The following is a 144,179-nucleotide window of genomic DNA, read 5'->3' as shown; positions in this document are numbered from 1 at the left end:
TCTGACTGTTACTAATGTAATGTTTTCAGATTGATGTACTCATAATAAGTTATATTATATAAATATGTGTGTCTTGAATAAATAAATGCTACCATATGCAGCACATTTTTAGGATGTCTGACAAAACATATTTAATTAATTTCTGTCTTTAGGTGATTACGATCATCAAAGCCAGCATAATTTAAGGCATTTTAGAGTTACTAAAATGTAATCTTTTGAGCTAAAACTGTTTTATGTGTCAATGACTTTGGAAAGACAATGTATTTTAAAGTCAGTTGACTTTATAACACTTTAATTCCTTCTGGAAAAGCACCAGCCAGAATCCACATATTGTTTTTAACATCGAATGAGTTTAAACATGCATGTATTATGGTATCAGATTCATGACGCATCTCTTTTCAGGGTGGCTTAGAAATTCCTCTAGTTCCTTCCTAAAGTTGTATTGTCATCTGTCCCAATATAGATCTGTAGTTTACAGTTTCCTGCAGGCACGACCGGCGCAGAGAGGCATTTCCGACCATTTTTCACTTGGGGAGATGGTGTAAAGACTGAGCAGGCCTGTCCAACTGTATGTTGACTAGCCCATGACTGGACAGTTAAGAGTATATGAACTAGCACATGGAGTTCATGTGAGCTCTGCTTCAAAACATACAAACACCTCAGAAAAAAACACTCCTCTAGGGGTGTGTTTTTCTCTATTATAATTCAAAGTATTCTTATATCTCTCATGAACACTGCATTTAGCTGTTTTGTATTCTCTTTAAAAGAGTGATTACACATTTTCTAAACCTTTATTTAGGCTATTCATCACAGCGGGTTTAGGATTTTTGTCTCATAGGCTGGCAAGTTCAGACTTCAGAGAAGTGAATGAGACATTGATGACTACAGAAAAGCGCAGCTAGTGTGTTTGGGGATCATATATGAACAATCAGTCCCCCTCAGTCTGTCTAAATCCGGTTAGCAATTTAATCTAAGCTGATCAAGTAAGAATGCCAGTTATTATTGGTTTACCCCCGCAGACTCAACGCCCACTGAGAGACGCCAATAACTGAAAGTCACGGCACATCTCAACAGAAGAACAAAAATGGAATAGAATGGAATGTTTCGTTTTAGAAGCAAATTTTCATTTACTTGGACAACTTTGTTGTATAGCCAATTTCTTTAGCAGATGACGTGGAATTATAAATACCTGGCTAACTTAATCTTTAAACAAAATAAGTAGCACAATTGAAATGTAATGTAGCTAATGAAATGTAGGCTAAAGCACTTTACAATACGGTTCATTATTACATTAGTTAACATGAACTGCACTTATAAATCATTTATTTATCTTTGTTATTGTTAATTTCAACATTTACTAATGCATTATTAAAATCTTGCTAACATTATAATGCACTGTGAACTAACATGAACAAACCATGAACAGCTGTATTTTTATTAACTAACGTTAACAAAGATAACTAATGCTGAACAGAGGTGTTGTTCATGGTTAGTTCATGTTAACTAATGCATTAACTAATATAACCTTATTGTAGTGTTACCAGGCCTATTAAAAAAATATTTTTCTGTAGAATATGCTATTTCCAGTCAATTTGAGGTAGTTACTGTTTTACGTACAATTATCTGCAACATAAAATTGCCTTATGAAAATAGACTGAGCAAACCTGTGATCCATGTCCTGATGTCCCCACATGATCCTTGAGCGATCCGATACAAACGTCCCATTTAACAAGCGACATCACATCACAGCAGCAAAAATAGTCGCGGGTGATCCAAATGCTCTGTCTGTAGTTTTCCAGATTTAATTGTCTGTGCCATCTATGATGAACGGCAGGCACACTAAACTCCTGAAACACTGAAGTGAGTGCAGCGGACTGAGTCAGAGAGAAAGAAAGAGGAGGTGGCTGAGAAAGGGAGGGAGAGAAGAGAGAGGTTCATCTGGAGTGTAAAAAGTGGTTATGGTAGGTGTACCCTATAACGAATTGATTATGTTACCAAAGGTATTTTAATGTTCGAAAATGACATTTTTCTTCATTATACACGCCAGTCGCCACGTTAGGTCGAATGCAAAATTAGTTGATACCACTGTAGGATAGTAATTGTTTGTCTAACTTCTCAGAACGTGTGTTATTTGACTGAACTGGGAGTCTCGTGGGACAGGGTGGAGTGTGGGATAGGGTGGATTCTGCACGGCATGGGACTCGTTATAACAACTAAAACATATCATAAGCTAATGGAAAGAAACACACTCGTGTTTATCACACCTGCTCCATTACGCAGTAGTGAGCGCGCATGCGTGTTAAGACTGAATGAGGGGTTCGGTGAGTCGATGACGTGATCTCGCTCCAAGCGTGCATATAATAATAACGCACATGATAGAAACTCGCGAGCCATAAGGGTGTTATTAAAACTTCAGGAGTTCTTGCTGCGTGAGTCTAGTCATAGCTAGCCTATTCCTTGGAAAGGAACTTAAGGCTTCAAATACTTGTTTCTTTAGTCAAATTGTATGTAGGACAATAGTACAGCCTATTCCATGATCCACCGTTGCTGTCCTGCAATAATCGCAAATGGTCTATTATGTGTCGTTTTTATGAAATATTTAAATATATTAATTATTATAGCAAATGTAACCGAATTTTTACGTGGCCAGCGTCAGTTGGGATTTCCAACAGCAGATGTCGCTGTCGGGCTCGGTCAAATTTATATTTTGTTGTCAGAAAAAAAGGTTGAAAACATAAAAGTTTTGTCAAATTTGGCGCAATATTTAAAGTGTAGCTCTTATTTATGTTTACATTAAATCTAATTTAGAATACAACTACAATAAGGACAAGTGGGTGAGTTGTACAGACTGTTTGAAAAATGTGTGTTTAAATTATGCAAATATTTGGGCAGGTTGGCATCATATGTTTAATGGTTAAGAAAGATATAAATAGTTTTATATAGGACTGTCAAGTTGTTTCCCCTGAATGACGACCAGTTCTGTGACTGTGAGTCTGAACCTGCGTAACCTCAGGGCAGATGCAATGCTTCCAGGCTCATGTTGCAAAGACCTGCTAAATTTTTCATCCACACGAGGCAACAGTAGATGGCTATCTGCTAGGGAAAGAGGAGATGTTGTACAACTAATATGCCCAATGACAATGGCATATGGGCAACGATGGGTGCATAAATTTAGCAAAACCTTGCGCTTCAATACAGACACCAAAGCTTTTTTGTGTGTTTGTGTGTGATGTGTGTGTGTGTGTGTGTGTGTGTGTGTGTTTAGTGAATCAGCCAAACTACAAAGCGTTCTAAATGATTCATTAGTAATCGGTCTGAACCTAAATGATTTTCAGAAAAACAATGTGTAAGATCATGGAAAAGTCATGACTATACACTGCATTCCTCACTGTTTTTGTTTTTCTGGGAAATGTGAAAAGATGTTTATAAAAATTATGAACTCAAAATTATGAGAAATAAAAAAAAAAATTGTATTGCGAAATGTTTAGGCTATTCAAAATTGAGGTATCTCAAAATTTTTGAGAAATAAAGTCAGAATTATGTTAACTCATAGAGAAAGAAAGTCAGAACTGCAAGATATTAAGCTCACAATTCTTTCCTCTCCGTTGACGAAATGTTCTGGCTTTCCGTGTTTTCACTGTTATACGGTAGCAGGCTCTTTTATACATCTTTTGAAAGAGTTCTGAATCTCCGGATCAAAATACTGGTAAAAAGAAGCAGAAACAAGCAAAAGGAAAAAAGCATTGCATATACATGTTGTAGTCTATTTTCTCAGCATTTTGTTCGAAATGTTGCTTTTTTTTATAAAACTTAACCACATTCAAGTGTTGATAAAAAATGAACACATGAAGCTAGAATGAAATATTTTGTCGTTTAAAAGCAGAGGGTCTGATCTTTTGCTTGATATATTGCATGTTCAGATATTCATACAACAACATATTCTGGGGGCCATGAAAGTTTTGTGAAAATTATCAAACATGCTGGCTGTGGCTCAGGCTGGCTTTTTTTTTTTTTACGCTGTCGGGGAGAGTTCAAGGTAGACTACATAAAATTGTTAAAAATTAATAACATTTAAAGGGGTGGTAAACCACGATTTCACTATTCTAACTTTAGCTAACGTGTAATGTTGCTGCTTGAGCATAAACAACATCTGCAAAGTTACAACGTTCAAAGTTTAAAGCAAAGGGAGATATTTGCTTTTAAAGAAATCAGTTTCTAAGGACTACAGCAAACGGCCGCTAGGGACTACTACACATTCACCCAGGTTTTGCTGACATCACCAGGCCCAATATTTACATAAACCCCTCCTCCGGGGAATATGAAATAAGGGGGGCGAGGCAATTTTGTATCGCCGCGGGGAAGCGTTAGTAGGCTGTGTTTTTGCCGCAATGCCGAAGAAACGCTGTTATTTTCATCCGGATTGCAGGTCTGGGGTACTTGCTCTGTTCAGCAGTCCTTGGGAAGGGGGTGCGTTGCAGAGCGTTTAACATACAGCATGTTATATGCACGTGTGTTTGAGTCAGCGGGGAATCAGGCGCGCGCAGGGCTCCCTGCATCCACCGTCTTCGCGAGTTCAATGCCGGATTTGCACAACGTCAGCTGCGTGAAAAAAACACTGCCGGTGCGTGGATGCACGACGCGCGCGCTGCACATTTCACGGAGGACAACACAAACTTCCACAAACTTCGCGAGTTCAATGCAGGATATGCACAACGGCTTGTCCTGAAAGCTGGATTTACAAACAGAAGCTGTTCACGGGCCACAACCTGTAAGTTGTGGCAAGGAAGTAAACAGATGACAACGCTGTTCTGCAAACCAGTCTGTTAAATGCTCATTCATACTTAACGTTATCCGACGAACACCTATCGTTAAAATCTCAACAGCGAACCTGGCATTAGTGTAAATGATTCTTTGATTAGAGCTTTTATGTATTGTTTATCTACAGGCATGCTAAACATGGTTCTGTGTGTGATTTGGCTAACTTACTAGTTAAAGCCAGTGCTTAGTGTTAGTTTTGGGTTAGTTCTTGCGACAGACATTTGGCTATAATCGTCTAAAAATACAAAAGTTAAAGTGCCATTCAGTAGCGATCATTATAGATCCGCAGTCTTTACTCTTGAGGACTGAACAGCTTCTGCTCGATCATCTTCACTCAAATGTTCTGGGTCTGATTCGAGCTCATATGGTTTTATTGACGCCGTTGTTTCTAATACTGAACAGCCTCCGGTAAGGTAAGGGGCGTGACGTTTCCGACGTGCACTGCGGTTAGCGAATCAGAACACACTGGGCCAGCTAACCAATCAGAGCCCACTGCGTATTTTTGAGGGACTGGCTTCATACAACCCGGAAAGCATCAGACCGTTTTACAAGGAGGGACAGAGCAGTGTAGAATAAAGGTCAAATATATGAAAAATAAGGCAATTTTTTTTAAAACGAAGCATGAACACATGTTACAGTGCAGCCCACAAACACAGTCAAGCCTTCAAAACAATGTGTTTTACCACCCCTTTAAATAATGAGTCAATACATCATCAATTCTTCTTCCAAGACGTTTTTTGTTTTTGATTCACTATGGTAAGCCTATTATAATTGTAATAACCTGCGGGGAATCATCCGCTCGAATTTATACTCAAGGAAGTAGCGTGTCTATTAATGGGTATAGATACAGTTCAGTAATGTTTTCAGCAAGTCAGTTTGAGATCTTCTCCATCTAAACCGGTTATATCTCTTAAGCCTAGTAGTGAATGTTTTATGTGCATTCCTTACTGTTGTTGTTTTTCTGGAGAAATGTGTAAAGCCATAAAATTACAAAGTGATCCACATTGACCTAATTGCAGTTTATGATCGATATCTCCACAGGGAAGGTTACATTTTATATTAGAGAATTATGATTCTTCTTGACTCGGCCAGAAGTCATTAAACAGCACTATCTTTATGGCCGAGCTTGATTTCAAGTTCTAACTTGTATAGACAGAAATCAGTGGTGACTGTACACCATGATGACAACACTCACCTTGGTAAGTCATAAAAGGTTCATATTGTAAAGGAAAGAACCACAGAATAATCCTTAGAACACAATTCCTCATTCCATCCACCCACTCCAGTCATGGCACAGTTATTACTCACCTCCTGTGGCAGGTAGTCCTGCCCAAAATGACAGGTTATTGATGCTCATATGCTGCTGTGTGAATGTGGGTCATATTCCAGACGTGTATAAAGACTGTTATTCCAGAACACGGTTCTGTCGTGTACTCGACAGCAGGACATTCCCTGTAGAGTGAGTGCAGGACATTGTGCGACGCTAAACTTTGTTCACAGCTCTCAACTTACAACCATTTAAATGTGAATGCTTCAATTTCATCCTGGCGTCTTTCACGTGTCTCAGGTTGCAAGTAATTGCAGATATACAGATACACACACACACACACTAAGTACAACTTCTAGCTCATCCCCAACAATTGACTTTACACAGATATGCCTCTATGTTTTTGGTTTTTAAATCAGCCACAAACATTTTCAGTTTCACAAGAATTGTCTTGACTTGGTATGAGGAACATTCTGGATTTTTTAATTATAGAGTTATGGTTTCATTCATATTTCCTTATAAAGATGCAATATCCCTCATGATGTGAAGACCTCAGACGCCCACACAGCTGTCTACTTGCACATTCCTGTGGTCAGGTAGCTGCACACATATATGGAGTGTTCAACTGTGTCGTGTATATATTACGAAGCTATTTTATTTTATTTTTTTACACCTTTGACCTTTAATCAAACCTTTGATTCCTGCCCTCAGAACTCTGACAGAGAATACTCAGATCAAATTAGTAAACAGTAAATCAAATTCCCCCCCCTCCTCTCCACCAATCAGCTGGTGTGTGTGGTGGGCGTTCTGTCGCAATATGGCTGCCGTCGCATCATCCAGGTGGATGCTGCACATTGGTGGTGGTTGAGGAGATTCCCCCCTTCCATATGTAAAGTGCTTTGACTACCCAGAAAAGCGCTATATAAATGTAACAAATTAATTAAATGAATTGATTACAATTGAGTTTCGTGCTTTAAAGTCCCCATGAAATAATTTTTGTTTGGCTTTTAGTATGAATATAGTCTTATCTATATCTTAATTATGAATGTAGTCTTATCTATATCTTATATCTTTAGTATTAATATAGTCTTATCTATATCTTTATTATGAATATAGTCTATATCTTATCTTATCTACTATTATCTATAAGCTAGTGTGCTCCAAAACAATGAAAACATTTGCATTTAGATGATTACAAGTGTTCAAAGCTTACAGTCTCTCACTTCTGCCAATATGGATCAATGATTTTGATGACATCACTCTGCACTTCAGCTTCTCATCTGATTTTCTGTCCAATCAAATGCTCTCTAGAATCTGAAGCACCCTGCCCCCAAATAGACGCTGAAGCTGCGGTCACTTTTTCACACATTTACTATTTTCTACATGGTGGATGGCACATAGTGCACTATATAGGGGATAGGGAACGATTTAGACACTGTAAATATGCTTTCCATTTGGGGCGAATGATTAAAGTCTGGTTTCACGTTAGTGTCACACGAACCACCACAGCGCACACACAGTCTGCTCTGGTCCAGAGATAGCACAGAGCGGATCATATGTGCGAGTCGGTGCAGACCACAAAACATATCGGACCCATTTGAAGTCTACACAAAATGCTATATTTTAAAGCGATATGGAGGAGATTAGATAGAGACACGGTTAGAGATTAGGAGGAAACTGCGGCTTTACCAAGCTGAATGGCTCTGGCCAATCTGTGATATAAACAAAACGCTATTGACTATTTTTTAAAAAAGAGGAGCTGTTTGATATGTCCCGTCCTGTCTTCCTGGTTCATTGGAAGTTATGTCAACACATTGAATAGTGCTGTGCGTTTCAAGGCACTTCAGTTGGCCTTAAAGGGATAGTTCAAACTAAATTGTCCAAGAAAAAAATTAAAAGAACCACAGGTGACCATTCACATCACACAGAATTTGTCTTTGCATTTAAAATGCAAGATGTGGGGCAGAATTTTTTATTTTAAAAGATTAAAGGAACTGTATGTAAGAAATGTATTTCAATTAATCATAAAATGGCCCTTATATGTCACTAGACATTAAGAAATCATGTTAATTTCAAATACTTATATCACTGACAACGGTTGTCCGGCCAAGATATTGTCATTTTAAAAGTGAAGTTGCAGCCCTCAACTGATGTTGACTTGTTGTGTTTTGGCCTGAAGCGCCACCCTCCACCTATCTACCACCTGTCTAACTTTACGAAACCTAAACGACCTCGTTATGAATCAGAAAAACGTTGTGACTGTGTCCGAAATAAAACAAGGATTTGTATAAGAGATGCCTTTGAAAGATGGAGACGGCTGAAAACGGAGAATAATTTGAAGACTAATGCCAACGTTGCTAATTTTCTCCTGGACAGGTAAGGTTCATCTATGTTTGGCTAACTTTTACTTAATGCAAATATTCATGACAGTCGAACAAAGTTATGCATGTTCGTGCAAAGTAACGTTAGGTTAGCGCCGATGGAGGTGGGTCATTGAATTGAAAAGGTAACATTAAGGAATTGTTTGGTAAATAAAAACGGCGAGTCATCATTGCTAACATTAGTAATGCATTATCAGAGCCGGTTTTTCTGTCATTATGCTGGGACACTGAGGAAAACAACATTAGCACGCCTATTATGGCAATGTGAAAATGTATTTGAGACAGTAGCCTAACGTTACCTCGGTAAAAATTATTCCTCATTCGTTTTTCGCATATATAGTGGACAAAACATGCTGCAAGTTGACCTGTATGACCATTGCTAATGTTATTTAGCTTTGCTGTAATTTTACTATAGTATTTTTTCATGTGGGAATGTACTGTCACATACGAGCGTTCATATTAACGATTATTTTTGGCTAATCGCCATTAGTAAATTTTTGCGATTCATAATTACTTCACAAAACATCGCTCTTGAAGCATAAACATAATTAACAGAAAGAAAAAAAACCTCGTCACTTGCCATTGAAAGCACCTTGTAGCAGCCTAACGTTCCTGCTGGATCCTGCAGCCTATCTGGCAACCTCGAGTCAGGGGGAGGGGAAGAGGGGATACACCGCTCTACAGTAATTTGAAAGTGATTGCAGTACCAGTTTTGGCCACAGTCCTACATACAGCTCCTTTAACTACAGAGAGATTAGGGGCAAATTAAAGGTGCAGTAAGGGATTTCTGAGAAACGCTGTTGAAAGTGGATCGGACTGAACACCACAACACACGTGTAGCCAATCAGCAGTAGGGGGCATGTCCACTCATGATGGGGGAGGAGTTAGGCCCTGTCCCAAATGACACCCTAAACCCTCGCGGTCTTCCTACGAGTCCGCACTTTCATGACGTAACACTGCTTTGACTGTCGGGAAGAAGTCCACTGCGGAACCCGCACCAGTGCTCGGCAGAAGTGCCCATCGAGGGCGCATATCGACCGCAAAGGGGGCGCTCACGACCACCCTTCTGAGACCTAAAATGACAAATAGGACACCCTACGGTCTCGTGGACTTAACGGACACGTGTACGCGGCAGCCATTGTAAGTCCACAAGACCGAAAGTGCATAGGAAGTGTGCCATTTGGGACAGGGCCAGAGAGTGAGCAAGAGGGAGATCTGAAGAAAGACAATAAATCAGGTCAGAGGAATATCATTGGAAAAAGAACGGTTACGATCAACAAAAAAGCCACGGGGCTTTGCCTCAACAGTTAATGCGATTGGATAATCGCATAGGGACAAAACAGTGGACCAATTTTACTGCACAGTATCTCAAATGTTGGTTTGGTCATTCTGAAATGCCTGATCCAAAGTCTTTCATCAAAGAGATTTGGTGTAATTCCCTCCCAGAAGCGACATGCATTCCCAAACACCATGCATCCAAACACAAGATAACATGACAGTATTGATTGCAATATTCCAGTTTTGTGCAAAAATATAGTTATGGAAACATAGCTATTGTTATTCTGGAGCTGCTGTCCTACTGGCGACTAACAACAAACTCTTGCTTATATACTTTTAAGTAAATTTTTGCTTTTCCTTGTCGTTAGTTCGTCATCTATACAGCATTATTTTGTTAACTTTAGTTATGATAAAGAGACATCCACTCTTAAAATGCGAGTTTGGGCATTTTGGGGGTGGAGCAATGAAGGAAGGGGTGTGTTTATTTGAGGTGATCGATTGGGGGGGGGGGTGTTCTCAATTGCAAAATATGAACTATAAAATATAGAAAGATATAGTCAGATTTACGAGATATAAACTGAGATTTATATTGTGAAAGATAAAGTCAGAATTATATTTTCTGAGATTTCTTAGGGGGAAAAATCTGAATTGAGAGATCTTAACTCAAAATTGTGAGATATAAACTTGGAATTGTGAGAAACACAGTCGGAACTGTAAAATAAAAAGTCAAAATCTTTTTTCAATGTTTCATTATAATGCAAACATACTATTTTTAGAAAAAAGCATGAAGGTCCATCTCTAAACAACCATTAATGCGGCATAACCAGATTATACAAAACCAAATGAATACAAAATCATATGTCTTATGGAAATTTAATGAAGTTTGGTTCTACGACAAGGGAAATTTGAAAAAAAACAAAAAAAACAACCACAAAACTCGTAAAACTTTTGGTGGGTCTCATGATCATACATTTTGAAATATATGAATACAAAAAGGTTTGGGAATCAAATCCCTATTTTAGCCAGTGAGTCAATAAAGATTTAATGTACAGTATAATTATGAGCAAATAGATCTTTTGTTCTCTAAACTTGTAGCAAGACATTTAGAGGCTGTTCTGAACTCCTGTGTGACTGTGAATATGAATCTTTGTTCAATCACGGAGGACAGATAAAGGATGTGAAAAGAACCATTTTCAAGTTTCCAAGTTTCAGCATTAAGCAAATGTGCAATCTATGGAGAAAGCGGCATCTAGGCATTCACAATACTATATATTGAGGTGCACTGAAGTGAAGAGAGACACTTTCAGTGTGCTGTCAGTAGGGTGCCATGGGGCTTTGAGTGTCTAAGAAGTGGTCAAACAAACCGCAGGACAAATAACAACACATCTGTCCCTCAAAACCCATCAAGGATCAGACAATCCTCACAGAGAGTGAAAGCAAGACAGAATAAAGTGGAAAAAAAGAGTGACATCAATTTGTTACCAGGTCTTTCTCCTTCAAAGAAAGAGTGTCCCTTATAGAGTAAAACTTTGAATTCGGAAGGTGAAAAGAAAGTCCCTCTGTATTCAGTACCAGTGATGAGATGGCTTTCATATGCAAATGCAGGAACTCAGTCCTGTATGTTCACTGGCCAAACGCTGAATCTCTCTCTGACCATCTGAACTGACAAGTGTCTGGCTAATGGATTCTGAGGGGAATCAATCTTGCCAACTAAAACACATTTAAATTTCAATGACACCTTGAATGCACCAAAGGTTTCTTTTTTCCCCCACAGAAGACAGGTTACAGAAGCGACAGGTAATCACACTGAATATGTTTGAAAAGTGCATGCTTCATTAGCATTTACAAATTGTATATATATATATAATATATATACATATATACACCAAATGCGTGTCATTTTTTATTTAGTACTGTCCTGAATAAGATATAGTATATTGCCAAAAGTTTTGGAACGTCTGCCTTTATATGCACATGAATTTTAATGTCATCCCATTCTTAATCCGTAGGGTTTAATATGGAGTTGGCCCACCCTTTGCAGCTATAACAGCTTCAACTCTTCTGGGAAGGCTTTCCACAAGGTTTAGGAGTGTGTTTATGGGAATTTTTGACCATTCTTCTAGAAGCGCATTTGTGAGGTCAGGCATGGATGTTGGACGAGAATGCCTGGCTCGCAGTCTCCGCTCTAATTCATCCCACAGGTGTTCTATCAGGCTGAGGTCAGGACTCTGTGCAGGCCAGTCAAGTTCCTCACAACCAAACTCGCTCGTCCATGTCTTTATGGACCTTGCTTTGCGCACTGGTGCGCAATCATGTTGGAACAGGAAGGGCAATCGCCAAACTGTTCCCACAAAGTTGGGAGCATGAAATTGTCCAAAATGTCTTGGTATGCTGAAACATTAAGAGTTCCTTTCACTGGGACTAAGGGGCCATGGCCAACCCCTGAAAAACAACCCCACACCATAATCCCCCCTCTACCAATCTTTACATTTTAGAGGCACAATAGAGACAGAGCGCATTTAGGCCACACCCACTCAATGGGGGGGGGGGGGGGGGGGTGACAGGCAATCTAACGTTCTCCATTGACTTTGCATTGCGTGAGGCTATCTCCTTGTCATTTCGGACTTATAACAAAAAACACAACAATGTCTAAAAGCTGCTATGTGACAGGGTGTACAGCAAACAAGCTAAAAAACACAGAAATAAGTTTTTATAAGCTGTTGACCCAAAAAACGAGCGTTTAAGGAGACAAAAGTGGATACAGGCAATAAGACGTGAAGCATCAGCAGGAAGAATGGGTACATTTTGGGATCCTGACACTCAGTATGCCTATGTGTGCAGTAAACATGTTGTCACTGTTAAGTCAAATATCCAAATGTCAGTTTTATATATTATATTTCCTGTCACTTATTACGTTCCCCTCTAGTGGGTGTAGTTCTCAGTGTTGCGCTGTCTCAGTTGCCTGTATCCACTTTTGTGTCCTTAAATGCTTGTTTTTTGGGTCAACAGCTTATAAAAACTTCTGGGTTTTGTTTAGCTTGTTTGCTGTATACTTTGTCACATATCAGCCTTTAGACACTGTTCTGTTTTTTGTTATAAGTCAGAAATGACAAGGAGGCGCTTCACGCAATACATAGTCAATGGAGAACGTTGTATTGTTTTCCCCACAGTTGGCGTGGTTGTCAGATTATGATGCGTGTCGCTCTGTCTATATGCAGTCAGGCAAGAGCCTGGCCTACCACTTCGTTGCTGTTGTTCCCAATTAATAATTATAATAATTTGTTACATTTATATAGCGCTTTTCTGGGTACTCAAAGCGCTTTAAATATAGGGAGGAATCTCCTCAACCATCACCAATATGCAGCATCCATCTGGGTGATGTGACGGCAGCCATATTGCGCTAGAATGCCCACAACACACCAGCTTATTGGTGGAGAGGAGACAGTGATGAAGCCAATCAGTATATGGGGATGATTCGGAGGCCATGATGGACAGAGGCCAATGGGCAAATTTGGCCAGGATGCCGGGGTTATACCCCCTACAGCTATATTATATAAATTGCTTCCGCTTTGTTATAATACCAATAACAGTTGACCGTGGAATATTTAGTAATGAGGAAATTTCATGAATGGACTTATTCACACTATTCATGCTTGAATTCACTGAGCTCCTGAGAGCAACCCATTCTTTCACAAATGTTTGTAGAAGCGTCTGCATGCTTTGATTGACCTGTGGCCATGGAAGTGATTGGAACACCTGAATTGAATTATTTAGAGGGGTGTCCCAATACTTTTGGCAATACAGTGTATTTTACATAAAAGATGTTTAAATATAGTCCACATGACAAAAAGTGTATGTTCCCTTGATTCTTGATACTGTGACGTTACGTGGATGATCGACGAATTTTGCTTTATGGTTGTTCGTTAGTCCCTTATTTGTCCTGAGCTTCTAATATTTACATATTTTGTGGTATATAACAGCTTGTGTATCATCTTGCAAAGGCACATCACAGAGATTTGTACTAAAAAGGACTATAGCAATATTTCTAAAGCTCTGGCTTTATTTCAGAAGAACATGTAATATTAAGTTGAAAAAAAAGTGACCAATACACAAATTAATAGTTTTAATATAATACTCTACATAAGAAGTGCAAATACATGTTTATAAACCATTAGAGGAGTGAATGTAATCCAAATCGACCTTCATCATCTTAAATAAAATACATTCTATCTTGTCAATGATATATATAAAATATCATAAAAGATTATTTAGTATAAAAGCCTTAGATAATAATTTTAAAACTTTAAAGTAAAATTTTAAAGAAGTATTTGCATAGTCAATATTGGTTAGCTCTAAGACACGTGAAGAAACTAAAGACAAGTGAGTGTAAAAACAGAAAGTGTTAAAGTTCGGTTTAAAAAGAAATACCAGAAACACTTCACAATTTTGTCCATTGGCTCTGTAACAAAATACATTTCATATTGATGCGAAAGAGGTCTACATGTAGAATTAACCTTCAAAACAAAGTGACTGGTGACCTTTGTCACCGTTTATCAAGATTTCAAACGTTGCCCCAGTTCCTGAATGCAACCGCGGGGTGTCAGCATATTCAATGCAAACACGAAAGCTTAAACATGTTTGTGAAGATGTGGAGCACTGTTTGACAGTGAGGTCTGTGGGACATTGTGATTTACAAAATTACAAGTCAGAAAACAGTCAAATATATCTAAACCTCTTACAAACCCAAAAAGCAAGCATTCTCAATAGCTGTTTTTTCTTAATTCACAGTAAATCTTTGTGCGTAATGTGACAAATGTGAGTTATCGCTAGACAAAGCAACCTATTGTCAAGCAAAAGATACGAGTGTACCTAAACTGCGTCCTCTTCGTATTACAAAAGTGCAAGAGCTAAACAGATTGATGACCAAGACAACTTAGTTAATATAACAATTTATAAAACGACTATCTGAACCACCAGTGTTTTTGATTTTGCCTTTGCGAGGCCTTTGTCAGAGAAACTATCAGCAGACGCTTTTCTCTCTGGATTTCACTTGCTCAATCACTTGGCAAAAAGATTTGGCTTCAGCTGAGAGGTTTTCAGGCCAGCTGGCTGTAAAGTTCAATGTTCTTGCTGATAACACCAAGCGATAGAGACGTGTGCGGGGTGAGCGAGGTTATCCCAGCAGAACTCTTTGAAGGCGATCGGCGGGCACGCTGTGGTCATCGTCCGAGTCAGCGTCGCTCTGAGGGTTGGAGCTGCAGGGAGAGGTGCATTCTGGGGAGCACAGGTAGTGCATCAAGGGCAGGCGATACTTCCCGCAGAAATCCACAAACTTGATGTGACGAACACACGAGTCGAAGTAAACGCCTGGTGAGATATGGTGTGGTTAGAAAACAATTTTACAATGACTAAAAAACTTAAAGGGATATTTCTGTCATCAATTACCCTTGTGTCATTCCAAACCCATCAGACATTCGTTCATCTTCTAAACAAATGAAAATACTTTTAGGCCCGCCTCGCTTAGTTACTGTTGCTAACTCGGAGAAACAAAAGGATTTGCTAACTGTCTTACAGCTGCCGTGTGAAAACCTTGTCCCAAGATGTTTTTGATAGATTTTGGACACCTCTAGTCGAGGAGCATTCAAGTCTCAAGTTAATAAGAGTATGACAACCAGGATACTTGGAATCAGTGTCTTAAGTACCCCAGGCACATTGTTTTACCATTTTTGTAGCATAAACACCATCAAACCTATGAGAGCTTCGGATCTTCCAATGTTTCTCTATGGCGCTGAAACCTAAAGATGTCAGCGTTCCAGTCCCCATGCAACTGATACTCAACTGCCATTGGCTCATCTGCAACCCCAGAAAAAGTTGGGATGTTTTGTAAAATGCAACAAATTTGTTAATCTGTGATTTGTTCATTCTCTTTCAGCTTTATTTACCTGACAAAAGTACAAAGAAAAGTTTTTCAATATTTTCACTGAACAACTTAATTGTATTTTGTAAATGTCAACACATTTTGATTTTGATGGCAACAACACACTGCCAAAAAGTTGGGACAGGGGCAAAATTAAAGAATATCCAAGTAAAACTCATTTGAGATGGTCAAGTAGATGAATTGGTAATAATAGGTCAGGATATTGTGATTGGGTCAAAGCAAAGGTGGGTCATGGCTCATCACACTTTGTGCCAAATATCATGAGTGAATTGTAAAACAGTTCAAAAATCATATTTCTCAATACAAGATTACAAAGAATTTAGGTCTTTCACCATCTATCACACATTACATTGTGAAAAGATTCAGGGAATCCAGAGAAATCACAGTCAGGGCAAGGAAGGAAACTTCTGTTGATTGTGCGTGACCTTCGTGCCCTCAGATGGCATTACATGAGAGACCGTCATGCTACTGTGTTAAATACAGCCACATGGGCTCGGGTGTAGTTTGGAAAACCATCGTCACTTAACACAGTCTGCTGCTGCATCAAGGAATGCTATTTGAACAAGGAGAAAGCTATACGTCTGTTTAATACAGAGACGCTGCAGAGTTCTCTGGGCCCAAGCTCATCTCAGATGATCCAAAACACAGTGGAAATGTGTGCAGCGGACAGATGAGTCCACGTTTCAGCTTGTTTTTGGCAAAAACAGACATCGAGTTCTCAGTCCCAAAGATGAAAGGAAACATCCAGACTTTCAGGCTGTGCAGAAGCAAACATTTGTCATGGTATGGGGGTGCATCAGTGCAAACGGCTAGCCTGGATGCCAGCCGAACTTAGCCCCGCCCACAACATTTGAGGCCGGGCAGTTCGGTCAGGAGCTGTTCGGACCAATGAAATTGTCAGGGCGGGCTTTAGACGATGATGGACAGATGAAACAGTAACGTAAGCATCCACGTCATCAAAGAGTGCTTGGGTTGAATTTGTTCTAATCCTAAATGGAAAACTTGTTCATATTTGCATTCACCTTCACTATTTCTCTCAGAAATGATGATCGTGTTGAATCTGATCTGTGTATCCTTAAATTCCTTTTTACAACACCGGGAAAGATTGTTTACACTCATCTTCTTCTTCTACTTCTTCCAGCGTGCAGACAGGTTTTTGTCTTGCCAAGTTTTCAAAACTAGTCCAAAACAAGCCCAATAGCTTTCCGGAGGGGTTCTCCAGAAAGAAAAAAAAGGCGTTTGGGGGGTAAAATGTGTGTTTTTTTGGCAGATGTGTGTTAAAATTTGCATCTAAATATCACATAATTGGGGTCCCTTCAACCTGCGGACATGGAAAAAACAGCCTGCGGGAAAACCGCGGACTTGGCAACACTGCAGTTGAGTTCTGTTGACATTTGATAACTAACGTTATGCGTCGCTCCGTTGCTCTGATTAGTTGTAGGTCTATCCAATTGAGGTCTTTCCTGGTTCAGTTGAAACACGCCCCATAATCACAGCCCAACAGAGCAGTTTCAGACTCATATTCTGACTAGAATCGAGTATGACAACGTCAGGCTAGCAAACGGCATGAGTGACTTGCAAATGTGTGAAGGTACCATTGACATTGAGATGTATATTGTACAGAGACATATACAGCCATACACATATACTATATACATCTTTCCTGGGAAGCAAGACAATGCCGGGCCTCAATTTGCAGTTTTGCACATGGTACAACAGAGAGGTTTCTAGACACTCTACACCGTAGAACAGATGTGTTTGACTGCCTGCTTGCAGTCAAGATCAGTCTCTTATTGCAAATGTGGCCCATCATGAAAAGGAGAATCAGTCAACGACGACCACGGACTGTTGAGCAGCTGTCTAGTATCAGTCAAAATTGGGCAAAAAATCCACATCCAAAACTGCAACAATTAGTATCCTCGTTTAAAAAGTGTAATTAAAAGGAAAGGTGATGTGACACAGTGGTAAACATGCCTCTGTCCCAACATTTTTTGAGTGTGTTGCAGCCATCAAAATTAAAATGTGTTTATATTAACAAAATACATATCAAGTTGTTCAGTGAGATCTTTTCTTTGTACTTTTGCCAGTTAAATAAAGTTGAAAGAAAATGAACAAAGCACAGATTCTTGATTTTATTGCATTTTAAATAAATGTCCCAACATTTCTGGATTTGGGGTTGTAATTAAATTGGCACCAATTTGCATACATTTCAAGAACAGAAATCTGAACATTGGATAAAGCTAGGTTGAACTTTTTTTTGTTGTTGACAAATTAAGAGTTCTTACAGATGTAAAAAAAAAAAAAAATAAGGTTTTTGATGTCCATTTTTATCACTCCAAAAATCTGAGAATATTGTCAACAGAAATGTTTTTTTAATTTGAATATTATTAGGAATAAAATGTAAATCAGTTGAATTATATATTAAAAGACCTTCAGAATATAGACAGGAATAAACTGTAAAATTTGGTGTAAAGTGTAGGTTTCTGGCTCAGTGCATGAGAAAAACTCATTTTGAAAAAACAGCTTTTAAAGATACATGATGTATTGTAATGGAAATCTACAGATTTAATAGATAAAGTATAATAAAAAGATATTTCTAGTATTCTGAAAGAAGGCAAGTCATGGAAGCAAAATAGCCCAAAATCTCAAAAAATTCCAGTAGTGTATTGTCTTAATGAAACCTGAGAGAGAAACAAAAGTCCATACCACCAAATTGAAGTTTGGAAAATTTGGATGCATGGATTCTGATGGAGGGACAAAAATGATGAGAGAATATATATATATATATATATAAAAAAAAAAAATCTTGATTTGTGTTCCAAAACAAAACAAATATACAAATAAGTTTTGGAATGACACGAGGGCGAGTAAATGATGACAGAATTTCCATTTTTTTGTGAACTAAACCTTTAAATGAGGGCACATTCTTCTATATAAATGACTTTCATTGATTCTGAACTATCTAGATAATTTTAGCTTATATGTACATCTATAAAAACTTGCCTTTATATCACCCACCTGCACACTTGGGGTTGGGGCACTTGCTGGCCATGTCTAGGTAGTTGACTAGATGGCTCGGGAGGTCTCTATATGAGTACAGAAGGTTCCTGCTTTTGACGGTGCGGCCAGCCAGCTCCAGCAGTGACGGGGGGTCGTATGTCATGTCCTTGACAAAGCGCACGACCAATGGATTGCCACGCAGACTGAGCTCCTGAAGTTGTACCAGGCTCAGGATCTCTCTCGGAAGATACGTCAGCAAGTTATTGTGCAGACTAAGAGAGCGCAGGGAATGGAGCCTGAAAGGAAAAGCGGGACAGGCAAGAACATTTTTAATATTCATTTTACTACTACTACTACTACTCATGGGACACTTTATAAGGCACACCTGTTTAACTGCTTGTTCACAAAAATATCTAATCAGCCAATCACATGACAGCAACTCAATGCATTTAGTCATGTAGACATGGGTAAGATGATCTGCTGAAGTTCAAACTGAGCATCAGCATAGGGAAGAAAGGTGATTTATAGGATTTGAACGTGGTATGGTTGTTGATAACAGACGGGCTGGTCTGAGTATTACAGAAACTGCTGATTTACTGAGATTTTCACACACAAACATCTCTACGGTTCCCTTTCGAAAGGGAACTCGCGCTGCGTCAGCTTCGACGCTACGGGGAACGCCTCCAGCGTGACTGGTGCCTGAAATCACATTGAATCACGTCAATCCTATTGACCGGCGACAGCCTATGATGTCATCAAGGTGCGACCAGGAAGTATATAAGGGCGCCTTGCCAACATGACAGTATCTTTTCGTCTTCAGGGACTGTTTTGCCTGTCTTCACGTGAAACGTCTACAAGAAGGATAACAATGAAGTGTGCTGAGAACGCCACTTCTGCAGGTGTGTTTTGAATGTGTATCTTGCGCTTTGGATACACACACACTTTGCGTTTACTGTCTGGGAGAAGAGCATACACGAGAGGTTTGCGAACCTCTTGTGAAAGTACTTGTGAAAGTATTTGTGAGCGTTGTCCTCTGGAAACGCTCCGCTCTCGGTGGGACCTCTTCTCGAGAGGAGAGGTTTCAGCATCTGGGAACGGCCACGCTCGAGCTGAGGCTGAGCGGCGTCCAAATACCAAAAGCGCTTCCCAGATGGATCGGGCTCGTCGCTTGGAGACAGTTATGGCTCTTGAGGACGATCCAGATCGCGAGAGGCGGACCTCGGAGGAAGGAGCTGGATTTATGTTCCTCCTCCTCGTCTGCTGCTCTTCCACTCGAGCAGAGGATGGGTGAGTCAGTTAAAAATGCTGAAGCTTTTCTTACCATCCTGTCCCATGTACGGGAGTTGCTGGAAGTCATGGAACGCGCTGCGGGTAGACTGCAGCTGCCTTTGCGGTGCGTGAGGAGAAAGGCTGAGCGTCCAAACAGTTCGGACGATCGGTTTCTCTCCGCCCATGACCTCCCAACTCCTGGGAGTCTTCCATTCCTTCCAGATCTCCATCAGCAGACCTCGAGGGAATGGAAGAAACCTTACTCAGCCCTGCATCTGTCGACATCGGCGAGCTAGATGTCGCTGATGTCTAGGGACTGCCTGGCTGGGTATGTGTCGATGCCGCCCGTGGACGAGATGTTATGTTAATCTCGCCTTTGGGCGGCCGGCGACACTGTGGCTCCCACCCTGCCGGTCTAAACGCTGAATGGCAGGGCGTACATGTCAGTGGGTCGCGCTGCAGCAGCTTTGCACACCACAGCTGTGTTGCAGGCAGACCTGCTGAGGGACCTCGATCAGGGGGGAGGGACCCCCTGAGGCGGTAGTCGAGTCGCGCCGGACCGCGGTTTTTGCTCTCCGGGCCACCGTTCAGATAGCGCCGATGGCGGCGAGGGTGGCCACGGAGAGACATCTGTGGTTAAACCGTTTGGACATCGGGGAGAAGGAAAAAATCCTTTCTCCCTGATGCCCCGGTTTCGCCATCTGAACTTTTCGGCACCTCCGTAGAGGCGGTGGTGGGGAGGTTCGGAGAGGCGAAGGCGCGCTCGGCGGCATTCAGATGCATTCCGCTGAGGTCCGGGACCGCGCCCAGGCAGTCGGGTGTCCCCGGCCCGTCCCAGTCTGAGGGCTGGAGACGGGAATAGCGAGCCAACGTCGCCTCTCGAGCGCCCCGCCGTGGAGGACTGGGGCGCAGGGGAGGCGGGACACCTGCGACAGGAAGAGGAAGGAAGCCGGGGCTGGTAACCGGAACCAGCGCAGGCAGCAGACTCCACCCCCCGAGGAGCGCGGAGATGAACGCTGCCTTTTTTCCCTTCCTCTGGTTTTTCCCCCGGGCGCTTTTACATCAGGCCGGTGGCCTATGATGAGCAGAAAATGTAAGATTCTGCCGGCTCGCCTGGCTTGTTTGGTGAAAGCGCCCCCCTCAGGATGGCGGGCGGATACTAGCCTTATGGCTGGCTGGAAGCACCGCTGGGAGCGATCGGTGAGTCCCCCTCTCTGAGGGTGAAACATTTTCAAAACTATGTTTTTCAGAACTCCTATACCTTCGCTCGCCTGAGAGGTTTTCTGGGGAAATTTGGATCGCCGCTGGATCTTCGCAGGGCCTGCAGCTCCCCGTGAGTAAGCTAAGAACGATCTTCTTTGCAACATTATGATGGTTGTGTGTGAATACTTCACTTTCTGCTAGAGAGTTTGCTGCCTCTCCGTGCTATATTTTTTCCCCATTGTTTGGGTAACTGAATCGCGCTCTCGCCTGAGGGCTTGTAGTGTAAGGGGTGAGCTGTGTTTTTTTCCTAGCGTAAAGTGAAAAGTAGCTGAAGACCGGGTACGCGCTAATGCACGAGCTGTAGTGAGATCTGCGCCCAGCTCTGCGGAGCTTTGAAAAAGGGGTTTTTTAGAGGTGATAATATTTCTTTCCCGGGCCCTGAGTAGATCTAGTGCGGACTTATGTCGCACCACTTGGCCTAGGCTTTGTCAAGGATGGGGGCGTTTCCCTTTTAATAAAGGTGTTCGCCCCTGGCCTGTCTTTTCATTTAAAAACATGGCGTTGTTTATGCATCCTTGTTTCAGCCTCCTCTGTTACAGAGTCGTCAGGCCAAGGCCCGCCCCCTTCTCTGCGTTCTGGGGTCACGTGCAATGCAGACGAGGATGTTGCAGGAGACAGCGACTTTGTCAGTAGTCGTGGGGTGGAATTAAGCGTCTTTCGCCGGTTTGCGGTTAGACTTTATCTGCTGTTTCCGCCTTTCGGAGCTTGGTGGCCGCCATCTGCTGGCGGCCCCCGGCCTCTTCCTGGAGGATGGTACGGCCGGTGGTTTTTCACATTTCTGTGATATTGTTCCTTTGCTTTATGTCTCTGCTTCACCTCCTTTAGGGCCCGGGTTGAGCAGAACATCGGATAATCCTTCTGTCGGTATGGTTCTGGTCGGATGCTCCCCTGAGGCCCGAGCATTGCCAATGACTGACGCCCTCGCAATCAAGGTTGGCCGCTGCATGGAAAGAAAGACAGCCGCCCCGATGCAGGTGACGTAAGTTGTACTCCCCTCGCTTTAGAGGGTCTTTGCTGAGCACTTCTGCTGAGTACACTGCTGTTGGCAATGTGATTAGGTCCATGTTTGTAGGCCCTGCCCAAGAGACTGCGCCGTCCTGGGGGCCCTAGGACACGACGAAGCAGGTTGTCCCTAGCTGCCTCTGGGATGGAGCCAGCCCCAGGTGCGGGTATAGGAGCCAGCTGGCTCTGAGGGGCCAGCTTGGACGGTCTGGGCAGTTGGACTTCAGGACAGGTAGTAGGCGCTAACCGGCCTCCTTGCAGGAAAGTCCCGACACTATGGCCCACGAGTGGGCCTCGGAGGCTCTTCTCCACTGGTGTCGACGTCAGCAGTGACCCGTCATTGGCCCTGGGGATGAGTCCCCAGGTGTTAACTGGTTTTCCAGGCCTTCGTCAGCAGTAGACAGCTGCCGTCAGCCCAGGTAGCAGCAGCCAGCATTCTTAGAGTAAGGCTCCCAGTCTGGGTTTCCTTCGCTCAGGAGTTAGGCCCTGTTTGGCCTCCCTGAGAGCCTGCTGTGGTCAGCAGGCACTGTTTGGTCTCCCCTGAGGGGGCACCATAGGCATTAAGTCCCTCGACGGCTGGTACGAGCTGCTGAATAGGTGGTAGGCGCTACTGGGCCTCCCTATGGGCCTGCTGTGGGGTAAGCAGGCCCACTTGACCTCCTCTGCGGATGGCGTTCCTGGGCCCCAGTCACTGGATGGCTAGCACGAGTGTTAGCAGGTAGTAGGCCTCATCCGGCCTCCCTGAGTGACCTCCCTGGAGGCAAACTCCCGGAAATGAAGTACTATGAGTAGCAGCTTCTGCTATCAGGTGGTAGGCATGGTGGCCTCCCTGACGATGAGCTCACGGTTCCGGTTCCCAGTCACTGTGGTAATGAGCGTGATGTGCGAAGCACGACGGACGGCATGCTCTGCTACCAGGTGGAGGCATTGCGCCTCCCTGGAATCGTTCCCCGGTCCCCAGTTTTGGTAACGGATCGTAGCATGGGTTGCTATCAGGCAAAGCTGCACGGGCTTCCCTGAGGGGATTCGCTTTGGAGTAGTAGGCCCACGTGGCCTCCTCTGAGGGCACGCTCTGGTCTCGTGGTTCCTGGATAATCCAGTCAATGAGCAGAGGCCGGCTCCCCGGCCGCTGTGGTGTGCATAAAGTGCTATAAGTGGCACTTTTTTGCTATCAGGTGGTAGGCATGGTACCTCCCTGAAAGCGAGCTCCCGGTCCCCAGCCGCTGTGGTGAGCTTGAGGCGCTATGAGTAGCACACTCAGTTTGGCTATGAGTGCCCGATGTCTTGCAGTTGGTAGGTCCGCTTGGCCTTCCTGATTAAGCGAGTCCCTGGTCTTCCCAGCTACCTCGAGGGCTAGCACGACTGCGATCAGGTATCAGGCCCGTTGGCCTTCCTGAGGACGAGCGCTGCTTTGGATGCGCGAGCGGTCTATCAGGTTACCAGGTGGAGGCCTCTCTCGGCCTCCCTGGGGGACGAGTTCCCTAGGCGGGAACACACAACTGGCTTTTTTGCTGACAGCTAGTGGCTACCCGCTATCAGGCACCGGCCTCTGGCCGTTTGCGAGACCTGAAGGCGGTGTTCTTACCCTAGCACGACGAAGTGTCACTGCGGCTATGTGGTCCCGACAGGACGGGACCTTCATAGTAGGCCTACGGCATGGTTGCCTACCGGGCAGGCTTATGAGCTCCTCTCAAACGAGGGTCTATTGTGAGCTTACAGCCTCCTGGGGCTGTTCTATTGGTGGTAGGTCCCGAGGGGCCCCTCCCGATATATTCAGCCTATAAGGCCTTTGGCCTCCTAAGCACGTTTTAAAATAAGTGCTTGGTAGATCCGAGGATCGAGCGGCCCCTCGCTAGCAAAGGTTTGAAAAGCACTTCGCTGAGCGCTGCTCTCCGGGATAACCCGTCCCTGAGGTTCGGCTAGTCGGTGATGCTGCCCTTTCTTGCAGCACCCTAGCGGGATGTCTCTTCGGAGGCGAGTACCAGAGGCTCTGTACTGTACAGACAGGGTTGACCGTATTACGTGTCCCATACTAGACTGGGTCACCTGGTCAGGTCTCCCTGGTGGCATTCGGTGATAATCTCCCGAATAGTGACTGGCATAGGGTTCCCTCGTAGTTCCCTTGCCACGTTCCCTTAAAGGAACCCCTTCTGAGTCGAATGGGTTGGTTCCAGGCCTTTGAGCAAGGCCTGGGAAGGAACTCATACGTGTGAAGTTTTCCTTCTCAGGCGATAAGCTTGGGCTTTGACCGTAGGGAGCGCTGTCACTGACAGCCTAACGTGACCAGAAGGGGAGTGGTTCAGGCTTTTCAGCAAGATTTGCTTGTCTTGACAGTTGTCACTGCCAGTGGGCATGCACTCCCGTCGGCATGGCGGCGTTGGTATATCGTTCCCCGTAGCGTCGAAGCTGACGCAGCGCGAGTTCCCTTTCGAAAGGGAACGTCTCAGGTTACGAATGTAACCATTGTTCCCTGAGAACAGGGAACGAGACGCTGCGTCGCTGTGCCATGCCGCAGGGCCTGCCTGCCGAAACAGTCCCTTCAGACGATAGATACTGTCATGTTGGCAAGGCGCCCTTATATACTTCCTGGTCGCACCTTGATGACATCATAGGCTGTCGCCGGTCAATAGGATTGACGTGATTCAATGTGATTTCAGGCACCAGTCACGCTGGAGGCGTTCCCCGTAGCGTCGAAGCTGACGCAGCGTCTCGTTCCCTGTTCTCAGGGAACAATGGTTACATTCGTAACCTGAGACGTTTTCAGAGAGTGGTCCGAAAAAGAGAAAATATCCAGTGTGCAGCAGTTCTGTGGGCGAAAATGCCTTGTTGATGCCAGAGGTCAGAGGAGAATGGCCAGACTGGTTCGAGCTGATAGAAAGCCAACAGTAACTCAAATAACCACTCGAGCATCAAAACACGTTGAACCTTGAAGCAGTTGGGCTACAGCAGCAGAAGACACACTGGTGCCACTCCTGTCAGCTAAGAACAGGAAACTGAGGCTACAAATTTGCACTGGCTCAACAAAACGGGACAATAGAAGATTGGAAAAACATTGCCTGGTCTGAGGAGTCTCGATTTCTGCTGCAACATTCAGATGGTAGGGTCAGAATTTGGTGTAAACAACATGAAAGCATGGATCCATCCTGCCTTGTGATCAACAGTTCAGGCTGTTAGTGGTGCAATGGTGTCGGAGATATTTTCTTGCCACACTTAGTACCAATTGATCATAGTTTAAACACCACAGCCGACCTGAGTAATTATTAATTATATTATAATTTGTTACATTTATATAGCGCTTTTCTGGGTACTCAAAGCGCTTTACATATGGAAAGGGGAATCTCCTCAACCACAAATAATGTGCAGCATCCACCTGGATGATGCAATGGCAGCCATATTGCGCCAGAACAGTATAAATCAGCATATATGGGGATGATTAGGAGGCCATGATGATGGACAGAAGCCAATTGGCAAATTTGGCCCGGATGCCAGGGTTAAACCCCTACTCTTTTTCCGAAAGACATATGCTGCGTCCCAATTCGCATGCTATCCGTACTAAATAGCATTTGAAAAAATAGTATTCGAAAAAATAATTAGTGTGTCCCAAATCGTAGTATGTTGAAAAGAGTATTCCAAAGATTCCCGGATGGTCTACTATTTCTGGTCAGAATTCGAAGTGCAGATCGATGCGCACTCTAATGGCTGATATTGCCCACAACCCATTGCGAGATGGACGAGGATTCGATTAGAACTACAAACACGGATAAAAAGTGTTAAAAAACTACAAACATGACAGTTATGCGAGCTCGACGGAGAGGGTTGGATAAGGGGTTTGAGTGAGCAATTAGTATTTAACCTGAGAAAATATATTTATTCAGTGTTATCCACATTATATTTCACCTGCAGCAGCATTGTGAACTTTTGTAATGATATGTTTGGCCATTAACTTTGCAAACACATGAGAGGAGTCTCTGCATTAAAGACCCACGAATGGCAGATCAACGTGCTACTACATTTCTCTCCGATACGGTAAGAAATAAAATTGAATGTGGAGGATTTGAACTGTGACGATGATTGACAGGGCAGTTTAAACAGTGACGGGATGCACATAACTAAGCAACAGAGTCCGTTAAAGATAACAAAGTAGTATGTCCCAAAGCTTGCATACTCTTCTGCTACACACTCAAAAGTATGTACTTTTTCTTCCCAAAAAGAGTACATACTTTTAGGTCGTAGTATAAGTAGGCGAATTGGGACGCAGCAATAGTCACCAGATCTCAATCCAATAGAGCACCTTCGGGATGTGGTGGAACGGGAGAGTCGCATGATGGATATGCATCAACTGTGTGATGCGATCATGTCAATATGGACCAAAATCTCTGAGGAATGTTTCTAGTACTTGAATATATGCCACAAAGAATTAAGGCAGGTACCCAAACAGGTACTAACAATGTGTACCTAATAAAGTGCCCGGTGAGTGTATCATATGTAATATACTACAATATAATGGTAGAATATACCATTAAAATAATTGATAATAATCTTTTTTTTTCTGGTCTTATCCAAATAATCGTTTTCTTTATGATAAATAAATCTAGTTATTTAAAAAAGATGTGCAGTGCAAATGCTTGTGCAGTTTAAGACTTACCTGTTGAGTGTAGGTGGGACGCTCTGGATGCGATTATCACACAGAACTAGGTAACTGAGGAAGGGCAAGTTAGCTAGTTCAGCAGGGATGGAGGAGATCTGGTTACCACCCAGATACAACAGCTCTAAGCTGGAGAGAGAAAGAAGGATTGTCAAGCAAAAATAGATGGTGACAAAATGACTAGTTCTACATGGCATTGGAATCTGGCATGGGGAAATAGAACAGTGAAACGGACTCTGAAATGCTAAAACATAAAATGAGCATCTGAAAGCATAACCATGTGTTTTCGTCCAGTTGAACAGCATGAATTCATTGTCTTTGGTTCATCAATACTAGGAAATCAAGTGAATGCACATTAAAGCAGTGCTTTGAAATCTTTTTGACTCCAAGGCCTCCTTTTGTCTGACATACTTGAATGCTCTCCTATTTACAAAATTCCCATTTCTGTTGACATAAAAATATATAAACTAAAAAATATGATGTCAGTTTAATGTTGTACATCTTTATTTAATGGTTCTTTTGCATTTTAATTACGACTATGTTAATATAACTAAATTTAAATCATTTGAATATCCCTGGAAGTTTTCTGATGCCCCCTGGTGGGGCCCGACTGCCTGATTGAAAACCACTTAAAGTACATTCAAAATAAACAGGAAGTCTTTCACTGAGCAAACACAGACGTGCAAAATTGTTTAAAAAATAGATCACAGCAAGCATGCAAAGTTTGGTTATGAGGAAATCGTCCTAACTTCAGCAGTTTTTAAGTCAATAGAGATCAATGTTTCATGATAATCAAGATATATTTAGCAAACATCCCTTTTGTTGCATCACAAACACTTGTGTCCTGCACGTCCAGTGCTTCATGGGATGACTTATGTTCATTTCTTCTGTTCAGTTTGTCGAGGTCAGACATCCACGAGTAAACACATGAACGCACTGGAGAGCTGCTTTATATGCAATTCCAATTGAAAGTGACCTTTTTTTTAATACTGTAAAGCTGCTTGCTTTTAAGCAATCTATTGTATGAAGTGCTATATAAATAAATGAGATGTTATGTTATGTTGTTGGAAGGCCAAATTGCAGAGCTTATGCAAACATATCCACATCGCTATGAGCAGATGCTTTCTTAAAGGGTTAGATCACCCCAAAATGAGATTTACCCCATGATTTACTCACCCTCAAGCCATCCTAGGTGTATATGACATTCTTCTTTCAGACGAATACAGTTATATTTTTAATAAATAATGGCAGTGAATGGCAGCCCAAAAATTGAAGCCAAAAAAAGTGCATCAATCCATTATTAAAGATACACTGTGTGATATTTTCCCCCATCTAGCGGTTAAAAGGTATATGACCATCCAGTGAATATTAGTTTCTCTTCCTCTCAATTCCGATTTCGTTTTAACTCCTACGGTGGCCGATTTAGTCCAAGATTAATATGGCTTCCAGTTCGACCTCGTCCACATTCGACACGGTGCCATCGAGTGTTAAAACGCGAAAGGCGAAGCTTGAATTAACGGGTATGTCCCTCTTTGGCTAATGTACTTTCAAGATGGAGGGGCAACATGGCGACCCCAAGCCTGTAGTGCTCCAGTCAGAAATTGAAGCTTCTGCGCCTCGATCGCCCCCCGGTGGCCGGTCCCAGTATAGCTCCTAAACCCCACCCCTCCATGTATTTGAATGGGCGCGAGACACACTAAACAATTTAATTACACTTCAAATAATTGTTTCCTAAAGATGGTTTCTGTCATTTTAGGCAGTTTTTATTACAATAATTTCATTTCAAGTGTTCGTTTTTTAAATAAGTTTAGTTTTAGTGAGTTATTTGATGCTATAAAAACGGGGGTGTGACGTCATGATTGACAGCTGAGATTGACGGCTTCTCTGAGTGAAGTTGTCACTGAGGCACTAACGGACTTTTTTCGGGATTTTTGGGAGGAGATTGGAGCTTTAGCTTTAATTTCTACACTTCCATAACTGTTTATTTCACACCAACATAATTAATTGTTCTGCATCTGTGAGAGTGTGGGCGGGCTTTTGATAATCGCGCCTCTACTTCCTGCTCTCTACTGCGCAACTCTGGTCCTGAGATCGCTACTGCGTAGACTCGGTCCCAAGATGTCAGCGCCGTGAGCGGGCCTATGAAAGCTTCAACTTTGGCCAGCGGAAGTCAATGAAGTCGCGTCGTCCATATTTTTTACGGTCTATGGGCGACCCGCATTTGAACCCCTTACCCGTATGTATTTTCAATGGCATATTATAAACTTACGAGAATACTTTATTACTTGAAAGAAGTAAATATAGTTTAAAGTAATCCATACTCCGGAGGGTTAATAAAGGCCTTCCGAAGCGAATCGATGGGTTTTTGTAAGAAAAATATCCATATTTAACAAGTTATAAAGTAAAATATCTAGCTTCCGTTGGACCGCCTTCGTATGCAATTTACGGAAAACGTGTAACTGGCGCAACGATGACGTCGGACGCCGCTTAAGCATTTTGAACTGTGAGAGGCACTACACTTTCTTCGCAAGTTGAATACGGAAGGCGATCCACCGGAAGCTAGATATTTTACTTTATACCCATCGATTCGCTTCAGAGGACCTTTATTAACCCCCCAGAGCCATGTGGAATACTTTTATCATGGACGGATGCACTTTTTTGGGCTTCCATTCACTGCTATTATAATGCTTGGATTAGCCACAACATTTTTTAATATAACTCCGATTGTATTCGTCTGAAAGAAGAATGTCATATATACATGGCTTGAGGGCGAGTAATTATGGGATAATTTTTATTTTTGGATGAACTATCCCTTTAACCATTTACTCACAGCTGTCATGTTTTGTTGTGTGTTTATTTTGTTATTGAGCAAATTTTCATATTCATCAAAATGCACAGTGTGGGCGGCGTCGGGATGTTCGCTAACAGTATACCTCGATCAGTTATTTCAAACTTCTTTTCACCCCGAGGTGAAGAACTTCGCTGTGAGTTATTGTCAAAAGTACCAACCAGGTTACCAAGTCGTTACTGAAATGTAAAAAATGTGACGCTTTGAGCGCTGCTGAGCGGAATTCGTAAACACCTCTGACTGGCCATTGTGCTCACACGCTCATCAAATATGTCTGTGATTGGCTACAATGACCAGCGCTTCAAAAACATGTTATAAATATACATCAATGACGCTTTTCACAGAGCGCTTACGATACACACAGGAGCATTTGAATGCAGGCGCCTATCAGTCTACCCATCCGCTGGTCGACGCCTGCTTGTGCTTTCAAACCAAGCGGCAAACTCCCGCAGTTTCTCTTGAAGCCAATACGGAAGTGACTTAAACTGCAATTCATTGACTGGCCACTAGGGAAGGGAGGCTCCAGAAGGGAGCAGAATCTCATTGAGCCCCATGTTAAAATGCCCAACTTTACAGCCTGGTACAAATTGTGGTTTTGGTCTATACGGCTAATTTTGCCCTTCATGACAACTGTGAGGGGGGTGAATTTTTTTTTTACTCATTCGTTTACATTATATAAAGCCTTAAAGTTCTGCATAATTAAGGCCGTGGTCACTTTGAGTGACAGGTGGATAGCCATTTATCTGCTGTCTGTTAGTCATCACGTCACCTCAGCTCCACCCTTGTCCCGCCTCTTTGCCCATTTTCTATTATCTGGGAGTGACGCACTGCCAAGATGGCAACGGCCAGCTCGTCCCTACTTTACACTTCAAAACTGCTCTTCAGGATCCTATGGGTGACGTCACGGACACTACCTCCATATTTTTTTACAGTCAGTTTCAAACGCTCCCGTTTTTAAAACACTTCCGTGCGCTTATGATTGTAGCCAATCACAGACACATCTGAGGAGCGCGTGAGCACAATGGCCAGTCAGAGGTGTTTACAATTCCAGCTCAACAGCGCTCAAAGCGTCACATTTTTTAAATTCCAGTACCGACTTCGTATCGAGGTCGGTACTTTTGACAACACTACTGTGAGTATACCTTGGCTTTAGAATCTTTTTTCAAACCCCCTGGTGAAAAGGAATTCTTCCTCTACTGGGGACAAATAATGAGACACTAAGGAACAAGAAGAAAGTGAGAGATCTTCCATCATTTTTTCCCTACTTGCCACCTTCTACATTTATTGTCCTCCCTGAAGAGAGGAATTCATTTCTTTATTCCCTTCGCCAACCCATCTCGGCTTAGTCTCTACAATTACCACAGCAGGCAGAGATGGCAAAGAAAAAAAGAGGCCCAGATCTCTCGAAAAGGACCAACTCTGTGTGTAATGTGGGACAACAGGGCACATCTCTTTTTGATGGGATGGCTCGCAGCCAAGTCGGCCTCAGCAGACTCATGGCTCCAGCACAGCTCTACTGAGGCCACATGGCAAACTGATCCTGGGGCCTGCAGCTCAACTCCTGAGAGCTTCCTATTCACTCCCACTGTGAACCAAAGACCAAATGAGAGACTATTATGTGGTGAGCACTGAACTGAGAAGCACTTCACTGTCATGACATGACAGCTGGATTGTAATATAAAAGCAGATTATATTTGTATTATACATGCTCACCAAGGCTGCATTTATTTGATCAAAAATGCAGTACAAACCCAAGCGGCAACCTCCCGCAGTTTCTCTTGAAGCCAATACGGAAGTGACTTGAACTGCAATTCAATCGACAGGCTCCAAAAGGGAGCAGAATCTCATTGAGCCCCATGTTAAAATGCAACTTTACAGCAGAAAAAAACACGTTTACAGGCTGGTACAAATTGTGGTTTTGGTTTATACGGCTAATTTTTCCCTTCATGACAACTGTAAGGGGGGTGATTTTGTTTAGAAGTCATTCGTTTACATTGTATAAAGCCTTAAAGTTATGCATAATTAAGGGCGTGACCACTTTGAGTAACAGGTGGATAGCCATTTATCTGCTGTCTATTAGTCATCGCGTCACCTCAGCTCCGCCCACGTCCCGCCTCTTTGCCCATTTTCTGTTATCCGGGAGTGACGCACTGCCAAGATGGCAACGGCCAGCTCGTCCCTACTTTACACTTCAAAACTGCTTTTCAGAATCCTATGGGTGACGTCACGGACACTACGTCCATATTATTTTATATATTTTTTGTCTATGGTACAAACTAATATTGTGAAATATTATTATTTATTCATTAGCATGCTATGCTGCAGTGGTTTCCTTTGCAACAGCTGTAAACTACAGGTAGACTGTATGATGTTTGTCTACGGTTTGCCATATCAGTCATTGCCACAATCAGTTAATAATGTACCGTAATCATCAACCACTGCGCTGGTAGACCGTGAGTCACGTTCTGGGAGCTCCTTTTCCATGACATTGCGAAAGTTGTTTATTTATACGCACGTGACTAATAATTAAGACAACACTGATAAGGTTCATAATGAACTTGACTCCCTAATGTTTGTTTACCAAAATATGCAGAGAAATGCATCTGCTAACTTGTAAAAAGTGCAACTTTGTCCTACTTTCTCCACTGAGAAAATTCTTCAGTAAACACTTCTGATGAATCACAATATTACAAATTGCATTTTGATGTTTACATGGTAACAGTGGATCTCTAATCAGCATTATGAGTAGTTTAGTTCCTCAACAGGAATTTAATAAATGTAACATTTCTTTTTTAAATGAAGTTGAAAACAGTGACTTTTTTTGTGGAAAAAATTAAAGGGATCTTAAAAAAAAAATTGAATAGACTTTACTTCCGAGTTGAACAAATGAGCCCTGCCACAAATAATGGGTCTGCCTAGCGATTTATCGATTTATTTATTACTCTATTCACTGCCTGATTAGAAAACCTACAAATTTGACTTTGAGAAATTTGATTAAATGTTGCCTTTACTATGTAAATATGACTATAAATGCCTTTTCAATTCTGTTACATGTAATAATAATAAAACAAAAGGAAACACTTTATTTTAGTGTTACATAATGTACTTACCATAGTAATAACTATAAATTATGCATAATTACATGCAACTAACCCTCAACCAAACCCTAACCCTATAGTAAGTACATGTTGTTAATTAATATTACTCAGAACTTAAATATATAATTACACTGTAACAATGACACCGTAAAATAAAGTGTAACCAAACTAAATTATACATTGTGAAATGTAATATTTCTCATTTTATTTTATATTACCTTGCCTTAACTACTGTGCTAACATTTACATTAATCATTTGAAACAATGCACTTATTGTGTACATGCATGTTTTTACTTACATTTTAAAAATGACCTGCATGCAATTACATCTGTGATTAATTTCTGTAGACAACACCTGTCCCTAACTTTCCCAGTATCCCACCTCAATATCAGCAACAGTGTTTTGCAATATAATATGAACAAAAGAAGTACATTTTACTTATTTTTTGATGTAAGTATATAGTAGTTAAGGCCACCTACTATAAAGTGGGAGCAAGTAAGTAATATAAACTTCTCAGCATACTAGCTTAGCATACTGTTAGCCAGCTAGTTTATGAAATCCGTCATTACCTGTGGGTGTGATCATTTGGTAAGAAAATGCAAGTAATACAATGTAAAACAAACTTTTTATATACCCAGAATAAGATCACAGCAGGCTACGGTAGTGTTAAATCACTGTACCAGAGAACTGACAGCATACAAGCTACACTTACACACAGCTGTCCCCTGGGTCCTAGTGCAAACCCATTTGTGTGAAGGGATCCGATTGTTCATGACACCCAATTGTTGAGTTCAATTGGCACTGTGACAGAATTACTGTAAAAGAGCATGGGAACACTCTAAAGAAGCTGACATATGACGGGAAGATAATTAATGTCAACATGACCTCTTTTTGGTACATGTTGCACTTTGTTCAGAGCAAAAGCTATAAACAGGAAAAAAGGCAGCCTGCCATTTGTGTCTTTCGGATCACACTTATAAAGTTGCATCAGCCAGGACATAATGATTTACTTTGCAACAGTAGTGAAGAACAGCATGTTTAATTTTGTTATTTTCTATATGACAATTGAGCACAGTGCGCATATTTCACACTGTTCTGCTGTTTTGATTTCTTGACCTTCATTGGTCCAGCATAGAAAGCATATTAGTATGGGACAGACATCCAGAATGGAAGATCAGAGTCCATGAAAGTGGAGTCTATTTCTGGTTTAATATGAGGGTATAGTCAATAAAGTATCTGTGGTAACATAGATAAACTGATTGCCGGTCATATTATTTCAAAAGACGAATTACAGTCATACTTTTGGATGAGTTGGGTAACTTATTCTGACTTCATATCCGGCTTCACGTACCTCTACCTCTTAAAATCCCTGCTGTTGTGTAATCAGCTGCTGTGACTTTCATAAATCCACCAGGATGCAGTCAGAATATATTCTCATATATTCATTGTGCATTACATGTTTTCCGAACAAAACTTCAGAGTGCCTAGTCGGTGCGATCAGAAATGGAGAAAGCACCTAAAAGGAAATCTGACATACTGTATACGTAAGAAGAGTTTTTTTAAGCGAATACTTAGTGAATATTATTACTCCACTGACCAGTCCGTAAGATGCGAGGCATAAATAAACATATGCACGTTTGTATGACGCAAGACATATAAAAACTCAAGGTGCAAATGCTCAAGGCATTTTTGAGTATTTCAGTTCTAAACCACCGCTTCCAATCCAATCGAAATTTAATTCAGATCAAGCTCAATTGGATCACCGCGGCTTTACAGTACGATTGAGCCATCAATATGATTACTGATTAATTGGTTGTATGTAAACATAGCTATTGTTAAATATTAAAATATTAGCCACCACCACAAGGATGTGTTGAATCAAATAACTATTGTAGTCCTTAAAGTCACCATGAAATCAAAATTGACACTTTTTTTATTGTAATATTGCAGTATTTATTTTATTATAAAATGACACATGCATGTTATTTTTTAAATTCATATGCCCTTCTCGCTGCATCATCACTTCACTTTTCTGATGACTTTTTCAACATGATGGCGGGACAACCTGTCGCAGCAAACCTTAATGATCCAATCAATTCTCGATACACAAAGTAAAGTTCCCGTGAACTTCAGCCCTACGTTTGTTCTTGTTCGAGAGGCTGTTTCAGTCAGATATACATCACAATAGGCTTTCGCAACATCCATTTCCACACTTACTGGTTGTTTGATTTCCCACCTAAAATTATGTCATTTCCTGGAGTGTGACGTCATTACGGGGCCATTAAAGGTTAGCACTCATGGCAAGAATTACAGCATCCACTAAAGGTAGTGAAATTATTTTAAATGAATATAATTATATAACTCCCATATTTAAAACATAATAAGATAATCGATTTTTCATCGAACACAGAACACATAAGATCACGAGAATTGAGTGTGTTAATTAGTCTTAGCCCAAAAAAAGAGGTTATCTAAGCATGAGATTTGAATTACACCGGGTACATATAACAAGTTTAAAGAGTAGTATACCTCCAACGAGTAGCTGTCTCAAACCTTAGTGCTCACGACGTTTTGAGGCAGTCAATGTGCAGTCAGGTGTTTCTGTATTACCTGGTCAGACTCTCTATCTCTGCCGGGATGCTCTTCAGTCTGTTTCCTCCCAGTGACAGCGACTGTAGTCTCAGCAGCTGCAGACACTGGCTCGGCACCTCCTCAAACCTGTTTCCGCTCAAATTCAACACTTCCAGCTGCAAAGAGCCAAACTCTTTTGGTAGGGAAAACTCATTTAAACGATTATTCTTGGCTATGAGGGTTTTGAGTTTGGTCAGTCGGGTAATGTCCTCGCAGATGACCGAGAGCGTGTTGTTACTGATGTCGAGAAACTCCAGGTTCGAGAATAAACAGACGGATTCGGGCAGAACCGTCATTCGGTTGTAACACAGATACAGCTGCTTCGTGTCTTTCCGTCGTTTCTCGCTGACCGTGTCCAAACTCTGATTGTTCAGATTCAACCGGGACAGGTCTAAAACACTCTCGGTGCTGTTGGCTCCTTCTAACCCCTCCATTTTATCAGTCGATAACGAAAAAGAATCCCCCTTCTTCTGGTGCAAGCTGTTTTCCAACCCTTCGACCGAGTTTACTTCCAGTTCCAGGCGCCCCGAACATCCATGTGTAACCTAAATCATCCGGCCCAATGGAAGCATTCACACATTACAGTTATCAAAGACGGTTTATCAAGCGTGGATTCTTTAACATTCATGTTTCGGGGCTTAGCTGTCTCGCGTGACTCCGCCCCATTGTATTAACCCTTTACTAGAACTAGCTAGAGAAAAACTGTAATTTTAAGTTATCTAGAAACATGCTTATATACCACAAACAACTCGAACAAACTCTGTTCTCAGCCAGAATGACATATACAGTCTCTTCTTTTTAAAAATCCAGTCTCTTCTTTTTAAAAATCAGTCTCAATTGAGAAGCATTTGTTTTCTTTGCCTTTCAGGGTCCCTTGCGGGTTATGTAACCACAGCTGTTGCAAAGATTTCATTACACAAGCAGTCACAATGCGTTTCTTTTGACCATCCATCTATTATCCATTTTCCTGCTGCTTATCCAGGGCTAGAACTTTCATAACTCTGGTTGGTTATGTCCAACAAATAGATTTAATTCTACAGCTGTTTGCATAATGCATATTTGGCAAACAAGTCCTGTTTTGTAGTAATTGGTTTCCCCCAGAAAGTGTTGTTATTGTCAGCTAAAACTATCAAAACCTAAAACGTTTTGTTAATTGAAATAAAGCTTAAATAAAATAAAATATAAAAAATAGATGGAAAAACGTACCTTATAATAATTAAAAATAACCTGAAAGGGTTAGTTCATCATTTACGCAACACTTCCGTTCATCTTTGAAATACAAATGAAGATATTTTAATGAAATCTGAGAGATTTCTGTCCCTCCATTGAACAGCACTTTGAAAACTTTCAAAAAGTTCATAAAGCGATCGTAAAAATGAATCCATATGAATTAAGCGGTTTAGCCAACATTTTCTTAAGAGACACGATCGCTTTATATGACGAACAGATTTAATTTAGGCTTTTATAAAAAGCTTAAATGGAACTGAAACAGAAGCTCAACCATGTTTGCTTAACGTGCGAGAACCAATGAGATTCATTCTTGTGTGTTATGCAGCACATTTGAGCTTCTGCAAGAACCAATGAGGTTCATTTTCATGTTACGCACGTTTGAGCTTCCACAAGAACCAGTGAGGTTCATTCTCGTGTTATGCATAGGGTTGCCACCTTTGGTGTGGCAAAATAAGGGACACCCATTCACGATTATTTTTTTTAAAATTAATTTACTTAAATTAAGACTATATTATCATGTAATTATGTGTCCCATTTTTATCTAAATATTTTTTTTAAATGTCATAAACTTTATATGACAGGATTATTTGTTATTTATGATTATAGCCTAGCTAAATTATAAATTAATAATAACATTAGGCTATAATCTATTAATTAACCTGTCTAAAAAATAATAATTCTGTCTGCCAAGCTCTGATAATGTATGGAATATTATATTAATATATTATCCATTAAAAAAATATATAGGCTACCTTTAGAAGCACGGATGAGTCTGTCAGTACTGTTGCTTTAAGTCAGTCAGTCTGAGCAACTGAAATGCTTCTCACGTGCAGTTCGCCTGAGGTTCATCATGAGTTACTGGACAGACCCATTGATACCTTTTTGATATTCAGCTCTATATCTGGAGATCCTCTTGCGTTTAAACGGTGGACGCACGCGACGCGAGCTCGACATGTTTAAAAAAAAACACGCAAGTTTACAGTCACACTCTGGCACTGCGCATGTTCTCGAGACTCCGCCGCTATGACAACAAAGCCGCTAAAATGCAATCACTCAAAAATGAGCTCCTACTACTTATTGTGAAATTGATTTGTTTATATTTGCTATCAGTATTCTCCACACTGCAGGATCCTTGTGTGTTTATTGAACTATGTGTGGACCTGTGTAAAATACGGAACAAATCGCGTCCCCGTCATTTTGCTTGTAAATACGGGACGATTCCGTATTTTACGGGACGGGTGGCAACCCTAGATGCAGCACGTTTGAGCTTCCTTAAACTGCTTGATTCCTATGGATTAGGTTTACGATCTCTTTATGAAGTTTTTGAAGCGATTAGTGATGGAAATTTCGATTCTTTCAAGAGATTCGTTCATTTTCAGTTCGTTCATCAAAATGATTCGTTCAGATTCGTTCATTGATTCGTTCAGTGACCATTTTTTTTATATTCCATAAATATCCCAGCAGGTAGCAAAAAGAGTGTCTTATGCGTTATTTCGAACGTATTTACTTACAAAAAAATCATTTGGCTTTATTAAAATGTGTGCATCTATCATTAAATAAAATAAGTATAAATAAGTTCAGAAGACCAAAGCACAAAGGTTTTCTTGCATGATTAACAATTAATTGTTTGGTCAGACATTTACACATTCATATTATTCAGATATATCTGGGATTATGGTAAACGAACGTAGAGTTATAAACAATCGTAGCCTAAAACTGCGCTTTGCAGCCATCCGCTCTCTGCTTATTGCTGAACGAGAGTGATTCACATGCTAAATGACCGACATCCATTTCCACGAACGAGATGCACCACCAGTTCGTTCACGAACGAGATCTAGCAGCAGTTCATTCAATTCGTTCACGAACGAGATCTCTCTCTCTCGTTCAGTGATGGGCGTGTTCGTTCAGTATCGTTGGTGGTTCAATTCGTTCATGAACCAGATGTACCAGTTCGTTCGTTCACGAACGAGATCTCTCGTTCAGACTCAAAAAAGCAACTCGGTCAGTGATGGACGTGTTCGTTAACTCCAATAATATCGCATTTTTTATTTGTTTTGCAGTTTTTGGAGAATTGCATGACATGACTCAAACTTAATGAAGTAATTTGTATTAATTTTATAAAACAACAACAATGAAAATAAATAATACAAACACAATACATCAGTAATTATACAATCATTTAACCATCAGCCTGCATTATTACACTGTTTTCATTAAAATGGTAAAGTGTACATGTCTTTCTTTGCTGCATACCGTATATGCCTAACTACACAAGCCGAGCTCTACATGTTCGCTATCAGTATCGTTCAATAGCTGGTTCATTTCGTTCACGAACGAAATACAGTTCGTTCACGAACAAGTCGAGAAGGAGATCAGTCTTTGGTTCAGAGTCGGACTCAAAAGCATCTCGGTCAGTAAAAGGCGTATTCGTTCACTGAATTCAACAAATCACATGCTCCGTCACATCTTATACTCGAACGCTATTGGCTGGAAGTTTTGTCATTGACAGGATGAAACAGTCCACAGAGCTGCGCATGCGCTCGCTCCTCGCTGCTAATAGCGCCATGCTGCTGTGGAGGGAGGAATTTCAGTGAACGAGAAATATGAGTCAGTGGACTACTTGAACGAGAACGATTCGTTCACCTAAAAGATTCGTTCAAAAAGAACGATTCGTTCACGAACGTAACATCACTAGAAGCGATAAAGTGGTTGTGACGTAGCTGTCAGTGCAGGGACAGAAATCTCTCAGATTTTTCTTTTAAAATATCTTTATTTGTGTTTCTAAGATGACTGAAAGTCTTACGGTTTGGAACGACATGATATCGATCATCAAATAATTGACACGATCATCAAATAATTGAAATAAAATAAGTTTAAGTAGCCTACTAAAATGATAAAAACTTAAACATAAAGAAAAAAATTTAATGATAAAAGCACATTACAAAATACCGAAATACATCTCTAGCTCGAACACATTGTAGGATATAAATGCCCGGCTTGTTTACACTCATTCAACCAACTAAATTTGAATGTTGATATTTTAACTGATGCCATAAACTTAAGAAATGCCAAAGTTACAGCCAGCAGCGATTATTTACCCACACATTATTTACAATTTGAATAAATGGATAATGATGAATAAAGAGTTGAAAGTTAAATGGATGAACACAAAGCGCTCCTGTACAATATGTCTCTTACATAACCATTTCTTAGTCACCTGAGAATATAGAAAAAATGAAAGCCATATTCATAATGGATTTTGCAGGATAGTATTTGCTTCCCAGTAAAAATACACAAAAAATACAAGAAATGTTGTGAGACTTAAGATATCAAACGGTCGTACTTTTTATTTTATTACATTATTATTAGCACACAGTACATCAAATAATAATCAGAGAAGTAAATATGAATGAAACAGAACAAGAGTTTTTACAGTAAAATGTTTTAATTCTGCCCCATTGGATAAAACAATCATACAGACATATAAAAAGCATTTGCTAGGTGTCTACCATAATACTGGAAAATTCATGTGCATGTCCTATTAGGTGGTTTATACCTACAGAAGAAGCCACTTCACCCATGGCACACTGTTTGTATATATAAGGCACTAATTACCACAAAGGATCCGTACTGTTAGTGGAATTTAGTGGAAATTAAACAAGCTTACACACACACACACACACACACACATGCATTTTGCACACATACACACAAATTCTCCCAATTCGGTGGGAATGCAACTACACTACAGAGGCAATAGCGACTCTAATCCTTATTCTGACAGTTATTTTACGTAACAGGTATAAAGTAGTTGCTGGGTCCAGAGTAGTGGTATACCTGGAGGTTTTCGTACAACAATTTAAAACATCCTAAACATCAGGCTTTGGTTTCAGATCACTCCTCCTGTACTCAGTCCCACCTTGGTGAGCTCAACTGCTTAATTAAACTCCTTTATTTCTTATAAACGTGGCTTGCTAATTCAGTTGTATCGATTCAAACCGAGCATCAGAGTGGGACTTCGCACAGTGTGAGAGTTTCAGCATGAACTGCCTCTAGCAACATAAATACAAGCTGAATGCATTTGTGCAGCAGTATTCTTCTAATCTACGGAGGTGATCTACTCTAATCAAAGGACTTTCGATGCAATCGCTCATGGCAGAAAAGGCATGTACGTCAAGTAATAACATGGTGGGTCTGTTTCCCCATAATGATATTAAGATTGAAAAATATTGCCTGCTCTATTCTTTACTGAGCCACACGCTGCTTCTAGTGTCTTATGAGCGTATCTACCGTCTAAAGCATGAGAGCAAAGCAGCAAACAGAGGAATACTAACTTTAGCACCTTTACGAAAGGTCTCAAGACTATGACGGCCTTCATGATGAGAGTGAAAGAGAGAGCGAGCTTCATTCAAGTCACATTTTTATCTGTCAAGCAAGTTCTCACTAGTTGTTTTAGCATGACTATCTACCATCTGACGGAGGGATATATGTTTTGAAGCTCTGAAGTCACGGTTTGATGGATGAACCCGTGTTGTTCTGCTCTCTCAGCATCACTCTCGAACTCTTTCCATTTTTTCTTTCTTCTTCTATTGCCATTGTCTCAATAAAAAAAATAAAAAACACATATTTCCACATATAACTGTAGACGGACAAACAAATAAATGGTATAAAGAATAATACATCAAATCAAACAATAGTGAATAAAACAAGGGCCCCCATAACAAAGTGCTGAGGCCTCTTCGGCAACGTTTGGAGTGACACAATCAAACCATTTACAGCACTTGAAGACGTACAAATGAACATACAAAATAATGAAAAGCGAATGAAATATGCATGAAAATACAACCGTAATGTAAAACACGTTAACCAGAGAATAGATGCAGTACGTATAGTAATAAAAGTAATAACCTATTCATTGAAAATGCTGTGATTCTTCCAATAACAGTACGTAATCTCAGGAATCCTGATTGTGATCAGTAGGAGAGGAATTTGTCCACATCTTCTCCCTCCTCTTGTCTCTCTCTGTCCTGTTTTAGACCTCCTTTGTGCTGGCCTTCATCTTCTCCACAGTCTCCTGATGGAGGGGAAAAGTTACAAATCAAGTTGTAGGTTCTGCCTCAGGCTAACAAACTAAGAAGCTTGTATTTCACTCTGAAAATCAAAAAGCAGTTACTAAAATGTGGCATGTAACAGCCTATGAGGAAGTTCACCACCTGCAGTTTACAGCCCTTTAAAAAGTGTATTAGTCAGAAGACAAACTAACCCCTCCCTCAAGCGCAGCTTAACCTGCCTAGTTCTAAGATTCATATCAATGATGTCCACACAACAAAACACCACTTACTATCATATGTCACAGTTGACTTCACTTTACTTGTTTTAAGAGTTAGTGTATAAAGTAGTGTGAGACTATAAAATGCTCCTTAAATCAGCAAGCTCCTGCTTCTACTGAGGGATCCGGTGTCTGTGTGCCTGCAGTGTATTATGTTAAGTAATAAACACTAAGTAAAAACACATTTGCTGTGTGCTTATTAATTGTTCAATAGCTTTGCCAGAGTAGTGTGCTTCCCTTGTAATCAAACTCGTTACTATTGGGTCCACCTTTGTAACTGTTCAGTGTGTCCCCTATGTTATTTAAAGGGGCAGATGGCACACTGATTAGGGAGGCGTTTTTCCGCATTTAGTGCTCCACTCCTTTATCTGTTGCACCTCTGAACACTAGAGAGATACGTTACGTTTCTGTAAAGGAAGTAGAGCGATTGCTATAATTGCTTCCTTATTTGTCCTCAACGGCTTTTACGAAACTGGGCTTTAACGTGACCCCATCCCATTCTTCTACCTGCCGCCCTTCCTAGTATGGTCGTTATGTGGCTGTAAAGCATATACTGCAAACTGCATACTGCTGCCCAGAAATTCCTAAAAGTATGAAGTCGATATTGATGTGCCTCCCTGGTAGCGTGAGAGGAGAGTCCTAGAGGAGGAGATTGGGAATTTAATAGCATCCCACTCTACCCTCTAGTGTCCCCTAGTCCCCACAGTCATAACCTAAGAAGATTCTTATAATTTTTATGAAAGAAGTCTCTTTTGCTCTCCAAGGCTCCATTTATTTGGCTTAAAATAAAGTAAAAACAGTAAAAATTGTAAAATATTTTTACAATTCAAAATAACTGTTTTATTTGAATATATTTTAAAATGTAATTTATTCCCGTGATGGCAAAGCTGAATTTTCATCACATGATCCTTCAGAAATCATTCTAATATGCTGATTTGCTGCTCAAGAAACATTTCTTATCATTATCAATGTTGAAAACAGTTGTGCGTGCTGCCTAATATTTTTTGTGAAAACTGTGATGCCAGGAAACCAGGCTTCTTTGATGAATAGAAAGTTCAAAAGAACAGCATTTAATTGAAATAGAAATCTTTTGTAACATTATAAATGCCTTGGTGGTCAATTTTAAACTGAATAAAAGTTTTCATTTCTTTAAAGAAAATACCTTACTGACCCCAAAAAGTCAGTTTCTTATCAATATATTTGGTATTGAATGAAATATAAATATATGCATACCATTATCTTTATTAGACATTAAAAGATAGATAGGAAGCAGTTTAAAATTAATAAACTGTAATGAATTAATGACATTAATTTTCTGTGAATGAAGTGCTGACCTGATGCTTGTTGAGTTCAGCCACACGGCGGGTCCACTCCTCTTCGGTCATCTCATCATCCCCATTAGTGTCAATAACTGGGCTTTTCTCTATGGAGCCATTCAGTCTCATTATCATTTCATTATAATATTAAAATTCAGTACATTGGAGAATCGTGGAGTAAGATGTGCCAGTCCCTTAATCTAAGAAACCTTCTTATAATGTAATACCGTTTTCAGAACTTCACTTGTCATTTTACCACTTTTTTGGCAAGTCATATTTCTATGGCCTCGTATTGTCAATGCTATCTGAAATATAACATCTTGACATCCTGAAATATAATTGGGTGTTTATTTTCCTTTCGTCTTGACTACACTATGCAAAGTGCCACAGTTTACCCCACTCTCCGCCAACCTACATGAATTTGGTGATTTAAACTCACCATCACAAGTCATGGCGGTGCAGACCCAGTTTCCACATGCGCAGACGCAACGGTTGCACTCCACCTGTGTCTCAGCGCCGTCCTCATAGGTCTCATCTTCCAGAGCACATTCTGTAATAATACACAAACCATACCCATGTTACCACATGCATGGAGAAGCAAAATATGCAAAACATTTCAAAATAAGCTACTAGAATAATTTTTGATTATTCTAGTTTATTCCTTATAAACTAGCTTGAAATCAGTGACATCTCTCCGAGCATTGACATTTTGTGTGAAAGGCATGCATTACACGAATGTGCCTCCAACCAAATATGCCTTTGCCCCAGATTCCCAAATACAAAACAGGAAATTACTGTGGAATGACTATGTTGCTACAACCATCTAGAGGAAACTAGGGTAAACGAATATAACTGAACTGTGCGGTTCTGGACAATCATGGCGAGCTGAAGCCAGGACATCTGCTTTTGATTCTGAACTCTACTACAGTGCTGCTATGAATGCTGTTCTGTTGTAAGTTCAATGTCAACGGACTTTATAAATGTGATATATCCTTCTCCAGCTATTTATATTGTTCTCTAGTATGTCCCTTTTTATATCCTGTGATGGATCCACAGGTCCATCTTCTGAGCAGTTTTATTTTAATATTATTTATATACTATGGTGTTTATTAATTGAATTAGCTTTTTTAGTTTTAGTCATGTTTTAGTCATTTGTATTTATATATGTTTATTTATTTTTTATTTAAATTTTAGTCATTTTAGTAGTATTTCATCTTATCAGTTAGTTATCTGATAATGATATCTCGTTTTCATATATTTTTTTCAGCTTTATTTTAATTAGCACATTTTTTTATAGCTGTATTTTATTTATAAATAAGTTTGAATGTGTAAAATCTGCTTCATAAAATGCTAGAGAAGGCGGTCCCTCCCACTGAACTTTCCCCTAGTTCTGCATACGGAGCCTGAGGAACATTGTGGAAGAGCGGAAAACCCCTCTCTCTGCCTCACACAACTACAATTCTGGGAAAACTGTGCAACTGAACTTTTTTGAATATAAGAAGGAGCTTTAACAAGGAAGCAAAACCTTTATTTTGAAGCAAGGCTTTGTTCACACAATCTTGGCTGTCCACATATTCATTATGCAAATGATGGAATTGTTCGGTTTAAATGGCAGCTGCTCAGATTTTCTGGATGCACCAACATTTCTGACTTGCACGTTGGCTGAACAAAAGCTTTGTAATCTCCATGCTGGTGCAAAAAGCAAGACAGAAAGAGACTTACTCTTCTCAGGAGGGTTGAAGCCTGGTTTCAGGCAGTTGAGGAACTCATCAAAGCTCAGTTTCCAGTCGGCATTCTCATCTGAGAGCTCAACAAGAGCGTCCACACAAAGGCTCCTGCGAGATACATGTGGGATCATTTGTACATTCCTTTAAGAGCAAAACATTTGATTTAGATGTGATCAAGAAGGCATTTTTGGAGTCCTATTTGTGTTTTCAATGCACTATCCAGCTAACCAGTAGGACAGTGAAATATTTGCCTGTCATTTATCAGTGTTTTGCAGAGTTTCCATTTTAGGTCATCCTGACCGACAGATGGACACAATAAACTCCCATAACCTTTACTGTCAGAGAAACAGGAAAAAGTCCTGTGTGAAAGAGATTATAATGATTATTATAACTGTAGTGTAGGCTAGTGGTTAGGGATTGTTAGTGGCTAGTGGATAGGCATTGTTAACTTCACACATGTAAATTCCGTCCTCGTTTAGACAAAAAGATACAATATCCTGGCTTCTCCTTTGCATTCCACTGAACAGTTGTGTCTAAATGTTGTTTTTCGACCAGCTTCCTCCGAAGAAAGAAGGTTAAAAATTAGGAGAACTATATTTTACGTATAGAATAATCGAAACTCAGACGTTTGTTCTGCTTTTTCAGCTGATCATTGAAATGAATGGAAATTAAAGATATAATCCCCACTTTATCCTCCCTCCATTATTAGATGAATGTTGATTACCAATTGTCAATTACAGATTTTTAAGCTATGGCTGCACGATTTTGGAAAAAACTGACATTGTGATATTTTGTTTTTCTGTGATATATATTGCGATATGAAAACAGTTTCACCAGACGAATTGAATAGCCATATCTGGAAAGAATTAATCATTCTAAAATTGTTCGATCATTGTGTGATTTTTTGTAGGGGAGTGAATATGAATAGAAAATAATAAACAAATTACAAGCATTAGATATAAACAAAGAACAAAGATAGAAATGAAATAAACAGTGCTTTATGTTTTTCATGTCTAAGACTTTTCAAGAATAATCAAATGTAAAATAACACTGCATAGTCTTCACTGTATATAAATTAAATACAATTAATCTTTGCTAAAGCTACAAAAGTGTTTTTCTCTTTGTATTTTGTTTTATTAACATTAATGACTCGGACAACAGTGGGTATATTAGGCTGCTGTCACTTTAAAAGCTAATGCACGTATCAAATATAGCAATACGCATCTATTTTCTTTCTCAATCCTTTGCATTCACGTAAGCCATATGTGACTGTTTAGGAGGACACTCGCTGCGACAGGCATTTAAAAAAATTGTGTGTGTGTGTCGGTTCAAGCACAAATAGAGGCAGAAGACAACCGAATTCGGTTTTTGCAGACTGTGTGTGTGCACAGAAAACAGCGTGCGAGTTCCAAAATTAGTTATCTTTTACGTCTTTGAGCGCTTGAACGGCTTATGTTCTTAAATGTTTAAACTGACAGGAACCTAAAACACATGCAAATGATAAACTTCATCACTCTATGATGGTTAAACTTTACAATTAATCAGATCATGTGCATTTCAAGCAGTGGTGCCTGGTCCGTACGGATCACAGATCATCTATCATATTTTTTGTTATATTTCTTTTGTTATATATTTTTAAAATATTTTTGGTTTTGTTGTTGTTATTTTCTTATTGTCTTATTAATTATGGAATATTTTCTGTAATGATCAAAATAAAAATAAACAATGAATGAATTAATGAATCTACGATCCCTATACTTGACATTGCACATTCTGCGCTGTAGAGGTGTAAGAAAATATCGATACACACGAGTATCGCAATATTTTGTTTGGCGATACTGTATGAATTCTCAAAAACGCAATATCGATATTTAAAAACATTAATCAATAAAATCATACAGATTCATGCCAGTTGTTTCATTTTGTTCCGTTTATATCCCAACCGCTAGATCGCAGTCTTCTTATCTCTGAACTTAAACAGTGACAGGAAGTACTAGCATAACGGCACGTCCCTAATTTTAACATTAATATAGTTCGCTGCTAGTAATGGGGGATGAAAGAATAGTTCCAGCTCCCTCTTCGGTGTACAAAGCTGAAGTGTGACATAATTTCGGCTTTCGTCAGTTCATCCCCCATTCCTAGCAGCGAACTATATTAACGTTAACATTAGTGACGTGCCGTTATGCTAGTACTTCTTTTGTTCAGATCAAAATGTTAGGACACTACATGTTACAATTGTAAACTGAAACTGTAAACCTTTAAAGCAGGGTCTTAAAAATATATCCGGTTTGTTTATAACCGCTTATATTTTATACATTTAATTTAACTAAAGAATCCTGCAAGCACTTCCCCCCTTTACTCATACTGCTCAAAAAGTGGTTCAATCATATTGAATGTTACAGGGACTAATTAACGCAAATGCAGTTCCCACTGTGTTCTGGTTCAATAAAAAAACTTTTTTTTTTTTGCTAAGGTATGCATATGGTGGCGTGTTCTTTATGACAGCTTCCCTAAAATGGTATCCTATAACTAAAATAAGAAATATCCCAATATATCGCCTTGCTTACAGTATCACAATGTATTGCAATATATCGCAATATATCGGATCGCAACCCCTGTATCGTGATACGCATCGTATCTATGTGACTATCACGGATGTGCACATTGCGATATCGATGCTAAAACGATATATCGATCAGCCCTATTTGGTGCCCCCAGTCTTGCAAATGTGGTTATATGCTGGAATATATGTCACACTAGACACTACCATTCACTCACATGATCCTTCAGAAATCATTCTAATATGCTGATTTGGGCTCAATAAACATGTATTATAATCAATGCTGAAAATAGCAGCTGCTTAATATTTTCGTGGAAACCATGATACATTTTTTTTCAGACTCTTTGATAAATAGAAAGTTCAAAAGAACAGCATTTATTTGAAATAGAAATGTTTTGTGACATTATAATTTATCATTTGACCAGTAGTACATATAGTGGTTCTGTGAGTGAGTGTGACTGTGTGTTTTAACCTGAGCAGACGGTTGTTCTCCTCTTCAACGTAAGAGTTCATCTGAACGGCGGTCTCATTGTGCTGAATGAACTTGAGCAGCTCTGCAGAATCCAGCTGAGAGTCTCCGTTATCATAATTCTAGAAGAAACATAAGAGCATACTGAAAATAAATGTAATGAACTTCATATTTTCACACTTGAAATAGTACCTCAGGTTTAATACTGGCTTATCTTGCTTCACGGTTCACACTGCTCATAATTTACCCGTGGTTAACAATTAATCCAGGTATTCATAAACTGACGTTTCACACTGTACATCCTTAAACCCTGGGTTAACGCAGTATAAAGGCTCTAGCGTTGCACATCCTCGTATTGCAGACTGAACTATCAAGTTTATACTGAATGGACTATAAAGTTAAGAATGAAGTGGTCTCTTCTTCTCTCCAATTGTCACATTTTCTGTCACCGTTTGACATTTGTTGCTTCAAACACTGAAACAACCATTTATTATAACACACAGTGTTTCCGTTACTGTCCAAAGCACAACAATATGAGTCACGCGATTGGCTGTCGGTAGGGGAAGCATCTAGTCGTAACATTCTAACATTGCATCGTTTCACACTGCACACGTTTTGCACCACAATACGGTTAGGGTTAGGTTTAAAACCAGTGCTAACCCTGGTCCAGAGCAATGTTTCATAACCACCGGTAAAAAGCTAAATATTCCTTTACCCGGGGTTAAAACATAAGTAGAGTTTAGAACGACGATAAAAACATATCAGACTCATTTGAATTCTGCACAGAATTCTATATTTTTAAGCAACATGGGGGAGATTAGCAGGAGAAATATTTAGAGATTGGGAGGAAACTCAGCAGCTCTGGCCGAGCTGTGGTATAAACTAAACGCTATTGGCTATTTCAAAAAAGGGGAGGAGCTGTTCGATATGTCCCACCCTGTCTTCTGGTTTTAGTGGAAGTTATGTCAGTACATTGAATAACGCTGCGCATCTCAAGGCACTTCAGCGGGCCTTTAATGGTCCTCATAACATGGGATTTATATTTAATGCAGGGGTCCTGCTCCTAGAGGGTCACTAATCCTAATTAAACACACCAGAACCTGCTAATCAAGGTCTGTATGATCACTAAAAACTAAGCAGGTGTATTGCAGCAGGTTGGAGCTAAACTCTGCAGGACGTTGGACCCCCAGGAGTGGGACTGGACATGATTTCTTTAAAACTGAATACTGAATTTTTGCACACTTTCTCCACACATCGGTTTCGGTCAGTTGTCGTTTGTATGTTATTTGAAGAGGGGAACAGGAAATTAACCTTTCCTGAAATGGGATTGTGAGACGCGGCAGGCCAGACTCTCACCGCTGAAGTTATCTAGTCCCTGTGTAGGTGAAGTTTGCTCTGGGCAGATATGTCTGATGACTGATATGTCTGATATGTCAGCTATCTGCTGAGTCGTCTGCAAATGTGTGTTGGACAGTAGATCTAGATCAGAGAAGAAGGAACACTGCGCTACAACATGTGACCCTGGACCACAAAACCAGTCATAAGTCAATATGGGTATATTTGTGGCAATAGCCAACAATACATTGTAAGGGTCAAATGATCAATTAGGATATTAAGTAAAGATCATGTTCCATGAAGATATTTTGTAATTTTGCAAAAAGGTATTATTATTAGTAATATGCATTGCTAAGGACTTCATTTGGACAACTTTAAAGGCAATTTTCTCAATATTTTTGAGCACCCTCAGATTCCAGATTTTCAAATAGTTGTATCTCGGCCAAATATTGTCATATCCTAACAAACCATACATCAATGAGAGCTTATTTATTCAGCTTTCAGACAATGTATACATTTCAATTTCAAAATAAGATTGACCCTTATGACCCATATACTGTATGAACCCTTTTCACATCTCTGAGCTTCTCAGAGGTGGAAGTCATCATAGTTGGGTGAACATCTATAGTGGTGAACAGAAATTACTATAAATAATATTTTTTGTTTGCACAATTGCTCCAATAGCAAAAGAAAAAATCCACAAATGGTGATTCTATGACTTTACAAAAGAGGAAAAAAATATAGAGAGGTTAATTATGGTGGTCAGGAGAGAGAAAGATGTCAAATTTGGTGTCACTCCCTCAGCTGTTGTATTAGATACTCTCTAGGTATCTGAAATGTAGTGCCAAGGTAATGGAACACTAAATATAGCGTTATAAATGTACATTCAACTTTTTAAAAATGAAAAAACGAAATACTTTGTTTTGCTAGATTTACGATGTTAACGGAAACACATCATCACAGTCTGTGAAAAGGGTCAATAGTGATAAAACTACAGAGACAGTAAATTCTTCAGTTTATACAGACACATGCACAAGTGATCAACTTTGAAACTTTTACACATCATGCTCTTGGTTTAATCTTATCTCAGCAGTTTGTCAGAAGACTGTACTCTGCCTGGTGATTTTGTCGTGTTGACCAATAAACAAGAGGTAAAGGACATGTTCATGATAGAGTCAAACTTCTTTGTTCTCCACCATTTGAAGCGATGATTAACCTACAAAATTAAAATCCTTTCATAATTGATTAACCCTAATGTCATTCCAAACCTGAAAATGACACTGGTGGAACACAATAGAATACACTGTAAACCCGAAGTTAAGAAATGTAAAGTTTAAGCAGAACTGATTTTTATTTTGTAATCATGAATTGCTCTGAACTTGAAATATTTGAGGAAGCTAATTCATACATTTAACTTAGTAGTGGAAACTTGACTAGCTTTAAGTAGCAAATTCAATAAATGACACCTTGGTAATAGTTTACACAATGCTTTGGTAGGATTAGCATAGCATAGCAATTGCTGAATGAGGACAGCAATGTAATACAAAAAACCCAACGCAACAGAAACTCTTCTAAACTAGCACAAAACATTAAACACTACTAAATTTCCTACTTAACGTTAATTTTGCACAAAAAACATATAGCAATTAAATATAACACACATAACACTTAAAGGGTTACTTCAGCGATTAGCATTAAGCGTTGTATCAGTAGAAACCCGGTAGTATATTTGAATGATTGTGCTTCCCCCCCCTCATATCCCCCTGAGACGAGAGATTTATGTATTTTATGTCTGGAAAAAAGCCTTCGATGACGTGAGTATCACAATTTTGCGTCATCGGAGGCTTTTTTGGCCAGAGGCTAGAGACTACAGCCAGTAGTAGAGCTAGTTCCGCATGTTTTCAACCCGGGGTAGAATCTCACTCACAGAATGTAAATGCGCACGGCCGCACGGGCATTCATAACGGAGCGGTGCAGAGCAAAGCGAGTGTTCTCAATGAATTCCTATGAAAGTTAAGCTTCCATAGGCATGAACTGAAAATGCACCAGACTGGACACTCACCGTGAATGACTGTGCGGCCGTGAATGAATGACAATGCGGGCGGCCGTGCTCTTTTAGTTTCGGTATAGAATTAGCACCAATTCAGGGGCGGGTTGCTTGAATTGTGGGTTCACTAGTCTATTAATCTTAATGAAAAACACAACAACAAAACGGTACAATGACAAACTCACTTAAATAGGCACTTTTACATTTCGCTTTGAAACCAAATCTTCCGCGATCATCTGGTCTGTCAGCTGTTTGCTCTCGTGATGAATGAAATCTGACTCTTGCTGCGTTTGTGCTGCGACTCTCGCTCGGCTAATGCTGTATTGAGCAGACACGTTCAGTTTTTAATTGTAGTGTCTGTTCTCTAACTGAAATAAATGATTTTATAACTATAAAAATCAAAACGAAGGTGGGGTGGTGCTGCGGTGGGCAAGAGCTGTAACCGGTAGGCGTGGCTTGGGAGTGGCCTCGTAGGCACCGAAGCAAGTGCATTCTGGGAGTTGTTGTCTTTCATCATCCATATGAGCCAAAAATACATTTTCTGGCTTTTCTCAGTATAGAAGGCACCAACTTCTAAAACAATTTCACATTTCCACTACATAAATGACCCAATTTAAATACATATTCATCTTTCCAGCGGTGAAGTACCCCTTTCATTTTGGCATTTACATATTCCACTTCCTTTTGAGTGGAAATAGAAATCCCAACCCCGTTTTGGTTCAATTTAAGTTAGTCTAAATTAAAAGAAACACATTCATAAAACTAATGAAACAACTTAAATTGTGTCAGTTTTGAGAACTCAAAAGAAAAAGAAAGTTCTAAAAAGTGAATTAGTTTGAACTAATTTGTTTAATTTGAGTTGGCTCTACTCAAACCAATTCATTATTTTGAGTGTTAGGGTTTACAGTGTACATAATGGATTTGAATGATTGAGTAAATAATGACAGAAATTCATTTTTTGGGTGGACTATCCCTTTAAATACTTTTAGATGTTTAACTGATCTGAGCAGCATATGGATTATTGGTCTGGTGGTAGCGGTCAGTCAGATCTATGGATTGTGCTGACAGCTGTCGAGGCTTGTTCTTCAGCCATCTGTGTGTCACATCTCTGCCAGTGCAAAGGTGAACTAATATTGAAACAGACTGATCCATCAAATTGCTGCTATGCAAACAGAAGTCATTTTAGGTGTATAATACACGCCTTAGGTGGCTGTCAGAAAAATGATGTGGCACGTCCTGAAGGCAATTTGAAGAGCAGCAGGAGGGCGCAGACATTCCCTGGTAGAGGGTAATACACAAAAAGCCTTGATGCTGAAGGAACTACCAGAATAAATGTCATTCCTTTCATGAATACACTTCAAACTAATATCAATGCGAAAGAGACGTGTTTGTATATTTGACATTTGGAAACCAAAACTGTCACTTAACCTATTCTGCTTATGAGTGATTCTATAATTGGAGATACATTTTGCATTTCAAAAAGTTAAGGGAAAAAACTGTTCACTAACAGAAATTCAGTCCAGTATCTTATTGAAAACAATTCAGTGCTACTTCCTTTTTTTTTTTTTCTACTTTTACTTTTAATGAAAACGTAATTTCTTTATAGTAGGTAATAGATGGTAAAAAAATTGACAAATTTAACCCCTTAAGATCTGGGACCATTTTTAGGAATTTCAGCCTGGATTTGGCCTACCCAAATTGAAAAGCTTCCCATACCCACATACCGTGGTCTAAATACACACAAAAAAGAGGCGCTTTTTGATTTTTTGGTTATAAATTCATTTTTGAAAGTGTATAACTCAGGCCCTGTGTGCTCTAGCACAGGGGTTTTCAAACTTTTTGTGTGTGTGGACCACTATTTGTAATCAAAAAAATTTGCGGACCACCTCATAACACACATAATAAAATATGTCTACACACAGACCTACCTGAATGAATCCGCACCTCTAAATAGACTTACTAGCACTAAAACTATAACTAGTCATCACATCAGTACAACAGGCTTGTTAAAAGAAAGTTTACTGCACACAACGGCTGCCACATATTTAATTTATTTATTCTGGCTCATAGATGCTCATAGAATCTGGCTCATAGATGCATCCGACTCACTGTCAATCTCTTCATTTTGTAGCTTCTGCCTCTGTCTCTTTTCTCTTCAGAGAACCTGTTGCTATCCACCGATCCATAACAGCACTGAACTTGAACGTCGCGGCTGAGCGCCACTAGCCTATTTTAGTAATCACACAATAACTTGACAATTTAATATAAATGTTATATCAATATAGGCCTACATATTCTTTTTTATGGGAATTTCCTGGTAAAATGAAGGTAAAAAAATATTATTTTATTATATTTTGCCTTTCCACGGACCACCTGCAGTACCCTCACGGACCACTAGTGGTCCGCGGACCACAGTTTGGGAATGACTGCTCTAGCACACTGCAGACAGTTTGGGCTGTTTCCACTAGATTCCAGAAAATACTGGAAAAAAGAATTTTGGATATTTTATAGGGTAATGTGTGACATCGCATATCAGAGCAAGAACAGCATTTGTGGTCAAAAAGTATATAATTTTTAATATTTTTTTTGAAAGTGACAGATCGTTTCGCTAGATAAGACCCTTATTCCTTGTCTGGGTCGTGTAGAGCCCTTTAAAGCTGCATTGAAACTGTAATTTGGACCTTCAAACCAATGCTGTTGCACACCATTGAAGTCCACTATATGGAGAAATATCCGGAAATGTTTTCTTCAAAAACCTTAATTTCTTTTCGACTGAAGAAAGAAAGACATGGACATCTTGAATGATGTGGGGGTGAATAAATTAACAGGACATTTTAATTGTGAAGTGAACAACTCCTTTAAAGTGTATTTTTGATGTTTTCTTTCCACTAGTCTGAAACAACACATTATGAAACATAGCCCAAAATCTAAAAACTGACCAGTGAATGGAAAAAAACTGTTTTTGCCTGCAGTGTCATAAAGTATGATATTATACAGATTCTTGCTATAATATTTGAAATGACTGCACACACCTTGAAGTACTTGAGGAGGATATCAGTGAAGTTGGAGCCCTTAGTGAACCAGCCATCTGGAACAACCTCTGTCTGCAGCCAGTCGATCACACGCCTGCGCAGCTCGTTGCGATCAGCCACGTAACACACAACTTCAGAGATAACACACACAGACCACCAGACAGAAAGTTAGAAAGAACAACAGAGAAATGATGCAACACATACCACATATGCTAATTAATGTGTTTCAGGTTTAGTGTATACAGCTTTATCCTCTTGGGATCCAGCAGCTTAGTTTTGTCCTCGGCAAAGAACATTAAATGAGATCCACTGGTGCATCTTAAAGAAGATAAATATGTCTGATATTTGAAACAAACCAATTTTATGGAATGAGAAACGGTATACTTCAAGAAAAAAATCTGTAAAAAAAAAAAAAAAGTAATTTCCTGCCAGGACATAATCTGCTAAAAGTTTATGGACACTATAAAACACACCAAAATGCAATGCGAAATTAAAAATATAGGTAAAACACAGGTGAAAAATCTATATGGAAAATTCCTATATGCTGCATAAATCAGGAAAAATATTGGTAACCCTTTACAATAAGGTTTGTTAACATTAGTTAAAAATTAAATATACTTCTATGGCACTTATTAATCTTAGGGGGTGTTTTTAACTGACACCATTTTCAACTAAAATCTGAAAACTTTACTCAACAATGGTGTTTTGGGGGCCTGAAAATGCAAACGTTTGAGAACGTGTTTCAAAGTGCACGTTTTGGAAAACAATACTGTTATCGTACGAAAACGCACATGTTTAAAAACGTTGATGTCATGCACATGTGTGTTACGTGTTCAGTATGCACATAGTGTTTCTTTACAAAGTGACTTCGCCAACTACTGGCCTGGCACGAATTATACAGCTTTTTTTTTTAAGAATAATAAATACTGTAACAAATGTATTGCTTATTGTTAGTTAAAGTTAGTTAATGCATTAATGAGACCTTATTGTAAAGTGTTACCAAAATATTATATAAATAAATTATTATAAATGAATTATACTATCTTTTTGATATCTGATGTGTGAAGTTTGTGTAATAAATTAACAATTTCCCACATAGGGCTCACTACAGGAGGACAGCTATTCAAAAAGCATTTTCTTGCGTATGCATGGGTTTTGATGGCATAGTTGCACATTAACCTCTACTTTGCATCATCCTATACATTGCCACCAAGTGGAATGGATGTGGATTTCTTTTCTTCTCCAAACCAAGATGGCCGATGGCAATTAAGAAATGCCAAGTCGCTTCAGAATATCGATCCATTCTTTCTATCCAAGCAGACTCTTGCAAGTAACATCTAAGGTGTCATATAATGGTTACATTTTCCAAGTATTGATTTTAGATTGGGAGGAAATTCAGATTAATCATCTGTCCACAATTGGGCATCACTAGCTATATTAGAGCTACAATTCATACTATTACTGTGACTGTTGTTCTTGAAAATACTTCATCTGCAGTAACTTTTCGGGCTGTAAATAAATGTATTTGGGTTATTAGTATGTAATTTGCAGTTATATCAAAAAAGTAATGTACATCAGAAAAGTATTCTGATTAAGTAATGCATGTTACTTGTAACGCGCTACTCCCAACACTGCTCATTTCAGAAAGCACCTGATCGATAGTTTTGATTTCAGTCTGGGGTTTTCTCAGAGGGGAGAGCTAAATTTGTATCATTTTGAACTTTTGATTTATCATCTAAAAAGGGTAAATCAATATACTCTGGTAGAGTGAGTGTGAGTTGGGTTTCCTCAGAGTTGTACCTCCACCAGGTATCAAAGACACGTGATGTTATACTTCTATGAAGTTCTTCTTTGTCTGCTGGTCGAACGGGAATTAACTCAATTGCGCTTGCAATAATTGAAGTACATTTTCGTATATATTTTATAGTTTTCACTTGATTTTATATCATTCATTCATTGGTTTGTTAAATACACACAGTATTGCTGTGTTATCACTGTATTATGTTTGATACAGTATATCTTCAGATAAAACCAAAAACGCATACTCTCCACTCAAGTGGACATCTGAAAATCTCATTGAAAAATGTGTAAAAAAGAAGCAATTTCATGCCCTAAGAGAAATAACAACACATTGGGGAAAAAAATCCTGACTGAGGTAGTTATAAAAAATGCTGAAGAACATGTTTATTTTAAACGCCTATGAAATGTAGGCACTTCTACTTCATATGTATACTAGTTTTCATACAAAGATACAACAGATAAAGTTCTTGTATAAACAATTATTTCATTTTATCTGAAATATTTTATATATTTTATTTCATCAATGTTACAAAAGCATGTTTAAGAAGGAAATTAGCTAAATTGGTTGGTGATTGACAACCCTTCACTCGTCTTGCCAATAGCATCTTTCTTTACTTAATAAATGATGTCCTCTATAGAGCACAAACAATAAACTCTTAGCCCAAATACTTTAAAGCCATAAACAAAATGGCAAAATCTGGTTCCCAAGAGATTAAAGGCATTCTCTACATCTAAAGAGTTACGTTGAGAGCAAGTAATTCCACTGTAGCCGTGTCAGAGAGAGGTTATGCTCTCAATATCTCTGAGCTCATAATATGTTGGTAATTAATGGTAATCTGTGCAGATAAGTAGAGTTATCAGAAAGCTCTGGTTTGGCTCTGAGCCATAATACAACTCACCTGGGCTGGCTGCAGCCTTCTCCATCTTCTTCTCTGAAAGAGACAGAGATAAACGTGAGTGGAGTGATGTCTCACAGGTGAACAATCTGCACGTAGTTATGACTGAATCTTCCTTTGGTTATCAGCTGAGCAGCTCCTTGCATATAGATAGATAAGAGGTTACAACGTCACCTCGTAGCATGTCGTAATGTAACAATATAAGTTGTCAGAATAACATGATATCAGACTGAGACCTGGATTTGACCGTCAAATGATCCAACGCTCTCTGCTGAGATGGTAATAAGTCTAAGAGGTCAGTGATACAGAAGCAGTCCATTGATGAGTACAGCAGTATGAACAAGAGCGAACGTCCTGTTCCAGTCAGATAAACTGTTGCCAAGGGATCTTAGCAGGTGGATCTTGCCAAAGTCAATCAATTATGTTCCTATTCTTTTTATTATCTTGTTATCAAACAGAAATGTGTGATGAAGCTTATCCGCTATTCTTACTATAAGCAGCAGCAGTAAGCCATACAATCTAAACCCCAAAACTGCTTTTGTCCACATTAAAACACCACTCTGTCCATTCTAATGCCTGAAGCTGCAGTCAAAGCCCAGAATTCCCATGATGTCTTTCCTAGGTAAACATGGTCCTGCCATCCCCAACAATTCCTAATAAGATTTTCCTTCTGTTCAAAATGCTGTATATAACTGTATGTTTCTAGCTATAGTACATTTTTATGAAAGTAATACTGTATGTTTATTCAGCAAGGATGCATTAATTTGATCAAAAGTGATGGTGAATATATTTATGATTGTTACTAAAGATTTCTTTTCTATTCTATTTCTATACTTTTCTATTTCCGCATTTATTTATATTTCAAATAAATGCTGACTTTCTGTCTATCAAGAATTCCTGAAAAAAAAGTATCATGGTTTCCACAAACATATTAAGCAGCTCAACTGTTTTTAACATTGATAATAATAAGAAATGTTTTTTGAGCATCAGCACATTAGAATGATTTCTGAGGGATCATGTGACACTGAAGACTGGCGCAGTGATGCTGAAAAATCAGCTTTACCATCACAAGAATAAATTACATTTTAAAATACAAAAAAATTATTTCTAAATTGTAATAATATTTCAAAATATTACTGTTTTACTGTATATTTGATCAAATAAACACAGCCTTAGTGAGTATAAGAGACTTCTTAAAAATATTTAGAAATCTTACTGAGCCCAAACTTTTTAACAATATAGTGTATATGTGGACATATACAATAAAAAAAGAAAAGAAAATAATTTTTACTGGTCTTCATTATAATGGATATTTACTTTAATACATCAACACCCAAAGAATTTGTGTGGATATTGTCCACAACCTCACTTTGAAACCAAGAGTGTTTCCAGACTTTTAGAGAGCTCTGTATATATATGCATAATCACAGACATGGGCGTCTGAACCATTATATGTGGGTGGGACAAGATCCACCCACTTTTTACGATCAGAGATATTGGACCCACTCCAATTCAGCACGTCTGTTTACCTACCCCTACCCGATAAACACTTATTATTAAACACATTAGACGCTTTATTTCCACTTTTCTAATATTTTCTTAATTTTTATTGAAAATAAATGCCTTTCCGATCCGTTATGTGATGGGAATAGGGAGTAGAGTGACTTCTGCAAAAGGCGAATTCGAACCTCTGAATGATTTGCGTCAAAACTTGATGCCATGCGTTTTACCCCTACGGCCCCTTTTGTCTTGCGCAACCAGACGTTTATCAAACAAGCCGTTATATTTGTACTTAATATAAATGGCATCTACAGTAAAACATTTCTGAGAGAGGACCCACCCACATTTCTTTTGCTTCCGACGCCCATGATCACAGATGAACAACAACATTGTCGTCACAGTTATGTTCAGTTTGTTTTAGTTTTCATGGACACTGTTTGTTTTCATCAGTCCCATGTGTTCCCATTTCCCGCCAAAATCTGTCACCATGGACACTAACCTCATTCATCACAGCTGTTCGTCATTTGCTTGTTTTCAGTTCATGGTCCAGTATTGTTTGTGTCCTATGCGCACTGTCTCGCACGTTGGCTTTTTATTTGGATCGTATTAATAAAACCTTTGCTATCCTTATCTTCATCATTGTCCTCATCTTCCTAGAACCTGAGCGTTACAATTGTGATGTCCATAGTGCTATGATGATGCTTAGGTTCCCAGCATGCACTATGAATAAATTAAGCTGCTGCATTTTTGTACTATTTGCTGGTTTTCTTTTTACTGATATTGTTTTTGTCACTTATAATTATGTTTTGTAATCAAAGTAACATGTTTTTTAACTAAAATAATTTTTAAAATTTATAACAGTGTCAATTTACACCGAGTGCAAACAGCCCGCCATGTTGGCAGATGCTATTTACACTAACTCCGCTCACCATTGTCTGATTAAGCCAGACAAAATTACAAAAGAAATCCATCTGATAACAGGATCAGTTGCGTGGAGAATTTTGGAACCACGTTTGACATATTTTACATTAAGAAAATATTCTAAAAGTGTAAATAAAGTGCCTAACGAGCATTTAATAGTGAGAATAAAGTGTGTAACGGTAGGTCCAGGGGAGAGCTTTAGGGACAAGGACAAGTAATGTCCCAATAGAGCAACATCAATTTTAATAAATATAATCATATACACTGAATATGTTCTTATTATTACATACTGTTTTATAGGTAACACTTTACAATAAGGTCTCATTTATTAAAATTGGTTAATGCATTAACTAACATAAACTAACAATGAGCAATACATTACTGCATTTATTAATCTTTTTTAATATTAGTTAATAAAAATCCAGCTGTTCATTGTTGTTCATGTTAGATCACAGTGCATTAACTAATGTTAACAAATACCACATTTGATTTTAATCATGTATTAGTTAATGTTAAAATTAAAATTAACATTAACTAAGATTAATAAATGCTGTCGAAGTTGCTTGTGTTAACTTTAATTATTTTAAAGTGTTACCATTTTATAATATACAATTATTTACACTTGCAAAGAAAATACTGCTATTTTACTAGCCGCTGCCAAAATTATATTGTATCTTTTATTATATGTAGAATTTTGATTGTGTTGATAGTAAGTTATGATCAATCACTAATCTTTGTTTTTACTGTTAAATCCTTGCTAAATCACAGGGAAAGTCATCAGCCTATATGCCTGCAGTTCATGCCTGTTGTCCTGCTTGTTAGTCTCCTTCACACACCTTTGCAGTGTCCGTCATGGGCCACTTGGATCTTGAGTCCCGTAAGACAGGCGTCACGGTGCAGTTCGCAGTGGTTACGGTACGTCTTTCCATTACTGCCACACACTGAGCGCTTATGAGGTTTGCATTGCTGCAGGAGAACACAACATACTGTATAAAAACACAGCAATGTAAAATATCACAACTGCCTACCTTGCAAGCAAGAAAAATGTATGAAATAAGCAAAGGAAGGTGTCTAAATGTGGCGTGGCAATGTGGCTGTAATATAATTTTCCTCTCACAGCTTTGGTTTGAAGCTGACACTAAGCCTGAAATGGGGAGGGGGGTGGGGGTTGTGAATGTCCTGTGTGTTATATACAATATTTTTGCTGTATAATCTTAGACACACGACTTGGTAAATACATTATGCATGACCCCAATCCCACACAGACTACTGGTATTGTATAAAAGGACATTGTTCAGAACAAATGTGACTTAATTGGTAAGTCTTTCTAATTTGTCAGTTGTCTAGTTAGTTGATATTTACTAATGAGGCTAATCTCATTCAGTAATTATTGATTACCTAAGGAACTATTTCAGTCCTACATTTTATATTACTTACTGATTAGATAATCTTGTTTCTATATTAGTGAATAGTAGTAGCCGAAGTGTTAATGTAGTATTGCTCAATTGTCCTGTATTACTTCCTGCATAGTTACCTATTAATGATGGACCATTATTCTAAAGTGTTACCCTTATTTTAATGTGTTTGACTAACATACTGTACTAAAGCCAGGGATATTCAGTGTTCCAAAGTCACGGAAAACCAGAAAATAGAGAATTGTAAAACCTGGAAAAGTCACACAACTTCAAATCATCAAAGTATTTTGTTCTAGTTTTGCTCAGATCTAAATATTTCATCAGCTAGAAATTGCTTTTCTGCAATTTATTTATAGATTCCTCTAAAAATCCTCATTCATTCATCCAAAGAAATATAATGGTCAAAGAAATGAATTGGTCAAATCACTGCATATTTCCTATAGAAGGTTTTCATGAATTACTTTGAAAAGAAGCCTCACCTCAATGCACAGACAGCTGGGCTCTCCTTTCTCGTTCACGGCACACTCTCTTCCAGCGCCACAGAACACATTTGCACACACCTTTGATTTACTCTGAGCCACCTGCTGACAAACACACAGAAATAAACAACATTAATAAAACAGACACACAGCTGCAAAATTTAGGTACTGTCCTTACAAAAAAGTTTATTCAAGTGTGCTATTAGTATACTTCTTTTAAACTAAAAATAAAGTATACTTTCATTCGACTTTTATATGTGCTTGTCAGAAATATACTTTATGTACATCTCGGAAACATACTTAAAACTGCACTTAAGATTACTTGACTTATACAGACAGAAAAGTCTAAGCATATTTGGACTATACATGTACTCAATCTTTTGATCGAGATATACTTAAAAGTATAATTAAGTATTTTAAGTATACTTGGCTTGTAGTCATGTTTACTCTTTTGATTGAGTAGCCTATTAAACATCTTATGCTGTCAAATATTAAATTATAAAGAAGACAGTGTAAAACTACTAAACCAGTAGTTAACAGAGAATATACTTCAAAGTTTACTTCCATAAACAAAAAAATGTGCTACACGTATTTGACTAGTAAATGATCAGTGTACACACAAGTTCACTTGTAGTATAGCTGCAGTAAAAATGAAAAAAACATTAGTAGTAAACTAGTTGTGTACTCAAAGTGTACTACTGTTACACTTAAAGTATACATAAAAGTATACTTTTAGTCCCAAATAGTATTGAAATAGGCCTAGTACATTTTAGGACACTGCTATTAGTATACTTACTACATAAAATATACCTAAAAATATACTTAATAAAATTAACATAAAGTATTGTTATTTTTTGTAAGTGTGGACAGAAACAAGATAAGTTTGTGCACATACAGACCCTCACCACCAGAGGGCGGCTAAAAAAGCATTGCTGCAAAAGCACTATTTAGTATTTTTAAATGTCGGATTCTGCAATTATTCTGTAGACATTTAATCATCTACAAACACATATTTTTGAATGCATAACGTTCACTTATCAAGACTGTTTGTAAAGGATGTTTTGTGGTTTGACATCTCTATTCTAAAAAAGGTCACGAAACCAGGGCTGCCACTCAACTAAAAACCTCTCGGAACAGAAACTAGCGCTGACTACAGGACCACAAATGCACTTTTACCACAAACATAGACAAACACGCCCCCCCCACCCCCACCCCCACCCACACACACACACACACACACACACACACACACACACACACACACACACACACACACACACAATATTTCCTCTGGGGACAGAAGATTGATAACTATCTCTAAAAAATGACCGGACTCTCTCCACTCTAAACACTCAGGAGAGCCTCGTGCCACCAGTTTCCCTGACAACTAGCGCTTCTCCTTGAAAATTAGGACAACTACAGATTTGGAACAGCAACCTCTCATGCTATAATGTGTGTCCCACAATGCATTAAAAAAGTATAACAATGGTTGTGTCCGGTGTAGACAGGGTGTTAGTAAGCATAAATCAATTGCTCCGTATTGGCTACCAATGTAGGCCTTTATGTTTTAACCGTTTATAACACGGTTATATATATATACCTTTAAATAAATAAATACATTTTAATGATAGAATAGCCTTGTGAAATAAAACTTATTGGTATAGAGACTTATTGATTCATGGTTCAGAATACTGTTGTTGTTTATTAACCATGTATAACATTTTCATATACCTCTAAATACATTATATATATATATATATATATATATATATATATATATATATATATATATATATATATATATATATATATATATATATATATATATATATATATATGTGTGTGTGTGTGTGTGTGTGTGTGTGTGTGTGTGTATATGCTCCACAGTGCTTAAGTATATCATGTTTCAATTAATTCAAATGTAATTTTGAAAATGCATTATTATTTTTATTTATTTAGATGCTGTTCTTTTGAAATTTCTATTCATAAAAGAATCCTGAAAATCAGATTCAGTTTTCACAAAAATATTAAGCTACCGTTTTCAACATTTAAAACAATATTGTCGATATTAACAATATTGGTGTTTTCACTGTATTTCTGATCAAATAAATGCATGAAAAAATCCTGACCCCAAACTTTTGAATGGTAGTAGCCTATATGCATTTTAGGGCTAAATCATCGTTATCCACAAAACATTACTGAATACAAAGAACTCAAAGTCTATCAAAAGTGATTTACTCTCTTCTACCAGCAGATGGAGCACTGATATCAGGTTTGTGTGATTATAGATGGGCCGTGGATGTGTTCTTTCGTTTAAAACTAGCTAGACTGAGCACAATGAAATGGTTTCAGTATGTTTCTAAAATGCTTATCTCGACACGCGACAAAACTTAAGAACACATTCTGAATGACAAAGTTCAAGTGCATGTTTAAAAATAGACAGAGGGTCTTCATGTAGATTAGACAGCGCTGGGGTTTTTACGTTGTTCTTTTTTTGTTGTCTTTGCACTCTTTTGTCCTACTGAACTTTCTCTCCGTTTGATTTATGTGTGAGGTCAGTGAATCTGCCTCACGTCTGAAAAATTCAGACCAACTCCCTTTTAATCTTCCTTTTTTCTTTGCGTTCGTCTGCTTTAGTGGACCCCAGACTCCAAAGTCATGTGAATATAAAGCTAGCCAATCACGTGCTGCCAAGTTGTGCCTGGAGTAACGTTTAAGGAGTTTTCTGAAATACCCCTCCTGCTTTCCAAAACCTCCCTCGCGTCCGACCATAATCAAATGCAGCCTGTGTGTGTGCATGTGTGTTCAAGAAGGGTGTCGTCACATCTGAAATCTTGCCTGTTCTTTCCTTTCCCATGAACCATGATTGCTGGTTCCACCCAGGACTTACTCTAATACACACTTACAAGCACACACACAGATGGGCCGACCCTTCCCCCCTTCCAGCTCACGTGTGAGTCATACAATGTAAGCAAACTTTCCAGAGGGAGATTTTCTATCCCGAGGCCTGCATTCTTGGAGGAATTTGGTCAGTGCTGTTCTAAAACAGATCAACGATCATGTCTATTCACAATCTGCCCCGTTTGAGGTCATCAGAGGACATGCCAACACAACGCTGCCATATTAAAAGTTTATGGGATATTCATTTGAGAGAGTTTTGTCCTGACAATAGAGGAAGAATCTACTTAGGACCAGCGGTAACAGATGTGCATTAAAGGAGAGAGAACAAAACCAAACCTCATGCATAAATGAATCTCCTTCTCTACAGGGATGCCACGCTGACATTTAAACGGATGAACGTTGTAGCGTACTTTAGCTAAATCAAATCAAAAAGCAGATATGTTTCCATGACAACCAGGCAGGAGGGCTTGAAGTGGGCTATAAAATTTACTGGAGAGAGATGGGCTAGAAGATGCCTGCAGCTGAACTATGACCTCCAAAATTGAATTGCATACTTTGTGCTGTCAGACGGTCTCAAAGGTTTGTGTTGTTATCCATCTTATGATCTCTCTCTCTCTCTGGAAGCTGTTTCTCTTATTGACGGTTTTAATGTTTTAAAATTGTTGTGCAAATACCCTTACTTACTTATCCTTATTTACTTTATAAATAACCTTAAGCTAAACATATTAAATGCAGCACAAATCTAATAAATGAATAAATCAATAATACAAATCCAGTATTTTTGTTTTGTTTTCCATCCAGTAAAATTATCTAAAATAAATGTAAGAAACCACTACCATTCAAATTTGTAATGTCAGTGTTTTTGTACTTTTTAAGCGAGGATACATTAAATGAAGTAAAAACATTTTGAATGTTACAAAGAATCCTGAAAAAGAATAATTTGTTTCCACATTAAAAGTTTCCATTAAAGTGCCCCTATTATGCTATTTCAAAGATTCCTCATTTTGTTTTGGAGGTCTTTTACATTAAAACATTTTAATGTTCTCATAATAAACATTGCATATAACCTTGTTTCTCAAAAAGTCTAAAAATGGTTAGTTGTGGCAAAGATTCAGTGTCTCTAAACCCCTTCTTTCTGCAAAACTACTCTACTCGGATTGGTCAGATGGCCTAGTCTGTTGTGATTTGTCTGCTCTGCTTTCATTGGTCAGATGGTCCAGTTTGTTGTAATTGGGCTACTCTGCTCTGATTGATCAGACGGCCCAGTCCATTAATAATAATAATAATAATAATAATAATAATAATAATAATAATAATAATAATAATAATAATAATAATTTGTTACATTTATATAACGCTTTTCTAGGCACTCAAAGCGCTTTACATATAGAAGGGGGAATCTCCTCAACCACCATCAATGTGCAGCATCCACCTGGATGATGCGACGGCAGCCATATTGCGCCAGGACGCCCACCACACACCAGCTGATTGGTGGAGAGGAGACAGAGTGATGAACCCAATCAGTATGGGGATGATTAGGAGGCCATGATGGACAGGGCCCAATGGGCAAATTTGGCCAGAATGCCGGGGTTACACCCCTACTCTTTATCAAAAGACATCCTGGGATTTTTAATGACCATAGGGAGTCAGGACTGATGTTATTGGTTTACTCTGCTCTGATTGGTCAGATGTCCAAGTCCGTTGTGATTGGTCTACTCTGCTCTGATTGGTCAGATGGTCCAGTCCGTTGTGATTGGTCTACTCTGCTCTGATTGGTCAGATGGTCCAGTCTGTTGTGATTGGTCTACCACTTACAGCATAAGTCAGAAATGAATCGTCCATTACCATATCTGAATTTCAGCTTCGGAGCTTCCTCAGTGCCTGAAAATCAGTGGCGTGTCGAACTCTGGCGTGTCGTTTTGACCATATAATTTCAAGCCCGAGTCCTCATCCTTTGAAAGTGCATGCAAAGTGGATTTGCTTTCACAGCACAGAAAACAGTGTCTTCTGGACATGTCGACAACACAAACCAAAGTCTTTCGGGCCTCAGCTACAATTACAGTGATTGAAGTTCAAAGTGGATGTTGTTTGCAGGCAGCCAATGAAGACCATAGGCTGGCATTAAGCAAATGTGTTACATTGTTACGTAGGTATGTAACAGGAAGTGAGACTGGAATTGCTGACAACACGCATACACGACCGCATCTGTGAGCAAGTAAGACATGCTGCTGCTGTACAATAAAGCGCACATGATTTACCCGTAGCAGATCTATGCAGGTGGAGCTGGGGAAGGTGGAGGTTTTCTGAAAGCGCGCTGCACTGCTAAGCAAATGGTACCCGAGTATTTGAAGGTTGTGCATGCAAGCTCATTGGATACTGATACAGCAGGAACCAACCAGCTGTGGCCTAAAGATAACGATGTGATTACAGACAGGTAGTTAAAGGACCTATTAGCTGGCACCATCTAGAGTTTCATCACAGAACTTTTTTGTCATGCACTTTGATATTTAAAACTTTGCAGACCTATAACAAACAGCTATATTACACGCCACATGAAAGTTAATATTCGGAAAAGCATTCGGGGCACTTTAAGCAGCACAACTGTTTTCAGCAATGATAAAAGGAATGTTTTGTGAGCACGCAAATCAGTATATTTAAATAATAAAAGAGTTATTTTAAATTATAATAATATTTCATAATATTCGTTTTTACTGTATTTTTGGTCACATGAATGCAGCCTTGACAATACTTATTTTTTAAAAACATTTTCAAAACTATTTGAATGGTAGTATATCTTGAATTGACAAATTACTACTTCTTGTTTTAAGTCTAAACCTCACTAAATTTGATTAGATTTACGTTAATAATTTTTTTTTTTTTTTTTGGCAGAAACATAAACTTAATATATCTGAAACAATCTTCCAAAAATAAATTTAGGGATGTTGAGGAAAACAAAAGAATGACAAAATGCAGACTAAAAAGAGTTCTCTTGCAGTTTAAATGCAATCCGCCTCAAGTGTCAGAGTTGTGGTTGAAATGGTTACAGATCACTAGTTCAGTGGGAAAAGAGTCTTTCCCTCCAAGCACATCTGAACAGTGTTGCTGTTGTTTACCCAGAGGGCTGTTCTGGCAGGCCGAGGGGCCAGTGGGATTGCCAAGGAGAGTGATATAGGGAAGACAGAGAGCAAACATTCCTGGTGCAGAAGAGTCGAGGAATGTGAGGTTTTGTCTGACTCTGGAATCATGACCACATAGAAATGTGACCTTCCTTTCAACTCTATCCCATTCTCTATAGCTAACTCATGCACTAATACAGTCCTGTATCAAAAACGACAATGTCGGAAGAGGTCATAATGCTGTAGTGAGAGCTAAAATGCAAATCAGTTCACATTTAGTACACCAGCAGCTAAATTAAAATAATATTATCAATCACCTCGATTCTTATGACACTAATTACTCTCGGTGCCCTGCAGACTCAATGGAGTGGGTTTGGTTTTAACATGGGTGGAGACATTTCATCTACTGTATGTATAGAATAGTATGTAGGTGTGCATGTGGCTCCCTTCAAATGCAACACACACGCCCCGTGTTACGCCCCGTCTCCACAAATGCTAAAATAATATTATATCAGCCAGGCCAGCAGACAGTCTCAACTCAGAGGTCGGTCAGTGGCTGTTAACCAAATGCTTTCAGTGGTATAATTGGTTTAATATGGTGAAAAAATGTCAAGTGGGTTTGTGCCTCAAGCAAGGAATAGGCAGCTTTGTTGATCAAAGCAACTCGGAGCTCTGTGCAGTCAGTTCCCACTCGACTGCAGTATCTGTATGAGGCAGCCGCTGTATTGGTAACTGTATTAATACTGTAGGTGCTGCTATGCATATAGTTGAACTCTGCTCAACTATTCCTCATCGACAACTGTCTGTGCAGCCAATGTCACCAGAAATCGCAAACTCTCATGAACGACTGTATATGTGAACTCCACTTAATGTTGGGCGTCTACATGAGCGGCAGAGAACAGCTGAAATCTCTCTGAACCGGACAACAGCTGTTCGTTACGAGAGTTAGATTCTGAAAACTACGGAGACCGTGAGACTAACATTACACAAAACAATTATTATTAAAAAGGATTGATTTAGGCCACAACATGCTGTTGACTATCAGTTAACAGCCCATAAATTCAGTATAGATACATTACAGACCAAAAGTTTGGGGTCAGTAAGATTTTTTGATGTCTTTGAAAGAAGTCTCTTATGCTCTTAAGGCTGCATTTATTTAATCTAAAAAATACAGTAAAAACCTTAAAACTATTATGATTTAAATAACTGTTTTGTATTTGAATTTATGTTAAAATGTAATTTATTTCTGTAATGACAAAGCTAAAGAAACATTTCTTATTATTATCAATGTTGAAAATGTTGTGCTGCTGAATATTTCAATTAATAACAGCATTTATTTGAAATAGAAATCTTTTGTAACATCATAAATGTTTCACTGTCACTTTTAATAAATTGAATGTGACCTTGCAGAATAAACATATTAATTTCTTTAAAAAACTTACTTGTAATAAATTATTAACCGGAACTAGTAGCTATAAATATGATCCATTTAATGTCCTTGCTGAATAATTCATTTAAAAAAAAAAAAAATCTTGTGAGTTAACTTATGCGCGAAATGTAAATATTGCATAAAAAATTGGCAAATAGAGCAGTGTTTTATCTGTGAAGAAATATCTGTAAAGAACCAACATTTGAGATACTGTGCAATGAAATTGGTCAGCTAGTTAGTCCAGTTATCCAATCACATCCACTGTTGAGGCAAAGCCATGTGACTTTTTTGCTGCGCATCGAGGGATTTATTCAATAAATGTGTTTCCATCATAGTTTATTTGCATGTCTTATCGGATAAAAAATGTATCCGCCTCAATTGAGCAAATACGTTTTTATGCACATCTTGGCATTTCCATCCAGCCTTTTTTATGTGATATCTCAAAATGTGCATAAAACTAGATGGATGGACTAGCTAATGGTAGTGTATATTCTCACATATTATTCCAATACTGTAAGTAAGGAAAGTGTGCAGAAGACATAGTCACAAGATAATAGAAGAGTGGAACAAGCAGGAAAGAGAGAAAGTGTTGAGGATAGATAGAAGGAAAAACCTGAGTATCTTGGGAGGGAAGAGAGTGCCAATTAAATGACAATGCCTGAGAGGAAAAGTCTTCAGCTCACACTTCACCCTTATAATGTCCACATATAAAAAAAAAATACAGTAGCCTACTTCTAATACGAACATACTTCATTATATCTGTCCAAAAAGAATAGATTTGATCAAGCTAAATCATTTTGAATTATAAGTTAGTGGGGTTTCAGAAGTGTAAATCCAACTTAAAATACCAACTATATTTTTTTGGCAATAATGTAAACCTTTGAAGACTTCCTGAGCTCTGAGGTTGTGAAGTGATTGTATATGCCTCTGTAGAAGCAGCAAATCAGTGTGATTTCAACTTCATTTTTAATAGCCGAATTCCTGATGAAGTACTACACTACCCAAATTCCTGAAGCAAGATCCACCAATCAAGAAGTCACTGTTACCATGGAAACAGGAACCGTGGCCACAGCCATGCAGTTCTTGCAGGCTAGCTGAGCTAGCAACCTACATAACATTAAAGACAACTCACCCAAAAATATAAATCTGTCATCATTCACTCACCCTCATGTCACTCCACACTGACAGCTGAGGTTTCTTTCCACAGTGCAACACAAAAGCAGAAATTCTGAAAAAAATGTTACAGTGACCATAGTCTGTCAAGCTCCAACCCCCCCCCCCCCCCCAAAAAAAACCCGCCATAAAGGTATCATAAAATCAGTTCATCCAACTTGAGTACTGTATTTTTCTGATTAAAGAAATGTAATGAAATTTCTTCCATATTGTGACAAACATCAAGGTGAAATGGCTTATTGGAAAACACAAAAATGTAAGGCGGGGACTTGTTGATTGAATGGAGGCAGACCTGAATGTGAGCTTGCAGACGATTGTAAGAAAATGTCAGGTTTAAGCGGACTGAACGATTGGAGAAATCCAGCATACGTCACTAGACAGAAGTCTGTCATTTCACAGTTATGATATTTTGATTACAAATGAAAAGGTGAAAGAGGCTATTATGCCCTTTTTCAAAGCCTTGATTTTGTTTTTGGGCTCTTCTAGAATACGTTTTCATGCTTGAATGTTCAAAAAACATAATTTTTCTATTTTTCACATATTTTACATTTGCAGCACCCCTCTTCATTCATCCATCCATTTTCTAAACCGCTGGTCCAATGTGGGTACAGCGTAATATCAATATTTTTGTTATGATATGAATTTTGATGATACCGCAATACGCAGCGCATCATTGTTTGAGGGGGGTCCCGTTTCACTGTTGCACTGTAGTGAGGACACAGCTGAGATCGCATCACAGCCTATGGTAAGTCCGAAATCGCCCCCTAAAGCCTCATAGACCTTCACAACTTCCATATTTGCGACCGGAAATACGCAATCGTCGTGGTAATCTTCTTCCTCCCCGGGCAGGGCTACATGTAAATGGCGCAAGCAACGAGCAAGTGTGATTTTAGCTTACCGGGCTTTTCTTGTTATTCCCAAAAGCAGCCATATCTGTCGTTTCATTCCTTCCCTGTTGATGGTGGAGTTTGACGGAAATGGATTCAGGCTATCCGGCGGGATGAAGGACCAAACTTCCCTGCTCGTGTCCTTCAACCCTTTAAACGCAAAGCTGCTTATGACGCACCTTTTTTGGGATATATATAACGAATATTTTTTTATACTAATATTTAACTTATATATATTACCATTATTAACTGAAATCTATTTAAATGTTTCTCAGGCTGTAGTATTGTTTCACTGACGGAACTACTAAAATAAACTCATGCTTAAATGGAATTTGCCTCGTGAGTCGTGTATATATTTTTTATTTTCAAAATGTATATTTTATTTAATATATATAAAATTCACTTTTGCAAAATGCCTCCATAAATATTGTGAATTTATTTTGTTTTAAAACATAACGTGATGTTAATCAACATTATTTTTTATTATATTGTAAACATATATTATTATAGATTGTCTTTTAAAATAAAAACATATCTATAATTTTATTAAAAGTATTATGTTGTATGTTAAAAAATAGAATTGTGCACACTGCGTGATGTTTAAACTAAGTCCGGACAAACAATATATCATCTTGGTCAAAGAAGACGTGTCATGTAATGCTGGTTCTTTATAGCTAGTAATATGAGACTTATGTAAATATGCCAAATTGTTCATTTCCATCAAATGTAATTATTTGGTAAATCCGTTAGCGAAGTTGTGTAGACTCGCTGATCCATTTTCTCTTGGCCGGGTATGCTTTTCTGATGTGTTGACGCTTGACAGGAACTCCGGTTCCGCAACGATTACGTATTTCCGTTTTTTGTGAGAAAGGTCTATTCACTATTCCCTACGTTATCCACTTAAATTGTTCACTAGAAAGAGTGAATGAAAACATGACAAGACAAACCAGGAAACATGACTTTGGATAGGGACACACTTAACCAACGCCAAAGAACTAGCGCTGATGAAAGTCGCCTGCTTCTGGGCAAAATAGCCACACTTGAACACACAGAGAGAACAGCTGACTGTCAATAGCACGTGCGTTCTGCGTGTAAATGTGACAACTGTCTATTTCTGTAGATATAGGCCTATTCATCTACTTTCATCATTCAAAAAGGGAAACCGACACTGGAGGCTGCAGATACACAAACCGTAAACAAAGCAGCATGTGCTTACGGTTTTAGATATCAATCCTGCTGAGCACTTTCTTTATTCCACTCCGCTCATGTTAATATTAAAATATTCACTCAGGTAACTCAGACTTCTATCGATACTGTTTTAACTTCAGGCTGATATTTGACTTCGCTTTTTTGCTTATTCTTATTATTCTTGTGCACTCATTCACTGAGCCAATCAGAGTTCTCTCTCTCTCGCCGCAGCCCAAGACCGATTCTACATGCTGAATCGGCCCCAATAAAACCAGACAGTGTCCGACTAGAGCCAACAGTGCGGAACCATAGACTGTGAAAAAAGCCAAAAGCCATTTTTGAAGCCAAAAGTGGGTCATCGCATCTTGGCAGCGCGTCACCGCGAGTCACTCCCGGATAACTGAAAATGAGCAAAGAGGCGGGACGGGGATGAAGCTAAGGTGCCTGGTTGCTGAAACCACGCCCACCTAGCTCAACAGATCAAAAATTCACCCCCCTCACAGTTATTATGAAGGGCAAAATTAGCTGTATATAGACCAAAACCACTTTTTGTACCAGGCTGTAAACATATTTTTTTTCTGCTGTAAAGTTGGGCATTTTAACAAGGGGGAGATACAGATTTGACTCCTTTTTGGAGCTTGTCTTTAGCGGACAGTCAATGAATTGCAGTTCAAGTCACCTCTGTGTTGGCTTCAAGAGAGACTGCGAGAAGTTGCTTACACAACAAAAAAACGACGTCAGCCGACGCTCAAAAACAGCCCGACAGCTGATCATCATTTTGGTGTGTCCCAGGCTTTAGAAAACTACAAAATAAAAGACCTGAACACAATCAAAACCCAAACCAAAAACATATGTGAGAGTTTCAACAAACTACTTATGCAATTCAACCTTTTTTTCTGTGTATATCCTGGGCAGGAATTATTTAAATGAAGAATATTGTGACGTGTACATTCCCAGAAGAAAACTTAAGACTACAATCGAGGCGTTTCAGGGAGTTAAGAAACTTGCTTTCTGATATAGCCTAATAACTCCCTTCGGAAAATGGAACATATGCACGAATGAATCATTCAGAATAAGACCAATAACAGGTGAATTTTCATTTACTCAAAATTGCATTGGTTTAGTTGGTTCATGACTTAGAATGCTGAAAGATTTTATGAAACAGTAACATATGGAGAAAATGAACAAGAAAAATGCTTTCATAACCAAGGCCGCTGTCCTTGTCCAGTCCACTGAGATATGTTTGTCACATCTCCGTCATCTGTTCTCATTTGTTCCTGGACCTTGTGGAGGAATAGTACACTGCACCTTAAAACGCCTCTCTTTCATAATAGTCAAGATAACATGTTACACTTCAACTGAAGATAACAGCCGGCCATTTTCTCTTACAATCAAAGCAGAATCATGTCCTATCTCACTGAAAGAGACTCACATGGTTTCAGTCTTTAATTTAATTTAGTCTTTCATTTTATTCCTTCTCTACCTGTTTTCTTCTCTGTCTTTATCACACCTTGCGCCTATTGAATTTCATAAATTAGACTTCCAAGAACAGAGCATTGTGCAGTGCTGACAACAAGTATATAGAGGGCAAATGTCAGACTCTCAGCAGAGGAAAAAAGAGATTGCAGAATGAATAGGGTGAGAGAATGACAACAGGAGAAGAAGGAATATTAGTTCCAGGGGAAGAATTAATGGGCGCACACAGAGAACAGTGATTGATAGATTGAGGGAAGACTGAAATCAGGTACTTCAGGATGGAAGGAGGAAAATATAGATTGCCGCTTTTTATTTCTCCCCATGACATTTCCCCCCATCATAGAGTGTGTCCTCAATGCTGAATTTCTATCCACACACACACACACACACACATGCATAAAAAGCACATTTAAGGACTCTCTCACTGCACAAACCGATTTAAAGAGAGTGCAACTATATGGCTTTATAATGAAGATCATCATCACTGCTGAGAGAATCATTACTTGCTCGCCTCTCCACAAAAATGACTAAACATCACACTTCCCTTCATACTGTACCCACACATGCAATGTAAAAAAATTTTTTTTCACTAAACATTTATATAAAACATTATACAATATTGGTAGCACTTTATTTTACAGTACTGTTCCACATGTACATAATATGTACTTAATATGTGATTACAATAACCTTAACCCATGTAGTTGCCTTATATTACCCAGTACTTTCTTAGGCAAGAATGCAGCAAGTACACGTGGGAGCATGTAATGTAAAATAAAGTGCAAACACAATATTTTATATTAAAATAGAATAGTTATTTACATTTGTAATACTACTTGACTGTTTTTACTGTATTTTTGATCAAATAAATGCAGCTTTGGTGAGCAGAAGAGAGTCAACTTCCCATTAGCATGTGGTGCTGCAACGTGATCTCATGGGAATAAAGTGTAGTTTTACTACATGTACATTTATTTACGTTTTCATACACACTGAAACATAAAATATTAAATGTACTGACAGCACTAAAACGTTAAATATTAAAGTATTGACAGCACTTAAATGTAAAATATTAACGTATTGACAGTACTAAAACGTAAATTATTTACGTATGAACAACTTTACCGATGTACACATTTGTACGTATTCTTGTTTATGAGTATTAAAAGCATTAATGTTTTGACTCTATTGTATTCAATTGTCATGCCAATGACACATTTTCATTCGCATTTATAAAACAGTTTACTCATCTACTTAATAAGAAATAATAAAATGTTGCTCTTTTCGTGACGTTTCGAGAATTACATAATGTTAAACAAGACTACTCTTTAAAACCTTAAAATTAATAACATTTCTTTAATCGTTTAAACATTTTGTAATAATTAGTATGTTTGCCTTGAGACAAAAGGCGTTTTCACCTATACAGCAATTGGCAATAGCAAAAAATACACCAAAACACAACATACATTCACAAAAGACATCAATTTTATTCGCTTGCTGTAATCCAAATCTTTAGAATCTATACGTTTACGAGGAACAGATCCAAATTTAGCCCTTTATCCAGCGATCTTCATCTCGATTCTCAGCAGTGACCATAAACGCAAAATCCTGTGATCATTATGATGAATTCAAATAAAAAATTTGCGCCCTCAAGAAGCGTTACGACATGTTTTACAGCAGTGATATCAAATACTCATTATCTCTCGTCACAGATTGCGACATGCTGTGTTTCAGTCGATATACATTTGAAAATAGGAAATGTGCGACTTCATGAAGTGAACATTTTCATGGATTAATAACTTATGCTCTGTACCTCATATAAAACTATTATATATCACTGGAGAGGATTGCGACTGCAACACATCGTCATTTGAAAGCTTTTTGGTACCGTTTTTTCACATTTTCGCCAAAATTATTGTGATTACACTTGTCTGTCTGTTATGTTTTTCTTTATAACTATACGTAGTTGTAAGGTATGGCTATCGGTCTTTGTCAGGTGATGTCACACTCGTGAGAACCAAAGTGCATTATGGATGGAGCCGCCATTTGTAAGGTATCGATGCTGGGGAGGTTCTGTTGTTAGAGAGTTGTGTTTTTGATTCATTTTTTTCAGTGATAAAACGGTACGTTCTTGTTGTGTGATAGGCTGCAATAGTAAGTCTCATGACAGAAAGGGTAGAAACTAAACAACAGGGAAATATTTTTTAGCTTTCCCACTTTGAAGAAAGGACATGGACAGCATGTAGCGGACGTAACAAGGCGTCGGGTGGCCTGGGTTGCAGCGGTGCGACGCAAAAACATCACCTTTGCAAACATATCTCCTGATATACTAAAATAAAATACACTATTAAATTCTACATATATTGATTAACTTCAGTAATGTCAGACAGTTTCATGATGATGACTTGCTTTATTGGAAAATTGTTTCTGTTTTATTGTGTTAGGCGTTTTGGTTTAAAAAACAAAAATGCATGAAAAGGGGGCAACTTAGTATTAAATAATTAAAAGTTCTTCCTACTCGCAGCATGTTCCAACTAAACAAGCCATCCTTAATCATTAATGAATTATACAGTTAACATGACATCATTATCGTTACAGCAAACCCACCTTTGCTGATACTGTGTTGTCGCAGTCCTTCGATCGGAATGTAAATAAATCCTGTACCCAGCCATTGGTGAAATGGCCGTGGGCTTCAAGAGATTTATAGTTTTTAAATTGTTCACTGGTATATGCACTTATACCATAAACAAGATAGTTGACAATGTCGAGGTATGAGGATGAGGATATCCAAACGTACAAAAATGATGTTTTGTGTCTTTGAAAGTTAATACCTACGTATTAACAATGAGACCAGGCTGGTTTTTTAATGTATTGTTTTTTTTCTGTTTTAAAATGTGAGCATATTTCTTCATTGCATAAGTGACATTTGAATTGCATCTAATTCTGGTATGTGTTCAGGTTTATGTGATTCCTCCACATTATTGTTAGCTTCCAGCTCTAACTTAATGACATCTGAGTAACTAGCAAGCTGTTACATTATTCAGTTACCAATTAGGTTTTCAGAGAATAGACAGCTATTCAGAATAGACAGACAGCTACGGTACAAAGTACTGCAGTGATTTTAGCATTATAATATTTCCCTTGTAAATCTAACATTATATTTTACATTTCAATGTACATATAAACTGTAGCGCTTTGCTAAATTAAAATAAAATTGATGTAAGAGCGCAAACATAAAGGCAGCACATCATGTGGGAGTCGTTTCACTCGTGAAAATGTACTTGTAAGTTGAATATTTAATTACTGAAAAAGCTGCATACTAATCATTAAGCTGTGACAGCAAACATGACGGATGTTTACAGATGAATAAACTGGAACCAGGAAATATTCTGTCCATACTGCATCAAAAATAGGTGCTCGCATGTGGTGCATTTCAACAGAAGACCTGCATCAGTGAACAAAAACATCCTCATGCACATTTAGTCAGGACTCCAACGATGACACTTATCAAACAGCTTTCACTGTCTTTGCTTTTAAAAGAAAAATGGTTTGAAACAACACAAAAAGCACGAGGCTGTCGGTTTCATTTCAGCACAGCAGTTAGAGACTGGAGAACTGAAATAAACAGAAAGACTGAGGAAGGGAGTTTGTGTTGGAGTACTGAAGAAAACTGAAAACAAAGAGCTACAGCAGATACTACTGATAAAACATGATGGCTGTATTGGACAAGAAAGAATGAGAGTGCAGGAATATGATTATAGTGAATCCAAGAGAAGACAGAAAGAGTGTTGTTGTGGAAGGAAGAGTACAGATAGCACAGATGTGTGGGTCTTGTGTGTACACTCTTAAAAATAAAGGTTCTTTATTGGCATCGATGGATCCATAAAGAACCTTTAATATCCATGGAACCTTTCCACTGCACACAATGTTCTTTATTAGGGAAAAATTTACTTTAGATTATTAAAATGGGTCCAATTCTCACTATTAAAGGGTTAGTTCACCCAAAAATGATAATAAGCCCATGATTTACTCATTCTCAAGTCATCCTAGGTGTATACGACATTCTTCTTTCAGACGAATACTATCAGAGTTGTATGAAAAAAAGTCCTGGCTAATCCAAGCTTTATAATGGCAGTGAATTGTTGCATTGTTTTAAGTCCATAAAAGTGCATCTGTCCGTATAACTGGGGTTAATAAGTTCAAAATGCTTACACTACATCTGACAAGCGTAACTGGTGTGCAATGTCGTCAGACGTAGCGTAAGCATTTTGAACTGTGAGAGGCACTACACTTTTTCAGTAAGTTGAATACGGAAGGCGATCAGCCGGAAGCTATATAATTTACTTTAAAGTTTTAAATATGGATATTTTTCTTACATAAACGCATCGCTTTGCTTCAGAAGGCCTTTATTAACCCCCTGGAGCTGTGTGGAGCAGTTATTTGACAGACAGATGCACTTTTATGGACTTAAAAAGCTTGGATTAGCCAGGACTTTTTTTAATATAACTCAGATTTTATTTGTCTGAAAGAAGAATGTTGTATATACATCTAGGATGACTTGAGGGTGAGTAAATCATGGGCTAATTTTCAGTTTTGGGTGAACTATCCCTTTAACTATAACTTTTGCCCCAATAAATTCCTAATTACTGCTTATTAATAGTTAGTAAGGTAGTGGTTAACTTTTGGTATTGGTATGATTAAAGGGTTATTTCACCCATAAATGAAAATTCTGTAATTAATTTCTCACCCTCATGTCGTTCCAAACCCGTAAGACCTTCGTTCATCTTCGTAACACAAATTAAGATTTTTGATGAAATCCAAGAGCTCTTGACCCCTCCAAAGAAAACACTTTTCAACCCATTCTCACTCCCAAGGTGTCAAAATCTGAAGCATGGTCAAGTGCCTTCCGCGTCACAATGAAGACGCTAAAGGTACCTCTAGGCATCACTATATTGACGTGCGGGGATCTGCATTGATTTCAGTTGTTTGCCCAATACATCAAATCAAGACACATTTAATTCTTTGCATTTGTAAAAGCAGACATTATTTTATTAATATGTATAGGCTACTTTTATATTTTGGATCAACTAACCCAACTCCTACCCTATAAACCTACCCACTTCTAAACAATATAAAACACGTCAAACAGGCAAATAAAGGTACAGTCACAGGTATTTACTGCAAAAAATGACAAAAAACAGTATAAAAGTATTAACTCGTGTTGCATATCGCAATTGCAAGTCTTTTGAAGTCACATGATATCTTCATGTAAAGAACAGAGTTGATCTTAATGTTTTAATTGCTGAAATGATGATCCCGCTGCTCCGTGAACACACGCACGCACTCGGTCATATCAACGCTCAGGCCATCCTTAAAAATATTCTTGTTTGCCGTAACCCAACCGACCCTGTCAATTTAGGATTGACTCAAAAATTATTATTTTATTGCTTTTAGTCCGACCGACTTGCCGGTTGTAAATTTGCGTTAAGACCGATCAATTTCTTTTTTTTACTCTTCAAACAACTAATACAAAAGCAATATAATTTAGTATTAATTATATTTTAGTAAGTATTGTAAATATATAAATTGCCTAGGCCTACATACAAACGAAGGCTACGTTCTTTCTTTTAAATAAAAACACGTGGCGTCATCTATGTTTACACTATTGGTTAACGGATGTCATATCTCGTTCACTGTCAGAGTCAACGGTTCGCGCTTGGTAATGATGGCTGCGGCTGCAGTAAACAAAATGTTCGCTGTCACCGTTCAAAGTCATACGGGTTCGGGCACCATAATACATCTAAAAAATACAGCTCGACACCGCTTTAACTTGGCATGAAGTTCTGGAAAAACTGTGCCCAGAACCGCGTTGCATCTTTGCCAGGAAGTCGCTGACAGTTCGGGATCAGCGGCACTCCAGAGAATGCTCTTCAAGTATGACTACAGCTGTGGTTCCATGTTGACTGTAGAAGGCAAGTCTCTGTCCATTTAGGTTATGTGCACTCCGTCATGTAGTCATATTCCATAGGTGGTCTTTTGTCACTCAGACAGTAGCCGCGTTTCCATTACAGATTTGTGCAAAACGTTTGCGATATTTTCTAAAAGTCAATAAAAAAAATATTGCGAAATGACAGCGTTTCCATTAACTGATGTTATGCGATTAAAACATTTTTTTCCTCTCGTGATAAATCATTCCAAAAATCATGCTACTTGTGGTTAGGTTTATGTAGCCTAGGCTATATCCCAGCCACCGCACGCCATTATTTTTAATGGTAAGAGACGTGCGTGTTATCCAAGCACTGATGGCAAGGAAAGCACCTTATAGCTACTTGAGCGGCACATATATGAGGTGTTATGATAAATTGTGGCATTTTATATTCTGTTGTTTTTTATGAGTTTAATAAAGAATTCGTCTTCTGTCCAAACATACCATCATCTGTAACGAATGATCGACTTTTTCAAAGGTTTTTTTTATCACTTTGTTATTTTGGCTTGGAATTTCGTTTGTTGGAAATATAAACTGAATTTATGCTGGAAAAATGCTTTTGAAATGAAAAACTTTGCGTTTAATAAACAAAATATTTTTTTGAAATGAAGACAGCGTTTGGAGTGGAGTCCACGGCCTTTGCTGTTATTGTGAATGTACACAAATAAAAGTAGACAGTTTACTGTTTATAATTATGTCTTGCACTTATCTGTAGAATGGCTAAAAATGACGGAGTATTGTGAGTTTCCGCTGGAATAAGGAAAAAATCCATCAAAAGGCGCCGATGAAGTCGTCGGACAGAGGGTTAAAGAAAACGTAGCCTATTTAGTTTCATATAGTTAGGCTAAGTCTAAATATTATAATCTTTTAATTTCATATGTTGATTATGAAAAATGAGCAGCATGAGTAAGGCACATAATCAGATGCGCATTTGTGGAGACATGGATTTTGAGCCTTTCATTGAATTTCTTTCTAGAAAGTCTTTCTTTAAAATTAATTTAGTTTTGTATAAATTGTATTTTAATTTTGATCAATGTTTAATCAACTATTTGGCTGTATATTTAATAAATAAGAAGCAAACCAAGATTGTCGGGAATGGAATTGAGGTGCGTTACTGGCCTGTTTCCTCAGTCTTTGAGCAAGGCTGAAACTATAGCGTCTTTCTGTTTTAATACATTTCTTGAATATATGTCTTAATTACAGTAGGCCTATAGATAGTTATGATATTTGTGCCACTTTGCTTATTAGGAGAAAATATAGGCTAGCCTATATTTGATCTCTTATTCAAATTATATAACTATATATATATAGCCTGCGTCAAAATGAGGTTTGCAATGATGCGCCCGAAGGCACGGGTTGAAGACTCAGTGACGTCATGATATGCTGATTTGTTTAAATTCATACCTACGTAATCACCATCACCAAAATTTTACTTTTTTTTTTACATTGAAACTTGAAAAAAAAAAATAAAATAGACCTACCTACCGACCTTTCTTTTTTTTTCAAAGGTTTCTCATTGAAATCAATGGAGCACCCTGCGTGTCGATATAGTGACGTCTAGGGGTACCTTTAGTGTCTTCATTGTGATGCAGAAGGCACTTGACCCTTGCTTTTTGACACCTAGGGAGTGAGAATGGGTTGTACTTTTAAGGTCCAGAAAGGTATTAAAAACATTGTTAAAATAGTCCATGTGACTGCAGTGGTTCAAGCTGTGCGCAAAAAACAAACAAAAATAACAACTTTATTCATCAATTAATTCATCAAGTAATTAATGACAGATTTTTCATTTTTGTGTGAACAAACCCTTTAAGGGATGTAGAATAAGGTCATGCAGAATAAGGCATTAAAGAGTTTGTTCAGATTGTACAGATTATTTGAGAAAAATTTGTCAGAAAACTGAATACAGTTCATGAATATCCATTAAAGAAATGATTTTACTAGCCACAAAGATTTGATGCCAGCAACATGGAAAATTCCAGATACTGAAGCAATAAAAAAACCCAGGAAACCGTTTCCAGAGTCTATTCTGCGTTCAACTCGTTGCCCCAGCTCGTTTAGCTAAAGGGTTCATTGTTTTCTGTCCGATAAGTTGTGCTGATTAGAAAAGAGCTGTTTTCTCATATTAAAGTCAGCAGCTGGGTGGGCTTGATTAGACTCACAGATGGATGCAACCTAAACCCCTGTTGATATGGGAAGGAAACCCCAAAGGAGCCTGTTTGTTTGTTTTCGAACATTATTTCTGAGTCAATACTGCCAGAGTGAATGTCACCAGCCAATGAAAACCTCCATTGATCTCCCTCCAGGAGCATCTACATCTCCATAACTCAAGCATAAATGTCACCCTGCGAGGAAACAGCAACACGCTGACTTCAGCTGTTCTGAATGCTGCTGGGCGTAACTGTAAATGTGTGAAGCAGAGGATGTACAGCTGAAATCAGGGGGGAAATCATTGATCGTAAAAATGTAGAATTTACAAGATGTGCACTGATCTAAGAATTACGGGACAGCATTAAATTGAACTACAACAGAAGTTTGCTAGTCATCAAGGTATTTCATAGAAGTCAACAAATGTTTTATTTTGGGGGGTGTTCATACAATATATGGGTCATTGACAAATAAGGATGTCTGAGATTAAGAAAATCTATCTATCTATCTGTCTATCTGTCTATCTATCTGTCTATATGTCTATCCTATCTGTATGTATGTATGTCTATCCTATCTGTATGTATGTATGTCTATCCTATCTGTATGTGTCTGTCTGTCTGACGATCTGTCTGTCTACCTGTCTATCTATCTATCTTTCTGACTATCTGTCTTTCTGTCTATCTATCTTTCTGACTATCTGTCTGTCTATCTATCTGTCTGACTATCTGTCTGTCTATCTATCTGTCTGACTATCTGTCTGTCTATATGTCTATCTATCTATCTATCTATCTATCTATCTATCTATCTATCTATCTATCTATCTATCTATCTATCTATCTATCTATCTATCTATCTATCTATCTATCTATCTATCTATCTATCTATCTATCTATCTATCTATCTATCTATCTATATATCTATCTATCTATCTATCATCTGTTTGACTATCTGTCTGTCTGTCTGTCAGACTGTCTGTCTTTCTGTCTATATGACTATCTGTTTGTTTTTCTGTCTGTCTGTCTGTCTATCTATATGACTGACTATCTGTCTGTCTGTCTATCTGTCTAACTATCTGTCTGTCTGTCTGTCTATCTGTCTGACTATCTTTCTGTCTGTCTTTATGTCTATCTGCCTGTCTGATTATCTGTTTGTTTGTCTATCTGTCTTTCTATCAATCTGCCTGTCTGTCTGTCTATCTATCTATCTGTCTTTCTGTCTATCTGCCTTTTTATCTGTCTGTCTATTTATCTATCTGTCTGACTATCTGACTGTCTGTATGGTTATCTGTTTGTCTGTCTATCTGTCTGTCTTTCTGTCTGTCTGATTATCTGTTTGTCTGTCTGTCTGTCTATCTATCTGTCTGATTATCTGTTTGTCTGTCTGTCTATCTATCTGACTGTCTGTCTATCTGTCTGATTATCTGTTTGTCTGTCTGTCTATCTATCTGTCTGACTATGTAACTGTCTGTCTTTCTGACTATCTTACTATCTGTCTGTCTGACTGACATCTGACTCTCTGTCGGACTGTCTGTCTACACGTCTGTCTGTCTGACTATCTGACTCTCTGTCAGACTGTCTGTCTGTCTGTCTGTCTGTCTGTCTGACTCTCTGGAAGACTGTCTCTGTCTAACTGTCTGTCTGTCTGTCTGTCTGACTATCTGACTCTCTGTCAGACTGTCTGTCTGTCTGTCTGTCTGACTATCTGACTCTCTGTAAGACTGTCTCTGTCTAACTGTCTGTCTGTCTGTCTGTCTGTCTGACTATCTGACTGTCTGTCTATCTGACTATCTGTATATCTGTCTGACTATCTGACTCTCTGTCAGACTGTCTTTCTGTCTAACTAACTGTCTGTCTGACTATCTGTCTGTCTGACTATCTGTCAGACTGTCTGTCTGTCTGTCTGTCTATCTGACTCTGTCTATCTGACTATCTGTATATCTGTCTGTCTGACTCTCTGTCAGACTGTCTGTCTGTCTGTCTGTCTGTCTAACTGTCTGTCTGACTATCTGACTCTGTCTATCTGACTATCTGTATGTATGTCTGTCTGTCTGACTCTCTGTCAGACTGTCTAACTGTCTGTCTAACTGTCTGTCTGTCTGTCTGTCTGTTTGACTGTCTATCTGTCTGTCTGACTATCTGTCAGACTGTCTCTGTCTAACTGTCTGTCTGCCTGACTATCTGACTCTCTGTCAGACTGTCTCTGTCTTACTGTCTGTCTGTCTGTCTGTCTGTCTGTCTGACTATCTGTATGTCTGTCTGTTTGTCTGAAATATTTTGTGTCAAATTACATTATAGTATTTCATGCTTTACATTTTTTTCTTCATAAATACAATCATTTCATCCCCACAAAAAGTGAAATGGAAAGCTCAAAAGTGAAATGAAAAACTTGTCTGTATGAATAAAGTTTTTTTTTGTTTTGTATTTGTGAATAACTTAATCAAAAACAGTGGCATGCTATTGACCCATATGCATTTGACAACCCCAAGAGTCAGAGAGGATAATTAAAATTTCTAGTTGGAGGCTCATTTTATTAACATCATTAACTCTGTCCCCAGGACGCTATGGTGACATATTTGCATAAAGCACATTGATCTTATAGTGCAAACAACCTGAGAGGATCATACATCAGCTCCTGAATTAGACATGCACACACTGTAAATACCTTTTACAGGCACACAATGCTTGTTTTAGTGCTTTGAATGGTGAATAGATGTTATCAACCACACAAACTGCTGTGGGAATGTGCCTCCATAATGACTAATCCCACTCATGATTTCTAATGTGTCATTATACTCAATCAGGAGATAATGTTTTAAACCAATTGTGCCAGCATGCCACATAACATACTTTACCGTTGCTCTATATGGTAGATAAATGGTTGCACATGGTAGGCTGGAAATTTGAACTGAGATTTTTCCTCATAAGAATGCAAGTGTAGCAATCCTTCTCTAGACAAAGCCAAGCTTTCACTTCCTGACCTGCCCCCACACAGACACACTAAACCTGCACAAATAGTCCTGGTGCTGCTCACACATAGAGAGGGACATGCTGGGAGACCGTGGATTGGAAATGAGCAGGGATGAGAGGATGCGGGGAAAAAGATAGCAACAGAGCTAAAAAGCATGAGAGAGTACAAACCATCAAGGCCTCCTTCTAGCATCCCTGTAAGCAGATTACGTTAGATGAAAGGCATGTCAAACAGCATCTATATAACCTTGGCAATCCAGCACAGCCACGGCTGAGCAAGAACTCAAGGCACTCAAATGCATAACTGCACACTAGTAGCTATACACGAACATGGGCATGAGAATAGAAAGAGAGGTAAAAAATGCTGGAGACACAGGATATGATAATCACAAAAATGTTATTCTAACCAAAGAGGAAAAACTCATGTATATAATTACATTTCATTGTCTGCTTTTACCTGAAATTACAAGAGGAAAAACGAATGTATCTAATTATATTTCATTGTCTGCTTTACCAAGATCTAACACAGGGTTATGAAATATGATTTTCTCGAAAAAGTGGTCCCACATTAAGGGAATGCTGAGTCATTGGGGAATATGTGAACAATTTATTTTTCTAATAAATATAAGATCACAAATTTGTTGTTTATACAATAAATTGTTAAGAAATTATAATAAAGAAATGTTACCCTATTCCAAATACTTATTGAGCTTATCTACATTGTTACATTTTTCTTAAATATGCCCATAAAATAGCCTAGAAAGGCTTAATATTTTGAACATTCTAATGCAGTGAAATGTCAATATCTTATTTATCTCTTTTTCATAAGTATATGATGACCAAATTGTCCACGTTTTCTTAAAGACGTTCTTAGACGAGCCTAAAAAGGGGTTGATATTCAGGAAATTTTAATGTAGTGAAATTATTTTCAGTATTTTGTTATTATATATTTGTTTAGAGATGCTTTGTAGTGATTTATGTCAAATATTAAGTCAAATAATTTACATGGTTTCATTCTTTTGCAATTCAACAACATTATCATATGACATATATTTGAGACGTTGATAAGCTGTAAGATAAAAAAATAGTTTATCTCTAAATATCTAAACTTTATCGATATCCGAATAATTTTATCATTTTAACATAACTTTCCATTTTTCAGCTGAATACGATAGGCTATGATCATGTGACAAAACTAATGCAAAGTTTCCTAGATAGACCCTGTGGCACAGCTTACCCTGCTTTCCGCTACAGTGTCTTGCAGGGACTTGCTTTGCATGTGTCTATAATGCACACAAACAAATACAATGGAATACAATGTTGTGAATCCAATCCTTTGTTGTTGTTGTTGTTGTTTTAATTTTTTCCTCTAGTGCACTACATTACCCACACCTCTGGTCAAAGTCTAGAACTAGACCTCACTTCCTTTTGTTTCTTTTGAATTGATGAAGCGTGGGCACCCAACCTTTGAATCGTTTTCATAGGATGCGTAAAGTATGTCTGTTTTGTCAACTGTATTATTCATTTGAATGATTTGGATTGGATATTTTCATTATCTTTTCAATTAACTAAGACTTTTAAGCATCCTGAACTTGATGACAATAAAAGAGTGCAAAGGACTGGTGTTTTTATTTCTAATCACACAATCCACTGACTTTCTATATTCCCAAAAAACTTTGTATACAATTAACATCAGATGTCTAACAACTACTACTGTATAATGAATAAAGGTAAAATCCTTGTGTAATACAGCTCTAAACAATATTATAGAATGGCAAGCAATGTGTACCATATCCTGATGAGGCAGAGCGTATATATATCGGTTTGAAATCAATGGCCTTGATTCTGAGAAACACTGGCCGGCTGTTGGAACATTATTTTCCAAAGAGGCAAGTCAAAATAGATATATCGTGGCCACGAACAAACAAATAATTCCCACAACTTACTAAAACGTCAGCACATTCATTTGTTCCCTTGTTTCAAATAAATCAAAATTAAGGAACAAATTATTGATTTCCTTAAAACAAAGGGACGAATCAATAAATCGTGGCCACAATTGACTAGATTTACTAGAAATACACCAATTCATGATGATGGAAGGGGTTATATTTTTATTAGGCTATGTCATGTTTAATGCGTAATGGTTATAGTTCAAGACAAATTAAGGTCAGTTTTATTTTATCCTTTTAAATGGAAATTTAAATGTAATGTTTGATTTGCCCTAAAATCTCCCGCATTCTGGCTGTTTATTTAATGTTTGATGTTTAAAAGATGATGTCAGAGCTAATGAGCGCAAGTTCTTTTTAGAGTATGCAATGGTATGATGTCATTTCTTTTCTCTCTCCTCATTCATCTGTCTTTTATTTTTCTCTCCACTTTTCTTTTCTATCAACATTTTTGCCTAACAGCATTACTTATTTCCAGTCAATAGAAATGCTTTCTAAAGAGAGAGCAGTGAGGACGGACAGGAATTCCTCTTTGCTAAATTCTCTCATGGGTCTCTCCTGGGTTTCAAACATCTCAGTTATATGGGTCAGAGGAGCTGTCACAAATATGCAGATGAAATTTCCAGTGCACTAAAACGGCTCTCTAACACACTGCAAGCTTTCTGTTATGAATTTGAGTCTGACTGTTGTGGTCTCCCACCATATCCATCAGAGAAAAGAGAGTGGCGTCCCATCTGTGCATTCTTGCTCTCCTTTATTGGAATGGAATGCCAGTGATGTCATTCTATTCTAGTGCATCACATTCCAGGTTCTATGGAGCTCTCTTAAAGGCGGCTCCGCATGAGGCCTCAGGAGTGTGCTCTCAAAGACACACGCACAAAAGAACAGAGTGTGTGAATGTGAGAGAGCTCTTGAAAAACGGATAAAGAGCCACGCAGATTCTTCTGTAGCAGTGGGACAGAGACAAGAAGAACTGCAAATGTGCATTGTAAGGGGGTGTACACAAGAAAGATAACGGCATACTTTTCCCATTTCAATTGTCTACAAAGACTAGCTAGACTTGGCTAAAAGGCTCAACTAAGCTGGCTAAAACTAGATTTTAATTTGGTGAAGGAATTAAATACCAGGGTTTGCAGTGTGACATTGTATGGCATTTTGGGCAAAACTTCAGTGACGAAATTTCAAGGGAAAAAGTAAAAAATAGACACAACACAACAGGGCATTGGCTAAAATAAACTTTAGCATATAGCAGGGGCCTTGAGAGGAAAGACCCCAAATTTGCATTGGGTCTTTTGAGGAAAGTTTTTTTTTTTTTTTAAATATGATATTATAAAGATATGATATTTTTTTTCAGCCGTGCGATATTCTCCCGGTATCAGTACTGGTACCATTTCACCATTTGTATCACTCCGCTTGCGGCGACTGTCATGGCGGTCGAGCAAATCCACTTGGCTTTTAGGTCATGGCCCCTATCATACAACTGGTGCTATATGGCGCCAGGAGCGACGCAAGTGTTTTTTGCTAGTTTCAGTCTGACACAGTGAACATTTTCACGTACTGTGCTACATTGTTTAAATAGCAAAATTAATTTGTGCCCATGGGCATACTGGTCTAAAGTTCAGGTGTTTTCAGGCGCATATTTGGCGTGTTGCTATTTTGAGGCAACTGAAAAAGACAGTGCCATTGACTGAAACCTGGTCTAATGCGCAATATGTTTTTTGTTATTTAAAGAGTGCGTTAGTAATATGTGCCTATAGGCAGGCCCACAACATGAGTACACTTTGCTTATTACACACACAGGGTCGCCCAGCAGCACACAAACATTTCTAGATATAAAAAATATTTTTCCGCTTGCAAATTCCGCCATGCAAATAGCGAATCTGCATGGTGCAAGCGCAACTGTCTTTCAAAGGGAATTGGAGATGAGACTCCTTGGTTTATTGCATATAACGCCCAAAACACAACCATTACTAATTAAGACAACCCTTTTACAATTTACAATTTCAACCATGCGCCAGGCGCACTGACCATTTTCCTGTTGTTAAACTACCAAAAGTGGATTCAGACACGCCCTAAGTGCACTTGCACCGTAAGCTTTAGACCATGTGCTTAGATCATTAAAATAGGGCCCTATAATTGTACGGTATATCTGTGCAGCAATCCATGTTTTCACTGTTATAAGGTGGTGGGGGGGATCTTTCAGAAGATGTGCAATCTTTCAGAGACTGTGCAAGCTTTGGGGGGTGTTGATGGACACAATCTACTCCATTTATGTCTTGATCATCGTTCTAAATCCAAAAGTAGTCTTTGACCAAAACATGAATTTCTAAGCTTTTTGTTCAAAATTACTCTATCTATTTATGATTCTTTCTTTTATTTTATATATATATATATATATATATATATATATATATATATATATATATATATATATTTGATGTACTGTATATGTGCGTTCAGATATTAATACAACAAAATATTCTGGGCCATATGGCACTGGCTGGCTAGCCCGGTCTTACCAGACTCTCGTACATTTCATTTGTACAGAGAGTCTGGCCACTCTCCATTGACAAGCGTTTACTTCCTTGAAGGCGGGTACTCTGTTGAAATTTAAAACTATTGGATCTGCCCAGAGCCACTCTGGATCTGCCATAACCAATCGCTAACGTTTGGCCGTGACGTATGTCTAGGATTGCCACCTTTGGTGTGGCAAAATAAAGGACACCCATTCACGATTAATTTTTTAAAATTAATTTACTTAAATTATGACTATATTATCATGTAATTATTTGTCCCATTTTTATCTAAATATTTTTTTTAAATGTCATAAACTTTATATGACAGGATTATTTGTTATTTATGATTATAGCCTAGCTAAATTATAAATTAATAATAACATTTATTAGGCTATAATCTATTAATTAACCTGTCTAAAAAATAATAATTCTGTCTGCCAAGCTCTGATAATGTATGGAATATTATATTAATATATTATCCATTAAAAAAATATATAGGCTACCTTTAGAAGCACGGATGAGTCTGTCAGTACTGTTGCTTTAAGTCAGTCAGTCTGAGCAACTGAAATGCTTCTCACGTGCAGTTCGCCTGAGGTTCATCATGAGTTACTGGACAGACCCATTGATACCTTTTTGATATTCAGCTCTATATCTGGAGATCCTCTTGCGTTTAAACGGTGGACGCACGTGACGCGAGCTCGACATGTTTTAAAAAAAACACGCAAGTTTACAGTCACACTCTGGCACAGCGCATGTTCTCGAGACTCCGCCGCTATGACAACAAAGCCGCTAAAATGCAATCACTCAAAAATGAGCTCCTGTACTACTTATTGTGAAATTGATTTGTTTATATTTGCTATCAGTATTCTCCACACTGCAAGATCCTTGTGTGTTTATTGAACTATGTGTGGACCTGTGTAAAATACGGAACAAATTACGGGACGCGTCATTTTGCTTGTAAATACGGGACGATTCCGTATTTTACGGGACGGGTGGCAACCCTACTAGAGCACGACATGAATGTCATCGTTCTCAGCCACTCCCTCTGTTCGCTGATTGGACTGGTAAAAATTTGTTCGGAGAAAACCTAAGAATATACCGAAGTCCCAGACGGAGTACTGAAGGAAAATTAAAATTGAGTGGAAGTACGTAGGAGGGCGGAGCCAGGCTACTGGCTGGCAGCTATGAAACTAAAAAAACATAAACCTATGGCCGGGAAAGAGTTAAGATGATATCTGGAAGATGTTTTCTTTTTTTAAATTAACAGTGTATCTTAAATTAACAACTCTATGGAATAAAAGATTCCCAATTGATCTAGTAATTTCTGTCCAGGCTTTAAAGAGAATGAAGAATGAAATGGTAATGTATGTTAAATATTAAACACAGAACCTTCTTGGTTATCTAAGACAAAATATGAATAAAGCCTGTAGCCTGTTAAGCAGCCCCGGCTGAATTATTTGCAAAATAAAAAAAAATAATAATAATATAGTAGGTCAATAAGTGCTACCTTGCAAGTTCTGCAATAAAATATGAGTTCTCACAATTATCTATTACTGAATAAAAAAAATTAAAAAAACAATCTTATCGGTGAAGTGACACCATTTTAATGTCCATTCAGCAGTTTCCAAATCTGGTCTTGGCAATAGGATGGTGGATGGACGCCAGCACACTGCGGGCAGCATGGGACAGTCTTTTTCCTTTATATTTCCTACATTTCAGCTGCTGTAATTACATTCTATTTCTTTGTCTCTCCTCCATCTCTCACTTTAAAACTTCCTTTCAAGTGGTACCATCTCTCGCCGCACCTCAGTGAATCGATCCATTTTATTCCTCTATGGTCTCTAGCCTTTTGTCTCATTTTGCCTGTCACTCAGGATTACAGCCAGTCTTCTGCTTTTGGTAGATCCCGCCAACTTCTCTCTTTCACCCAAGTTACTTTTCTCAATCTATCTCACGCCTACCATCTGAATCTAGGCTCTGTTCCAGCCATCCCGGCCTGTCTGCTGCAATTCTCTCTAAAGGGTCATGGACTGGGAGAGCTGGGTTAATGGCTGACATGTGTTTTGAGAAGGAAGTGTGCTTGTTTTCAGTCCCACATTCTTCACAATGGCCTTGTTCTTTGTGCAAGGCACCACAATATGGCGAAGGACCTGTCTGCGAGTAGATGGATGTTGTATTCTCACTCATAAATACTGCCGTGTTTTCTCAGCTATCATTAACACCTCTTTAGTATGGAATGCCAAGTCTGCCAAAATTAAAAATAAATAAATACATAAATAAATAAATATATAAATGTTTTGCTTTTCTATGTATTTTTATTCATATATTTATTTATTTATTTATTTGTTTTTGCTTTTTTTTACATTTCTCTGTATATTTATTTATGTATTTATTTATTTTAAATTTTGGCAGACTTGGCATTCCATATTTAGCTGTGTGTTATGGTAATGTAAAGTAGACAAAGGCGTTTTTTTGTTCTGTTATGCCCCGGGACACAAACTCTTGTCCCCTACGTCTGATGCAAGTCTGCAGTATTTTACATTGTTATCAATTGCACAAGTACAGACACTTGCTACTGCCAATACATCCATATACACACTGCTGTGAGCATGCAAGACATACAGATGCAGCACATATGTATACATGAAATTACTTGTAGCAGATCTAGACAGGTGGAGCTGGGGGAGGTGGAGGGTTTGCTGCAGTGCAAGACTTGCTTATACAGCAAACACTGAACAAAATTATTGAAATGCTGAGCAAGCAATTTCATTGGCTGCAGAGGCAGCAGAGACCAATCAGCTTGTGCCCTGAGTTTCATGACAGAACTAGATATTTATTGCATATATTGCCATTGTCTACTGGACAAAGTGTTATGGAATTGTATTCCAAATTGAGTAGTGAAAGATGAGGGTAAATAAATAGAGCAGTATGAAGAGAAATAAAAAAAAATTGTCAGCTAAAAATATTGACTTGAAGTACTCCCTAAGATCAGAATTCACAGTGTATAGTATGTGTACAGTGCAACAGTAAAGAGCATGTTTACATTTTAGACAAGTCAAGCTGCAGAACAGGACCACACGCGTGCTTACTGTACAAATCCTGTACGTCACTGCAATCGTCTTTACCTTGTTTGCTATCCTCATCCATCAAAACTTCACTAGCGAGACGCTGTTTTGCTTTATCCACCTGAGAAACATAGTTTGCGTATCATCTGGCCATACAGCGATGGTATGTTTTGACGTTCCGTTCAGTCTGTATTTCACTCAGCATGACGGGTGAGGGCTCATGCTCTTCAGAAACAATCACAGCATATGAGCTCATGTTTTAGAGCAAAATGGAGTTTTATTTCACTGAAAACACAATGCAAGTCTCTATTCTCTCTGCCATCTCTGATGTTTTCAGCCTGGTTTTCTTTACATTAGTGCTGTTTGAATGAATTAACTTACTGGATCACTGGACTGAAAACTTTCCTGGAGTTTAGTGGCTTAAAATGATCTGATCACAAACAGAAAAGGTTTCCGCCTACTAGGGTTACAGCCAGGTTCTTGTGCCATTGTAGATGATCTCGACTTCTAAGTTCATCTAACTGCGTCATGTAAATTACGTTAATGACATAATTTTGCGTGCTTCTGTAATTTATTTGCGTTAAATTATTTTAGCATGTGATAACGTTGACAGCCCTACTTTTAACTCTTGAATGATCCCCCTGAAATAAAGAGTGTAACTGGAGAACATATGGGCAAGGACGATCCACTAGTCATCCAATAACAGAATAATCAATTAGTGGGGCTGACTAGTGTCATTTGTGCCAGCTGGAGTGCCCATAATCCATCAGAGGGCACTCCTCCAGACTCCTGGGCTGTGTCCGAAATCACCCCCTATACCCTTAAATAGGGCACTATTTACTATGGGCCGAAACCATAGTGGACGTTATTGAGTGCACTCATTCAATTCCACAATGCACTGCAATAACGAGTGTACAACTGACGTATGCTCAACGCCTAGAGAATAACCATAATGCACTGTGAGAGTCGTGCACAGAATAAATTCCCGCGTCTCACCAGAAAATGGCGTCCGCAGCTGAATCATCCATCCATTTTCCATCCATCATACAGGTATAAATTCCTTTTTAATTGATTGATAAATTGTTTAATTAAATGGTTTATACAGCCAGTTTGCTACGTTTCAAGTGATTATTAAACAGCGAGCAGAAACTATGCAAAAGCGGCAGTCCTTCCGGTCCTCAGTGTCCGAATTTGTTTTCATTCACTACTTCAAGTGGACTATATTAGTGGAGTAATGTAGGGAATAGTGAATGCGGGTATAGGGGGCGATTTCGAACACAGCTCTGGGCTCTCTCATCATGAACTTCAATTCTCATAACCTATTGCTTGGGCTCATTGTATTGTGATTAGGTTCAGCTGTGTGTCATTAGCTTGTTAAGCCCTGCCTATGCCCTGTGTTTTCACTCTTTCTTTGTGAAGTCTTGTGAGAGTCACACTGCATTTCTGAGTACGCTCTCTCTGGTTTTCCATGTCATGGTTTTTGATCTTCTGCCTAGTTTTGTGGTTTTCCCTGTTTGCCTGTGTTTTTCTGCCCTGTTGTCTTTTTGGATTATCTCCCCTTTGTTTTGACCAATTGCCTGTTTTATGGATTATGATTATGGATTTCCCCAATATAACCGGTGTTTAGATCCTCAACCCGTGTACAACTAGCTTATCCAGAGTTTTTTTTAACATTCCGAATATTAATAGGATACTCCATCAAAAAAAAAAAAATCTGTGTATGAGACCTCCAAAATTGAAACTTAAAGAGTGAACATGATGTTAATCCATTAATCCAAGAAGTTCTATAATTTTGTGTAGAACAAGTACCACAAAAAATGGTACCAGAAAATACAGTGGGTTAAATGTCTCTTTATTATGTATTCCTTTACTCTCTTTGCCCCTGTATCACCTCATGTACCAGTATCAGAACGAGCAGAACTAAATTTCCTGATCCCTTTTGTAATTTCCCTCATCACCTCATCCTTCCCACTGTCTGTTCCTCCCTCTCATTACAAGGCTCTTTCAAGCTCTGATGGCTATACAAAACAAGGCCATAAAACACCAGCACAAAGCCCGTGACAAGACACTGCACGTTCATAGAGACATGGAGGGAAATGACAAAGGAAAACGGGTGAGAAAAAACAGATGGTAAACAATGCAAACTACAGAACACTGATGAAAGAGATATGAGAAAAAAGAGTGGAATCAAAATAACAGTGAAAGTTATCAACATGAGATAACAGTGACAAGAATAGAGAGAAAAACTACATAAAAAGAAAAAAAGTCAATATGGATGAAATGTTTTTTTTTTATGTTAATATGCAGCAGATGTTTTTTTTGAGTATGAAATATATTACAGCTTAAATGTAACACTGAGCAACACAACAACCACAGCAGGTTTGCATCAGCCGTTCTTCAAACAAAAGACTTTTGTGTCTGCACTTAAGTTGTTTTTGTCAGTCTAAACCAACACATGACAAGGTCCAGACAGAATCGGCAGACGATTTTGAGGGATAATCTGGAGATTAAATATAAGGTAAAATGTGTTAAATGGAACTATGTATACTATACTTTTATCAGTACCAATCAGATATCCAATTCTGTAGAAATCTGCCAACATTTTAATCGATAATTGCATTCAGACTCTGTGAGGGCCTGCAAATGACTATTGAAATGGAACAAAATGTTAAATTAACGTGCAAACCACTCCCCTTCTTAACGTGCAAACAACTCCCCTTCTTATATGGTCACACTTGATCATTCAAAAACAATCTGAATTCACAATTTTCTGTTGTGTTACAGTTTTTTCTCAATTGTTTACACACAAATACTGGTACTTGAGACACAATGACCACAACATGTAACTCATGCACCAACCCCATTAACCAATTCTGCTAAACTACAAGCACAATTCCTGCTTTACGCTCAAATTGCAGTTCTAAAACACACTTTTTTCAAAACACTACACACAATTATCTGCATTTGGCACACTTTTCATGCAGAAAATCTCTTGTTTTCACAAGGAACACACTGCCATTCAAATATGCACCCTGACTCATCACACGGGCAAACACCTGTCACACAGTTTTACAATTAGCAAACAGAGCTTTAGCATAAAAGGGCAACAGGTGAGCTCTTCTGTTTTGGAGGAGCATAGTTTTTTTTTTTTACTGTAACTGTATACAGTAAATTATTCTGTTGTTTTGCATGTAGACCATTGTGTGTGCAACTTTGTGTTGGTTGGGATTTTTGTGGGAAAAATAAAATATATTTGTTACCGTCTATTTGTGTGTTCTGAGTATAAAAACAATATTCTCAAATATTTTACAACACACTTATGTATGTACTGTCTGTAGTAAGTGTAACACTGAACCAAAAAAAAGTAATTATGATGAATGGAGAAGAAGTGTTTTACATTGAGCACATCAGTGTTCAACAGGTTCCTATAAATGTCTATTCATATGATGGTTTGTGTGTCATTTGGGAACAAAATACAATTTTGAGAAGAAATAACATTGTTTTGAATGTAAAGTTTCATTTTGCAGGAGAATTGAGGGGTTTTGCCCATTCTGTGTGTGTTTTTGGATTTGTGTGTAGAGTTCTGAGAGTGTGAGGCATGCTTTCAGAAAATGTGTGTAAACAATCAAGAAAAACAGTAATTGAGACCACATACCATGTAGTATTCAGAGACTGAGATGAACAGCTTGTATTTAGTATTTTCTAATATTTCAAAAATTTCAATAAAGAAAGACGGATTCAAAGACGGATCATGCCTTAAGCATCTGATGAGATTAGTCTACGAACATTAGCTCTCAATTTACAATAATACATTAAGCAGACACTTTTTATCCAAAGCAACTTACAAAAGAGGAACTAAAACATTTTTCAAAGAGCCAATGTGATATACAATTCCAGGTTTATTAGACACCTAGATTAGATTTTTTTTAGCTCTCTTGCCTGTGTCCTATTGGTATTACTAGGTGAGTGTGTTTATATCCCCTTAATAAAAGACTGACCAGCTGTTTGTGGACACTAGACTCACACCCTGAGGGAGAAAGAATTCCTTCTACCGGATCCTCATTGCGAGAGATTACTGAAAGCATTAGTGAAGCTTATAAATACTGACTGTGCTGACAGGAAAAATGCTGTGTATCATTATATGGAGGTATGAAGACGTCAAGTCCAAATGCAATGTTTGAGTAACATCCTGTCTACTGAAGGCTGGAATACACTACACAATTTTTTTAAATCCAAACAGATTTTAAAACCCAAGGCATCATACAGTTGCACGACATACACGACTGGGCTTCGAGGATCATGCACTTTCAAAATACAAACAAGAAACTCACACAGAAACATGTGCCTCATTGCTAGGAGACGCTAACCTGACAAGTCAGACCCACATCAAGATGTTGGGTCTGGGAACTCACCAATGACAGGGCTCAATCCGAGGGGCGGGATAAACGGTTGTCTTTCAAATTCCCTATGCACGCAATAGGATAGCGCTACAACCAACCAGAGCAACGAAGAAGGTGAAGCGGAGCTAGTTGATAGATCAAACTTTCACCGTATCCGGTCGGCAAAACTCCAAACACATTCCTTTCTTAAGAATGACTTCAGTGCCGTTCTTTGTTCTTTTCTCAAAGAAAAGCTTAACTCCAAGTCTTCCAGAGTCACGGCCAAAGCCGATTCGAAAGTCTTTGTTTACAAGTAGCACTCGGAACTCTGCCGCCATTATGTTAAGCCCGCCCACCGACTCTATACACGATGTGATTGGCCTGACTAGAGTTTGGTTTTTCCAGCTCGCAAACCAACGGAGAGTTGCTATACTACCCTGGCTGCAAATTAGATTTGCTGCCGCCAGGGTGCGTCTAGATTTCAAGGCTAAGGAGACGCACAACAAATGAAAAAAAAAAGTGTTCTAAAATCAGCTCGAAATATCAATGGGCCCATTTATGTTGTAAATGCTCTCCAAAACGCATTTAATTTCCAGACGGATTTAAATCTGATCACACAAACCACTTCAGGAGTTGATTTGAGACAAATTCCACATGAAGTGTAAATGCATTACTGGTAAAATAATAAACATGTGAGAGAGTTCGACATCATATCCTGAAGCTCAACACACAATCATCTTCATTTCATGAGTTTGTTTGCCCATATAACTTTTAAGCTATTAAATTATGGAGTTGGGGAGGTGGAGGGATGCCAAAACAGCTGATGCCGGAGTAAGGTGAGCAGCTGCTTATATGCTCTGGCGGTTAATTGAAAGATTGGGTTCACTCCTCTCGAAATTACGTTTAGGAACTTCACTAAAAGTAGTGAGACTAAATTATCTTGCCAGTGATGATATCTTGCTGATGATGCTGCTCACTCCCTTATTGCGGTAGCTGATGATAAATAAAATGCAGCTCATACCTTGTTTTCATTGACGTGAACTCCATAAAATTAGCAGTTTTCAGTTTTAAGAAATCTGTGCTAATCATAGACTGTGATTTTCTATGAACTCTGTCAACTCACATCCGCTCTGACTTTCAGCAACTGGCATCGACTTATCCAGATTGTAAATGGGGCTAAAATCTGGGAAGTCGTGAAGTGTATTCCAGCTTTTAGATGCCTTCATCTGGTTGATGGCACCTTTGAGTGATTTTTGACGGTTGGTGGAAAGAATGAAAGAATAAAAATGGTAACTAATTAAAAAAAACATTTACACTGTAAGTCTGTTTTAATCTGATTCCATTTATACTTGCGAAGTATTGTTGTAATTAAAAATGGTTCGGTTATTGTCAAAATGGGTCTGGCTAGCTTCCGCAGTTAGCCTTGCTGTTAGATGCAAAAATCCTGCTTCTCCATTGATGGCTATTCGCAAAGGTAGCTGTGTATTCAGACACATTTCTGGGAATAACATTTACATAGATTTCAATGGCTGCAAGCTTCATTGAAATGAATGGGAATGCTAACGGACAGTTCTCATCGGGTCTTTGTGACCTCCTTGGTTATTTCATAAGCTCACGTGATTGTGTTCCAGATCATTAGACATGACGCTATGGTGCCTTGGAAGCCTGTCTGAAACCAGTTTCCATATGAGGGGACCTTCATACAAAAACACTAAGTCATTGACTGACTGGGCAGTGAGGCAGCGAGGCAGCTGGCTTTTCTGGCACAGCCACTAACATGCATTAGGAACAAAATTATAGCAATAGTGCGTATACATTTGAAAGACAACGGCATTACATTTGGGAAATATCAAAACAATCATTTCAGTATATAGTTGAAATCACAGCAGATGATTACTCTCAGTAAAGATCACTTTAGCTCCAGCAGACGGGGCACTGTGACCCTGACAGTGTCCTCTTTCACTACACCTCTCGTTTCCCCTACCTCACTCTCTCTTTCTCCCTCATTTTCTTTTTCCCTCGGTAACTTCTATTTTTATCAGTGCTTAAAGCGCAGTCGATTCACCTGCTGTAAGGCAGGAGAGAAACGCACGTAGAAAGCAACTCAAAACTCTAGGAGCTCTGTTTTTGATTATAGGAAGGGATTTAGGTAACTGCATTATCCTGTCTCTGCTATTACATTTAGCCAAAAAACTGTGCCTTGAGAGGAGCTGAAATTCATTCTCCTCCACAGTTTGTGATAATGGGTTTGTGTGTGTGCGTGTGATAATGTTTCATATTCTGAACAGTGTTTTCTTCGGTTTTCTTTGTTCATTAATGTATCCTGTAAATATAATTCACCCAAAAAAATAAAAATTCTGGCATCATTTACGCACATTCATGTCATTCTAAATCTGTATGACTTTCAGGTTTTATAGTGTTTTGTCTTAATGTCTTAGTGTTTTATTTTCACAATGAAAGTCAATGGTAACCAAATCTGCTTGGTTATCAACTTTCTACAAAATATGAGAGACCCCTGACGTAGTTGTAAAGCACTTTGGGTGTACAGTAGTATATGAAAGTGCTATATAAATGCCTCATTCATTCATTAATTAATTCATTCATTCATTCATTCAAAATAACTTATTTTGTGTTCTACTGAAGAATAAAAGTCATGTCGACTTGGAACGACATGAGTGTGAGTAGATGATGACAACATTTTACTTTTTTGGGGTGAACTACCCCTTTAATAATTTAAATTTTCTTGCTGACTACCAATCATAAAAGCTCCAACAGAGTACAACAGTAGTGTTGTGAACATAAAAATCCATTTGTTTTCCTCCATATAGACAATTGTTTGGACCTTGTTACAGAGTGATATAAGTGTCTGTGGACGCCACAAGTTATTTAATGGAGAAAAAAAAAAAAAAGATTTCTTGGTGAACAACTACACTACCCATAATCCTGGAGAGAAATTCACCAATCATCAATCAGACAAGCTGCTGTTACCATGAAATACTTTATAATAATAACTACTGACAAATTAACTCGGCAGAAATCTACAACTCACATGAAGCAATGCAAATGATGTACTTCTACACTCTCAAACTATTTTTTATATTTTTCTATATCTAGATATTTCAGACTAAAATGTTGAATATGCTAAAAATAAAAATGTTTTATACTGTAACCTTGTACATAATCTGCAATATTTTATGGGATAAGTAATTAGTTCTGAATATTCAATAATTTGTCTACACAGTCTTTCATTTTTATTCAAATTTTCATATACTTTTTTTGCTTAAATTTATGATTTATATTGGAGCTATTTTGTTTCTCTTTAAAAGTTCTTATCATATGGGGAAGATTCAAAGTCAATGAAAAAAATATGTGTTTCATAAAAAGTGTTTATGAAACACATCACGATTTACAAATTATGAAGAAGATACACTTTTTTTGCCTTGGACTCCAATACTTTGCACATGCACGCACGCGCATACACACACACACACACACACACACACACACACACACACACACACACACACACACACACACACACACACACACACACACACACACACACACACACACACACACACACACACACACACAGTTTTGTTATCTTTGTGGGGACTCTTCATAGACAAAATAGTTTTTATACTGTACAAACTGTATATTATATCCCCTTACACTAACACTAACCCAATCCCTAAACTTTCACACACAAAAAACATCATTTAGTATGTTTATTAATCTGTTTTTCTCATGGGGACAGCTGGTTGGTCCCCACTCAGGTTTTACTATCCTTGTGGGAACATTCGGTCCTCACAATGTAATATAAACCTGTACAAACACACACACACAAATCCGTACGCTTATACTAACAATGTGAACGCTCTATCAACCAACTACAAAATCCTCCCAGCACAAACTGTATTGTAGAAGTATGAAATTCAGTGTGTTTTAATTTAGGGTGACACTCTTTAAGAGCTTGTCTGTGTAAGCAGCAAATCATGCCTTTAGGGAACACAAGCTCTGACAGCCCCAAAGCCCCCACTGAGTGAGATACAAGAAAGAGACAAACCACAGCACGAACTGTGTGAATAGCGGAGGGAAGAATCATGCGGGTTGCATGACACCCATTATGAGTTGCTGTTCTTTTAGCTTAAGTGTTTTACACAAAATTCCAGGGCGGTCTACCACACAATATCGTGCATGTTTTAATACAATAACATGCTCTAACTACAAATGTAATCTCAATTTAAATAAAAAAATAATGTGTTTTATGTTGCATGTGATCTCATGCAATGCATTTTTAAAACTAAAGCCACTTTGTTTTTAGCACACAGTATATTTGTGCTTGTTTGAGAAACGACAGATGTGTTACACAGGAAGTACATTCTTGATGCATGTGTCATTGACACAGGGGACAACTTTCACCAAATGTGTGTTGTTTGTTTCAATATATAAGAATAAGGCATTCTCTTAGATTTCATGAAAAAAAAATAACGCTTAAGTCATTTTCACAGTGCATATAAATTAAAATATCGTGCAAGAATGTTTGCATTTGCATGTGTTGAGTTCTTCTTGTTGTGTGGATTAACTGCAGCTCACCTGGCACGTTGTCATTGCACTACAGAGCGTAAGAACACAATTAACACAACACTAACAAAGACAACATATGGCCCCCATCAGCAGCTGCATCTGAGCACTGAAATCAGTGTAAACTCACTGGCCAAACACCACCTAACATGATGTTATCTGATTGGTTTTAACAGCTGTCTGTTTACAGCTCTTTTGAATTCCCAGTGTAAAGACCACCAACCTCTCACCACACACAGAGTTCATTAACCACACAAACACAAACCAGGTGATGTAAATGTGTTTTGTGACAGATCTTGACATCTCAGCTGGTCCAACATTCTGTATAAACAACTCCTTAACTTATTATTTAGTCACTGGTATTTTAAATAGTATGTGCACGGAGCTAAATATGATAAAATGTAATGTATTTTTAAGTTAAATTTGATATTTACATATTTGTATTAGTACAAATTACGTGATCTGGAATACATAATCAGATTCCAAAAATTAAGCACTTTATGTTTTAAAATACTCATAATCAGACTACAGTTGATAACATGATTACGTTATTCTCACAAGGGCAGTAAATTATTCACAACTCATTAATAATTGGTAATTCATTGCTAAGTCAATAATAATAATAAATAATAATAATAAAAAATCACACTTTTCTGATGTCAGTTAATGGTCACATGACATGCAGGTACACATATAAACAGTTTTTTAAAAATATTTTTTAGTAAGTGTTTTATTTATTGTAATTAATTACTTAATAACTTTTCATTAAACTCATGAACCCCAGTCTGGGAAATTGACTAATAATGTAATATTTAAATGGCACAGTGTGCACTTCATGTTGTAGATACATTTTTTTTTACATATTTTCTTTCTCTTTGCATTTTTGTATCAATATGATACAAGATTAACCTATTAAAATCAATGTGATAAACGAGTTAGGTCAAAAGTAATCTAAAAGTAATCAAAAAAGTAGTACGATTATACTACCTTAAATGTGTAATGTAATGGATTACGCTACTAACTACAATTATTTTTGTCATGTAGCTAATTTGGAACCAGTAACCGACTACAATTTGTAAGTAATATAACCAGCACTGTTATTAGTAATTTTATTAGTCAATTGCACAACTGGTCATGTGATGTCAACATGACACCGCCCATGAGGGCTCCATGCAAAATAAAACAATTTTTTCCCCCTAGAAGACTGATGCCTGGAGTGTAAGTAAAAATCATTAAACATGTTGGCCATTAAGTGTAAAACTTTTTCAATCAAAAAAAAAAAAAAAAAAATGAGTTCAGCTTTAACGTAATCATTAGCTTACCGCCTAAGAAGTTATTGGTAGTTGACCGGACTAAGGTTTTTTCTATAGGCTAGTTCATTAGGGGCAAGTTGGATTTCAGAGACACTGTAATCCGGTTTCCCCATAAACATTTTTTTCCCCAAAAGAGACGAGCTCTTCTCTAAATGCAGGATTCATATAACTTACCTCGGCATGACAGCAGACTACAGCCAGGAGGAAAAGCACGGGTAAACATCGAAACATCTGTAACGGGCGGAGAGAAGAGAGAAAAGGGAGGAAAATACATTACAAACAGAGAAAGCGTTCAAAGCAATACAGCGCAAGTTGTTTAGACGGTGTAAAAGGTTGAAAAGAGTGTTCATGTTTCTCACCATTTTTGTAAGAAAAGCCGGTTTTGTGTGTTGTAGGAGGGAAAGCGCAGCGTCTCGGTCCGCTGTAGATGTGGAGCTGAGGATGTGATCGCAGGAAACTCGAGCAGCGCTCAGGAATCCGTTTCTTCCCCCTCCGTGACGTGACGTGGCCCGTGAAAAGCCGTGGAGCAGATCCAGATAAAGAGCACACACTCAAATTCACACACTCCCCAGTGAGTGGCCGACTCGAACAAGAGCTTTGCGTTAAAGAGTCCCATTTTACATCAGTCCATTAGCCTACATGCAAATTAATTATTGGAATTGCAAGAAAGCGGCTATCGAGGAAGCAAAGCAATCGAATATCGTTTAAGGTCAAATGATAGTTAGAAAAGTTGTAAGCGAAAATATGGGATATAAAGGGAGAGAGAGAGAGAGTGAGAGAGAGTTTGATAAAGTGGGATGCTATATGGATGAACAGCTTCTGCGTCCAGTGGCAGTGTGAAAGGCAAAAGACCAATATGCAAATATGTAATCGCTGTCGGTTACATTTTGAATGCTGAGCATTCTATTTATGGCTATTTAATGTAAGATTTACATTTTCTTCAGTCATATATTTTTTTAGGGGTTGGTTTAGGCTATTGAAACTAAATTATGTTTTAATTATCAAATTAAGGCCCCATTGTGTGTCGCTCATATTTAGGCTCCTAATTTGATTATTTTACCATTCTTCCATCATACCTCTCTATCTTGAAATATAAAAACGAATCATAAAAATAACCATTATTTATTTTTAAAAACCCGCCCTAAATAATGCCTGAAAATCATTAACTATTTCAATAGTAGTGTGAGAATTATTTATAGCCTATATTTTTCGATATATTCATGTCTCAGTTGTGGCGACACTTCCCCACACCGTTACCTCAAATAAAGTTTTATTAAAAGCTGGAGTAGGCTACATGTTTACCAAGGAACAGTGAAGACTTTGAGATGAAATGTGATGTGATGTTGGAAGAAGACAAAGAAAATTCATCTGTGAGCAGCAGACTATTTTATTAAAGTTGAGGTGAACAAAGGCAGACTAATCGTATATGGAGAGAGACCCCCATCCAGTGTTTTTGTCACCTTTAAAATATTAAAGATCATCATATCACATCTAAACAGACTGTTTGTGAAATACTTCTAACAAAGCTGAAAACATAAAGGACTCTCCCAGTGACAAAATTGTGATTTTCTGTCAAAAATCAAAGAATTCTGTCATGATTTATACACCTTTAACTATGCAAGGCCCGCTGTTGTAATACAACACCAATTTTATCTCTACTAAAATAGCCTTTTTTCTCTCTAAGAACACAATTACACAGCTAATAGGTCTTTTTGTTTAATGTTAAGGATAAATCAACGTTCAAGTAAGTAAAATGCTTAAAATATTTTCTTATGTGATTAGTAATATGTCTACATCATGCAGATATAAGGGACTGTTGGATGCTTTAGTCATATTAGATTTTGAGCTTGCAATGTAAATGTAATTTTACGACACTGGGTGAAAGGGGTAGCAACATTTGCCTGTGCACCTTGTAAATTACATTGATGAATTTTACTTCTCACCTGTTCCATGTTAAATAAATACCATTAGAAACATAAACATAATAACATTATGTAATACAAAAAAAAAAACATTATTTTTGATCATTCACATGTTTTAAATGTCTTCTTTGTAAAACAATTTGAGTTCCAATCAAAATGTAATTGTTCAATCAAAAACATAATTTTTTTGAGAATGTGAAAGTATTTGTGAAGCAATATTTATCTTTGCTTGTTTGCCCAAATATCTGCTTGCTGCATGAGGGACAGGTGATAATGTTCTGGAATGTGGGGGCATAAATGCTATTAGCATGATATGTAGGGCTCAATAAGCTAGCCAGACTGTATTGTTTGAATTCTGTGATACATATGAATTCTTTAAAATGTGTAAGTATGATTGGGACATGGAAGATAATCAGTGTTTGTTTTTTTTCCATTTCAGAACGCCACCAGTCATGAAAAACGAAGATGTATTATCTACAAAGTGTATGATGTCATTGATGCCGTCCAAAATGGGAACAGTGATTTTGAAATGGATTCTGATTCAAGTGATAAAGAGAAATGTGGAGATGCCTGTGCACTGAAAAAAGAAAATAAACAACCCAATGACCACCCATCTGATGATTAGGTGGACATCATGCCAACAAACTCATTCAAGAACCCAGGCCATGCTCGTAACAGGTATCGCTGGCTGATAAAGGATTTTATCAGTCCTGACACTAATTTCTGGTCAGGATATCACTAATGGAACCGTCTCCCTTCATACACCACTGGAGTATTTCCGAAAGTTTGTGTCAGAAGATATGAGCAAAATAGGACGCTGCAGACACTGTGGTAAAGGCTGCACCAACACACTTTGCAGCAAGTGCAATGTCCGCTTCTGCTTCTCGGAGGACAAGAACTGCCTCTGGTATTATCATAAATTAATATGGCTATGAACAGAGCTGAATTATGTAAATGTGACAAAACATAATTATGTAAATTATGTAAAAGTTTTCATTCAGTTCATCAGGTTTTGTAAATACAATCTGAACGTAAAGGTAATTATAATTGTAATAAATGTTAATAAAAATATGACTTGTCCAATTATTAATATTGTGTGATTATTAGTGCATATACATTAGTGTAATGGGGCTACATAAGCAGTACACCCTGCAAATTAAAACTTAGATGTTCTCTACATTTGTTTAGACAGTGAGTGAAATCACTGAAATTCTGCTTCCAATGTTGCAATATTACAACATTTCCCTAAAAATATACTGTAAAAACCCGTTTATTTATGCATTAGAGGCCTTCTACAGCACCATGAAAATAATAATAATAATATATATACATACTTGTAAGATGATTATTTTGTAGTCCCTTTGAACTGTTTTGCATATTTATGGACATGAATGTTTATGTTAGGCCATAAATCAACAAGAACTATAAAGAACTTGCTTGTTTGTTGCCACCCTTTATAGTCCTCATGCCGCCCCTTTGCTCTTTGCCACCCTATAAATAAGATTCCCCACTCACCTTCATGTCATTCAAAAACATTTGGGGCACCCGCGCAAAGCGCGCTTTTCCCTCCACAGAAGCACGTCGCTAAACTAGTGAATGCACTTGCGCTCCCTGGGCGGTTCAGCGCAAAAAAGGAGGCGTGTTCCGGCGCAAACAATCCCTGGTGCTATTTTGCTGTTCCATTAAACAATTGCGCCACTGACCAGAAAAAACCTAGTCTAAAGTCAGTGGCGCGTTGCGCGTTGTTCATTATGCTATTTTAAGGCAGTCCCTCCAGAAAAACGCGATTATGCGATCGCGTGATTTAACGCATAATCAGCCAAAGTCCGCATATTCATGCGGGGGCCGCATTTTTTCAAATACGCCGCATAAATTGCCTATTTCCGCGTGCAAAATATGCGGGGCTATCATGATTTCATAATCCCCGCATTTTCGTTGCAAAAAAAGTCATATATATTAGCAGAAAGTTGAAAATTTTTCGTTTACTTCACACAAGTAGTGTTGTGGGCGGCAGTGGCTCAGTGGTTCATGTAGGTTGTCTACAAACCGGAAGGTTGGTGGTTCGATCCCCGGTTCCACCTGACCAAGTGTCGAGGTGTCCATGAGCAAGACACCTAACCCCAGCTGCTCCCGACGAGCTGGATGGCGCCTTGCATGGCTGACACCGCCGTCGGTGTATGAATGAGTGTGTGAATGGGTGAATGTGAGGCAAAAATGTAAAGCGCTTTGGATGGCCGTAGGTCTGTTAAAAGCGCTATATAAATGCAGTCCATTTACCATTTACCATTTACAAGAGCCGCCATTTCCGCCTATTGCCATGGAAACGTTTTGAAGTGACGTGATTACCCGACGCGAACGTCATCGAAAAGCTTCAAACCCCGTGGAGAAACCATAGATACCGGTGAAACCATGATGAAGCACAAACTCCCATTGGCCAACAAAAATAACAGCAAAAGAGCAAAGCAGTTTCCCTGTGTGCTGACTGATTTCAAAACACAGCTTTGAAGCGTTATGAATCAATGAGTCGATTCAGCGGTTTGAAGCGTTATGAATCAATGAGTTGATTCAGCGGTTTGAAGCGTTATGAATCAATGAGTCGATTCAGCGGGTTGAAGCGTTATGAATCAATGAGTCGATTCAGCGGTTTGAAGCGTTATGAATCAATGAGTCGATTCAGCGGGTTGGATCGCCAAAGTCACGTATTTCAGCAGTTTGACACGCGATCCGAATCATGAATCGACTCGATGATTCATAGCATCATGATGCTGTGTTTTGAAATCAGTCATCACTATATAAGTTGTTATTTAGTTTTTTTTGCACACAATAACTATTATCGTCGCTTCATAAAGTTATTGTAGAACCACTGTAGTGAGATGGACTTTGTAACGACGTCTTTAGTAGGCTACCTTTTATGGGTCTTGAGAGTGTACATTGTGCCAATGGAGGCCTTTCTGAGCCATCGGAATTCAACTAAAATATCTTAATTTGTGTCCAACAACATAAAGGGAAGTCATTAATGACAGAATTTTCATTTTTAGGTGAACTAACCCTTTAAGAGATTGCACTTTGTGCATTGGAAGCACTCAAATGTCTGTTTTGTATAGCGACATCTGTAAAACAGGAAGTTATTTATTAATTTTTTCAGAAGTTGTAGCATATTCCTTTTGTAAAGCTACAGAACTTGATTGACTAAATGTTTTGTAAATTTGAGCCATTATTAAGATCTTCAATAAAACAAGATGAGAACTTAAATATTCCAGCACTTTCTGTGATGTAGTGCTTTTTTTCTCTTTCTCATCAAACCGCAGTTTTTGCAAGTTCCCGCAATTTTATCGCATAAAATTGCATAAATATCCCGCATTTTTCATCGCATTTTTTAAGAAAACGTGCCGCATAATCAAGGATTTTTGCCCGCAACAATCACAAAAAAAAGCCGCATTTTTCTGGAAGGACTGTTAAGGGCGCATGCTTGACCATAATGTATAGCGTGCACAACGCGCATACACTTTGCTCATGTAATCTACACAGATGCAACAGTTATTTTTGCAAATCATAAATTGTTACACTAAAAAAATATTAACACATGAGATGACGGAAATCATTGTGGTGTGCCACGAAGATGTGAAAAAATAGGCATAAATCTAGCTTACAAATGATTCAGGCTAATTGTAATAATTAAGGATAAGACCTGTTTGTCCAATAGTGGCAAGACATATAGCCTATGTATATAAGGACATCTGACAAATTGGTTTGTCCGTCAAGAACCAGGAACAAAAATCGACTGAAAAACTGAAAAAACTGAAAGACTGAAAAAAAAAAGACTGTGAAATCACCTTTACCATAATGTACAACATTACAACTTCACTTCTCTGTCTTTCACTGCTCTTACAAGAACATCAGTCTCCTCGGCTGTGAACCGCTCCTGGCGTGCGCCTGGTAAATACGCCATAATAATAGCAATCCATAATGGAACTTGCGCACCTGCTTTTAAAGGGAATGTTGGATGACGCTCGGATTGGTTTATTCACGTTACGCCCAAACCACACCTATGAATAATGAAGCTACTTCAGACCAACCCATTTTAGATTTGCGCCGGGCGCAAGAGCCATTTATCCCGCCGGGAAAATAGCAACAGCGCCGAGACCCGCCCCACAAAGTTACTTGCGCTTCGCGTTTTGACACTTGCGTTTCAGATCGTTAAAATAGGGCCCATGATGTTCTTTCTTTCACAAGTTCACACTTACATATAATTAAATAGAGTAAAGGTTATGCGTATTTTGCGTGTTGTCCGGGGGGAGGGCTCCGATCGCGGAGTTTTGCCTGAACCCAGAGTACTCTACCCAGTTGTGATAGGAATAGTTAGAACTAGAAGTGAGGAGATGGGGTGGTGGAGGGATGCTGATAAACTGTCAATGAACAGGGGTAAATCTGCTGTATACACTCACCTAAAGGATTATTAGGAACACCATACTAATACTGTGTTTGACCCCCTTTCGCCTTCAGAACTGCCTTAATTCTATGTGGCATTGATTCAACAAGGTGCTGAAAGCATTCTTTAGAAATGTTGGCCCATATTAATAGGATAGCATCTTGCAGTTGATGGAGATTTGTGGGATGCACATCCAGGGCACGAAGCTCCCGTTCCACCACATCCCAAAGATGCTCTATTGGGTTGTGATCTGGTGACTTTGGGTGCCATTTTAGTACAGTGAACTCATTGTCATGTTCAAGAAACCAATTTAAAATGATTCGAGCTTTGCGACATGGTGCATTATCCTGCTGGAAGTAGCCATCAGAGGATGGGTACATGGTGGTCATAAAGGGATGGACATGGTCAGAAACAATGCTCAGGTAGGCCGTGGCATTTAAACAATGCCCAATTGGCACTAAGGGGCCTAAAGTGTGCCAAGAAAACCACCAAGGTCCCCCACACCATTACACCACCAGCAGCCTGCACAAGGCATGTGGTAACAAGGCATGATGGATCCATGTTCTCATTCTGTTTACGCCAAATTCTGACTCTACCATCTGAATGTCTCAACAGAAATCGAGACTCATCAGACCAGGCAACATTTTTCCAATCTTCAACTGTCCAATTTTGGTGAGCTCGTGCAAATTGTAGCCTCTTTTTCCTATTTGTAGTGGAGATGAGTGGTACCCGGTGGGGTCTTCTGCTGTTGTAGCCCATCCGCCTCAAGGTTGTGCGTGTTGTGGCTTCACAAATGCTTTGCTGCATACCTCGGTTGTAACGAGTGGTTATTTCAGTCAAAGTTGCTCTTCTGTCAGCTTGAATCAGTCGGCCCATTCTCCTCTGACCTCTAGCATCAACAATTTTCGCCCACAGGACTGCCGCATACTGGATGTTTTTCCCTTTTCCCACCCTTTTCACACTTTTGTGCGTGAGAATCCCAGTAACTGAGCAGATTGTGAAATACTCAGACCGGCCCGTCTGGCACCAACAACCATGCCACGCTCAAAACTGCTTAAATCACCTTTCTTTCCCATTCTAACATTCAGTTTGGAGTTCAGGAGATTGTCTTGACCAGGATCAAACCCCTACATGAATTGAAGCAACTGCCATGTGATTGGTTGATTAGATAATTGCATTAATGAGAAATTGAACAGGTGTTCCGAATAATCCTTTAGGTGAGTGTATATACCTCTTATCTCATTAATTGAGTTGATTAACTGAATGCCCTCCTCTCATTTGGTTAATTATCTGAACTTTGTTAATAAAACATCATTTTGTGGAACTGTGTGACGAGCACAGGGAGATTCTCGTCAAATAAAGCTGAATTTCACTCTATTACATATCATGTGACTTCAGAACACTTGAAATATAGCGCACAAGTCATACCCAGCTAACAGGGACCATTCTCAGAACTTTGGCTAATGTTCAAGGTTCTATCAAAATTATGAACATTCTTCAAGTAAAGTTAATTGAATGTTAATTCAAAGTTATCTTATCTTTAATAATGTTCCCAAAACATTAGCAAAAAAACAACAACAAACATTAATAAATAGTTCATAAAAGTTTTTTTTTCTAATTGGAAATCATTTGAAAAGTTTTCATCTCAAATTGTTCAGAGAACATTCAAAAGTAACATTTCCATGCAAAATCATATAATGGAAAGTTTCCTTAATGATCGCATAACCAAGAAAAATGTTTTTGAAACATTTATAAAATGGATTGGTAAACATTCAGAAATAATGTTTTCATAACTTAATATGAACATTAGAAAAACATTCTACATATTTTTGTTAGCTGGGTATGCACTACTGTTATAGTGCTTAAAGGGTTAGTTCACCCAAAAATGAAAATTAGCCCATGCATGATTTACTCACCCTAGGTGTAAATTACATTCTTCTTTCAGACAAATAAAATCAGAGTTATATTAAAAATGTCCTAGCTCTTCCATACTTTATAATGGCAGTGAATGGGTGTGTCGTTATAATGGCAGTGAATGGGTGTGTCGTTATAATGGCAGTGAATGGGTGTGTCGTTTTTGAAGGCCTTCTGAAGCGAAGTGGCGTGTTTGTGTAAGAAAAATATCCATATTTAAAACTTTATAGACTAAAATACCTAGCTTCCAGCGGTCAACTTGCACTAAAAGTGTAACCCCTGACGTGATATATATAGGAGCATTGCACGCTTTGACGCCTCTCACAGATAGGGCTGGGCAAGAAACTCAAGCCCCTCTTCTCTTATATTGAAATCCTCTGCCATTTCTCTTTAAATATTCTCATTTTAGACTCTAATTCATGACCAGTGTTTTGTTTTGCTCTATCCTCTGCGCTTCCGCGTTCGTCAATACGCCTGCATCAAGGGTCAAGGGTTACTCTTTTAGCGCAAGTCGACTTGCTTACCGCTGACCACCGGAAGCTAGTTATTTTAGTCTATAACGTTTTAAATATGGATATTTTTCTGACACAAATGCATTGCTTCGTTTTAGAAGGCCTTTATCAACCCCCCGGAGCCGTGTGGAGCAGTTATATGATGGATAGATGCACTTTTATGGTTTTCAAAAATGACACACCCATTCACTGCCATTATAAAGCTTTGAAGAGCCAGGACATTTTTTATGTAACTTTTTTTATTAGTCTGAGAGAAGAAAGTCATATACACCTAGAATGGCTTGAGGGTTAGTAAATCATGGTCTAATTTAAATTTTTGGGTGAACTAACACTTTAAGCTTTTTTGCTTAAGCTTTTGTGTTCAACTGGCATCATAAAATCAAATAAATAATCACAATTTTAATTTTGGGTAAACTATCACTTTAACCCAACAATTCATTAGCTGTTTCTCATAGCAACAAGTCTCTCTTTTGGTTAGCCTTATTTAAATGCATAATTTTGATGATATGTGGGTTTGCCAAATGACTTTTCAAATTGAAATGATATCCATGTCTATTCCACACAGGGCCCATTTTCTTTTAAAAAAGAAAAATTAGCTTTGTCATATCAAAAGGTGAGGGTCTGGTGTGTTGTGTCAATGTATATGCTAATTTGATAATGAGTTTCTAAACACGTGAAACACACTGACAAAATGGTACAACTCTTTGCCTTCAAGTAGGTGCATTCGTTGAACTGCATAGATTTATTTGTAAGACTTACCAATCATGCAGAGCAGATAGTGGCTTTACTTAACCCAGACTTTGTCCTCCCTCCTAATGTTTTCGAGCCAAGAATGCTTGGTAATCAGAACAGCACATAATTGCCTCTCCACAACTACTTTTCATCACTGTTTATCTAACAGCATCTGCATAAATTAATTTCATGAATGAATTACCTGTCACAGATGCATCTGCTATTCAATCTCCTGTACTACACCTTTAACACTTGTCAGATATTCAGAAACAAGGTCAGTGGTGATGACACCTTTGTTTTTCTACCTGTATGATCACTTTATGGGTGTGGATATGCAGGAGGAAGAGTCCATGGAGGAATGTGAGGAAGAGTCCACAGAGGAGCCACAGAGCAACCAAGATAAGTGCACAGAGGAAGGCTCACAGCAGAACTGATGGAGGGAGGAGCCAGGCACCAACCCAAATCTGAGCCATGAGGAAAGCCATGGCGGAACCGATGGAGGGAGGAGCCAGGGTGGATCCTCTGCAGTGAGTCTGGGTGGAACAAAGGGGACATCCAATGGATGTGGAGAAAGAGACCTGGGCTCAGTCGAGGGGCTGAAGAAAAAGGATGACACTGCAGGTCTGGACGGCCAAGGTGGAGCTGGCGGCTTGTGGGACTGAGGAGCTGAGGAAGTTGAAGGTGAGGAACTGGAAGGAGTTGGAGGGAGAGGGAGGCTAGGCAGGACCAGCAGCATTGAAGGAGAAAGGGAGCTGGACGGGAACAGCAGTGATGAAGTAGACATGGGGCTGGACAGGACAAGTGGCAACAAAGGAGACAGGGGGCTGGACAGGAACACCAGTGACAAAGGAGAGAGGTAGCTGGACAGGATCAGTGGCGACGAAGGAGACAGGAGGCTGGATGGGACCAGCAGTGACAAAGGAGACAGGGAGCTGGATGGGACCAGCGGCGAAGGAGACAGAGAGCTGAGTATGACCAGCGGTGACAATGGAGACAGGGAGCTGGACGGGACCAGCGGCTACGAAAGAGACAGGAGGCTAGATGGGACCAACAGTGACAAAGGAGATAGGGAGCTGGACGGGACCAGTGGCGACGAAGAAGACAGGGAGCTGGACGAGACCAGCGGCTACGGAGGAGACAGGAGGCTAGATGGGACCAACAGTGACAAAGGAGATAGGGAGCTGGACGGGACCAGTGGCGACAAAGAAGACAGGGAGCTGGGTAGGACCAGCGGTGACAAAGGAGACAGGGAGCTGGATGAGACCAGCGGCTACGAAGGAGAAAGGAGGCTAGATGGGGCCAACAGTGACAAAGGAGATAGGGAGCTGGACAGGACCAGCAGTGAAAAAGGTGTCAGGGAGCTGGACAGGACCAGTGGCAACGAAAGAGACAGGGAGCTGGGTAGGACCAGCGGTGACAAAGGAGACAGGGAGCAGGACAGGACCAGTGGCGAAGAAGGAGATAGGGAGCTGGATGGGACCAGTTGTAATGAAGGAGACAGGGGGCTGGACAGGACCAGCGGAGACTGGAAACATTGTGAACTGGCATAGTCAATGCCTTCATCTAACACTTCAAACCCTCCTCTATGACTGGAGTATGGGTGGGGCTCCACTCCATGCCATCTATCTCCACTAAAACTACCACAGGGACGGACATTGGTGCCAGCTTTCGCACCTTGTCAGATTCGGTGACTGGCTCGGGCCCGGGGATGAAAATGGCTTCAGGCATTAGCTCTGGTTTAAGTTATCTGGCGGGCATGGCATTAGGCTGGATGGGCTCTGGGCCCAAGGTGAGAGTGGTGTTCAAGTGGCTAGCAAATTGGCTCCTCCACCTCACCCATGTTGAAAGAGGATCCACTCTTAAGGAGAACCAGTTCCACAAAGACTTTAAACTTTACTCAAGGACCATAAGGGGACAGGGTGACTATAGTTTTATTTTTTTAGTTCCATAATTTTTTTTTTTTTTTAAGTAATGAGTACACTTTCTAAGAAGTGTTTTTTTGTGTTTGGTGGACAAGGTCCAATCATCGGTGTGGTCCTCGAGAGTGCGATCATCCTGGGTGAGGAGGAGGAGGCAAACGCCTGGCAGATCCATTTATCTTCTCTATGTCCAGTATTCTGTCATGTACAGGTAAAGGGAGATGGAGCAGGGAGAGGTAGATCTTAACATAAACCATTTAATGAAATACAAAGAGGGCAATCTAACATGAAAACAGTCCACAGGAGAAAAAAAAGCAAACTAAGAGTAAATTAATACAAACATAAACCTGAAAGTTCTTAGCAGTTACTTTTAAAGCTAAAAAGAGAGACACCTTAAAATATTTTATTGTAAACCCACAGTGTGCAAGTCAAAGACGAGTGTGACAAGAAAAATAATAATAATAACATAAAACATAACGTGTTAGTAGTGGCCTAAAAGTTGTTGAGTGTTTTAAGGTGAACGGTCCTTCTTTGCTGACTTTACAATGAAACTTATCAACAACAAAACTCTTGCTTGATCATCTCATATATTCATGCAAACGCTCATGTTTATTGTAGTCTGTGCAAAAGTCAGCAGAGATTGAGAATATGAAAAAGTCTCACAGAGATGCAACACCTCCCCTTTGTGGTTGATGAGTGAAGTGGTATTTAATGGTTAATTATGATTTCGCTCAGTTTTCAGCCTCAGTAATACCAGCAGCTCAAGTGTAAAGCTGTCATCAGTTAAACATTATCTCGAAGGAAATTAGTTATCCATATGGATTTTGTAGTATCTGAAAATGTCCTTGATACATAGTCATTTTTCATTGTGTTATGCTGGTCGGTTGGATAGTTATGGATAATAAAGAATAAAGACATTTAAAAAAGGGGTTTTGTCACAATATGAAAATAAGTATAAGTCAGCTGGTTATTATTGCATTTAATAACCCATCAGGCTGTACTAATGTACACACATGATACTTCACACAGCTGCTTGCTAAAGAAATATATGGCAATGTGAAACATTGATTTTAGTTTAAATTATTTTCTTTTCTTATTGATTGGATTAAAGTTTGAAGAGACTCATACTGCAATGACTGTGAAGTGTTCTTGGTCATGAGAAACATTCTGAGCAGTCAGCTATGGTTAGTTATTCCGGCCACACAAACATGCTTCCTGCTTTACTGTTCCTATAGAGAAACATGACTAGTGCACTACAGAAAACAAGTTGATGTTATAAATTTACATTAGTTTGTAGTAAAAATGCTTTTTTTTTATTTAAAGGTGCAGTGTGTAGTATTTATGAGGATCTATTGAAAGAAATCTAATATAATATAAATAACTGTTTTCAGCGGAGTATAAAAACTTACATACACCGTGGGTTCCCTTATAGTGAAATCGCCATTTTGCGCGTCATATTTCTACAGTAGCCCTAAACAGACAAACTGCTCTACAGAGCGCTAGTCACTCAGACTCTCTGCTCTCTCCGATGACGACATTTTGATCCTGCGTCGGCCACCATAGCTTCTGTGCTTTGAAAGGGAGGGGTGAGCGGTGGGTAATTCGCAACCTCACAGCAAGATGTCGCTAAAATTCACACACTGCATCTTTAAGTTTAAAATGGGCTACATGGCTACATGTTGATATTTATCTATACAACAACAAGAGTTTATCTAACCATATTCAATCTTTCATTTTCCGAATGTATATAAAGCAGTGGCGGATGGTCAATAGAGGGTGCTGGGGCGCTGCCCCCATCAAAGTTCAGGAAATATACATGTATACAAAAATGATATAAAAATGAAATAAAAATGAAATAGTTTACTCATACGACGTGCCGGCTGTTAGTAAGAGCCTCAGCATTTAATAAAAACTGGCTTTGATCGGTTAACTAATATGTTCTTCAATATGTTTCATGCGGTTTCATGCATGAGGGACGCCGGACAAATGGATGTCTATCTGAGTCCAAAAATATACGGGCTGCATGTGACCTGAAGCTGGTCTCTAATTGGTCTTTAAAGATCCTCCTCCGGAGGCAGGTCGCTGCGTTCCTGGCGAATCAGAATTTGATGCGTGTTATTTTATCCAATCTGATTGGTTCTCGTCACCTGTCATTCAACTTTCCGCTCTTGGCCACTAAAGCGAAAGTGCGCGGGCGACACAGTCACTCCGACTCCGCCAAAACCTTGTTATGATGATCACTTTCGTAGAGATGGCAAGCAGTTAAATCAAATTCTTTCACAAGGCGTTCGTTGGAAGATCCCGAACCGGACCAACGCAATTTACAAATCCAGCAGCAGGCCAGTGACAGGACACAGCTGCACTCGGAGCTTCACCTGCGCTTGTTATGAGAAACCTAAGTGGCTGGCTGGATGTGTTGTAAGCAATGCCCTATATTGCTTTCCCTGTCTTTTATTTCAAAGTGTTGATACTGAAGTTTTGTGGACAACAACGGGGATAAGAGACCTCAAATATCTGACTGAACAATGCATGAACTGTCATGACACTACTGAGATGACTGACTTTAATCAGAGAGTCATTGAGAAATTTGCTGGCCAGAAAGAAAGGAGAGCAAAATTTATGTTCAAATAGTCAACATGCTAGTCTGTTGTTGCTGTTTTTTTCTTTTTTTTCTTTCTTCCCTCATTCAATTATATGTGGGAAATGAATGTGTAAAAAGATAAAAGTGAAGACACTGTCTCCCCCCCCCCCCCCCCCCCCCCCGCCAAACTGTCACTAATGCCATATCAGTAACATGCTCACAATGGTGAAAAGTCTTGATTAAACAGACTAAACAGTGCTTAGTAACAGACATCAACCTTGAACAAATTCATAATTTTCAACAGTTAGTTGACCTGATTTTTAAAATTACACACAAAAAGTGCTGTCTAGTGGAACTGTGTGTACTTTATATGGATGTGTGTATTGTGTGTTGACATAAAATATTCAAATAATGAATAATTTTCTTCGGTTACAATTATCAAATATGCCTCTCTGGCAAATATTCAGACAAGTGGTCAGCTTTTAGCATTAACTTAGTCTCTTTTATTAAGACTGTGTGAAAAGAGCTAGTCTGCTAGTCTTACCAATGAGTAATCAGTCTTTTTTTTCTGAATCAAATTAGACCAATCTCCGGTTTTATGTAACTGACTTAAAAAAGTTAGTCTTGATTAGGTTGTAAATTTGGTTGATAATGGTACAGATATGTCAGATATGTCTATTGAGCAAAGCCTTAATAAAAGCTGCAGAGCTTTTTAAAGCAGAGCATTACAGCAGTAAGCTAGAGCAGAAATGTAATTATATATATATATATATATATATATATATATATATATATATATATATATATATATATATATATATATATATATATATATATATATATATATATATATATATATATATATATATAAAATATATATATAAAGAAGTAAATAAACACAAAGCATGAACAAGAACGTGCTGTTTAATAAGACAAGTAAACACGGTAGACAGTGACAGGATGTGACAGTTGTGCTGTGGAAAATGAGCTCTGTGGTTTCACTGGTCACTGCAGACAAGAGCACAAAAATAATCAGATTATAATATCATTATATAAGTAATGCATATGTGAACATAATATTTATGTAAAAAAAAAAAAAGTAGACAAATGATCAATCCACACTATATACTTTGTAATTGACAGTGTTTTTTTATGCCCAATACTCATCAGCTGTCTAATAGGCATTGCCCGCTGTCTTCACTTCTTCCTTTGCAGTCTCTACATCACGTCTACAAGCCTTCAAGATACTGACAGTAAGACAGTTTATACTCCTTCACAGCTCTTAAACTGAGTGTCCTGTAATGGCATATTTTCTTCATCTGGATCTCGTTGTCATCATTATTCTTTTGACTTACACAGGTACTAATTTAAGATCAAGATTTCCTTCCCTTCCTCACTTGTTTTATTGTGTCTCAAAGCCGATAAATAGGATGTACCCTTTGCAAGTTGATTTGGGTAAAAGCCCAACATATATTGTTGACTAAATAATATTATTTACTATATTACAATTAAGTGAAGTTGTTTAAAAAAACATTATATAAAAACAATGTGCTCATTTTCTTATCTACTGCATGATGACAGTGGTTTTGGTAAATGGTTTTCACAATTTTACCATACCGTGTATTTACTGTAAAACTGCAGTGATTGTTATTTTCTGTCTTTTCATCAGATTATTCCAAATCAAATCAAGAGCAAAGGATTCGGCAGCACATCAACAAAACAGTGTTTGTGGGGGAAACAGTTACACTTCACTGCAACAAAACCCCATATGATGAAACTTTCACATGGAAAATGAACAACTCTGTTATTTTTACTCATGACTCGCCCAGTAACAGAACTATGAGAAACTTCAGCTCAAAAAGGATTCACATCAACCCAGCAGCTCCAAGAGAATTAAAAATACATCAAATTCAAGCGTCTGATGCAGGAAACTACACCTGTAATCCAGCAGCAATAAGATGGACATTAACAATAACAGGTTATTACATGATTTCATTTGTTGGATTTGTTTTCTTTAAAAACAAGAGCATTCATTATATAATAAATATAAGCATGTTTTTAACCAGTGACTAGTATAGTAGAGTGCTGGTTGACTAATCATGTGTGTTTGACTCTTTTGTGTGTGTCAGAAAACAGACCAGCGTCACCCAAACAGCTCTACATCATCATCATCATCTCATGTTCTGGAGTAATTTTATTCTTTCTGATAATCACCATCAGCATCTGCATTCACAGGTGAGAGACATTGAGATTTTAATCAACATGTTGTACCTTTAGCAACACCGATATACTTCCAGCTCCTCAACAGCAACTAAACCTGTGCTAGAAATAAACCATAAGCTACTGTACATGCCAAGAAATGAACTGCTTCATACTTTTTCATTTATTTTTTCAAATGTATATTTGTAGGCAGTGTCTCAAACTCAGCACAAACAGGCAGCTTTATTGACAAAGGATATTTTCATTCACTCTATTGCTGAGATGTTTTACATTCAGTACAAATACCAGATTTGTCTTATTTTAAATAAACCCAAAAAACAGAGATGACAAATAAACTTAAGAAATTTACTTTTGCTAAAAATGTTGAGTAATATCTTCCAAATATTTTTTAATTTTGGCAAAACAAATTCTCTATATAGTGTTGATATGGCAACTAGTAAATACACTAAGTTTTGTCATCCTGGCATGTGTGGAAATTGTTAAACCAAGTGTGTTACAACTAACCCCGCATTAGGTTGTGTACATATTCATCCCCTTCTTTTCTTATGTACTGATCTGCATTCTGTTGCCCTCCAAATGCTGCATCATTGTAATAGGAAATTGAGGCAAAATATCAACTCTGGTTCAGCAAAAGAGGATGTAAGTATATTTACCACACCACAGGTTATTATTGGGCTCTTATATCTTTCCTGCTTTGAGAAGTTAAACTTCTTGTGATTTGTTTTCTTTCTATGTGTGCATGATCTGCACAGGTGAAGATGATCTCTGACTGTGAGAAACACACATTAACAGCCTGTGTAAGTCAGTTCAACTTGACACCCACCTACACACCTCCATCATGTTCACCACATCATGTCTGTTCACGGTCGCCATCTATCACTGGCCACAACTGCTGCAAAACATAACAAACTGACACACGCACACAAACACGCACGCACGCGCCGCACGCACGCACGCACGCACGCACGCACACACACACACACACACACACACACACACACACACACACACACACACACACACACACACACACAATGTTGTGCAAACAAACTACTTTGTAAAATCACTTTTGTTCCATCTATTTGAAAACTGGAACTGAAATGCCTGTTGTGTGTGTTTGACTTGTTTTATCTTTGTTTTCATCAGGTCTACAGTCTTCATACAGTTTCATGAACACGATCTTTCCTTCTCAAGATATTGAATCTGCCTCTCATCAGATGAGCATCACAATACAAGAAGATGTTTGTCAATTATTTTCATGAGTTAGAGAAATGGGACTGTCACAGTATACTACAGTCTCAGAGGATCTGCATATGTATGTGCTTTTGACCCTAAATACTATTTGCTTATTTGATGAAAACTATCTATTAAATAAATGTAATTTTCAGAGGAATATAATATGCCTAACTAGATGCTAGATAATTTTCCATTATCAAATAATCAGGATGTTGCCAGATGAAAAGAATAAAGAAAAGATCTTACAGTGTAAACAGAGTGGTTGAAATGATTTGTTGCAAAGAACAATAACAAATGTGAACACATACATCATTTTGGACTATTACATTTAACTTATTGCTGATGTTACTGACTGTATACCCAGCAAGCAATAGCCGTCATGTCACCGTCTCGGTTAACTATAGCCCTGATATAGTCTGCTATGAGTAACCCACTTCTAGCCAAAATAATCTTGAATTTGGTTACATGTCGTTTTTGTCAAAATATCTCGCGAGATATATGATATTCCATCATGTAAGCAAAGTCAACAGTGATTACAAGGTGTTTGGTTTAATTTCTTTGACATGTTCTAGATGACTATAGTCAGTGGTGGGCTATCCGGGCCTTCTCTGCTGGCCCTGTCAAAATCAAAAATATATATTTTTTATAATTCAATTTAACTAATGTGTGTCTGAACATGTCTAAATGCAATTATTGTCTATTTCAGTACGTTACAATTATATTTCCTTAAAGAATGTGGTTATTTTTTGTGAGGCTGAGCTGTATTTTCCATATGTCATCATCTAAACGCATCACAGCTCCATGGACCAGCACTAGTAGACTAGCTACACAGTAAAAAACGTTGGGTTATTTTTTTAACCCAACCGTTGGGTTACACATATTGGGTCAATATGTTGGGTTATTTTACAAAAATGTTGGGTCATTTTAACATCGTTGGGTTATTTTTAGTAATAACCCGGCCATTGGGTTACGGTTTCAGCAGCGATGGTTCAAATTTTAACGGCGAAATGCCCAGTGACAGTCAACAGAAGAAGCTGCTGCAGCCTGATTATGATTTGAAAGGTAAGTCCTATCGTTTTTTATGTATACAACTTTTATAACATTATGTATTGTGTACTGAAACGTTGAATATAGTATAAAACTGAATTTTATATTATATTTATTAAAGTTCACTTTTAATGCTCATCAGTTTTAATGCTCTCGATAGCAAATAAACCCTAGCTATCCCAGTTAGCGCCTGGCAGCAATAAAGTAATTAAAACATTATTCTAGCGAAACTGTTTAGAAACTTACTATGGTGATAAAGTAAGTAACGTTAGGCCTAGTCTGAAATCGCTATATAATGCCCCGCGGAGCATTATCAGCTCGGCCGGTGCGCGCGAGCTCAGACCCGGTCACTCGACAGCACAACAGCGCTGTGAGATCCAGGGAGACGCGTTTGAATTCGCCGAAATATCTGCTGTGAGATGAATGAGTGCAGATATTCCCCAACACCAATGAACAATTAGGCTACTTCACGACAGTTAGAATGTTTTCCAACCCACAAATTACCTAGTTTTACTGTAGTAACGCAAACTGCAACTGGTATTTTGGCAGAAATGTGTTGTATATTCATAATGAATGTCGTCATATGCATATAGTCATGCATGTTACTATTAAATGTATTACAAGAGTAGTTAAAGCATCCAATTATAGTATTTTTTCTTACATAGCTATTACAGTTTTTGCCTTTATTTTAAATGTGTTGTACTAAATGTTTTTTAGACATATGGATTCATTTGTGAGGCAAAGACTACATCAATTGCACCTCTGCCATTTAATTAAAGGTGAGTAAGCTATTGAATTGGGAAGTTGTATACAATTATTTTTAAAGACTAGTCTTCTTTTCTGAAAATGTTTATTTTTTCCTGCTCCATTCTAATGCAGAGGAAGGAGTGGATGAAAGGTTTACGCTGCTTGATGACAGTGGTTCTTGACTCTAGTCCTGGAGGATCCCCAATAGTACACAATTTGGACGTCTCCCTTATCTGACACACATTTCCGGTTTTGGAGTCTCTCTACTAACAAGCTGGTAAGTTGAATAAGATTAGATAGGCCAAATGTGCAGTGCTGGGGCTACTACAGAACCAGGCTGTTTGGGAAACAACCTGTTTATTACTTATGTATGTTTGTTTGTTTATTTTTTCAGCTGTCTTCCCTCTTTTTCATACGGTATGTTTTCATTTTAATAGAGTATGAGTTGTCTGATGACTGACTGATTTAATGGCAAAAGAACTTAAGAAGCCCTCACTGCCAAGTCGAGGAGTTCATTGAGACGTACAACACCTCAACAATCTGTGCATGGATCTGATCATCTGGAACAAAAACTATTGAAGATATGAGTAGAGAACATCCCAGACTTTACGATTATCCTGGAATGGTGAGTTTAATGATGTTCATTATAAGGAAGGCCTGTCTTATTTTGGAAAAATTGTTTTGGTTGCGTCTAAGTGATTATGAAATTAGGTCCATACATGTGGTATAGGTGAAAACTTTTTTTTCTTTTTCTGTAAACTCTTTCAAAAGGTGATCATGGAGAAATTCCCTTTAAAACCCTTCCTGCCACCATCGCCATACCTCACAAGTGGAAACAATGGTGTGTCCAACATATGCTGAAATGAAGAGAAGCTTAAATGACATATCAAATTAGCTTTGATAAAGTGCACCGCTCTGTGGCTCATATGCATCCATTTATTCTGTCCTTTAGTGATTCTGCTTGTGGGTTAGTTCACCCAAATAATTATCCCATAATTTACTCACTCTCAAGTCATCCTAGGTGTATATGACTGATTTTCTTTCAGGCGAACACAATCTGAGTAATATTAAAAAAATGTTCTGGCTCTTTCAAGGGGGGGGGGGGGGGGGGGGGGGGTTAATTTTTTAATAGTAAAATATCTATATTTAAAAATTTGTAGACTAAAATAACTAACTTCCGGCAGACAGCCTTTCGTATTCAACTTACAAAGAAAGTGTAACGCCTCTCGCAGTTCAAAACGCTTGTTCTACGCCCAAAGTCATCGTCACGCCTGTTACGTTTTTTTCGGAAGTTGAATACGGAAGGCGGTCCACTGGAAGCTAGACATTTTACTTTATAACGTGTTAAATATAATATATTTGTCTTACACAAACCCATTGATTCACTTCATTGGGTTCTTATTAACCCCGGGAGCCGTGTGGATCACTTTTATAATGGATGGATGCACTTTTTTGCATTCACATTTTGTCATTCACTGCCATTATAAAGCTTGGAAGAGCCAGGACATTTTTTAATATAACTGATTGTGTTCGTCTGAAGAATGCCATATACACCTAGGATGACTTAAGGGTGAGTAAATCATAGTTCACCCAAAAATGAAAATGACCCTATCCCATTAATTACCCTCATGTCGTTCCAAAACTGTAAGACTTTCGTTGTTCTTCGGAACACAAATTAAGTTCTGAGAGCTTTCTGTTCCTCCATTGACGGCCTATGCAACTACCACTTTCAAGGCCCAGAACAAACATCATTAAAGTAATCCATGTGACTCAAGTGGTTTAGCCTCAATTTTATGAAGCGACACGAGTGCTTTGTGCAACAACAAAAAAACATCACAAAACATCTGCTCTCTCATCAACACAAAACACATGCGTCCAGGTGCTCTCGTGAACATGCATTGAGATTAATATTTTGTAAATAAAGTGGTAAATTATGGTTAAGGGATAGAATATACTCACGTCACTTCATAAAATTGAGGTTGAACTACTGGAGTTAAATGGATTACTTTAATGTCTTTACTGCCTTTCTGTGTTCCGAAGATGAACAGAAGTCTTACGGGTTTGAAAAAGCATGAGGGTGAGTAAATTATGACAGAATTTTTATTTTTGTGTAAACTATCTTTTTAACAGCAGGTGTAATGACTAATTATAGTGACACTTTTTTAATTCAGTACAGCACTACTTCATTGTAACTTTTATGTAATGTAACACTGCTGATGTTGTCACTGCATGCCAACTGAACTTTATTTATTCTTTTAAGGTTGGAACTAACGTGGTGCATTAGCTGAACAGTGAGACAAGCCAGGATCCACATAACAATTCTTGGGGACAAAGAGAACTCGCAGGTTTTTTCATTTTCAGTGTGGAGGCAGTTGAACAGAAGACCTTATTTCAAGCACTGGAGATATGTTTCAGATTTCTTTATACATCTATGACAAACTATCCAAAGACCTCTGCCCCCATTTGGGAGTTTTTGCAGCATGCAAACTTGAATATATCCAGAGGAGTTCCTTCAACACATTGCTGCCTCATTAAGAACTTTGATCATCATCATTTGTATTAGTTTTGCTACTTAAGGTATGTTTACAACACATCAATGCAGTGTACAGTGCATTTTTTTAATAAAGTAGTTTATTTCTGGAAGGATTTAATATTATGAATTTGTGTATTCTGTTGTATAGGTTTTGAATGTAATATTTCTGTACACTTTTGTGTAGTTTTAAATGTAGTATTAATTTTTGTGTTGTATGGACACATTTTATGCATGTTTACTCTATGTACATTTGTGTGTATGTTTCAAATATATGTTTTGATTTGAATGTGTACTGTTTGTACATTTTTTAAATAGGTTTTGAATGTATTTGTGCTGTGTATTTTGAATTTAATATGTACACATTTATGTATATTTACATTAAATGCTAGACTCCCCAATATTTAGTTTGACATTTAAAATGTATATTTTAAAATGTATGTATTGTTTCTTACAAATAAACAATCTGTATTTGAAAATGTGTATTTTATTTATTAAAATAATGACATGAATAAAAATAAAAAGTTAACTCAACTGTTGGGTTACTTTTAACCCAACTGTTTTTTAACCCAATGCATTGGGTTAAAATAACCCACAGTTGGGAAGGTGCTATACCAACCCACAGTTGGGTTACTTGTTGGGTTATTTTTAACCCAACATTTTTAAGTGAGTAGCCTTCCGCTGAAGCTGCCATTTTCCATTGGATCATAACTTTGACTGGCGTGTGTCATCAGCCAATCAGATTTGAATGTGTAGTGATAGAATGCCCCAGAGGCCCAGCGATGTCTTGGCGCTAACCCCCGCTGATGTCATCAGCCGTTTGAACTATTTGCGGGTTGTGAGCGATGTGAAATGAGCTATGGCCGCTGCTGAAGACAGGCTGCGCGAGCTTCGTGTGAATCCTGTTGTCAAGCCCGTAACGTTAGGGTGACAAGCTGTTTTTTCCATATATCTTTTGATATTCTTGTTGGTCCGTGTTTTTGTTTGTTTGTTTAAGAGCATTTGTGTCAGTTGATTTTGATTAATTTCACCAGTTGCCTAAAAGGTAGGGTTGCCACCCATCCCGTAAAATACGGAATCGTCCCGTATTTACAAGCAAAATGACGCGTTCCGTATCAAACCAATACGGGACCCGATTTGTCCCGTATTTTACACAGGTCCACACATAGTTCAATAAACACATACGGATTTTGCAGTGTGGAGAATACCGATAACAAAATTTGAACTGCACGTGAGAAGCATTTCAGTTGCTCAGACTGACTGACTTAAAGTAACAGCGGTGACAGACACATCTGTGCTTCTAAAGGTAGCCTATAGTTTTTTTTAATGGATAATATATTAATATAATATTCCATACATTATCAGAGCTTGGCAGACAGAATTATTATTTTTTAGACAGGTTAATTAATAGATTATAGCCTAATAAATGTTATTATTAATGTATAATTTAGTTAGGCTATATCATACATAATAAATAATCCTGTCATATAAAGTTTGACATTTAAAAAATATTTAGATAAAAATGGGACAAATAATTACACGATAATATAGTCATAATTTAAGTAAATTATTCAAAGAAAATAAACATTTTTAAAATTCAAAAAAGTGATTAGGCCTGGTTCAGAATGACTTCTTAAAGGGACAGTTCACCCAAAAATGAAAATTCTGTCATTTCTCACCCTCAAGGTGTTCCAAACATATACATTTCTTTATGTTGAACACATAGGAAGATTACTGTGGAAGTCAATGGTGCCCCAAAGCAGCCTGTTACAAACTTTCTTCAAAATATCTTCTTTTGTGTTCAGCAGAACAAAGAAACTCATACAGGTTTGGAACAGGCGTCATAAGTGCACCAAATAGGCTAAGAGTTCTTTAGAATTAAATAAAATAATCAAATGTAAAATAATATAGCATGTGTTCTGTTGCAAGTTCACGTACTTGATCTTATGTTTTCTTATGGTTTATTATTGAGCTGTCAAGTTGTTAATGTTGAAATAATCATTTCATGATGTATTCTTTATTTCTCTCCTTTATGCAATTGTTTTTTTGCGAGTATTTCGGGGGGGGGGGGGGGGGGGGTGGGGGGGGGGGTGTCGTGAATGGGTGTCCCAACCCTACTAAACGGTGACACGTGAGTGCAGTGGTATCAATAGTTCAATTGCCTTTTTGTCTAGCATGTTGCTTGCGACCTTCCCAATGAGCACTTTGAAAGCGGGGTTTGTAAGAGTAGTACATACAGTGCATGATTGTATTTTGTATGTATCGGTGTGTGTGGTGTTGTTATGTCAGCGGCGTGGGGTGTGTTGATTGATAGTGAAGGCCCTGACTGAAACCCCACGGTAGGCTACTGACTATAGTCTATTCTTGGGCTTTGGTTAGAAGAAGTCTGTTAAATTGTCACCGACAGACAGCCTTGTTTTAGCCTAGACATCAGACGTGTTTTGAACGGTTATTAGGCGTCTTTTAAACGCAAAATTGCTTGGGAAGTGACGGACTTCAGAAGCCCTTGGGTTCTTACTGCATGAGGACACAAGGTGGCGCCATAAACACTGAGCTGATGCAGAAATGCAGCTTTACCGAGCATTACCAACAGGAAAGATGAAGGAGAGTCTGAAAACTTGAGAGGCAGTGAAACATATCAAAAAGGAATGAAGAAGTATTTAACATATTTCACCTTCCACATGTGCACACACACCTTTGGATCTGCTTGTCTTGGATAATCTAAATAGTATGTACTGTAACCTGCATAATAACAAGAATATATTTTATTATATTATTAGTTTTAATTAGTTTGATTAAAACATGAAGGTGATACTTCGAACTTGAATTTCTCCAATGGCAGGGAAATCCCTAATTACACAATTAACTTGCAAGATTAACTACTTAAGATTTTGATGGTGTTTGGCTGATACACATTATTTTCAATAATTGCACAGTCCAAGGGTTAAATATTCCACTTATATTGTTATTGCATAAAAATTTAACATTATCACACAAGCAAGAGTGCCATTGTTTTGAATATCAGCACGACTGTGATTTGGTTGTGTGTCGCACATTATCAAATTCATACCAAAAGCACTATTGTGAATGTCATATTGCTTAATCTAAATGTGGTACTTTATATCGGGTGAACTGCTAATACCGGTATCTGATGTAGCGGGTGGTAAAATATTTATACTGTCATTTGTGGTGTGGGTGCGGGTCAGGAATTAATTGGCACAGGTGAACTGCGAATCAAATAAAAGCTATTTATTTAAATGTCAAATTATATTATTTTTTAAAATAATTTATTTTGGCCTTTTTTGTTGTTGTTGTTGTTGTTGTTTTTTGCCTGTACCTGATTATTATAACTTTTTTGATCGCAGTCTTTATGTTAAAGGAACTGTATGTAAGAAATGTATTTCAATTAATCATAAAATGGCCCTGATATGTCACCAGACATTAAGAAATCATGTTAATTTCAAATACTTATATCACTGACAACGGTTGTCCGGCCAAGATATTGTCATTTTAAAAGTGAAGTTGCAGCCCTCAACTGATGTTGATGTTGACATGTTGTGTTTTGGCCTGAAGCGCCATCCTCCACCTGTCTACCAATCACGAAGTCAGTAGTGTTTCTGCATTCGGGTTGCCAGCTCTGCTCTAGTTACCACAGCTGCAGCTACAAACTTTTTGGATAAACAATGTCTAACTTTACGAAACCTAAACGATCTCGTTATGAATCAGAAAAACGTCGTGACAGTGTCCGAAATAAAACAAGGATTTGTATAGGAGATGCCTTTGAAAGATGGAGACGGCTGAAAACGGAGAATAATTTGAAGACTGATGCCAACGTTGCTAATTTTCTCCTGGACAGGTAAGGTTCATCTATGTTTGGCTAACTTGTACTTAATGTAAATGGACATTTTCAAATATTCATGACAGTCGAACAAAGTTATGCATGTTCGTGCAAAGTAACGTTAGGTTAGCGCAGATGGAGGAGGTGGGTCATTGAATTGAAAAGGTAACGTTAAGGAATTGTTTGGTAATTAAAAACGGCGAGTCGTCATTGTTAACATTAGTAATGCATTATCAGAGCCGGTTTTTCTGTCATTATGCTGGGACGCTGAGGAAAACAACATTAGCACGCCTATTATGGCAATGTGAAAACGTATTTGAGACAGTAGCCTAACGTTACCTCGGTAAAAATTATTCCTCATTCATTCTTCGCATATAAAGTGGACAAAACTTGCTGCAAGTTGACCTGTATGACCATTGCTAATGTTATTTAGCTTTGCTGTAATTTTACTATAATATACTATAGTATTTTTTCATGTGGGAATGTACTGTCACATACGAGCGTTCATATTTACGATTATATTTGGCTAATCGCCATTAGTAAATTTTTGCGATTCATAATTACTTCTAGGGGTGTAACGATATATCGTGGTACGATTTATCGCGATGCAAAAATGTCACGATATGTATCGTAGAGTTATGACGATATTATACTTTTTTTTTTTTTTACGATTTGACGTCCGTTTTATCCTATTGGTTGAGCTACCGCACCCGCATCATACTTGCATCCACTGCATTCACGCTCAAATTAATACATATAACATCTGTTTTATCCTATTGGTTGAGCTACCACACCCGCGTCATACGTCACGCTTGCATTCAGGCTCAAATTAATCGCTTGAACTGTGAGCAGTAGCAGGGCAAAATGAGTTCGACTTCGTCTGAAATAGAAATAGAAGATGCTCCGTCCACTTACAAGTCTGAAGTCTGGCAGCATTTTGGTTTTCCAGTTACTCAACAGGAGGACGGTAAAAAAACAGACAAAACACGAACTGTGTGTAAATACTGTAAACAAACAATGTTATACACGACGTCGAACACTACAAATATGATGTGTCATTTAAAACGGTACCACAAAGAGAAACTCCTGCAACCGGGTGCGAAAAAGAGAGTGAAACAAGGCCAACTATCTTTAGAACGTAGTTTTGCTTCAACATGGTCTCAGTCAAGTGCAAAAGCTCAAGAAATAACCAGGTGCATCTGAGTTTTTATCGCAAAAGACATGAGGCCATTCTCGGTCGTCGAAAATGTTGGATTTCGCGAATTGGTGAGGGTGCTGGAGCCCAGGTATCATATTCCGTCACGCCCGCACTTCAGTCAGGAGGTAATTCCATCCCTGTACAACGAAGTTAAAGCAAGTGTGACAGATGTTTTGAAAAATGCAGAGAGTGTGGCGATAACAACTGACGGATGGACTTCGAGGGCTGTTCAGAGTTACATCACAGTCACAGCGCATGTTATTACCACAGAGTGGGAAATGAAAAGTGTTGTGCTTCAGACTCGCCCGCTTTTCGAGTCGCACACTGGTACAAACATAGCTGATGTTTTAAAAGCGACCATACAAGAGTGGGAGCTTGAAAGATCTGCTCATAGCATTGCTGTCGTTACAGACAACGCACGCAACATGGTTGTGGCAGTGAGGGAAGCAGGGATGTCACCGCATATTAAGTGTTTTGCACACATTTTGAATCTTGCTTCGCAAGCAGGATTGAATGTTCCCCGCGTCAGTCGCTTGCTTGGTCGCATGAGGAAAGTCTTTCTTTCACCGCAGTACCACAGCAACAGCTGTGCTCGCGGCAAAGCAAAATATGCTTGAGATCACATCACACAAGCTTATCATGGATGTTGTTACACGCTGGAACAGCTCAATGGAGATGCTGGAACGCTATCTCAAGCAACAAGCTGCGATAACGGCAGCCCTCTTGAGCACAGAGGTGCGCAAAAATGCACGTCAACTCGATACTATGGATAGCGCTGACATCAGTGATGCCGAAGAAATCGTAAACCTCCTTAAACCGTTAAAAAAAGCCACCACTGTCCTGTCTGATGAAAAGAGCCCCACGCTGTCACTCATATTGCCCTTGAAAGCCATGATCGAACAGAGCGTGACACCGGACGAGAAAGACTCCACAACTATTGCTAACATGAAGACAGCCATCCTGCAGAACCTCTCAAGCAGATTCACAGAGGAACAGGATTATCTGCTAGAGGGTACAGCCTTGGACCCCAGATTTCGGTCATTGCCCCACTTACTCCCTGAACAACGTGAAGAGGTTTTCCACCGGTTGAAGAACAAATCAAACCAGTTACAGCAGGTTTGTCTTGTTGTCTGCATTACAAATTGTCTGAGAATCTGTGTATTTGCACTTGTGTGTGTTTGTCACTCTAATTGCATGTTTGTGTAACCTACTTTGTGCACACCTTTTGTGTATGTACTTGAAACTATACCACACCTTTTGTGTATGTAATTGAAACTATACTTGCTTACTAGTATACCTTAATTATTTTATTTATTTTATTTTATTTTAAGGCTGTAACTGGGAAGCAAACGAAGGAGGGAGGTGCCAGTGATGGATATCCCACTGATGCAGCAGATCAAAGAGATGCAGCACACAGAGTTGAGCCAGAACAGCCACCTAGTAAAAAGACAGCACTGGAAGAGCTCTTTGGTGCAACTTTTTCTGAACCACCAGTCACCCAGTCCAAAAATAAGATAGAAGTAGAGATTGACATGTACAAAAAGGACACTTCTATTCCCCTCACTAGCTGTCCACTGAAATGGTGGAAAGAAAATGCTCAAATGTACCCACTTCTTTCACCTATTGCAAAGGCCTACCTCACAGTTCCAGCAACCTCTGTGAACGTGTTTTTTCGACAGCAGGGGACATTGTAAATGCGCAAAGATCCCAGCTACTGCCAGAAAATGTAGATATGCTAGTTTTCTTGCAAAAAAACCTGTAAGTAACCTAAAAAAAAAAAAAAGCTGTTTGTGTTGAAATTACTTGAACAGGACACTACTTGATGTGTTTTTTGTTGCACTTTTACTGCTTAAAGAAGTTCTCTCGGGCTATCCTAATTTTAATTTCATGATACAATTCAGTTTTATTGGTCAGTGACACCTAGTAGTCATTGTTAATTTACGTACAGAAGGTTAAACTAAATCTTGATTTATATTGAAGTATTGTATATTCTTTAAGTTGCATGTATAACAAGACAGTTATTGAACACTGTAGTGTTAATGTTAAATAAATCTGTTATCTGATTTTCAGTTTAATTTTTTAATTTTGTTCAAAATATCGTGATGCATATCGTATCGTGAACCCAGTATCGTGATACGTATCGAATCGTGAGCTGAGTGTATCGTTACACCCCTAATTACTTCACAAAACATCGCTCTCGAAGCATAAACATAATTAACAGAAAGAAAAAAAACTTACGACTCGTCACTTGCCATTGAAAGCTCCTTGTAGCAGCCTGCGTTCCTGCTGGATCATCCTGCAGCCTATCTGGCAACCTCGAGTCAGGGGGAGGGGAAGAGGGGATACACCGCTCTACAGTAATTTGAAAGTGATTGCAGTACCAGTTTTGGCCACAGTCCTACATACAGCTCCTTTAAAGGGATCGGGTCAAGTTTGGAATTAAAATCAAAACACTGATCAATTTAAATGTCAAATGTGGCACCATAAACCTCAAATCATGAAGTTTGATCATGTAACAAGCAAGGTTTGAGGTTATGTTGGAGTTTTAGGCTACAATTGTAATACTTCATAATAAAAGAGAGGATAATCAGAGAGTTGAGAATGAAAAAAGATGACGATCTCTTTCAGAGATGCAAAACGTCCCATTTGTGGTTAAAGTGGTGTTCAGTGACCATGTTAAGGTGAAATGGCCACTCACGTATTTCATTCATTTAAGAATTAATGTATTATGTTTAACATTTTAACTTTTTTGTCACTCATTTCTGATTCAAGTGTCACGCATGTGCTTCATGTGCTTTCTATGCTTCATTGTGCAGCATCTTGAATCATGCGCTTCTCTGTCATTAGCTCTCTGTGGCTACTTGCTTCCTGCTTGTCTTTTCCTGTCACTCTTCCTATCATCACTGTTTTACTTCAACAAGATGTGTTTAGTGTCATGAGTTCTAAACTCAGTACTTTGCTCTTCTGTTTATTACATTAAAGGGGTGGTAAACCACGATTTCACTATTCTAACTTTAGCTAGCGTGTAATGTTGCTGCTTGAGCATAAACAACATCTGCATAGTTACAACGTTCAAAGTTTCTAAGGACTACAGCAAACGGCCGCTAGGCGACTACACACATTCCTCCAGGGTTGGTGACATCAACAGGCTCAATATTTACATAAACCCCTCCTCCGAGAATATTAAATAAGGGGGGGTGAGGCCATTTTGTATTGCGGCGCTGTTGTGGTTAGTAGGCTGGAGTGTTGTTGCCGCGATGCCAAGGAAACGCTGTTATATTCATCCGGATTGCAGGTCTGGGGTACTTGCTCTGTTCAGCCTTCCTTGGGACAGGGGTGCCTTGCAGAGCGTTTAACATACAGCATGTTATATGCACGTGTGTATGAGACAGCGGGGAACAGGCGCGCGCGGGGCTCCCTGCAGCACATCTTACGGAGGAAAACATCCACCGTCTTCGCGATTTCAATGCAGGATTTGCACAACGTCAGCTGCGTGAAAAAAACACTGCCGGTGCGTGGATGCACGACGCGCACGCTGCACATTTCACGGAGGACAACTTCCACAAACTTCGCGAGTTCAATACAGGATATGCACAACGTCTGTCCTGAAAGCTGGATTTACAAACAGAAGCTGTTCACGGGCCACAACCTGTAAGTCTGATTTATTTTTCATCGATGTGTTTTCCTGTAATAGGTTGTACATTGTAGCAAGGAAGTAAACAGATGACAACGCTGTTCTGCAAACCAGTCTGTTAAATGCTCATTCATACTTAACGTTATCCGACGAACACCTAACGTTACAAACACCTAATGTTAAAATCTCAACAGCGAACCTGGCATTAGTGTAAATGATTCTTTGATTAGAGCTTTTATGTATTGTTTATCTACAGGCATGCTAAACATGGTTCTGTGTGTGATTTGGCTAACTTACTAGTAAAGCCAGTGCTTAGTGTTCGTTTTGGGTTAGTTCTTGCGACAGATATTTGGCTATAATCGTTCAAAAAATACAAAAGTTAAAGTGCCATTCAGTAGCGATCACTATAGATCCGCAGTCTTTACTCTTGAGGACTGAACAGGTTCTGCTCGATCATCTTCACTCAAATGTTCTGGGTCTGATTCGGGCTCATATGGTTTTATTGACGCCATTGTTTCTAATACTGACCAAAGCACAGCCTCCGATAAAGGTAAGGGGCGTGACGTTTCCGACAAACGTGAACTAGGCGGTTAGCGAATCACAACACACTGGGCCAGCTAACCAATCAGAGCCCATCACGTATTTTTGAGGGACTGGCTTCATACAACCTGGAAAGCATCAGACCGTTTTACAAGGAGGGACAGAGCAGTGTAGAATAAAGGTCAAATATATGAAAAATAAGGCAATTTTTTTTAAAACGAAGCATGAACACATGTTACAGTGCACCCCACAAACACAGTCAAGCCTTCAAAAGAATGTGTTTTACCACCCCTTTAAGTACACTCAAATAATCATATATTTTTTTAAAAGTTTAAATAATACATTTTATTAATTTCAGCTGAACGTTGCTAAGTAATTAGCTCAATTAATGGAAAAGCACTTGCTTTGCCATTTACCAAACTACGTTCAAAAAGTGAATTCTGTTTTTAAACTGCTGTACTTTAAAATATTCTATTATAATACGTTGCATTTAGTCTGCATTCATATGCTGTATGTACACCATTTAAAGATTAATGAATTCAGTTTGATTAAAGGGTTTCGTTGCCAACTCTGATATTCATGTCATAGTATTTCACATGGATGACAGTGTAAAATCATAAAAGTTATTCCACATTATTTAGTCATTATTATGTTAATTTAGGTTCAATAAACTCATCAGCTCTCTTTGTCCGCTGTCTTCACTTCTTCCTTTACTAGTTCAGTCTCGACATCACGTCTACAAGCCTTCAAGATACTGAGCGGACAGTAAGACAGTTTATACTCCTTCACAGCTCTTAAACTGAGTGTCCTGTTATGGCAAATTTCCCAACCAGGATTCTTCATCTGGATCTCTGTGTCGTCATTATTCTCCTGACTTACACGGGTACTGATTTAAGATCAAGATTTCTTTAAACCCTCATTGTTTTATGATGCCCTTGTCTGATAAACAGGATGTACAAAATGCTAGATGATATGAGTATAAAACCCAACATAGTTTGATGATAAAATGATTTACTATACCACTTGGAGTTGTTGAAAAATATATTGATAGTATTGCATTTGAAAATAATGCATAGTAATGCTTTTTTTTTAATTTTTTTTATCAGGTTTAAAGATCAAGAGCCAAATGAACAATGTTGTGTGTCTCATCAGCTTTTGCATGTGTACATTGTTTCATGATTTAACCATCCACTGTATTTACAGTAAAACTGCAGTGATTGTGATTTTCTGTCTTTTCATCAGATTATTCCAAATCAAATCAAGAGCAAAGGATTCGGCAGCACATCAACAAAACAGTGTTTGTGGGGGAAACAGTTACACTTCACTGCAACAAAACCTCATATGATGAAACTTTCACATGGAAAATGAATAACTCTGTTATTTTTAGTCATGACTCCACCAGTAACAGAACTATGAGAAACTTCAGCTCAAACAGGATTCACATCAACCCAGCAGCTCCAAGAGAATTAAAAATACATCAAATACAAGCGTCTGATGCAGGAAACTACACCTGTTATCCAGCAAAGATAAGATGGACATTAACAATAACAGGTTATTACATGATTTCAGTTGTTTAAAAATCAGAGCATTTACTATAGAAGAAATATAAGTGTGTTTTTAACCAGTGACTAGTAAGTAGAGTGCTGGTTGACTTATCATGTGTGTTTGACTTTTTTGTGTCCGTCAGAAAACAGACCAGCATCACCCAGAGAAATGCCGCTCCACATCATCATAATCATCATCGTCGTCTCGTGTTCTGGAGTCATTATGGTCTGTCTGATAATCACCATAAGCATCTGCATTCACAGGTGAGATACAATAATTTATTTTTTATTTTTTTTCAATTGGCTTTTATGAATATCCTTTAAATATTTTCCAAGTAGGCTATACACACATCACTTCTATAAATCTTTTCTTCAACTCAGGCACTTTTATGTCCCAGGGGTTAATTCTTATTAGAACAAACAGATTTGGGTAACCCTTTACAATACAGGAGCACTAAAATGCATTAACTCATAATTAACTAATGCACAGATCATCTTGTTACTGTATGACTATATACACTAAACTAACTAAATTATTCAATAATAATAGCCACATCAGCAACTAATAAAGAGTCTACTAGATGAATATATTAAGTCATATGAACTGCCATTACAAATGTACATGTCCTCGTGGATTGATACAGACTTCTTGTATTAACTATTAGTCAGTTAGACAGTCCCATCCGCGAATGATGCCTATTTCTTGGATACATTTTAACATTCCTTCATCATTGATTTCTGCTACTTTTCGAATCCTTTAAATCTTTACTCTAGTTCTAGACCCAGCTTTTTAACATAAAATACTAAAATGTATCATAAAAATCAAATAAAAAAGACAAATCAAATGAATATGTTGATGTAAGGAATGTGTCATTATTGTGTGAAAATTATTTATTTACATGTTTACACAAATTACGACTGTCCCTTAGGTGTGGCATCATTGCCATTATGACCAGCAAATATGACACTTATGTTTTATCAAAATAATAATTTCTATTTGATGAGAAAATTTATACATGAGTGAAGACATTAAAGAAAAGTCTATATATTTGTACTTTGTGCCATATACTGTCAAGCTGTAATTTAGTTCAATTATGCAAGTGTGAAAATATTATTAAACTGCACATAAAGGCCTACATAAAATGCTAGCAATGAAATAAGTCTTAGCAAGACAAAGGAGTTAGCCATTTTATTTCATAAATGTTTAAAATCCTCTGGTGCTCTTCGGTCATTTCTGACCGGAAAATTTTCCGTTTTGAAATGTTAAAAATCACAGCTTCATCGGAATGATATGAAACTGGGTGACTTTTCTTGCATTAGGTATGTAAACACACAAACAAATTGGGGTCATGATTCGAGCATGCTAATTGGTCGTAAAAAAAAAAAGTAGCATTCATTGTCTTCGGTCATAAATGACCGACCATAAGAAATGAATGGGAAATCGGCAAAAACACAAATTCACTGAATATTTGTGTGTACAATCTACAAATCAGCCACAATGCTGAAAAAAGTACACAGCAATGAAGGGGTGACACTCTAACGCCCGTTTCACACATAGGCCTACTCCGTTTGCAGTGCGTATGCGGTGCGTATTTTTTTCCGTGACGCCCGTTTCACACATACTCCGTTTGCAGTGCGTATGCGGTGCGTATTTTTTTCCGTACCCATGTTAACGGATTACAGCTTTCACACTGCGCGCGGATGCTGTCCGTCAGTCCGTTCCAGGTGCGGTGCGTCTGCAGCAGTCCGGCGATCGTTTCCGTACCGAGTCTATTTTTTGCTGTGCTGCACTGCGGAATTAAAGTGACAGCACATTGTTCGCTTTAAAATAAACATGTACTGACACGAAAATCTAGAAATTTTACCACAGATGTATGTAATTTAAAATATACTCTGTTTCAAAGTCAACACATGGCTTTTTTTTCTCGGGTAAAGCAAGGAAACGACACCTTACCTGGCATTTAGGTTAAAAAAATTGAAATAATGAAGAGCACGTATGTTCCTGGAGGTGGAAAAACAAAGGTCTTTATGACATGCTTTTAAAAGGGTTTAAAAACGAAAGAGAAGACGAGAGTCGGCTGTTTCTATTGTAAGTTTCTAATTTAAAATGTTTATAGGCTACAAGTTATTTCAATGTTTTGCCACTTGTGTGAGCTAAAGTATAGGCTAGGCTATATAAAGTTATATAGGCTATATAAATATAAAGAATTGAATAAAACGTTGTTTAAATGTACTACGTTAAAACGTGACATCTATGAAAGTGTAAACAAAGAGAATTGCAATTCTGACAAGCCATGTTCAGTAACAACTTTTGGATTTGAAATGAAAATAATAATGAATACATGCTGTGTTTATGGTATACAACCGCGGATCAGTTGCGCGCTGCAAACGCAGCATTACATCAAGAGTGTGATTGACACATCCACTCACACACACACGCACGCACGGACACTGACCCCCAATTTCCACCGGCTGCGTTACGGCTCCGTCACGGCGGCGGAGTCAATAGGTTTCCATTAAAGTCAATGAGTGTATTTCCACTGAATGCGTTACAGCTGCGTTCCGACTCCGGCGATCCGCAGCCCTCCGCATCAGATACGCAGAACTTCTATTTTTGCCGGATGCCGGAGCGCTCCGCAGCACTACAGGGCAGAGTACGCAGGACAGGAAGTCGAGTGACAAAACAGAACAGCCAGAAACAAAATAAAAGATCAGTTTAATTTTCAAAATAAAATATACCGCGCTCATATTTCCCTACACTACAACTTGAAAACGTCATAATGGGCGGAGACAGGCTTGTTTTAACCCCGTTGACACGATGGATGAAGAAATGCTGATTATTGAGGTACAGAATCAACCCATCATCTATGACCCCTCACATCCTTTTTATAAGGACAACATTAAAAAGGATGCGGCGTGGAAAACTATAGCAGAAGTGATTGGTGTGGATGGTAAGTCACTATTTTTGTCCAAGAAATAAAGATAGAAAGCAAATAGCTAGTTATGTACTCGTAATGAGGAGTTATATAGCTATACAGGTTAAATAGCGCGCGATCACACCAGAATTCGCGAGATTACATGGGGCCTCGTGACGTCAGCTGTCAGTCATGACCGCAGCCGTTCCGCAACAAATCCGGACCTGGTGGGTATTGACGGACGACAGAACACGGAGCTGTCACGCAGCGGAGCCGTTCCGCAGCCGTAACGCAGCCGGTGGAAATTGGGGGTTATACACACACACGCACCTGTGAAACCTAACCTATGAACCACATTTGGAATTTTTAAAAATCATAGCTTCATCAGAATGATATGAAACTTGGTGACTTTTCTAACATTAGGTATGTAAACACACAAAAACATTGGGGTCATGATTCGAGCGTCGTAAAAAAAATACTCCCACTTGTGCTCTTCGGTCAAAAATGACCACCATAGGAAATGCCCAGAAGGTTAAGGAGAAATGTCTTAAATCATTGCATAATACTTGTTGATGTTCATTCATTGGTTATTTCAAAAGATTTCGACTGATGAAGTATATTTATGAGCTGTTTGATTCATACAATTAAATAATAATAATAATTAAAACCAAATCCATAAAATGACACCTGACAGAATATAGAACCTTTCCTTCTGAGAGTGGATATATTTACTGAAGCATTTCAGTACAAAAATGTCACACAGAGATGTTCGCATAGCACTGGCATTCAGTATGTCGGAGCACATTGCCATGTTCTGCATTGCTTATGTGAATACCACACATAGAAACAAGGTTAAAAGTCACAGAGAAACTGTGGCGATTCTCAGATGAATGCCGCTAGCGTGATGTTTCCTGGGCTGTACACATGTGTTAAGAGGGTTGTTTGTGAAAGTTCACTGGGTGAAAAGAGGTCATAGTTGAAGAAACACCATTACATTTAAGAAATGTTTTACCTTCTTTTATTATCCTGTTGTTGATTAAATGTACATACATCATAATAAACTGAACTGCATTCTGTGATGTGAAAATGCTTCATCATTTAACAGGAAACAGATGCAGAAGATGAACTCTGGTCTCAGTGAAACAGTTCAGGAGAGTGTAAGTATATTTACCACACCACAGGTTACTATTCAGCACATACATTAGAGGATCTGTTCTGTAGTTCTGCCAGAAGTTAAAGTCTTGCATATTTTCACTAATTTTATTTTGTGTGCATGATCTGCACAGGTGAAGATGATCTCTGACTGTGACAAACACACATTAACAGCCTGTGTAAGTCAGTTCAACTTGACACCCACCTACACACCTCCATCATGTTCACCACATCATGTCTGTTCAAGGTCGCCATCTATCACTGGCCACAACTGCTGCAAAACAAAACAAACTGACACACGCACCCACACACACACACGCGCACACACACAATGGAAAAAAATACTTTGTAAAATCACTTTTGTTCCATCTATTTGAAAACTGGAACTGAAATGCCTGTTGTGTGTGTTTGACTTGTTTTACCTTTGTTTTCATCAGGTCTACAGTCTTCATACAGTTTCATGAACACAATCTTTCCTTCTCAAGACACAAGTTTATGTGGCTGCCACTCATCAGATGAGCATCTCAATACAGGAAGATGTTTGTCAAAGAGTTATAGGATGGGACCATCCCATGTACAAGTCTAAATTTGTATGAGCATGTGTTTTTGACCTTACATTTTTTTTAGACAGATGAATATGAATTTTAAACTATGATATGCTTAACTATAGATACTATCATTTTCCATTATCAAATAATCAGGATGTTGCCAGATGAAAAGAATACAGAAAAGATCTGACAGATTAAAGAGAGTGATTGAAATATGATTTGTTGCAAAGAACTATAACAAATGTGAACAGATAAATAATTCTGGACTACTACATTTTACTTATTGCTGATGTGTATGACTGTAGTTACGGACTTCAGAAGCCCTTGGGTTATTACTGCAGGAGGGCACACGGTGGCACCATAAAAACAGCTGATACAGAAATGCAGCATTACCAACAGGAAAGGTGGAGTCTTTCTGAAAACTCGAGAGGCAGCACAAAGTAATGAAGACACATTTAACATATTTCACCTTCCACATGATAAACAAAATTCTAGAATCTATTTATTTATTTATTATATTATTAGTTTTATATAGTTTGATTAAATGGTGAAGCTTGAATTTCTCCAATAGCAGGAAAAGCCCTAAGTACACAATTAACTTGCAAGATGGTGTTTGGCTGATACGCATTATTTTCAATAATTGCACAGTCCAAGTTGTCTGGCTATCACCAGACCAAGCTCAATTTAAGATTGAACATTGGTCTGGGGAGTCTGCTATGTATTTTCTACTGCACAAGAGGCGTGAAAAACGAGCATAATTCGAATGACTCTGTACGCAATTGGATAGTCCTTCAACCAATCAGACCACAAGAGGCGTGATCAATGGGCATCAATCCATCGATTCTCTATCGTGTTAAACCCGCCAATAGCGCGACAGGTGGATAAGCCAGTATGTGATTGGTTCCCTCAAAAGTGTAACAGAAGCAGGATAAATGAATGTACAGGTTTCCAGACTGAGCAGCAGGGCGAAATCAAATCGCTGGCAGATCAGGCTGGGTTTACCTATTCTACAGTCCAAGGGTTAAATATTCCGCTTATGTTGTTATTGCATAGAGATTAAACATTATCACACAAGCAAGAGTGCCATTGTTTTGAATATCAGCACGACTGTGATTTTGTTGTGGGTCGCACATTATCATATTCAGACCAATAGCACTATTGTGAATGTCATATTACTTAACCCTTAAATGCAGGACTGTTTCGCCAATCATTATTACATATTCGGGTCTTTAGCGACCCAAATCAATATCTAACACAGATTGATCTTTACCTGTCGTGATAATATAAAACTCTCCTGAAATTAGAGTAACAATTACAGAAGAATGAAATAAAGCATATTTTGTTACCTTTTGGAGCTTGGAATAGTTCAGTTTGAGCAGATGTTTCATACAATCATCACTGTCCTCGTCAGAGATCATCTCCCAGTACACTCAGCATCTGGCTCATAATCGACATCTCAGACATTCTCAAAACTATCATTTTCAGCATCTTCAAAATGAATATTTTGATCGCTGACAGCTTCTTCCATCAAGTAACAGTGACACTAATATTTGACTGCGTTCAGTACTTGCTCTGCAGAAAATCGCTGAGCAATTTCAAGTTTTACAGATTATACTTATTATTCTTTTGTTTTCTGTCTGCAGTAAGTATGAGTGAAACGTCACTTCATCATTGTGTATCAGACAAAGCTTGTTCCTTGAGGAATGAAGGTGAATTGCACTTATTCTTACTCATTATAGATTCAATTATTGTTGTGCAGAAAAAATATACATACACTCTACACACCTCGGGTCATTAGCGACCCTATACAATTTTTACAAAGATTTTATAGAAAAACAGGTATTCTTTTATAATTGTATTATTTTTTCTTGTTATATTGTTTATAATAAATTGATTGAGGAATACTAAGAAGGTTGATGTCTAACTTTAAAAAATAAATGAGGAGGAGTGAATGACGTCCCAGGTTGCTAAAGACCTGGGCCCGTATTCATGAAGAATCTTAATGCAAAGAGTAGCTCCTAGTGACAAAATTCTAAGAAAATTCTTAGAAATGTGGGCGTTTACTCTTAAAATTAACTAAAAAACAAAAAAAACAAAAAAGTAATTCAGAAAGCATCTTAACCCTTAAAAGAGGTCTTAAGGTCAAATTTGTTAGGAGCACGGACGAGGACTTTTAAGAGGCTTAAGAGTTTCTTTAGCAGCGGAGAAAATGCAGAAAGACGAAGAGGGAGAAGAAATGTGTTGCAGACAATGGATAACAGTGACTTAATAAGACGCTATAGATTAGATCGTGCAGGGATCATGTTTGTTGCATTAAATCCAAATTTCAAACCACCAATTAAATAGACATGCCAGCAATCAGTGTAATTGGAAAGAGTGGAACAGTTTATAAATCTAAGCCAATCAAATACCTTATAGGAAATTAACAGCATGGTAAATGATTTGTTGAACTTACTAAAAAATGTTATCGTAAATGGTCGCAATCAATTTATTTGATCTAAATTTAAACGAAAAAACATGCAATTCCCATAAAACCAATTAATTTTTTTAAATTAAAATAAAAAAACTAAATTTAAATTATTTAAACGAGCACAAATTAATTATGCTTAATTTAATTTTTCAGTGTACATATATATAATGTGTGTGTGTATGTGTGTGTGTGTGTGAGTGAGAGAGAACGGTAAAATAGGACAATTTGCGCTTGTAAATTCAAAGTGAAGGCTTAGACCCTATACTTAAAAGCGCTCCTTTTTCCCCCTTTTTGGACAACCAACCAATCACAGTCTTCAAAAGACTGTGTCATATGTAGCAACGGGATCAGCCCCGCCTCTTCACTAAGATAAAAGTTTTTTTTTTTCCTTGCTCAGAGTTGCTCTCAGATTGGTCCCAAATAGCTCTTAAGCTAAGACTCCTATGTAAAAGTTTTTAAGCTAAATTAGGAGTTTTCTGAGAGGACTCTTAGAATCTTTATGAATACGGGCCCTGGGGTATGTATATAAAGGGTTAGTTCACCCAAAAATGAAAATTCTGTCATTAATTACTCACCCTCATGTCGTTCGACACCCGTAAGACCTCCGTTCATATTCGGAACACAAATGAAGATATTTTTGTTGAAAGCTGATGGCTGAGAAAGGCTTCAGATAGGCCTCCATTGGCATTCAGGACATTAATACTCCCAAGACCCAGAAAAGGCACTTAAAACGTCGTTACAAAGTCCATCTCCCCACAGTGACTCTACAATCATTTTACGATGCGACGACAATAGTTTTTGTGCGCAAAAAAAAATCAAAATAACACCTTTATCCAACTTGTTATTGCCTTCCATGTGTGCCTCCACGACGCATGCGCGAGAATATGACGCAGATCCGGCGTTCGGACACATGACCCAGAAGCGATTTGTTTACGAGCAGAGGAAGACGCGCGTGTCTAAGCTGTTGAATTCTACATTGATTGTGCTTTAGGTCTCTGGGTATTTCTCAAAATGGGACTAAAGTGTGCATTTCATGGATTCCCGAACCCCGGCGCTACGTCATATTCTCGCGCCATATTCTCGCGCATACATCGTGGAGGCACACATGGAAGGCAATAACAAGTTGGATAAAGGTGTTATTTTGATTTTTTTTTTGCGCACAAAAACTATTGTCATTGCATCGTAAAATTATTGTAGAGCCACTGTGGTGAGATGGACTTTGTAACGACGTTTTAAGTGCCTTTTCTGGGTCTTGGGAATATTAATGTACTGAATGCCAATGGAGGCCTATCTGAAGCCTTTCTCAGCCATCAGCTTTCAACATAAATATCTTCATTTGTGTTCCGAATATGAACGGAGGTCTTACGGGTGTCGAACGACATGAGGGTGAGTAATTAATGACAGAATTTTCATTTTTGGGTGAACTAACCCTTTAAGCTTTAATCTAAACGTGGTACTGTATAACTGTCACAATTACGTTTTGTCATGTCTGCACCTGTTCTCGTTTATCCCTGATTAGTTTATCATCTCCAATTCAATAATAATAATTCAGAATAAAAGAGAGGATAATCAAAGAGTTGAGAGTGGAAAATGATGACGATCTCTTTCAGAGATGCAAAACGTTCCATTTGTGGTTGAAGTGGTGTTCAGTTACCATGTTAAGTCACCCTGTACATGTACATTTACCAATTCACAAGATTAACGGAATGCATAGCTGATATAACAAATTGGATGACTAGTAATTTCCTAAAACTAAATTCTGAAAAAAATGATTTTTTAATTATTGGACAAAAAACCTGCACGTAGTAACCTAGGATACTGTCTAACACTTGATGGCTGCTCTGTCAAGTCCTTGTCGTCAGTGAGGAACCTGGGTGTGCTCTTTGATACCAATCTTTCATTTGAAAGCCACGTTTCTAGCATCTGTAAAACTGCATTTTTCTATTTTAAAAATATATCTAAATTACGGCACATGCTCTCAATGCAACA

General features: G+C 38.4%; 4 protein-coding genes across 7 annotated transcripts in view; 1 reads left to right on the top strand and 3 right to left on the bottom strand.

Annotated features, from left to right (window-relative positions):
• gpr156 (G protein-coupled receptor 156) overlaps positions 1 to 1,857 on the bottom strand; it is a 34,336-nt gene extending 32,479 nt beyond the window's left edge. Inside the window, exon 1 of one of the 2 annotated variants that reach the window (XR_013816846.1) lies at positions 1,665 to 1,857. The gene's annotated coding sequence lies outside the window, so the exon portion shown is untranslated. The remainder of the gene's footprint in view (positions 1 to 1,664) is intronic. The other variant, XM_079821164.1, reaches the window with a different exon arrangement.
• Positions 1,858 to 13,789: 11,932 nt separating this feature from the next.
• Positions 13,790 to 36,279, bottom strand: lrrc58b (leucine rich repeat containing 58b). 2 transcript variants are annotated; one of them, XM_079821739.1, is made up of 4 exons: positions 35,419 to 36,279; positions 26,862 to 26,990; positions 18,701 to 18,978; positions 13,790 to 15,111 (listed from the first exon to the last, which is right to left on the bottom strand). In XM_079821739.1, the coding sequence occupies exons 1-4, from the start codon at positions 35,871 to 35,873 to the stop codon at positions 14,918 to 14,920; spliced, it is 1,056 nt and encodes a 351-aa protein (XP_079677865.1). In that variant the 5' UTR covers positions 35,874 to 36,279; the 3' UTR covers positions 13,790 to 14,917. The 2 variants fall into 2 exon arrangements, with proteins under 2 accessions (XP_079677865.1, XP_079677866.1); XM_079821740.1 differs by having other exon boundaries at positions 18,686 to 18,978; positions 35,419 to 36,093.
• A 2,483-nt stretch (positions 36,280 to 38,762) lies between these two features.
• On the bottom strand, positions 38,763 to 103,079 carry fstl1b (follistatin-like 1b). 2 transcript variants are annotated; one of them, XM_079821738.1, is made up of 11 exons: positions 102,922 to 103,055; positions 102,737 to 102,793; positions 61,496 to 61,597; positions 60,438 to 60,567; positions 57,184 to 57,216; positions 54,485 to 54,615; positions 48,074 to 48,192; positions 45,037 to 45,149; positions 43,754 to 43,864; positions 43,333 to 43,421; positions 38,763 to 41,743 (listed from the first exon to the last, which is right to left on the bottom strand). In XM_079821738.1, exons 1-11 carry the CDS (start codon positions 102,922 to 102,924, stop codon positions 41,702 to 41,704), a joined length of 930 nt encoding a protein of 309 aa, XP_079677864.1. In that variant the 5' UTR covers positions 102,925 to 103,055; the 3' UTR covers positions 38,763 to 41,701. The 2 variants fall into 2 exon arrangements, with proteins under 2 accessions (XP_079677864.1, XP_079677863.1); XM_079821737.1 differs by having other exon boundaries at positions 39,430 to 41,743; positions 61,496 to 61,600; positions 102,922 to 103,079.
• Positions 103,080 to 117,538: 14,459 nt separating this feature from the next.
• LOC307129222 (uncharacterized protein) lies at positions 117,539 to 120,278 on the top strand. The gene is made up of 6 exons (XM_079821456.1): positions 117,539 to 117,824; positions 118,241 to 118,549; positions 118,701 to 118,806; positions 119,388 to 119,430; positions 119,544 to 119,588; positions 119,938 to 120,278. The coding sequence occupies exons 2-6, from the start codon at positions 118,363 to 118,365 to the stop codon at positions 119,962 to 119,964; spliced, it is 408 nt and encodes a 135-aa protein (XP_079677582.1). The 5' UTR covers positions 117,539 to 117,824; positions 118,241 to 118,362; the 3' UTR covers positions 119,965 to 120,278.
• The last annotated feature ends 23,901 nt before the right edge of the window (positions 120,279 to 144,179 follow it).

The sequence above is a fragment of the Gobio gobio genome, assembly GCF_949357685.1.
Source record: "Gobio gobio genome assembly, chromosome: 7".
NCBI classification, from domain to species: Eukaryota; Metazoa; Chordata; class Actinopteri; order Cypriniformes; family Gobionidae; genus Gobio; species Gobio gobio.
Note: the sequence above shows the minus strand (reverse complement) of the source record. Positions and strands in the feature narration are given on the sequence as shown.

Bases quoted from the DNA above. Each gene is read 5' to 3' on its own strand.
- lrrc58b (XM_079821739.1), bottom strand. From the start codon at position 35,873: ATGGAGGGGTTAGAAGGAGCCAACAGCACCGAGAGTGTTTTAGACCTG. The intron at 26,991-35,418 runs GTAATACAGAAA...TTCTCTCTCCAG, and splicing joins GAGATAGAGAGTCTGACCAG to CTTAGAGCTGTTGTATCTGG. The intron at 15,112-18,700 runs GTGGGTGATATA...ATATCTCACCAG, and splicing joins CCCCAACCCCAAGTGTGCAG to GCGTTTACTTCGACTCGTGT.
- fstl1b (XM_079821737.1), bottom strand. The intron at 48,193-54,484 runs GTGTGTGCAGTC...TGTTTCTTCTAG, and splicing joins TCCTCCTCAAGTACTTCAAG to AATTATGATAACGGAGACTC. The intron at 43,865-45,036 runs GTAAGTCTCTTT...GTATTATTACAG, and splicing joins CTTCAACCCTCCTGAGAAGA to AATGTGCTCTGGAAGATGAG.
- LOC307129222 (XM_079821456.1), top strand. From the start codon at position 118,363: ATGAACAACTCTGTTATTTTTACTCATGACTCGCCCAGTAACAGAACT. The intron at 118,807-119,387 runs GTGAGAGACATT...TCATTGTAATAG, and splicing joins ATCAGCATCTGCATTCACAG to GAAATTGAGGCAAAATATCA. The intron at 119,431-119,543 runs GTAAGTATATTT...TGATCTGCACAG, and splicing joins CTGGTTCAGCAAAAGAGGAT to GTGAAGATGATCTCTGACTG.